At 47.8% G+C, this 138,523-nt stretch overlaps 1 protein-coding gene across 1 annotated transcript; it reads left to right on the top strand.

Moving 5' to 3' along the window:
* The first annotated feature begins 30,814 nt into the window (after positions 1-30,814).
* tprg1 (tumor protein p63 regulated 1) lies at positions 30,815-111,313 on the top strand. Its single transcript, XM_042322843.1, has 6 exons — positions 30,815-30,903; positions 31,814-32,098; positions 37,096-37,187; positions 50,320-50,496; positions 103,728-103,881; positions 110,624-111,313. The coding sequence occupies exons 2-6, from the start codon at positions 31,823-31,825 to the stop codon at positions 110,816-110,818; spliced, it is 894 nt and encodes a 297-aa protein (XP_042178777.1). The 5' UTR covers positions 30,815-30,903; positions 31,814-31,822; the 3' UTR covers positions 110,819-111,313.
* Positions 111,314-138,523: the final 27,210 nt, after the last annotated feature.

Raw genomic sequence — 138,523 nt, 5'->3', positions numbered from 1 at the left:
AGAGAACAACCCTGGTCATCTCTACTGTCTCTGATCTGGAGGACTCACTAAACAGAGAACACCTGGTCATCCCTACTGTCTCTGATCTGGAGGACTCACTAAACAGAGAACATCCCTGGTCATCCCTACTGCCTCTGATCTGGAGGACTCACTAAACAGAGAACATCCCTGGTCATCCCTACAGCCTCTGATCTGGAGGACTCACTAAACAGAGAACATCCTGGTCATCCCTACTGCCTCTGATCTGGAGGACACACTAAACAGAGAACATCCCTGGTCATCCCTACTACCTCTGATGTGGAGGACTCACTAAACAGAGAACATCGCTGGTCATCCCTACTGTCTCTGATCTGGAGGACTCACTAAACAGAGAACATCCCTGGTCATCCCTACTGTCTCTGATCTGGAGGACTCACTAAACAGAGAACATCCCTGATCATCCCTACTGCCTCTGATCTGGAGGACTAACTAAACAGAGAACATCCCTGGTCATCCCTACTGTCTCTGATCTGGAGGACTCACTAAACAGAGAATATCCCTGGTCATCCCTACTGTCTCTGATCTGGAGGACTCACTAAACAGAGAACATCCCTGGTCATCCCTACTGCCTCTGATCTGGAGGACTCACTAAACAGAGAACATCCCTGGTCATCCCTACTGTCTCTGATCTGGAGGACTCACTAAACAGAAACATCCCTGGTCATCCCTACTGCCTCTGATGTGGAGGACTCACTAAACAGAGCACATCCCTGGTCATCCCTACTGTCTCTGATCTGGAGGACTCACTAAACAGAGAACATCCCTGGTCATCCCTACTGTCTCTGATCTGGAGGACTCACTAAACAGAGAACATCCCTGGTCATCCCTACTGCCTTTGATCTGGAGGACTCACTAAACAGAGGACATCCCTGGTCATCCCTACTGCCTCTGATCTGGAGGACTCACTAAACAGAGAACATCCCTGGTCATCCCTACTGCCTCTGATCTGGAGGACTCACTAAACAGAGAACATCCCTGGTCATCCCTACTGCCTCTGATCTGGAGGACTCACTAAACAGAGAACATCCTGGTCATCCCTACTGCCTCTGATCTGGAGGACCCACTAAACAGAGAACGTCCCTGGTCATCCCTACTGTCTCTGATCTGGAGGACTCACTAAACAGAGAACATCCCTGGTCATCCCTACTGCCTCTGATCTGGAGGACTCACTAAAAACAGAGAACACCTGGTCATCCCTACTGCCTCTGATCTGGAGGACTCACTAAACAGAGAACACCCTGGTCATCCCTACTGCCTCTGATCTGGAGGACTCACTAAACAGAGAACACCTGGTCATCCCTACTGTCTCTGATCTGGAGGACTCACTAAACAGAGAACATCCCTGGTCATCCCTACTGCCTCTGATCTGGAGGACTCACTAAACAGAGAACATCCCTGGTCATCCCTACAGCCTCTGATCTGGAGGACTCACTAAACAGAGAACATCCTGGTCATCCCTACTGCCTCTGATCTGGAGGACACACTAAACAGAGAACATCCCTGGTCATCCCTACTACCTCTGATCTGGAGGACTCACTAAACAGAGAACATCCCTGGTCATCCCTACTGTCTCTGATCTGGAGGACTCACTAAACAGAAACATCCCTGGTCATCCCTACTGTCTCTGATCTGGAGGACTCACTAAACAGAGAACATCCTGATCATCCCTACTGCCTCTGATCTGGAGGACTCACTAAACAGAGAACATCCCTGGTCATCCCTACTGTCTCTGATCTGGAGGACTCACTAAACAGAGAACATCCCTGGTCATCCCTACTGCCTCTGATCTGGAGGACTCACTAAACAGAGAACATCCCTGGTCATCCCTACTGTCCTCTGATCTGGAGGACTCACTAAACAGAGAACATCCCTGGTCATCCCTACTGCCTCTGATCTGGAGGACTCACTAAACAGAGAACATCCCTGGTCATCCCTACTGCCTCTGATCTGGAGGACTCACTAAACAGAGAACATCCCTGGTCATCCCTACTGCCTCTGATCTGGAGGACTCACTAAACAGAGAACATCCCTGGTCATCCCTACTGCCTCTGATCTGGAGGACTCACTAAATAGAGAACATCCCTGGTCATCCCTACTGCCTCTGATCTGGAGGACTCACTAAACAGAGAACATCCCTGGTCATCCCTACTGCCTCTGATCTGGAGGACTCACTAAACAGAGAACATCCCTGGTCATCCCTACTGCCTCTGATCTGGAGGACTCACTAAACAGAGAACATCCCTGGTCATCCCTACTGCCTCTGATCTGGAGGACTCACTAAACAGAACACATCCCTGGTCAATCCTCCTGCCTCTGATCTGGAGGACTCACTAAACAGAGAACATCCCTGGTCATCCCTACTGCCTCTGATCTGGAGGACTCACTAAACATAGAATATCCCTGGTCATCCCTACTGCCTCTGATCTGGAGGACTCACTAAACAGAGAACATCCCTGGTCATCCCTACTGCCTTTGATCTGGAGGACTCACTAAACAGAGGACATCCCTGGTCATCCCTACTGCCTCTGATCTGGAGGACTCACTAAACAGAGAACATCCCTGGTCATCCCTACTGCCTCTGATCTGGAGGACTCACTAAACAGAGAACATCCCTGGTCATCCCTACTGCCTCTGATCTGGAGGACTCACTAAACAGAGAACATCCCTGGTCATCCCTACTGCCTCTGATCTGGAGGACTCACTAAACAGAGAACATCCCTGGTCATCCCTACTGCCTCTGATCTGGAGGACTCACTAAACAGAGAACATCCCTGGTCATCCCTACTGCCTCTGATCTGGAGGACCCACTAAACAGAGAACATCCCTGGTCATCCCTACTGCCTCTGATCTGGAGGACCCACTAAACAGAGAACATCCCTGGTCATCCCTACTGCCTCTGATCTGGAGGACCCACTAAACAGAGAACACCTGGTCATCCCTACTGCCTCTGATCTGGAGGACTCACTAAACAGAGAACACCCTGGTCATCCCTACTGCCTCTGATCTGGAGGACTCACTAAACAGAGAACACCTGGTCATCCCTACTGCCTCTGATCTGGAGGACCCACTAAACAGAGAACATCCCTGGTCATCCCTACTGCCTCTGATCTGGAGGACTCACTAAACAGAGAACATCCCTGGTCATCCCTACTGCCTCTGATCTGGAGGACTCACTAAACAGAGAACATCCCTGGTCATCCCTACTGCCTCTGATCTGGAGGACACACTAAACAGAGAACATCCCTGGTCATCCCTACTGTTTCTGATCTGGAGGACTCACTAAACAGAGAAGATCCCTGGTCATCCCTACTGCCTCTGATCTGGAGGACTCACTAAACAGAGAACATCCCTGGTCATCCCTACTGCCTCTGATCTGGAGGACTCACTAAACAGAGAACATCCCTGGTCATCCCTACTGCCTCTGATCTGGAGGACTCACTAAACAGAGAACATCCCTGGTCATCCCTACTGCCTCTGATCTGGAGGACTCACTAAACAGAGAACATCCCTGGTCATCCCTACTGCCTCTGATCTGGAGGACCCACTAAACAGAGAATGTCCCTGGTCATCCCTACTGCCTCTGATCTGGAGGACTCACTAAACAGAGAACATCCCTGGTCATCCCTACTGTTTCTGATCTGGAGGACTCACTAAACAGAGAACATCCCTGGTCATCCCTACTGCCTCTGATCTGGAGGACTCACTAAACAGAGAACATCCTGGTCATCCCTACTGCCTCTGATCTGGAGGACTCACTAAACAGAGAACACCTGGTCATCCCTACTGCCTCTGATCTGGAGGACTCACTAAACAGAGAACATCCCTGGTCATCCCTACTGCCTCTGATCTGGAGGACTCACTAAACAGAGAACATCCCTGGTCATCCCTACTGCCTCTGATCTGGAGGACTCACTAAACAGAGAACATCCTGGTCATCCCTACTGCCTCTGATCTGGAGGACTCACTAAACAGAGAACATCCCTGGTCATCCCTACTGCCTCTGATCTGGAGGACTCACTAAACAGAGAACATCCCTGGTCATCCCTACTGCCTCTGATCTGGAGGACTCACTAAACAGAGAACATCCCTGGTCATCCCTACTGTCTCTGATCTGGAGGACTCACTAAACAGAGAACATCCCTGGTCATCCCTACTGCCTCTGATCTGGAGGACTCACTAAACAGAGAACATCCTGGTCATCCCTACTGCCTCTGATCTGGAGGACTCACTAAACAGAGAACATCCCTGGTCATCCCTACTGCCTCTGATCTGGAGGACTCACTAAACAGAGAACATCCCTGGTCATCCCTACTGCCTCTGATCTGGAGGACTCACTAAACAGAGAACATCCCTGGTCATCCCTACTGCCTCTGATCTGGAGGACTCACTAAACAGAGAACATCCCTGGTCATCCCTACTGCCTCTGATCTGGAGGACTCACTAAACAGAGAACATCCCTGGTCATCCCTACTGCCTCTGATCTGGAGGACTCACTAAACAGAGAACATCCCTGGTCATCCCTACTGCCTCTGATCTGGAGGACTCACTAAACAGAGAACATCCCTGGTCATCCCTACTGCCTCTGATCTGGAGGACTCACTAAACAGAGAACATCCCTGGTCATCCCTACTGCCTCTGATCTGGAGGACTCACTAAACAGAGAACATCCCTGGTCATCCCTACTGCCTCTGATCTGGAGGACTCACTAAACAGAGAACATCCCTGGTCATCCCTACTGCCTCTGATCTGGAGGACTCACTAAACAGAGAACATCCCTGGTCATCCCTACTGCCTCTGATCTGGAGGACTCACTAAACAGAGAACATCCCTGGTCATCCCTACTGCCTCTGATCTGGAGGACTCACTAAACAGAGAACATCCCTGGTCATCCCTACAGCCTCTGATCTGGAGGACCCACTAAACAGAGAACATCCCTGGTCATCCCTACTGCCTCTGATCTGGAGGACTCACTAAACAGAGAACATCCTGGTCATCCCTACTGCCTCTGATCTGGAGGACTCACTAAACAGAGAACATCCTGGTCATCCCTACTGCCTCTGATCTGGAGGACTCACTAAACAGAGAACATCCTGGTCATCCCTACTGCCTCTGATCTGGAGGACTCACTAAACAGAGAACATCCTGGTCATCCCTACTGCCTCTGATCTGGAGGACTCACTAAACAGAGAACATCCCTGGTCATCCCTACTGCCTCTGATCTGGAGGACTCACTAAACAGAGAACATCCCTGGTCATCCCTACTGCCTCTGATCTGGAGGACTCACTAAACAGAGAACATCCCTGGTCATCCCTACTGCCTCTGATCTGGAGGACTCACTAAACAGAGAACATCCCTGGTCATCCCTACTGTTTCTGATCTGGAGGACTCACTAAACAGAGAACATCCCTGGTCATCCCTACTGCCTCTGATCTGGAGGACTCACTAAACAGAGAACATCCCTGGTCATCCCTACTGCCTCTGATCTGGAGGACTCACTAAACAGAGAACATCCCTGGTCATCCCTACTGCCTCTGATCTGGAGGACTCACTAAACAGAGAACATCCCTGGTCATCCCTACTGCCTCTGATCTGGAGGACTCACTAAACAGAGAACATCCCTGGTCATCCCTACTGCCTCTGATCTGGAGGACTCACTAAACAGAGAATGTCCCTGGTCATCCCTACTGCCTCTGATCTGGAGGACCCACTAAACAGAGAACATCCCTGGTCATCCCTACTGCCTCTGATCTGGAGGACTCACTAAACAGAGAACATCCTGGTCATCCCTACTGCCTCTGATCTGGAGGACTCACTAAACAGAGAACATCCTGGTCATCCCTACTGCCTCTGATCTGGAGGACCCACTAAACAGAGAACATCCTGGTCATCCCTACTGCCTCTGATCTGGAGGACCCTACACTAAACAGAGAACATCCCTGGTCATCCCTACTGCCTCTGATCTGGAGGACTCACTAAACAGAGAACATCCCTGGTCATCCCTACTGTTTCTGATCTGGAGGACTCACTAAACAGAGAAGATCCCTGGTCATCCCTACTGCCTCTGATCTGGAGGACTCACTAAACAGAGAACATCCCTGGTCATCCCTACTGTTTCTGATCTGGAGGACTCACTAAACAGAGAACATCCCTGGTCATCCCTACTGTCTCTGATCTGGAGGACTCACTAAACAGAGAACATCCCTGGTCATCCCTACTGCCTCTGATCTGGAGGACTCACTAAACAGAGAACATCCCTGGTCATCCCTACTGCCTCTGATCTGGAGGACTCACTAAACAGAGAACATCCCTGGTCATCCCTACTGCCTCTGATCTGGAGGACTCACTAAACAGAGAACATCCCTGGTCATCCCTACTGCCTCTGATCTGGAGGACTCACTAAACAGAGAACATCCTGGTCATCCCTACTGCCTCTGATCTGGAGGACTCACTAAACAGAGAACATCCCTGGTCATCCCTACTGCCTCTGATCTGGAGGACTCACTAAACAGAGAACATCCCTGGTCATCCCTACTGCCTCTGATCTGGAGGACTCACTAAACAGAGAACATCCCTGGTCATCCCTACTGCCTCTGATCTCTGGAGGACTCACTAAACAGAGAACATCCCTGGTCATCCCTACTGCCTCTGATCTGGAGGACTCACTAAACAGAGAACATCCCTGGTCATCCCTACTGCCTCTGATCTGGAGGACTCACTAAACAGAGAACATCCCTGGTCATCCCTACTGTCTCTGATCTGGAGGACTCACTAAACAGAGAACATCCCTGGTCATCCCTACTGCCTCTGATCTGGAGGACTCACTAAACAGAGAACATCCCTGGTCATCCCTACTGTCTCTGATCTGGAGGACTCACTAAACAGAGAACATCCCTGGTCATCCCTACTGTCTCTGATCTGGAGGACTCACTAAACAGAGAACATCCCTGGTCATCCCTACTGCCTCTGATCTGGAGGACTCACTAAACAGAGAACATCCCTGGTCATCCCTACTGCCTCTGATCTGGAGGACTCACTAAACAGAGAACATCCCTGGTCATCCCTACTGCCTCTGATCTGGAGGACTCACTAAACAGAGAACATCCTGGTCATCCCTACTGTCTCTGATCTGGAGGACTCACTAAACAGAGAACATCCCTGGTCATCCCTACTGTCTCTGATCTGGAGGACTCACTAAACAGAGAACATCCCTGGTCATCCCTACTGCCTCTGATCTGGAGGACTCACTAAACAGAGAACATCCCTGGTCATCCCTACTGTCTCTGATCTGGAGGACTCACTAAACAGAGAACATCCCTGGTCATCCCTACTGCCTCTGATCTGGAGGACTCACTAAACAGAGAACATCCCTGGTCATCCCTACTGCCTCTGATCTGGAGGACTCACTAAACAGAGAACATCCCTGGTCATCCCTACTGCCTCTGATCTGGAGGACTCACTAAACAGAGAACATCCCTGGTCATCCCTACTGCCTCTGATCTGGAGGACTCACTAAACAGAGAACATCCCTGGTCATCCCTACTGCCTCTGATCTGGAGGACTCACTAAACAGAGAACATCCTGGTCATCCCTACTGCCTCTGATCTGGAGGACTCACTAAACAGAGAACATCCCTGGTCATCTCTACTGTCTCTGATCTGGAGGACTCACTAAACAGAGAACACCTGGTCATCCCTACTGTCTCTGATCTGGAGGACTCACTAAACAGAGAACATCCCTGGTCATCCCTACTGCCTCTGATCTGGAGGACTCACTAAACAGAGAACATCCCTGGTCATCCCTACTGCCTCTGATCTGGAGGACTCACTAAACAGAGAACATCCCTGGTCATCCCTACTGCCTCTGATCTGGAGGACTCACTAAACAGAGAACATCCCTGGTCATCCCTACTGCCTCTGATCTGGAGGACTCACTAAACAGAGAACATCCTGGTCATCCCTACTGCCTCTGATCTGGAGGACTCACTAAACAGAGAACATCCCTGGTCATCCCTACTGTCTCTGATCTGGAGGACTCACTAAACAGAGAACATCCCTGGTCATCCCTACTGCCTCTGATCTGGAGGACTCACTAAACAGAGAACATCCCTGGTCATCCCTACTGCCTCTGATCTGGAGGACTCACTAAACAGAGAACATCCCTGGTCATCCCTACTGCCTCTGATCTGGAGGACTCACTAAACAGAGAACATCCCTGGTCATCCCTACTGCCTCTGATCTGGAGGACTCACTAAACAGAGAACATCCTGGTCATCCCTACTGCCTCTGATCTGGAGGACTCACTAAACAGAGAACATCCCTGGTCATCCCTACTGCCTCTGATCTGGAGGACTCACTAAACAGAGAACATCCCTGGTCATCCCTACTGCCTCTGATCTGGAGGACTCACTAAACAGAGAACATCCCTGGTCATCCCTACTGCCTCTGATCTGGAGGACTCACTAAACAGAGAACATCCCTGGTCATCCCTACTGCCTCTGATCTGGAGGACTCACTAAATAGAGAACATCCCTGGTTATCCCTACTGCCTCTGATCTTGAGGACTCACTAAACAGAGAACATCCCTGGTCGTCTCTACTGCCTCTAATCTGGAGGACTCACTAAACAGAGAACATCCCTGGTCATCCCTACTGCCTCTGATCTGGAGGACTCACTAAACAGAACACATCCCTGGTCAATCCTCCTGCCTCTGATCTGGAGGACTCACTAAACAGAGCACATCCCTGGTCATCCCTACTGCCTCTGATCTGGAGGACTCACTAAACAGAGAATATCCCTGGTCATCCCTACTGCCTCTGATCTGGAGGACTCACTAAACAGAGAACATCCCTGGTCATCCCTACTGCCTCTGATCTGGAGGACTCACTAAACAGAGGACATCCCTGGTCATCCCTACTGCCTCTGATCTGGAGGACTCACTAAACAGAGAACATCCCTGGTCATCCCTACTGCCTCTGATCTGGAGGACTCACTAAACAGAGAACATCCCTGGTCATCCCTACTGCCTCTGATCTGGAGGACTCACTAAACAGAGAACATCCCTGGTCATCTCTACTGCCTCTGATCTGGAGGACTCACTAAACAGAGAACATCCCTGGTCATCCCTACTGCCTCTGATCTGGAGGACTCACTAAACAGAGAACATCCCTGGTCATCCCTACTGCCTCTGATGTGGAGGACCCACTAAACAGAGAATGTCCCTGGTCATCCCTACTGCCTCTGATCTGGAGGACCCACTAAAGAGAGAACGTCCCTGGTCATCCCTACTGCCTCTGATCTGGAGGACCCACTAAACAGAGAACACCTGGTCATCCCTACTGCCTCTGATCTGGAGGACTCACTAAACAGAGAACACCTGGTCATCCCTACTGCCTCTGATCTGGAGGACCCACGAAACAGAGAACACCTGGTCATCCCTACTGCCTCTGATCTGGAGGACCCACTAAACAGAGAACATCCCTGGTCATCCCTACTGCCTCTGATCTGGAGGACACACTAAACAGAGAAGATCCCTGGTCATCCCTACTGCCTCTGATCTGGAGGACTCACGAAACAGAGAACATCCCTGGTCATCCCTACTGCCTCTGATCTGGAGGACTCACTAAACAGAGAACATCCCTGGTCATCCCTACTGTTTCTTATCTGGAGGACTCACTAAACAGAGAACATCCCTGGTCATCCCTACTGCCTCTGATCTGGAGGACTCACTAAACAGAGAACATCCCTGGTCATCCCTACTGCCTCTGGAGGACTCTGGAGGACTCACTAAACAGAGAACATCCCTGGTCATCCCTACTGCCTCTGATCTGGAGGACTCACTAAACAGAGAACATCCCTGGTCATCCCTACTGCCTCTGATCTGGAGGACTCACTAAACAGAGAACATCCCTGGTCATCCCTACTGCCTCTGATCTGGAGGACTCACTAAACAGAGAATCCCTGGTCATCCCTACTGCCTCTGATCTGGAGGACCCACTAAACAGAGAACATCCCTGGTCATCCCTACTGCCTCTGATCTGGAGGACCCACTAAACAGAGAACACCTGGTCATCCCTACTGCCTCTGATCTGGAGGACTCACTAAACAGAGAACACCTGGTCATCCCTACTGCCTCTGATCTGGAGGACCCACTAAACAGAGAACACCTGGTCATCCCTACTGCCTCTGATCTGGAGGACCCACTAAACAGAGAACATCCCTGGTCATCCCTACTGCCTCTGATCTGGAGGACACACTAAACAGAGAACATCCCTGGTCATCCCTACTGCCTCTGATCTGGAGGACTCACTAAACAGAGAACATCCCTGGTCATCCCTACTGCCTCTGATCTGGAGGACTCACTAAACAGAGAACATCCCTGGTCATCCCTGGTCATCCCTAAACAGAGAACATCCCTGGTCATCCCTCTGATCTGGAGGACTCACTAAACAGAGAACATCCCTGGTCATCCCTACTGTCTCTGATCTGGAGGACTCACTAAACAGAGAACATCCTGGTCATCCCTACTGTCTCTGATCTGGAGGACTCACTAAACAGAGAACATCCCTGGTCATCCCTACTGCCTCTGATCTGGAGGACTCACTAAACAGAGAACATCCCTGGTCATCCCTACTGCCTCTGATCTGGAGGACTCACTAAACAGAGAACATCCCTGGTCATCCCTACTGCCTCTGATCTGGAGGACTCACTAAACAGAGAACATCCCTGGTCATCCCTACTGCCTCTGATCTGGAGGACTCACTAAACAGAGAACATCCCTGGTCATCCCTACTGTCTCTGATCTGGAGGACTCACTAAACAGAGAACATCCCTGGTCATCCCTACTGCCTCTGATCTGGAGGACTCACTAAACAGAGAACATCCCATCCCTACTCTGATCTGGAGGACTCACTAAACAGAGAACATCCCTGGTCATCCCTCTGATCTGGAGGACTCACTAAACAGAGAACATCCCTGGTCATCCCTACTGCCTCTGATCTGGAGGACTCACTAAACAGAGAACATCCCTGGTCATCCCTACTGCCTCTGATCTGGAGGACTCACTAAACAGAGAACATCCCTGGTCATCCCTACTGCCTCTGATCTGGAGGACTCACTAAACAGAGAACATCCCTGGTCATCCCTACTGCCTCTGATCTGGAGGACTCACTAAACAGAGAACATCCCTGGTCATCCCTACTGCCTCTGATCTGGAGGACTCACTAAACAGAGAACATCCCTGGTCATCCCTACTGCCTCTGATCTGGAGGACTCACTAAACAGAGAACATCATCCCTGGTCATCCCTCCCTGGTCATCCCTACTGCCTCTGATCTGGAGGACTCACTAAACAGAGAACATCCCTGGTCATCCCTACTGCCTCTGATCTGGAGGACTCACTAAACAGAGAACATCCCTGGTCATCCCTACTGCCTCTGATCTGGAGGACTCACTAAACAGAGAACATCCCTGGTCATCTCTACTGTCTCTGATCTGGAGGACTCACTAAACAGAGAACATCCCTGGTCATCCCTACTGCCTCTGATCTGGAGGACTCACTAAACAGAGAACATCCCTGGTCATCCCTACTGCCTCTGATCTGGAGGACTCACTAAACAGAGAACATCCCTGGTCATCCCTACTGCCTCTGATCTGGAGGACTCACTAAACAGAGAATATCCCTGGTCATCCCTACTGCCTCTGATCTGGAGGACTCACTAAACAGAGAACATCCCTGGTCATCCCTACTGCCTCTGATCTGGAGGACTCACTAAACAGAGAACATCCCTGGTCATCCCCTACTGCCTCTGATCTGGAGGACTCACTAAACAGAGAACATCCCTGGTCATCCCTACTGCCTCTGATCTGGAGGACTCACTAAACAGAGAACATCCCTGGTCATCCCTACTGCCTCTGATCTGGAGGACTCACTAAACAGAGAACATCCCTGGTCATCCCTACTGCCTCTGATCTGGAGGACTCACTAAACAGAGAACATCCCTGGTCATCCCTACTGCCTCTGATCTGGAGGACTCACTAAACAGAGAACATCCCTGGTCATCCCTACTGCCTCTGATCTGGAGGACCCACTAAACAGAGAATGTCCCTGGTCATCCCTACTGCCTCTGATCTGGAGGACCCACTAAAGAGAGAACATCCCTGGTCATCCCTACTGCCTCTGATCTGGAGGACTCACTAAACAGAGAACACCTGGTCATCCCTACTGCCTCTGATCTGGAGGACTCACTAAACAGAGAACACCTGGTCATCCCTACTGCCTCTGATCTGGAGGACTCACTAAACAGAGAACATCCTGGTCATCCCTACTGCCTCTGATCTGGAGGACCCACTAAACAGAGAACATCCCTGGTCATCCCTACTGCCTCTGATCTGGAGGACTCACTAAACAGAGAACATCCCTGGTCATCCCTACTGCCTCTGATCTGGAGGACTCACTAAAGGACTCACAGAGAACATCCCTGGTCATCCCTACTGCCTCTGATCTGGAGGACTCACTAAACAGAGAACATCCCTGGTCATCCCTACTGCCTCTGATCTGGAGGACTCACTAAACAGAGAACATCCCTGGTCATCCCTACTGCCTCTGATCTGGAGGACTCACTAAACAGAGAACATCCCTGGTCATCCCTACTGCCTCTGATCTGGAGGACTCACTAAACAGAGAACATCCCTGGTCATCCCTACTGCCTCTGATCTGGAGGACTCACTAAACAGAGAACATCCCTGGTCATCCCTACTGCCTCTGATCTGGAGGACTCACTAAACAGAGAACATCCCTGGTCATCCCTACTGTCTCTGATCTGGAGGACTCACTAAACAGAGAACATCCCTGGTCATCCCTACTGATCTGATCTGGAGGACTCACTAAACAGAGAACATCCCTGGTCATCCCTACTGCCTCTGATCTGGAGGACTCACTAAACAGAGAACATCCCTGGTCATCCCTACTGCCTCTGATCTGGAGGACCCACTAAACAGAGAACATCCCTGGTCATCCCTACTGCCTCTGATCTGGAGGACCCACTAAACAGAGAACATCCCTGGTCATCCCTACTGCCTCTGATCTGGAGGACCCACTAAACAGAGAACACCTGGTCATCCCTACTGCCTCTGATCTGGAGGACTCACTAAACAGAGAACACCTGGTCATCCCTACTGCCTCTGATCTGGAGGACCCACAAACAGAGAACACCCTGGTCATCCCTACTGCCTCTGATCTGGAGGACCCACTAAACAGAGAACATCCCTGGTCATCCCTACTGCCTCTGATCTGGAGGACTCACTAAACAGAGAACATCCCTGGTCATCCCTACTGCCTCTGATCTGGAGGACTCACTAAACAGAGAACATCCCTGGTCATCCCTACTGCCTCTGATCTGGAGGACTCACTAAACAGAGAACATCCCTGGTCATCCCTACTGTTTCTGATCTGGAGGACTCACTAAACAGAGAACATCCCTGGTCATCCCTACTGCCTCTGATCTGGAGGACTCACTAAACAGAGAACATCCCTGGTCATCCCTACTGCCTCTGATCTGGAGGACTCACTAAACAGAGAACATCCCTGGTCATCTCTACTGCCTCTGATCTGGAGGACTCACTAAACAGAGAACATCCCTGGTCATCCCTACTGCCTCTGATCTGGAGGACTCACTAAACAGAGAACATCCCTGGTCATCCCTACTGCCTCTGATCTGGAGGACCCACTAAACAGAGAATGTCCCTGGTCATCCCTACTGCCTCTGATCTGGAGGACCCACTAAAGAGAGAACGTCCCTGGTCATCCCTACTGCCTCTGATCTGGAGGACCCACTAAACAGAGAACACCTGGTCATCCCTACTGCCTCTGATCTGGAGGACTCACTAAACAGAGAACACCTGGTCATCCCTACTGCCTCTGATCTGGAGGACCCACGAAACAGAGAACACCTGGTCATCCCTACTGCCTCTGATCTGGAGGACCCACTAAACAGAGAACATCCCTGGTCATCCCTACTGCCTCTGATCTGGAGGACACACTAAACAGAGAAGATCCCTGGTCATCCCTACTGCCTCTGATCTGGAGGACTCACTAAACAGAGAACATCCCTGGTCATCCCTACTGTTTCTGATCTGGAGGACTCACTAAACAGAGAAGATCCCTGGTCATCCCTACTGCCTCTGATCTGGAGGACTCACTAAACAGAGAACATCCCTGGTCATCCCTACTGTTTCTGATCTGGAGGACTCACTAAACAGAGAACATCCCTGGCCATCCCTACTGTCTCTGATCTGGAGGACTCACAAAAACAGAGAACATACCTGGTCATCCCTACTGCCTCTGATCTGGAGGACTCACTAAACAGAGAACATCCCTGGCCATCCCTACTGTCTCTGATCTGGAGGACTCACAAAAACAGAGAACATACCTGGTCATCCCTACTGCCTCTGATCTGGAGGACTCACTAAACAGAGAACAACCCTGGTCATCTCTACTGTCTCTGATCTGGAGGACTCACTAAACAGAGAACACCTGGTCATCCCTACTGTCTCTGATCTGGAGGACTCACTAAACAGAGAACATCCCTGGTCATCCCTACTGCCTCTGATCTGGAGGACTCACTAAACAGAGAACATCCCTGGTCATCCCTACAGCCTCTGATCTGGAGGACTCACTAAACAGAGAACATCCCTGGTCATCCCTACTGCCTCTGATCTGGAGGACACACTAAACAGAGAACATCCCTGGTCATCCCTACTGCCTCTGATGTGGAGGACTCACTAAACAGAGAACATCGCTGGTCATCCCTACTGTCTCTGATCTGGAGGACTCACTAAACAGAGAACATCCCTGGTCATCCCTACTGTCTCTGATCTGGAGGACTCACTAAACAGAGAACATCCTGGTCATCCCTACTGCCTCTGATCTGGAGGACTCACTAAACAGAGAACATCCCTGGTCATCCCTACTGTCTCTGATCTGGAGGACTCACTAAACAGAGAACATCCCTGGTCATCCCTACTGTCTCTGATCTGGAGGACTCACTAAACAGAGAACATCCCTGGTCATCCCTACTGCCTCTGATCTGGAGGACTCACTAAACAGAGAACATCCCTGGTCATCCCTACTGCCTCTGATCTGGAGGACTCACTAAACAGAGAACATCCCTGGTCATCCCTACTGCCTCTGATCTGGAGGACTCACTAAACAGAGAACATCCTGGTCATCCCCTACTGTCTCTGATCTGGAGGACTCACTAAACAGAGAACATCCCTGGTCATCCCTACTGCCTCTGATCTGGAGGACTCACTAAACAGAGAACATCCCTGGTCATCCCTACTGCCTCTGATCTGGAGGACTCACTAAACAGAGAACATCCCTGGTCATCCCTACTGTCTCTGATCTGGAGGACTCACTAAACAGAGAACATCCCTGGTCATCCCTACTGTCTCTGATCTGGAGGACTCACTAAACAGAGAACATCCCTGGTCATCCCTACTGCCTCTGATCTGGAGGACTCACTAAACAGAGAACATCCCTGGTCATCCCTACTGCCTCTGATCTGGAGGACTCACTAAACAGAGAACATCCCTGGTCATCCCTACTGCCTCTGATCTGGAGGACTCACTAAACAGAGAACATCCCTGGTCATCCCTACTGCCTCTGATCTGGAGGACTCACTAAACAGAGAACATCCCTGGTCATCCCTACTGCCTCTGATCTGGAGGACTCACTAAACAGAGAACATCCCTGGTCATCCCTACTGCCTCTGATCTGGAGGACCCACTAAACAGAGAACATCCCTGGTCATCCCTACTGCCTCTGATCTGGAGGACCCACTAAACAGAGAACATCCCTGGTCATCCCTACTGCCTCTGATCTGGAGGACCCACTAAACAGAGAACACCTGGTCATCCCTACTGCCTCTGATCTGGAGGACTCACTAAACAGAGAACACCTGGTCATCCCTACTGCCTCTGATCTGGAGGACCCACTAAACAGAGAACACCTGGTCATCCCTACTGCCTCTGATCTGGAGGACCCACTAAACAGAGAACATCCCTGGTCATCCCTACTGCCTCTGATCTGGAGGACACACTAAACAGAGAAGATCCCTGGTCATCCCTACTGCCTCTGATCTGGAGGACTCACTAAACAGAGAACATCCCTGGTCATCCCTACTGTTTCTGATCTGGAGGACTCACTAAACAGAGAACATCCCTGGTCATCCCTACTGCCTCTGATCTGGAGGACTCACTAAACAGAGAACATCCCTGGTCATCCCTACTGTTTCTGATCTGGAGGACTCACTAAACAGAGAACATCCCTGGCCATCCCTACTGTCTCTGATCTGGAGGACTCACAAAAACAGAGAACATACCTGGTCATCCCTACTGCCTCTGATCTGGAGGACTCACTAAACAGAGAACAACCCTGGTCATCTCTACTGTCTCTGATCTGGAGGACTCACTAAACAGAGAACACCTGGTCATCCCTACTGTCTCTGATCTGGAGGACTCACTAAACAGAGAACATCCCTGGTCATCCCTACTGCCTCTGATCTGGAGGACTCACTAAACAGAGAACATCCTGGTCATCCCTACTGTCTCTGATCTGGAGGACTCACTAAACAGAGAACATCCCTGGTCATCCCTACTGCCTCTGATCTGGAGGACTCACTAAACAGAGAACATCCCCTGGTCATCCCTACTGCCTCTGATCTGGAGGACTCACTAAACAGAGAACATCCCTGGTCATCCCTACTGCCTCTGATCTGGAGGACTCACTAAACAGAGAACATCCCTGGTCATCCCTACTGCCTCTGATCTGGAGGACTCACTAAACAGAGAACATCCTGGTCATCCCTACTGTCTCTGATCTGGAGGACTCACTAAACAGAGAACATCCTGGTCATCCCTACTGTCTCTGATCTGGAGGACTCACTAAACAGAGAACATCCCTGGTCATCCCTACTGCCTCTGATCTGGAGGACTCACTAAACAGAGAACATCCCTGGTCATCCCTACTGTCTCTGATCTGGAGGACTCACTAAACAGAACATCCCTGGTCATCCCTATCCTGATCTGGTCATCCCTGGTCATCTGCCTCTGATCTGGAGGACTCACTAAACAGAGAACATCCCTGGTCATCCCTACTGCCTCTGATCTGGAGGACTCACTAAACAGAGAACATCCTGGTCATCCCTACTGCCTCTGATCTGGAGGACTCACTAAACAGAGAACATCCCTGGTCATCCCTACTGCCTCTGATCTGGAGGACTCACTAAACAGAGAACATCCCTGGTCATCCCTACTGCCTCTGATCTGGAGGACTCACTAAACAGAGAACATCCCTGGTCATCCCTACTGTCTCTGATCTGGAGGACTCACTAAACAGAGAACATCCTGGTCATCCCTACTGCCTCTGATCTGGAGGACTCACTAAACAGAGAACATCCCTGGTCATCCCTACTGCCTCTGATCTGGAGGACTCACTAAACAGAGAACATCCCTGGTCATCCCTACTGCCTCTGATCTGGAGGACTCACTAAACAGAGAACATCCCTGGTCATCCCTACTGCCTCTGATCTGGAGGACTCACTAAACAGAGAACATCCCTGGTCATCCCTACTGCCTCTGATCTGGAGGACTCACTAAACAGAGAACATCCCTGGTCATCCCTACTGCCTCTGATCTGGAGGACTCACTAAACAGAGAACATCCCTGGTCATCCCTACTGCCTCTGATCTGGAGGACTCACTAAACAGAGAACATCCCTGGTCATCCCTACTGCCTCTGATCTGGAGGACTCACTAAACAGAGAACATCCCTGGTCATCCCTACTGCCTCTGATCTGGAGGACTCACTAAACAGAGAACATCCCTGGTCATCCCTACTGCCTCTGATCTGGAGGACTCACTAAACAGAGAACATCCCTGGTCATCCCTACTGCCTCTGATCTGGAGGACTCACTAAACAGAGAACATCCTGGTCATCCCTACTGCCTCTGATCTGGTGGACTCATCAGAGGACATCTGGTCATCTGCCTCTGATCTGGAGGACTCACTAAACAGAGAACATCCCTGGTCATCCCTACTGCCTCTGATCTGGAGGACTCACTAAACAGAGAACATCCTGGTCATCCCTACTGCCTCTGATCTGGAGGACTCACTAAACAGAGAACATCCTGGTCATCCCTACTGCCTCTGATCTGGAGGACTCACTAAACAGAGAACATCCTGGTCATCCCTACTGCCTCTGATCTGGAGGACTCACTAAACAGAGAACATCCCTGGTCATCCCTACTGCCTCTGATCTGGAGGACTCACTAAACAGAGAACATCCCTGGTCATCCCTACTGCCTCTGATCTGGAGGACTCACTAAACAGAGAACATCCCTGGTCATCCCTACTGCCTCTGATCTGGAGGACTCACTAAACAGAGAACATCCTGGTCATCCCTACTGCCTCTGATCTGGAGGACTCACTAAACAGAGAACATCCCTGGTCATCCCTACTGCCTCTGATCTGGAGGACTCACTAAACAGAGAACATCCTGGTCATCCCTACTGCCTCTGATCTGGAGGACTCACTAAACAGAGAACATCCCTGGTCATCCCTACTGCCTCTGATCTGGAGGACTCACTAAACAGAGAACATCCCTGGTCATCCCTACTGCCTCTGATCTGGAGGACTCACTAAACAGAGAACATCCTGGTCATCCCTACTGCCTCTGATCTGGAGGACTCACTAAACAGAGAACATCCCTGGTCATCCCTACTGCCTCTGATCTGGAGGACTCACTAAACAGAGAACATCCCTGGTCATCCCTACTGCCTCTGATCTGGAGGACTCACTAAACAGAGAACATCCCTGGTCATCCCTACTGCCTCTGATCTGGAGGACTCACTAAACAGAGAACATCCCTGGTCATCCCTACTGCCTCTGATCTGGAGGACTCACGAAACAGAGAACATCCCTGGTCATCCCTACTGCCTCTGATCTGGAGGACTCACTAAACAGAGAACATCCCTGGTCATCCCTACTGTTTCTTATCTGGAGGACTCACTAAACAGAGAACATCCCTGGTCATCCCTACTGCCTCTGATCTGGAGGACTCACTAAACAGAACACATCCCTGGTCAATCCTCCTGCCTCTGATCTGGAGGACTCACTAAACAGAGAACATCCCTGGTCATCCCTACTGCCTCTGATCTGGAGGACTCACTAAACAGAGAACATCCCTGGTCATCCCTACTGCCTCTGATCTGGAGGACTCACTAAACAGAGAACATCCCTGGTCATCCCTACTGCCTTTGATCTGGAGGACTCACTAAACAGAGAACATCCCTGGTCATCCCTACTGCCTCTGATCTGGAGGACTCACTAAACAGAGAACATCCCTGGTCATCCCTACTGCCTCTGATCTGGAGGACTCACTAAACAGAGAACATCCTGGTCATCCCTACTGCCTCTGATCTGGAGGACTCACTAAACAGAGAACATCCCTGGTCATCCCTACTGCCTCTGATCTGGAGGACTCACTAAACAGAGAACATCCCTGGTCATCCCTACTGCCTCTGATCTGGAGGACTCACTAAACAGAGAACATCCCTGGTCATCCCTACTGCCTCTGATCTGGAGGACTCACTAAACAGAGAACATCCCTGGTCATCCCTACTGCCTCTGATCTGGAGGACTCACTAAACAGAGAACATCCCTGGTCATCCCTACTGCCTCTGATCTGGAGGACTCACTAAACAGAGAACATCCCTGGTCATCCCTACTGCCTCTGATCTGGAGGACTCACTAAACAGAGAACATCCTGGTCATCCCTACTGCCTCTGATCTGGAGGACTCACTAAACAGAGACATCCCTGGTCATCCCTACTGCCTCTGATCTGGAGGACTCACTAAACAGAGAACATCCCTGGTCATCCCTACTGCCTCTGATCTGGAGGACTCACTAAACAGAGAACATCCCTGGTCATCCCTACTGCCTCTGATCTGGAGGACTCACTAAACAGAGAACATCCCTGGTCATCCCTACTGCCTCTGATCTGGAGGACTCACTAAACAGAGAACATCCCTGGTCATCCCTACTGCCTCTGATCTGGAGGACTCACTAAACAGAGAACATCCCTGGTCATCCTACTGCCTCTGATCTGGAGGACTCACTAAACAGAGAACATCCCTGGTCATCCCTACTGCCTCTGATCTGGAGGACTCACTAAACAGAGAACATCCTGGTCATCCCTACTGCCTCTGATCTGGAGGACTCACTAAACAGAGAACATCCCTGGTCATCCCTACTGCCTCTGATCTGGAGGACTCACTAAACAGAGAACATCCCTGGTCATCCCTACTGCCTCTGATCTGGAGGACTCACTAAACAGAGAACATCCTGGTCATCCCTACTGCCTCTGATCTGGAGGACTCACTAAACAGAGAACATCCCTGGTCATCCCTACTGCCTCTGATCTGGAGGACTCACTAAACAGAGAACATCCCTGGTCATCCCTACTGCCTCTGATCTGGAGGACTCACTAAACAGAGAACATCCCTGGTCATCCCTACTGCCTCTGATCTGGAGGACTCACTAAACAGAGAACATCCCTGGTCATCCCTACTGTTCTGATCTGGAGGACTCACTAAACAGAGAACATCCCTGATCATCCCTACTGCCTCTGATCTGGAGGACTCACTAAACAGAGAACATCCTGGTCATCCCTACTGCCTCTGATCTGGAGGACTCACTAAACAGAGAACATCCCTGGTCATCCCTACTGCCTCTGATCTGGAGGACTCACTAAACAGAGAACATCCCTGGTCATCCCTACTGCCTCTGATCTGGAGGACTCACTAAACAGAGAACATCCCTGGTCATCCCTACTGCCTCTGATCTGGAGGACTCACTAAACAGAGAACATCCCTGGTCATCCCTACTGCCTCTGATCTGGAGGACTCACTAAACAGAGAACATCCCTGGTCATCCCTACTGCCTCTGATCTGGAGGACTCACTAAACAGAGAACATCCCTGGTCATCCCTACTGCCTCTGATCTGGAGGACTCACTAAACAGAGAACATCCCTGGTCATCCCTACTGCCTCTGATCTGGAGGACTCACTAAACAGAGAACATCCCTGGTCATCCCTACTGCCTCTGATCTGGAGGACCACTAAACAGAGAACATCCCTGGTCATCCCTACTGCCTCTGATCTGGAGGACTCACTAAACAGAGAACATCCCTGGTCATCCCTACTGCCTCTGATCTGGAGGACTCACTAAACAGAGAACATCCCTGGTCATCCCTACTGCCTCTGATCTGGAGGACTCACTAAACAGAGAACATCCCTGGTCATCCCTACTGCCTCTGATCTGGAGGACTCACTAAACAGAGAACATCCCTGGTCATCCCTACTGCCTCTGATCTGGAGGACTCACTAAACAGAGAACATCCCTGGTCATCCCTACTGCCTCTGATCTGGAGGACTCACTAAACAGAGAACATCCCTGGTCATCCCTACTGCCTCTGATCTGGAGGACTCACTAAACAGAGAACATCCCTGGTCATCCCCTACTGCCTCTGATCTGGAGGACTCACTAAACAGAGAACATCCTGGTCATCCCTACTGCCTCTGATCTGGAGGACTCACTAAACAGAGAACATCCCTGGTCATCCCTACTGCCTCTGATCTGGAGGACTCACTAAACAGAGAACATCCCTGGTCATCCCTACTGCCTCTGATCTGGAGGACTCACTAAACAGAGAACATCCCTGGTCATCCCTACCCTGCCTCTGATCTGGAGGACTCACTAAACAGAGAACATCCTGGTCATCCCTACTGCCTCTGATCTGGAGGACTCACTAAACAGAGAACATCCCTGGTCATCCCTACTGCCTCTGATCTGGAGGACTCACTAAACAGAGAACATCCCTGGTCATCCCTACTGCCTCTGATCTGGAGGACTCACTAAACAGAGAACATCCCTGGTCATCCCTACTGCCTCTGATCTGGAGGACTCACTAAACAGAGAACATCCCTGGTCATCCCTACTGCCTCTGATCTGGAGGACTCACTAAACAGAGAACATCCCTGGTCATCCCTACTGCCTCTGATCTGGAGGACTCACTAAACAGAGAACATCCCTGGTCATCCCTACTGCCTCTGATCTGGAGGACTCACTAAACAGAGAACATCCCTGGTCATCCCTACTGCCTCTGATCTGGAGGACTCACTAAACAGAGAACATCCCTGGTCATCCCTACTGCCTCTGATCTGGAGGACTCACTAAACAGAGAACATCCCTGGTCATCCCTACTGCCTCTGATCTGGAGGACTCACTAAACAGAGAACATCCCTGGTCATCCCTACTGCCTCTGATCTGGAGGACTCACTAAACAGAGAACATCCCTGGTCATCCCTACTGCCTCTGATCTGGAGGACTCACTAAACAGAGAACATCCCTGGTCATCCCTACTGCCTCTGATCTGGAGGACTCACTAAACAGAGAACATCCCTGGTCATCCCTACTGCCTCTGATCTGGAGGACTCACTAAACAGAGAACATCCCTGGTCATCCCTACTGCCTCTGATCTGGAGGACTCACTAAACAGAGAACATCCCTGGTCATCCCTACTGCCTCTGATCTGGAGGACTCACTAAACAGAGAACATCCCTGGTCATCCCTACTGCCTCTGATCTGGAGGACTCACTAAACAGAGAACATCCCTGGTCATCCCTACTGCCTCTGATCTGGAGGACTCACTAAACAGAGAACATCCCTGGTCATCCCTACTGCCTCTGATCTGGAGGACTCACTAAACAGAGAACATCCCTGGTCATCCCTACTGCCTCTGATCTGGAGGACTCACTAAACAGAGAACATCCCTGGTCATCCCTACTGCCTCTGATCTGGAGGACTCACTAAACAGAGAACATCCCTGGTCATCCCTACTGCCTCTGATCTGGAGGACTCACTAAACAGAGAACATCCCTGGTCATCCCTACTGCCTCTGATCTGGAGGACTCACTAAACAGAGAACATCCCACTGGTCATCCCTACTGCCTCTGATCTGGAGGACTCACTAAACAGAGAACATCCCTGGTCATCCCTACTGCCTCTGATCTGGAGGACTCACTAAACAGAGAACATCCCTGGTCATCCCTACTGCCTCTGATCTGGAGGACTCACTAAACAGAGAACATCCCTGGTCATCCCTACTGCCTCTGATCTGGAGGACTCACTAAACAGAGAACATCCCTGGTCATCCCTACTGCCTCTGATCTGGAGGACTCACTAAACAGAGAACATCCCTGGTCATCCCTATTGCCTCTGATCTGGAGGACTCACTAAACAGAGAACATCCCTGGTCATCCCTACTGCCTCTGATCTGGAGGACTCACTAAACAGAGAACATCCCTGGTCATCCCTACTGCCTCTGATCTGGAGGACTCACTAAACAGAGAACATCCCTGGTCATCCCTACTGCCTCTGATCTGGAGGACTCACTAAACAGAGAACATCCCTGGTCATCCCTACTGCCTCTGATCTGGAGGACTCACTAAACAGAGAACATCCCTGGTCATCCCTACTGCCTCTGATCTGGAGGACTCACTAAACAGAGAACATCCCTGGTCATCCCTACTGCCTCTGATCTGGAGGACTCACTAAACAGAGAACATCCCTGGTCATCCCTACTGCCTCTGATCTGGAGGACTCACTAAACAGAGAACATCCCTGGTCATCCCTACTGCCTCTGATCTGGAGGACTCACTAAACAGAGAACATCCCTGGTCATCCCTACTGCCTCTGATCTGGAGGACTCACTAAACAGAGAACATCCCTGGTCATCCCTACTGCCTCTGATCTGGAGGACTCACTAAACAGAGAACATCCTGGTCATCCCTACTGCCTCTGATCTGGAGGACTCACTAAACAGAGAACATCCCTGGTCATCCCTACTGCCTCTGATCTGGAGGACTCACTAAACAGAGAACATCCCTGGTCATCCCTACTGCCTCTGATCTGGAGGACTCACTAAACAGAGAACATCCCTGGTCATCCCTACTGCCTCTGATCTGGAGGACTCACTAAACAGAGAACATCCCTGGTCATCCCTACTGCCTCTGATCTGGAGGACTCACTAAACAGAGAACATCCCTGGTCATCCCTACTGCCTCTGATCTGGAGGACTCACTAAACAGAGAACATCCCTGGTCATCCCTACTGCCTCTGATCTGGAGGACTCACTAAACAGAGAACATCCCTGGTCATCCCTACTGCCTCTGATCTGGAGGACTCACTAAACAGAGAACATCCCTGGTCATCCCTACTGCCTCTGATCTGGAGGACTCACTAAACAGAGAACATCCCTGGTCATCCCTACTGCCTCTGATCTGGAGGACTCACTAAACAGAGAACATCCCTGGTCATCCCTACTGCCTCTGATCTGGAGGACTCACTAAACAGAGAACATCCCTGGTCATCCCTACTGCCTCTGATCTGGAGGACTCACTAAACAGAGAACATCCCTGGTCATCCCTACTGCCTCTGATCTGGAGGACTCACTAAACAGAGAACATCCCTGGTCATCCCTACTGCCTCTGATCTGGAGGACTCACTAAACAGAGAACATCCCTGGTCATCCCTACTGCCTCTGATCTGGAGGACTCACTAAACAGAGAACATCCCTGGTCATCCCTACTGCCTCTGATCTGGAGGACTCACTAAACAGAGAACATCCCTGGTCATCCCTACTGCCTCTGATCTGGAGGACTCACTAAACAGAGAACATCCCTGGTCATCCCTACTGCCTCTGATCTGGAGGACTCACTAAACAGAGAACATCCCTGGTCATCCCTACTGCCTCTGATCTGGAGGACTCACTAAACAGAGAACATCCCTGGTCATCCCTACTGCCTCTGATCTGGAGGACTCACTAAACAGAGAACATCCCTGGTCATCCCTACTGCCTCTGATCTGGAGGACTCACTAAACAGAGAACATCCCTGGTCATCCCTACTGCCTCTGATCTGGAGGACTCACTAAACAGAGAACATCCCTGGTCATCCCTACTGCCTCTGATCTGGAGGACTCACTAAACAGAGAACATCCCTGGTCATCCCTACTGCCTCTGATCTGGAGGACTCACTAAACAGAGAACATCCCTGGTCATCCCTACTGCCTCTGATCTGGAGGACTCACTAAACAGAGAACATCCCTGGTCATCCCTACTGCCTCTGATCTGGAGGACTCACTAAACAGAGAACATCCCTGGTCATCCCTACTGCCTCTGATCTGGAGGACTCACTAAACAGAGAACATCCCTGGTCATCCCTACTGCCTCTGATCTGGAGGACTCACTAAACAGAGAACATCCCTGGTCATCCCTACTGCCTCTGATCTGGAGGACTCACTAAACAGAGAACATCCCTGGTCATCCCTACTGCCTCTGATCTGGAGGACTCACTAAACAGAGAACATCCCTGGTCATCCCTACTGCCTCTGATCTGGAGGACTCACTAAACAGAGAACATCCCTGGTCATCCCTACTGCCTCTGATCTGGAGGACTCACTAAACAGAGAACATCCCTGGTCATCCCTACTGCCTCTGATCTGGAGGACTCACTAAACAGAGAACATCCCTGGTCATCCCTACTGCCTCTGATCTGGAGGACTCACTAAACAGAGAACATCCCTGGTCATCCCTACTGCCTCTGATCTGGAGGACTCACTAAACAGAGAACATCCCTGGTCATCCCTACTGCCTCTGATCTGGAGGACTCACTAAACAGAGAACATCCCTGGTCATCCCTACTGCCTCTGATCTGGAGGACTCACTAAACAGAGAACATCCCTGGTCATCCCTACTGCCTCTGATCTGGAGGACTCACTAAACAGAGAACATCCCTGGTCATCCCTACTGCCTCTGATCTGGAGGACTCACTAAACAGAGAACATCCCTGGTCATCCCTACTGCCTCTGATCTGGAGGACTCACTAAACAGAGAACATCCCTGGTCATCCCTACTGCCTCTGATCTGGAGGACTCACTAAACAGAGAACATCCCTGGTCATCCCTACTGCCTCTGATCTGGAGGACTCACTAAACAGAGAACATCCCTGGTCATCCCTACTGCCTCTGATCTGGAGGACTCACTAAACAGAGAACATCCCTGGTCATCCCTACTGCCTCTGATCTGGAGGACTCACTAAACAGAGAACATCCCTGGTCATCCCTACTGCCTCTGATCTGGAGGACTCACTAAACAGAGAACATCCCTGGTCATCCCTACTGCCTCTGATCTGGAGGACTCACTAAACAGAGAACATCCCTGGTCATCCCTACTGCCTCTGATCTGGAAGACTCACTAAACAGAGAACATCCCTGGTCATCCCTACTGCCTCTGATCTGGAGGACTCACTAAACAGAGAACATCCCTGGTCATCCCTACTGCCTCTGATCTGGAGGACTCACTAAACAGAGAACATCCCTGGTCATCCCTACTGCCTCTGATCTGGAGGACTCACTAAACAGAGAACATCCCTGATCATCCCTCCTGCCTCTGATCTGGAGGACTCACTAAACAGAGGACATCCCTGGTCATCCCTATTGCCTCTGATCTGGAGGACTCACTAAACAGAGAACATCCCTGGTCATCCCTACTGCCTCTGATCTGGAGGACTCACTAAACAGAGAACATCCCTGGTCATCCCTACTGCCTCTGATCTGGAGGACTCACTAAACAGAGAACATCCCTGGTCATCCCTACTGCCTCTGATCTGGAGGACTCACTAAACAGAGAACATCCCTGGTCATCCCTACTGCCTCTGATCTGGAGGACTCACTAAACAGAGAACATCCCTGGTCATCCCTACTGCCTCTGATCTGGAGGACTCACTAAACAGAGAACATCCCTGGTCATCCCTACTGCCTCTGATCTGGAGGACTCACTAAACAGAGAACATCCCTGGTCATCCCTACTGCCTCTGATCTGGAGGACTCACTAAACAGAGAACATCCCTGGTCATCCCTACTGCCTCTGATCTGGAGGACTCACTAAACAGAGACCATCCCTGTTCATCCCTACTGCCTCTGATCTGGAGGACTCACTAAACAGAGAACATCCCTGGTCATCCCTACTGCCTCTGATCTGGAGGACTCACTAAACAGAGAACATCCCCGGTCATCCCTACTGCCTCTGATCTGGAGGACTCACTAAACAGAGAACATCCCTGGTCATCCCTACTGCCTCTGATCTGGAAGACTCACTAAACAGAGAACATCCCTGGTCATCCCTACTGCCTCTGATCTGGAGGACTCACTAAACAGAGAACATCCCTGGTCATCCCTACTGCCTCTGATCTGGAGGACTCACTAAACAGAGAACATCCCTGGTCATCCCTACTGCCTCTGATCTGGAGGACTCACTAAACAGAGAACATCCCTGGTCATCCCTACTGCCTCTGATCTGGAGGACTCACTAAACAGAGAACATCCCTGGTCATCCCTACTGCCTCTGATCTGGAGGACTCACTAAACAGAGAACATCCCTGGTCATCCCTACTGCCTCTGATCTGGAGGACTCACTAAACAGAGAACATCCCTGGTCATCCCTACTGCCTCTGATCTGGAGGACTCACTAAACAGAGAACATCCCTGGTCATCCCTACTGCCTCTGATCTGGAGGACTCACTAAACAGAGAACATCCCTTGTCATCCCTACTGCCTCTGATCTGGAGGACTCACTAAACAGAGAACATCCCTTGTCATCCCTACTGCCTCTGATCTGGAGGACTCACTAAACAGAGAACATCCCTGGTCATCCCTACTGCCTCTGATCTGGAGGACTCACTAAACAGAGAACATCCCTGGTCATCCCTACTGCCTCTGATCTGGAGGACTCACTAAACAGAGAACATCCCTGGTCATCCCTACTGCCTCTGATCTGGAGGACTCACTAAACAGAGAACATCCCTGGTCATCCCTACTGCCTCTGATCTGGAGGACTCACTAAACAGAGAACATCCATGGTCATCCCTACTGCCTCTGATCTGGAGGACTCACTAAACAGAGAACATCCCTGGTCATCCCTACTGCCTCTGATCTGGAGGACTCACTAAACAGAGAACATCCCTGGTCATCCCTACTGCCTCTGATCTGGAGGACTCACTAAACAGAGAACATCCCTGGTCATCCCTACTGCCTCTGATCTGGAGGACTCACTAAACAGAGAACATCCCTGGTCATCCCTACTGCCTCTGATCTGGAGGACTCACTAAACAGAGAACATCCCTGGTCATCCCTACTGCCTCTGATCTGGAGGACTCACTAAACAGAGAACATCCCTTGTCATCCCTACTGCCTCTGATCTGGTGGACTCACTAAACAGAGAACATCCCTTGTCATCCCTACTGCCTCTGATCTGGAGGACTCACTAAACAGAGAACATCCCTGGTCATCCCTACTGCCTCTGATCTGGAGGACTCACTAAACAGAGAACATCCCTGGTCATCCCTACTGCCTCTGATCTGGAGGACTCACTAAACAGAGAACATCCCTGGTCATCCCTACTGCCTCTGATCTGGTGGACTCACTAAACAGAGAACATCCCTGGTCATCCCTACTGCCTCTGATCTGGAGGACTCACTAAAAGAGAACATCCCTGGTCATCCCTACTGCCTCTGATCTGGAGGACTCACTAAACAGAGAACATCCCTGGTCATCCCTACTGCCTCTGATCTGGAGGACTCACTAAACAGAGAACATCCCTGGTCATCCCTACTGCCTCTGATCTGGAGGACAAATGCTTCAAATACTTTTAGACTTTTACCCATTTTGCCACCATTTTGCCACCATTTTTCCACCATTTTGCCACCATTTTGCCACCATTTTTCCACCATTTTCCACCATTTTTCCACCACTGCCTAGAACCATGTGAGGTGTACACTTTTATTCCCATGAAGATTTGTAAGACTTGTTTAGCCCATTGTGGGGCATGAGGTGAACACTATTTGGCAGTGGATTGTAATTGGCTTGACCGGTACCTACCCCATTTTCCAAATCTGTGGGTGACAAACCAACCCAAATAAAGTATATGTTTTAAAGGCTCTCTGAAATGTAAGGGGTAAACATTTTCACACCAATTGTCTTTCCTATATTGTCCTTAAAATATTTTTTACAAAGGCACATTGCAGTCAAAATGACCCCCCTCCTCCCCCCTGTGTTTTGTATCATATTATACAATATATATATTATATTATATTATATAATATTATCATATTATAGCTGAAGAGCTGAACACTGTGAAATGTAATGGTTTCTGGTTGAAAATACAATCTACACGGGACTTTTTAATAAGCATGTTTTGCATGGGTGGAGTTTTGGCTTGGCTGGTAACATTACCGGTGTGGTGGAGTTAATAGACTGATAACGAGTTCCAAACCTCTCTGCCAAAAGCAGCCCATTTTCAGGTTACATATCCCTCCCATTCTGCTATACTGTGCTGTAGTTAATACTAAATACTTAATTTTATCTGTAAATAAAATGATATATTATTAATTAACAGGTAACAAAAATGGTGAAGAGATGAATGCGAGGCAATGGCATCAATCCAATGGGTAGTTCCTGGTCTTAACGGCTCCAAGGCATTCTGCTGTCGTTAACACTAAAGGCTTTATATTCTAACAGGAAAACGTCGACCTGGCGTGTGTGGGAGTAGCTAAATAAGATACTCCGCAGGACAGACAGCCTTTTATAAGGAAAGGCTGCTTGTCAACACGGCTTTTTGGTGGTTCTTCAGGATTATAACTAGATTTGGTTTTTACACTTCAAGCCTTTTTTTTTTTTTTTTTACAGAATGAACAGAGTCTTCAAAGAATTACTGAAAGAGGAATTAGTGGCCTTAGTCTCACGGCATGTCAGTAACGATTAGCCCGAACGGATGAATGATGCTTCAGTGCTTGATGATGCTAGGCCTATTCAAATACTTTGTGGGAGAGAGGTCCAAAATCACTCTGCGACAATCCTGTAGATCCCTACAGCCCACCCACTCATCAAATTGTTTGATAGATTACTGTCTATCTCTCAATGTCAAACATGGTGAAATAAAATGAGTGGTATTTTAAGCACAAACACATCAGAGTGGGAACATAAGTCAGAGAAGGGGGGATAGCCAAAGAAAAAACATATTTATTCTTTTCATTAACATGCCTGGTATCTATCCTAAGACCTAATCTTCAGCCATTTGTAATACCATACAGTACACAATGCCTAACAGTATTACATTTTGGAAAATAAAATAGAGCCTAGGAAATGATGTTGTATGGCATTCACTATGGACATATTTCATAGACTGTAGGCCTATTTGAAGCGTGGCTTGATCTATTTAGATAAAATTCTGACATGTTTGTTGTGGTGTGTGGAGCTATAGGCTAGGCCCTGCAACCACAATGTATGAGTGGAAAACGCACTAAATGTGACACATTTCAAAATAGAGGTGTAATTGTATTACATTAAATTGATATCAAATATAGCTGTGGCCTGGTTGTCCTACATAGCCTAAGCTACGCATCCTTAAACAAATCAGGCAAGGCATTTATATCACGACAACATTCTGTTCAGGTAAAGCCGCTTAATTGATTCTTTTAGGCTACAGCTCTGGTCCAGAGCGTTACGTGCGTTCCTTCCTGTTACTGGTCCAGTGAGTGGAACGACCAGGATCAGAGCTACCTGTCAAAGTGAGCAAACAAGTGTTTTGTTTCCGTGTGTGTAACCACGGCCCCGCCCATTATAATAATACAAGGAACAAGGAAACAACACCTGCTGCCGCTGCGCATCTTTCACTCACGTCCACGAACTACTAGTAAGTATAGCCTCCTACGGCTAATTATACTATCCGAATATGTTTGTAAGTAAGAAGTTTTATGTCGATATTATTTCAATAAACAGCGTAACAAAAAAGTGCAATGTCAGATTGCTAGGTGCGTAATATAGATGAAGGGCTCTGTTCTTTGTGAAAAATACTTTTTTCCCCCTCTGAAATACTTCCTGCCCTAAAGTGCAATAGTCTACTTTTGATGAATCAAGACCGAATCGTAGTAGTCTACTTGACGGATGCTCAATAAATGTGGATTGAATCCAGGAAGTCAACACAAGTTGCTTAATCAGTGATTAAAGTTGTCAAACATGAATTACCAACTGTCTAAACATGACAACCAATGTAGCTTACAGTTGTGCAAGATAAATAGTGTCCCAAGTTGTACCACATTCCTAACAGTGCACTACTTTTGACCAGAACTCAATGGGGGCTGATCAAAACGAGTGCACTATAACGGGTTAAAGGGTGCCATTTGTCTGTCAGTTGTGGGTAAGACTGTAAAATAAGATGTACGGTCAGGTCCAGAATTATTGGCACCCTTGATAAAGACGAGCAAAAAATATATCCTGTATCAAATAAATAATACACATACGGAGCTAGTGTCAAATCCCTCCTGACATGTTCTCCAATCTCATAAAACATTTTTGAAAAATACTCGTTATCCTCGCATGGTGAGGTATTGAAAACAGGGGTGCCAATAAATTTGAGCCCCTATCTTTTTCAGATATATTAAAAAATATTTTTTTTATTAAAATCCCCTTCCTCCCTCAATAGTTTTTTTTGCATACAATATAGTTCAGTATTTTTATTAAAATGTTGTATTTTATACAGTATTCTTTTCTCTCATCTTTATCAAATGTGTTAATAATTGTGGACTGTATGTTATTTTGTTCAGGTAATCACCATGTCTGAGGATAAAACAGTCACATTGAAGCCTGTGGACCTGGTAGAACCAGAACCAGGCTTCTCATCCTCTCACCTAGACCCCGCCGATACCTCCTATCAGCCCCCTGCTTTAGATAAGACACCGGGTCAGCCAGACCTCCAAGGCCTGGACAGTGGACACCCGGGGACAGAGGAGAAAGGCCCTGTTGGCCCTACACCTGATGCTGTGGCTCAGGGGAATCGATGGACCTCAACACTGGACCAGTTTAAACTGAAGCGGTTCTTCGTCTTGAGGGTAAGCTTAATAATGACTTGAACACGGGCATCATTATAGAACAAACCGGAAGCCTATCTGTACACAATGCCCTATTGTTACATGCAAATCATGCTTACAGTAATTATGTCTACAGTAAATACTGAATCAGAACGGTTCCAAATTAGCATTGTCCTAAAAATAATGGCTTAAAACAATATTATGTTTAGTAAATTCAATTAATCCCATTCATGTGGAACATGCCCATGGTTCCCCTGCACAAATTCATGAAATGTAACTTGTCTCAAGACAATGTGAACAGATTTAACATCCCCATCATACCGGCTCCGTGTGTTCACACTTACAGTAAATACACTAGTGCTTAATCAGCTGCCAGGCCAGACAGACACTCCTAAACTAATCACATTATTAATCAAGAGTTGTTATAAACTGACGTGTCCAAGTATTGTGTGTTTATCTTCTTACTCTGAGGTCAGACATGGAGAGGGTTCAGATTAGGGTTCTTTCAGAGTGGTTGGAGCGTTGGACTTGTAACCGGAAGGTTCCTTCAGAGTGGTTGGAGCGTTGGACTAGTAACCGGAAGGTTCCTTCAGAGTGGTTGTAGCGTTGGACTAGTAACCGGAAGGTTCCTTCAGAGTGGTTGGAGCGTTGGACTAGTAACCGGAAGGTTCCTTCAGAGTGGTTGGAGCGTTGGACTACTAACCGGAAGGTTCCTTCAGAGTGGTTAGAGCGTTGGACTAGTAACCGGAAGGTTCCTTCAAAAAAGCAACAAGAAAGAGGATTTTGACACCCACCCTCTCAAGTTGTTCTGAATTCCTGCTACATTATTTTGTTGAAATATAATTTGATCTCTAAGAAATTAAGCTAATTCTATTGCAACCAAATTGGCCATTTTAAATGTATAGTATTCAAATAATATTCAATAAATATACTACCCAACATCCTATTTGGACCAAACTTTTTTTTCTACCAATGTGTAAGACATGGGTAATCAAAAAAATAATCATTTGAAATCCACCCACTGAGGTGGAGGCTATATACAGTGGGTACCGGTACAGAGTCAATGTGGAGGCTAAATACAGGGGGTACCGGTACAGAGTCAATGTGGAGGCTATATACAGGGGGTACTGGTACAGAGTCAATGTGGGGGCTATATACAGGGGGTACCGGTACAGAGTCAATGTGGGGGCTATATACAGGGGGTACCGGTACAGAGTCAATGTGGAGGCTATATACAGGGGGTACCGGTACAGAGTCAATGTGGAGGCTATATACAGGGGGTACCGGTACAGAGTCAATGTGGAGGCTATATACAGGGGGTACCGGTACAGAGTCAATGTGGAGGCTATATACAGGGGTACCGGTACAGAGTCAATGTGGGGGCTATATACAGGGGTACCGGTACAGAGTCAATGTGGGGGCTATATACAGGGGGTACCGGTACAGAGTCAATGTGGAGGCTATATACAGGGGTACCGGTACAGAGTCAATGTGGAGGCTATATACAGGGGTACCGGTACAGAGTCAATGTGGAGGCTATATACAGGGGTACCGGTACAGAGTCAATGTGGAGGCTATATACAGGGGGTACCGGTACAGAGTCAATGTGGAGGCTATATACAGGGGGTACCGGTACAGAGTCAATGTGGAGGCTATATACAGGGGTACCGGTACAGAGTCAATGTGGAGGCTATATACAGGGGTACCGGTACAGAGTCAATGTGGAGGCTATATACAGGGGGTACCGGTACAGAGTCAATGTGAGGCTATATACAGGTGGTACCGGTACAGAGTCAATGTGGAGGCTATATACAGGAGGTACCGGTACAGAGTCAATGTGGAGGCTATATACAGGGGGTACCGGTACAGAGTCAATGTGGAGGCTATATACAGGGGTACCTGTACAGAGTCAATGTGGAGGCTATATACAGGGGTACCGGTACAGAGTCAATGTGGAGGCTATATACAGGGGTTATGGTACAATGTGGAGGCTATATACAGGGGGTACCGGTACAGAGTCAATGTGGAGGCTATATACAGGGGTTACGGTACAATGTGGAGGCTATATACAGGGGGTACCGGTACAGAGTCGATGTGGAGGCTATATACAGGGGGTACCGGTACAGAGTCTATGTGGAGGCTATATACAGGGTGTTACGGTACAGAGTCAATGTGGAGGCTATATACAGGGGGTACCGGTACAGAGTCAATGTGTGGGGGCTATATACAGGGGGTACCGGTACAATGTGGAGGCTATATACAGGGTGTTACGGTACAGAGTCAATGTGGAGGCTAAATACAGGGGGTACCGGTACAGAGTCAATGTGGAGGCTATATACAGGGGGTACCGGTACAGAGTCAATGTGGGGGCTATATACAGGGGGTACCGGTACAGAGTCAATGTGGGGCTATATACAGGGGGTACCGGTACAGAGTCAATGTGGAGGCTATATACAGTTGGTACCGGTACAGAGTCAATGTGGAGGCTATATACAGGTGGTACCTGTACAGAGTCAATGTGGAGGCTATATACAGGGGGTACCGGTACAGAGTCAATGTGGAGGCTATATACAGGTGGTACCTGTACAGAGTGAATGTGGAGGCTATATACAGGGGGTACCGGTACAGAGTCAATGTGGAGGCTATATACAGGTGGTACCATTACAGAGACAATGTGGAGGCTGTATACAGGAAGTACCAGTACAGAGTCAATGTGGAGGCTATATACAGGGGGTACCGGTACAGAGTCAATGTGGAGGCTATATACAGGGGGTACCGGTACAGAGTCAATGTGGAGGCTATATACAGGGGGTTACGGTACAATGTGGAGGCTATATACAGGGGGTACCGGTACAGAGTCGATGTGGAGGCTATATACAGGGGGTACCGGTACAGAGTCTATGTGGAGGCTATATACAGGGTGTTACGGTACAGAGTCAATGTGGAGGCTATATACAGGGGGTACCGGTACAGAGTCAATGTGTGGGGGCTATATACAGGGGTACCGGTACAATGTGGAGGCTATATACAGGGTGTTACGGTACAGAGTCAATGTGGAGGCTATATACAGGGGGTACCGGTACAATGTGGAGGCTATATACAGGGTGTTACGGTACAGAGTCAATGTGGAGGCTATATACAGGGTATTACGGTACAGAGTCAATGTGGAGGCTATATACAGGGTGTAACGGTACAGAGTCAATGTGGAGGCTATATACAGGGTATTACGGTACAGAGTCAATGTGGAGGCTATATACAGGGTGTTACGGTACAGAGTCAATGTGGAGGCTATATACAGGGTATTACGGTACAGAGTCAATGTGGAGGCTATATACAGGGGGGTACGGTACAGAGTCAATGTGGAGGCTATATACCAGGTATTACGGTACAGAGTCAATGTGGAGGCTATATACAGGGTGTTACGGTACAGAGTCAATGTGGAGGCTATATACAGGGGATACCAGTACAGAGTCAATGTGGAGGCTATATACAGGGTGTTACGGTACAGAGTCAATGTGGAGGCTATATACAGGGGATACCAGTACAGAGTCAATGTGGAGGCTATATACAGGGTGTTACGGTACAGAGTCAATGTGGAGGCTATATACAGGGGATACCAGTACAGAGTCAATGTGGAGGCTATATACAGGGTGTTACGGTACAGAGTCAATGTGGAGGCTATATCAAATCAAATCAAATCAAATCAAATTTTATTTGTCACATACACGTGGTTAGCAGATGTTAATGCGAGTGTAGCGAAATGCTTGTGCTTCTAGTTCCGACAATGCAGTAATAACGAGCAAGTAATCTAACTAACAATTCCAAAAAAAACTACTGTCATACACAGTGTAAGGGGATAAAGAATATGTACATAAGGATATATGAATGAGTGATGGTACAGAGCAGCATAGGCAAGATACAGTAGATGATATCGAGTACAGTATATACATATGAGATAAGTATGTAAACCAAGTAGCATAGTTAAAGTGGCTATGATACTTTTACATAACCAGTGTGATTTTTTATGCTATGAGATGAACAATGTAGGGTAAGTAACATTATATAAGGTAGCATTGTTTAAAGTGGCTAGTGATATATTTACATCATTTCCCATCGATTCCCATGATTAAAGTGGCTGGAATGAGTCAGTGTCATTGACAGTGTGTGGCAGTAGCCACTCAATGTTAGTGGTGGCTGTTTAACAGTCTGATGGCCTTGAGATAGAAGCTGTTTCAGTCTCTCGTCCCAGCTTTGATGCACCTGTACTGACCTCGCTATGGCTTTGGCAGTGGCTGGTGGTTGATGTCCTTGATGATCTTTATGGCCTTCCTGTAGCATCGGGTGGTGTAGGTGTCCTGGAGGGCAGGTGTTTGCCCCGATGCGCAGAGACCTCACTACCCTCTGGAGAGCCTTACGGTTGAGGGCGGTGCAGTTGCCATACCAGGCGGTGATACAGCCCGCCAGGATGCTCTCGATTGTGCATCTGTAGAAGTTTGTGAGTGCTTTTGGTGACAAGCCGAATTTCTTCAGCCTCCTGAGGTTGAAGAGGCGCTGTTCACGCTGTCTGTGTGAGTGGACCAATTCAGTTTGTCTGTGATGTGTATGCCGAGAACTTAAAACTTGCTACCCTCTCCACTACTGTTCCATCGATGTGGATGGGGGGGGTGTTCCCTCTGCTGTTTCCTGAAGTCCACAATCATCTCCTTAGTTTTGTTGACGTTGAGTGTGAGGTTATTTTCCTGACACCACACTCCGAGGGCCCTCACCTCCTCCCTGTAGGCCGTCTCGTCGTTGTTGGTAATCAAGCCTACCACTGTTGTGTCGTCCGCAAACTTGATGACAGGGTATATATACAGGGTATTACGGTACAGAGTCATACTGCTAGATTGCAGAGAAAACACAACAAAACCTTTTGTTCTTATTAAGAGACATTGAAACCGTTTGTGCTTCTACATCTAATAATTGTCACGGCGGAATGATCTTTAACCATGTGTTTTTTTGCTGTTGTTTCTGTTTAGCCAGGGACCATGGACCAAGCTCTTGAGGACATCAAGGCTCTGGTCAATCAGGATGAGGATGGCGATGTCCATGGTGTCTGGCTGATGGCCGAGTGAGTTTATCGCCGTTCATATCTCTCTCACCCTACTTTGTCCTGGTCTTCCATAGCCATTCTAGGCCTGCTGGATGAGCAGAAGAAGAAATCATATAACAGGAAGTTGCAAAACAACAGATTTTCTGTTAGAACAAGTTGTGATGATGTCCAGCATTATTGCCTGTTGCTTTCCCATCAACAGTGTAACTGAAAACCCCCACTGATATATAGTACCTGGTCGTTCTCAGCATTCTAGTACCTGGTCGTTCTCAGCATTCTAGTACCTGGTCGTTCTCAGCATTATAGTACCTGGTCGTTCTCAGCATTATAGTACCTGGTCGTTCTCAGCATTATAGTACCTGGTCGTTCTCAGCTGATATATAGTACCTGGTCGTTCTCAGCATTCTAGTACCTGGTCGTTCTCAGCTGATATATAGTACCTGGTCGTTCTCAGCATTCTAGTACCTGGTCGTTCTCAGCTGATATATAGTACCTGGTCGTTCTCAGCATTCTAGTACCTGGTCGTTCTCAGCTGATATATAGTACCTGGTCGTTCTCAGCATTCTAGTACCTGGTCGTTCTCAGCTGATATATAGTACCTGGTCGTTCTCAGCATTCTAGTACCTGGTCGTTCTCAGCTGATATATAGTACCTGGTTGTTGTCAGCTGATATATAGTACCTGGTTGTTCTCAGCTGATATATAGTACCTGGTTGTTCTCAGCTCATATATAGTACCTGGTTGTTCTCAGCTGATATAGTAACTGGTCGTTCTCAGCATTATAGTACCTGGTTGTTCTCAGCTGATATATAGTACCTGGTTGTTCTCAGCTGATATATAGTACCTGGTTGTTCTCAGCTGATATATAGTACCTGGTTGTTCTCAGCTGATATAGTACCTGGTTGTTTTCAGCTGATATATAGTACCTGGTTGTTCTCAGCATTATAATACCTGGTTGTTCTCAGCTGATATATAGGACCTGGTTGTTCTCAGCTGATATATAGGACCTGGTCGTTCTCAGCTGATATATAGGACCTGGTTGTTCTCAGCTGATATATAGGACCTGGTTGTTCTCAGCTGATATATAGGACCTGGTTGTTCTCAGCTGATATATAGTACATGGTTGTTCTCATTATTATAGTACCTGGTTGTTCTGAGCTGATATATAGGACCTGGTCGTTCTCAGCTGATATATAGGACCTGGTTGTTCTCAGCATTATAGTACCTGGTTGTTCTCAGCTGATATATAGTACCTGGTTGTTCTCAGCTGATATATAGTACCTGGTTGTTCTCAGCATTATAGTACCTGGTTGTTCTCAGCTGATATATAGTACCTGGTTGTTCTCAGCTGATATATAGTACCTGGTCGTTCTCAGCATTATAGTACCTGGTTGTTCTCAGCTGATATATAGTACCTGGTTGTTCTCAGCATTATAGTACCTGGTTGTTCTCAGCTGATATATAGTACCTGGTTGTTCTCAGATGATATATAGTACCTGGTGGTTCTCAGCTGATATATAGTACCTGGTCGTTCTCAGCTGATATATAGTACCTGGTGGTTCTCAGCTGATATATAGTACGTGGTGGTTCTCAGCTGATATATAGTACCTGGTGGTTCTCAGCTGATATATAGTACCTGGTTGTTCTCAGCTGATATATAGTACCTGGTTGTTCTCAGCTGATATAGTACCTGGTTGTTTTCAGCTGATATATAGTACCTGGTTGTTCTCAGCTGATATATAGTACCTGGTCGTTCTCAGCTGATATATAGTACCTGGTTGTTCTCAGCTGATATATAGTACCTGGTTGTTCTCAGCTGATATATAGTACCTGGTTGTTCTCAGCATTATAGTACCTGGTTGTTCTCAGCATTATAGTACCTGGTTGTTCTCAGCTGATATATAGGACCTGGTTGTTCTCAGCTGATATATAGGACCTGGTTGTTCTCAGCATTATAGTACCTGGTTGTTCTCAGCTGATATATAGTAACTGGTTGTTCTCATCATTATAGTACCTGGTCGTTCTCAGCTGATATATAGTACCTGGTTGTTCTCAGCTGATATATAGTACCTGGTTGTTCTCAGCATTATAGTACCTGGTTGTTCTCAGCTGATATATAGTACCTGGTTGTTCTCAGCTGATATATAGTACCTGGTTGTTCTCAGCTGATATATAGTACCTGGTTGTTCTCAGCTGATATATAGGACCTGGTCGTTCTCAGCTGATATATAGTACCTGGTTGTTCTCATCTGATATATAGTACCTGGTTGTTCTCAGCTGATATATAGTAACTGGTTGTTCTCATCATTATAGTACCTGGTCGTTCTCAGCTGATATATAGTACCTGGTTGTTCTCAGCTGATATATAGTACCTGGTTGTTCTCAGCATTATAGTACCTGGTCGTTCTCAGCTGATATATAGTAACTGGTTGTTCTCATCATTATAGTACCTGGTCGTTCTCAGCTGATATATAGTACCTGATTGTTCTCAGCTGATATATAGTACCTGATTGTTCTCAGCTGATATATAGGACCTGGTTGTTCTCAGCATTATAGTACCTGGTTGTTCTCAGCTGATATATAGTACCTGGTCGTTCTCAGCTGATATATAGTACCTGGTTGTTCTCAGCATTATAGTACCTGATTGTTCTCAGCTGATATATAGGACCTGGTTGTTCTCAGCATTATAGTACCTGGTTGTTCTCAGCTGATATATAGTACCTGGTCATTCTCAGCTGATATATAGTACCTGATTGTTCTCAGCTGATATATAGGACCTGGTTGTTCTCAGCTGATATATATATAGTAACTGGTTGTTCTCATCATTATAGTACGTGGTTGTTCTCAGCTGATCTTCCTCCCCATCTAAGTTCAATTCAGTCAATTGTTACAACATGTTCAGTAAATGAGCATTCAGGAAGTGATTTCAGTGAGATGGTGACATTTACCCAGCAGCACTAACATCTGTCAGAGCCTATCACGCAGCCCGGTTGGGCACCATGCTCTTTCAGGAGACATTTAAAAGCCTTAGCTGTGTGAAATAAATTATATATCCTGTCCTTCACGGTGTAAATTCCTACAATGGCTCTGCAGTTCTATGTCTGGGACTTGTCTGTGTGTGGACTTCTTTGTAACAAAGGAAAGTGTTTGTTAGATACAACTGTACTTAATGTCATTTATGAGTTTCCCATAAGGTTTACGGCGTTTCTGTTGAAGATGTCGTATAAGGTGACCTGCAGCTTATGAGTTTTCATCCGTCTCAAGTAGCTACTGTAGTGCACAGAGGGTTTATAGCACAGGGATTCTTCAAAGATGGAACTACCGCTAATTTTTCCCCATAAATATTTGTGACTTGTTTCAAGAAGCTATGTGTATGTCACACGTCACTAGAGGCATTTGCTTTTTTAAAATCAAAACGTGTGTTTTTTTTTGGCAGAAATGCCTTCTGGAACATGTGAACTTTCATGTGCCTTAATAACAAACTTGTATGTCATCTGTAAATATGAATACAATTGTTAAGTTACGAGCCTAGTTGGTTTAGCCACAGAAAAAACACAGGAACCTTCCCGCTTGCCATGATTGGCTGAGATAATGGATGGTCTGGACATGCCGAGAGAAGAGTTCAGATTGGTCTGACTTGTTAATTAACAGGTCAAAGGTCAGCGGGAAAAAGTTATGATGGACTACTTTCATGCTGATTCTCTCTGATAATGAAAATGAACCAGACGGATGAGGAAATCCCTGATTTAGATAAAAAACATTTTCATTGAACATTGTAGAGTCTTCTGATGACAGCGATGGGGAAGAAACGGCAATCAACAGTGTGGTTGTCACGGAAGAAGTTGATAGCGTTTTGAAGCAGAGAGTTGATTGCCATATGCGTAGAGATTCGAAAAGAGAAGGCTGTTGTATAAAACACTTGTATCCGGATTACATCTTCAAACTGAGGGCAACCATGGCGTCCATGACAGAGGGAGAATCATTCAGCCATGTATACGGGTAAGAGTCTAGCTACATTTTCAGATATTATTAGTTTCTAATTTAGTCAGAAAGTAATTTTCATTGCAAGGTAAAGTGTACTGTTATCTAGCTAGCTAACGTTAGCTGTCTGGCTCGCTAGCTAACGTGACGTGTAATGTCGTAATATTATTTGTGTGTCAGAAAACCATTTGCATTGATAGTTATAGCCTAATGTTAGCTAGATAACGTTGAACCTATTTGGTTAGCTTTAGCTAACTAAAGATTCCGGCATGTTAGTATGAGTTGGGATTAATTTATGGTTCCTTGTTTAGCTAGCTAGCTAAATGTCTAAAGAAAAGAATCCACTATGCAAGTAACCATTTCACTGTACTGTTTACATCTGTATCCAAGCGGACTTGTTGGAAAGGTGGCATCCTATGACGGTGCCATGTTGAAAGTCACTGAGCTCCTCGGAAGCCGCCAGCCGCAACCGGGAGACCCATGGGGCGGCGCATAATTGGCCCAGCGTCGCCCGGGTTAGGTTTTGGCCGAGTAGCAGTGCGGCTTGGTTGGGTTGTGTTCCTGGAGGACGCACGGCTCTCGACCTTCGCCTCTCCTAAGTACGTTGCAGCGATGAGACAAGACTGTAACTACCAATTGGATACCACAAAATAAAAATAAAGCCACTGAGCTCTTCATAAGACCATTCTCCTGCCAATGTTTGTCTATGGAGATTGCATGGCTGCGTGCTTGATTTTATTCACCTGTCTGCAAATGATGTGGCTGAAATTACCAAATGCACTCATTTGAAGGGTTGTCCACATACTTTTACGTATATACAAAAAAATAATAAAATACTTATTTTCCACCATAATTTGCAAATAAATTCATTAAAAATCCTACAATGTGATTTTCTGGATTTTTTCCCCCTCATTTTCTCTGTCATAGTTGAAGTGTACCTATGATGAAAGATACAGGCCTCTCTCATCGTTTTAAGTGGGAGAACTTGCACAATTGGTGGCTGACTAAATACTTTTTTGCCCCACTGTATATAGTGTACACACACTTGAGTATACCAAACATTAACAACACCTTCCTAATAATGAGTTGCACCCCCCCTTTGCCCTCAGAACAGCCTCAATTCGTCAGGGCATGGACTCTACAAGGTGTCATGTGATCCACCTACTACCATACCCTGTTCAAAGGCACATCAATAAGCAGTCATACCTTTTCACCTGCATTCACCTGGTCAGTCTATGTCATGGAAAGAGAAGGTGTTCCTAATGTTTTGTCCACTCCGTGTACATTTATATGTATATATATATATATATATATATATATATATATATTTATATATTTTTTTACAAATTGATACTTTGAGTCAGATATTGATATCGCCCCAAAATAATATTGTGATATTTAACTGTATTGATTTTTCCCCCATCACTAACTAACTAACTAACTAACTAACTAACTAACTAGCCAGCCAAATAGACAACTAGCTAGACAACTAGCTAGCTAGAGACAACTAGCCAACTAACTAGCTAACTCACGAACTAGCTAACTAGATAACTAACTAAGTAGCAGTGTGGTGGAAGTGGTTGCAGCAGTAATATCTTCCTGATGGTTTATGTGCAGCAGCAGTAGAAGACCCACTGCAAACACACAGGAACGGAGTGTTCCCAGCTCACCGGGGAGTGTTCCCAGCTCACCGGGGAGTGTTCCCAGCTCACCGGGGAGTGTTCCCAGCTCACCGGGGAGTGTTCCCAGCTCACCGGGAGTGAGCGAGGGAGGGAGGGAGAATAAGAGAGACTGAGAGAGACGGAGAATCCATGCCACCGTGAATAACTTGTGTGCATGTAGCGAGGGACGTGTGTGTGTGTGTCATAAATGACGAAGAAAACATTTCTCCTTGTTAGACTTAGAGGCCCTCAGGAGGAAGAAGGGATGTGTGCTCTCTCTGCTCATATTATTTATTAATTTTCTATCTCTCTATCTTTGTCTTTCTCTTTTTATGTCTCTCTCTTTGTCTTGCTCCCGTGTGGCGCAGCGGTCTAAGGCACTGCATCTCAGTGCAAGAGACGTCACTACAATCCCTGGTTCGAATCCAGTATCACATCCGGCCGTGATTGGGAGTACCATAGGGTGGAGCAGAATTGGCCCAGCATTGTCTTGAAAATAAGAATTTGTTCTTATTAATTGACATGCCTAGTTAAATAAAAAAAAATCTCTTTGTCTTTTTAACTCTCTCTTTATCTTTCGCTCTTTCTCTATCTCTCTTATCTTTCTCTTATATTTCATTATCTCTGTCTTTTATCTCTATCTCTCTTTCTTTATCACTCACTCTCTCATTTTCTTTCTTTCTCTGTTTCTCTTCTCTCTGCATCTGTTTCTGCTTTCTCTCTCATCTCTCTTCTCTCTGCATCTGTTTCTGCTTTCTCTCTCATCTCTCTTCTCTCTGCATCTGTTTCTGCTTTCTCTCTCATCTCTCTTCTCTCTGCATCTGTTTCTGCTTTCTCTCTCATCTCTCTTCTCTCTGCATCTGTTTCTGCTTTCTCTCTCATCTCTCTTCTCTCTGCATCTGTTTCTGCTTTCTCTCTCATCTCTCTTCTCTCTGCATCTGTTTCTGCTTTCTCTCTCATCTCTCTTCTCTCTGCATCTGTTTCTGCTTTCTCTCTCATCTCTCTTCTCTCTGCATCTGTTTCTGCTTTCTCTCTCATCTCTCTTCTCTCTGCATCTGTTTCTGCTTTCTCTCTCATCTCTCTTCTCTCTGCATCTGTTTCTGCTTTCTCTCTCATCTCTCTTCTCTCTGCATCTGTTTCTGCTTTCTCTCTCATCTCTCTTCTCTCTGCATCTGTTTCTGCTTTCTCTCTCATCTCTCTTCTCTCTGCATCTGTTTCTGCTTTCTCTCTCATCTCTCTTCTCTCTGCATCTGTTTCTGCTTTCTCTCTCATCTCTCTTCTCTCTGCATCTGTTTCTGCTTTCTCTCTCATCTCTCTTCTCTCTGCATCTGTTTCTGCTTTCTCTCTCATCTCTCTTCTCTCTGCATCTGTTTCTGCTTTCTCTCTCATCTCTCTTCTCTCTGCATCTGTTTCTGCTTTCTCTCTCATCTCTCTTCTCTCTGCATCTGTTTCTGCTTTCTCTCTCATCTCTCTTCTCTCTGCATCTGTTTCTGCTTTCTCTCTCATCTCTCTTCTCTCTGCATCTGTTTCTGCTTTCTCTCTCATCTCTCTTCTCTCTGCATCTGTTTCTGCTTTCTCTCTCATCTCTCTTCTCTCTGCATCTGTTTCTGCTTTCTCTCTCATCTCTCTTCTCTCTGCATCTGTTTCTGCTTTCTCTCTCATCTCTCTTCTCTCTGCATCTGTTTCTGCTTTCTCTCTCATCTCTCTTCTCTCTGCATCTGTTTCTGCTTTCTCTCTCATCTCTCTTCTCTCTGCATCTGTTTCTGCTTTCTCTCTCATCTCTCTTCTCTCTGCATCTGTTTCTGCTTTCTCTCTCATCTCTCTTCTCTCTGCATCTGTTTCTGCTTTCTCTCTCATCTCTCTTCTCTCTGCATCTGTTTCTGCTTTCTCTCTCATCTCTCTTCTCTCTGCATCTGTTTCTGCTTTCTCTCTCATCTCTCTTCTCTCTGCATCTGTTTCTGCTTTCTCTCTCATCTCTCTTCTCTCTGCATCTGTTTCTGCTTTCTCTCTCATCTCTCTTCTCTCTGCATCTGTTTCTGCTTTCTCTCTCATCTCTCTTCTCTCTGCATCTGTTTCTGCTTTCTCTCTCATCTCTCTTCTCTCTGCATCTGTTTCTGCTTTCTCTCTCATCTCTCTTCTCTCTGCATCTGTTTCTGCTTTCTCTCTCATCTCTCTTCTCTCTGCATCTGTTTCTGCTTTCTCTCTCATCTCTCTTCTCTCTGCATCTGTTTCTGCTTTCTCTCTCATCTCTCTTCTCTCTGCATCTGTTTCTGCTTTCTCTCTCATCTCTTTCTCTCTGCATCTGTTTCTGCTTTCTCTCTCATCTCTCTTCTCTCTGCATCTGTTTCTGCTTTCTCTCTCATCTCTCTTCTCTCTGCATCTGTTTCTGCTTTCTCTCTCATCTCTCTTCTCTCTGCATCTGTTTCTGCTTTCTCTCTCATCTCTCTTCTCTCTGCATCTGTTTCTGCTTTCTCTCTCATCTCTCTTCTCTCTGCATCTGTTTCTGCTTTCTCTCTCATCTCTCTTCTCTCTGCATCTGTTTCTGCTTTCTCTCTCATCTCTCTTCTCTCTGCATCTGTTTCTGCTTTCTCTCTCATCTCTCTTCTCTCTGCATCTGTTTCTGCTTTCTCTCATCTCTCTTCTCTCTGCATCTGTTTCTGCTTTCTCTCTCATCTCTCTTCTCTCTGCATCTGTTTCTGCTTTCTCTCTCATCTCTCTTCTCTCTGCATCTGTTTCTGCTTTCTCTCTCATCTCTCTTCTCTCTGCATCTGTTTCTGCTTTCTCTCTCATCTCTCTTCTCTCTGCATCTGTTTCTGCTTTCTCTCTCATCTCTCTGCATCTGTTTCTGCTTTCTCTCTCATCTCTCTTTCTCTCTGCATCTGTTTCTGCTTTCTCTCTCATCTCTCTTCTCTCTGCATCTGTTTCTGCTTTCTCTCTCATCTCTCTTCTCTCTGCATCTGTTTCTGCTTTCTCTCTCATCTCTCTTCTCTCTGCATCTGTTTCTGCTTTCTCTCTCATCTCTCTTCTCTCTGCATCTGTTTCTGCTTTCTCTCTCATCTCTCTTCTCTCTGCATCTGTTTCTGCTTTCTCTCTCATCTCTCTGCATCTGTTTCTGCTTTCTCTCTCATCTCTCTGCATCTGTTTCTGCTTTCTCTCTCATCTCTCTTCTCTCTGCATCTGTTTCTGCTTTCTCTCTCATCTCTCTTCTCTCTGCATCTGTTTCTGCTTTCTCTCTCATCTCTCTGCATCTGTTAAATTCAACCGGCTTTATTTGAAGGGGAATAATCAGTAAACATTACACTCACAAAAATTGTAAAATAATATAGACATTTCAAATGTTATAGTATTGGCAATGTACAGTGTGCAAATAGTTGAAGTATGAAGGGGGCTAGTACATGTCCCTGGGCCTGGAAATGATTGATCTCCCCCTCCAGGATGGAGAAGCTGTCTTCATTAAAGTATGGGGATTCTAGTGGGGGGATATAGGTGGCACACAGGAGGACATTTCTCTCTCTCTCTCTAGTGGGGGGATATAGGTGGCACACAGGAGGACATTTCTCTCTCTCTCTCTAGTGGGGGATATAGGTGGCACACAGGAGGACATTTCTCTCTCTCTCTCTAGTGGGGGATATAGGTGGCACACAGGAGGACATTTCTCTCTCTCTCTCTAGTGGGGGATATAGGTGGCACACAGGAGGACATTTCTCTCTCTCTCTCTAGTGGGGGGATATAGGTGGCACACAGGAGGACATTTCTCTCTCTCTCTAGTGGGGGGATATAGGTGGCACACAGGAGGACATTTCTCTCTCTCTCTCTAGTGGGGGGATATAGGTGGCACACAGGAGGACATTTCTCTCTCTCTCTCTAGTGGGGGGATATAGGTGGCACACAGGAGGACATTTCTCTCTCTCTCTCTAGTGGGGGGATATAGGTGGCACACAGGAGGACATTTTTTCTCTGTTGAGATCCTTTCCTTTAGAATTTCTAGCCAGATGTAGAATGTTCCTGTTTTGATTAATTTAATGGAGTAGGTTAGGTCTGCTCTATACCAAATTAGCATACCCCCTGAGTCCCTTCCCTGTTTCACACCTGGTAGTGTGGTGGATGGGACTACCAGCTCTTTGTAACCTAGAGGGCAACCAGTGGGTCCGACTCCTCTATACCACCCACCTCGTAGTGTGGTGGATGGGACTACCAGCTCTCTGTAACCTAGAGGACAACCAGTGGGTCCATCTCCTCTATACCACCCACCTGGTAGTGTGGTGGATGGGATTACAAGCTCTCTGTATCCTAGAGGGCAACCAGTGGGTCCATCTCCTCTATACCACCCACCTGGTAGTGTGGTGGATGGGACTACCAGCTCTCTGTAACCTAGAGGGCAACCAGTGGGTCCGACTCCTCTATACCACCCACCTCGTAGTGTGGTGGATGGGATTACAAGCTCTCTGTATCCTAGAGGGCAACCAGTGGGTCCATCTCCTCTATACCACCCACCTGGTAGTGTGGTGGATGGGATTACAAGCTCTCTGTATCCTAGAGGGCAACCAGTGGGTCCATCTCCTCTATACCACCCACCTGGTAGTGTGGTGGATGGGACTACCAGCTCTCTGTAACCTAGAGGGCAACCAGTGGGTCCGTCTCCTCTATAGCACCCACCTGGTAGTGTGGTGGATGGGACTACCAGCTCTCTGTAACCTAGAGGGCAACCAGTGGGTCCTAATACCTCTATACCAGGTTTCTTGCAGTATGACAATGTCTGTATTACCGATTTCTTTGGTGAAGTCCGGGTTCCTGCTCTTTAGGCCAAAGGCAGATGACCTCAGGTCTTGGATATTCCAGGATGAGATAGTGAAGGCTTTGTGTTCCATGAAGTGTCCAATGTTGTTGGTCGTGGTTTGGCCTCAGACCAGTAAGTGTGAGCAGAGCTTTCATTTTAAGCTTTCATGTTGAGGCGATGTCCTTTAAGGTCCTGGCAAAGGTGGGCTCTGCTGCCTTGTAGAGGTGGACCTGGTCATAAAGGTGGGCAGCCTTGTAGAGACGGACCTGGTCATAGAGGTGGGCTGCCTTGTAGAGGTGGACCTGGTCATAAAGGTGGGCTCTGCTGCCTTGTAGAGGTGGACCTGGTCATAAAGGTGGGCTCTGTAGGGAGTGATTGATAAAATATTCTTCCACTTTCCCCAAAGCACAAGTGGTTATCTCCACCCTGCTACCACAGGGGGGGGGGGGTCCCCTGGGCTTGTGGTTCTTCCCAAACAAAGAACAGTAAACCCCAAGCAATCAGAGGAGAAAGGAGTTGCTCAGGGAGGTGACCAAGAACCTGATAGTCACTCTGACAGAGCTCTAGAGTTCCTCTGTGGAGATGGTTGTCCTTCTGGAAGGTTCTCCCATCTCTGCAGCACTCCACCAATCAGGTCTTTATGGTAGAGTGGCCAGATGGAAGCCACTCCTTAGTAGAAAGCACATGACAGCCTACTTGTAGTTTGCCAAAAGGCACCTAAAGACTCTCAGACCATGATAAACAAGATTCTCTGGTCTGATGAAACCAAGATTGAACTCTGTGGCCTGAATGCCAAGCGTCACGTTGGGGGAAACCTGGCACCATCCCTACGGTGAAGCATGGTGGTGGCAGCATCATGCTGTGGGGGATGGTTTTTCAGCTGCAGGGACTAGTCAGGATCAAGGGAAAGATGAACGGAGTAAAGTACAGAGATCTTTTGATGAAAACCTGCTCCAGTGTGATATTTCAGTTTGAAAAAATGTATAAATTAGCAAAAATAAAATAAAAACAACAACAGTTTTTGCTTTGTCATTATGGGGTATTGTGTGTAGATTTATAAGGGGGAACAACTATTTCATTAATTTTAGAATAAGGCTGTAAGTAAACAAATGCGTAACAAAGTGTGGGAAAGTCTAGGGGTCTGAACCTTTCCGGTGTAATGCACTTCTCTCTCTCTCTCCTGTCAATTGGTGCAAATTCATCGTTTTATAACTTCATTGTTTGAATTGTTACATCATCAGTAGTAAATTAAATCAAATGTATTTGTCACATACACATGGTTAGCAGATGTTAATGCGAGTGTAGCGAAATGCTTGTGTAGCGAAATGCATTTATCATGAATTCCTATAATGTCTCATCTATAATGTCGTTTGGTTACGATCATTAAATAATAGATATAAAATCTATTATTATTCCAGTCGTTTACCGCTCTCATTGTCGAACTGGACACATTGTTTGAAGAGCACACAACCTATGCTTGAGTAAGGACGCCCACCTGATTACGCTTAGAAGTAGGCCTTGTAAGGCCCAAATTGCATTGCATTGCATTGCACGCAAATGTAAGCATACAAATGGTCCCAATTGGGGGATCTGATTAGTGTTTCTGATTGGCTTAATGCACCACCTGTGGAGCTTCTCAAAATAAAGTTTTCTTCACCTCAAACAGCAAGTAAACAAAGTCTGTTTTTTAGAATCAATTGAGAATTACAAATAGTTCCTCAATCTATATGAAAAATCTTTCTAGCTCTCTCCCTTTCGATAACCACTCAGCGTGAAAGAGAACAATGTCATGCTCTGATCCAGTGGAAATGTCATAATAATAGGCCTACCATGATTACTTCTTATCAGTGCTTGACTTGAACTGAAATAGGTGCTGGTACTGTTTATAGTTCGGTGTTAGGAGCTCCACAATACTCTTGAGCTAATATTCTATGAGAGGAACAGGAGCTCAAGCAGTTTGACGTGCCGGTACTCCGCTCTGGTGAACTCCTGCCCAAGTCAACCACTGCTTCTCATCAGTGCTGGACTTGGACTGAAATAGGTTTCAGTACTCAGTAGGTTCAGGAGCTCCACAAAAAGCTAATATTCGATAAGAGGAACAGGAGAATTTGAGGTGCGTCTGCTCCGGTGAACTCTGCTCAAGTCGACCACTGCTTCTTATCCCTTGATCAAATAGTCTACAGCTGTGTCTGTCCTGATCTCACTGGAGCAGGAAGCTCTGAGGGCCCAGAATATTTGATACAATGTTGCAAGTTTTCTGAAGCAAAAGCTTCAGACAGTTAAAGGAGCAGGAGAATGGTTGGATCAGGTTACATTTGTTTTTTCTTCTGGTGATGTAGATCTCTGGCTCCCTCTTGAGTCATTTGTGTATTATTTCATCAAACCGTAAGCTTAAAGCATCAGACAAGCTCAATGCATATAGTTGATTTTATTAAAACACATAGGGTGTGTCTATATATGGAAAAATACACATTGAAACATTTCGACCAATCGGTCGACTAAGATTTTTTTTTTGCCAGGGACAGCCCAACAGAACAACCATTCACCTCAAGCTATCCACTGTAACAACCATTTTTTGCTCACAGGTCCCCACCTCTCTGTCTGGTCCCCACCTCTCTGTCGGGTCCCCACCTCTGTCTGGTCCCCGCCTCTCTGTCGGGTCCCCACTTCTCTGTCATGTGTTTGGTGTGAAAGAGAATGTGTTCCCATCGTAACTTCCGTCCCGTCTTCAGGGTTGACCATTGGAACAACGAGAGAGAGCGTGTGGTGCTGATCACAGACAGCTCTCTGCTGGTCTGTAAGTACGACTTCGTCATGCTCAACTGTGAACACATACAGAGAATCCCTCTCAACTTTGTGGACCGCATCACCCACGGCAACTTCAGCTTCCCCCAGCGGTCTCTTCTCACGTGAGTAACCCCTTCGTCTCCATCACTTCCTCTCCTCTTCCTCCTCCTCCTCCTCCTCGACCCTCCTCTTCAACAATCGTCTATAGGCATTTTCCCAACTAATTGCAGCAATGCACTGTCCTACAAGCGTCAGATATTAAAATCTGTAATTGTCTGTACTAGTAATTGTTATCTCTGTATATGTTTGGTAAATGGCTGTTAAACAACGTCACCTTCAATTTGTACTAGAGTTGCAAATTCACTATCAACACAGCAGTTTTGCATATGTCCTGCCGAACAATTGATCTACTCTTTGTTTTGGGGAAGTGGAAATACAGATGACCGACTGCTAGTTCTTTAACGTTGTCGTGGTAATTTCCTGTATTACTAAACATTGAGAGAGCAAACCACACACCAGTCAGAGTTATCCATAAACGTCATATTTTAATGATATATGAGCTTCACCATAGCCCTGTGACTCTCAGATCAATTCAGTATCTATAAATGAATTCTCTGAGAGTGCTTACAAAATAGTTCTTAGTATCATTTATAGCCAAGACACACCCATCTCAACTCACATGACGAATAACAGATCTTAGGAACATTACAAAGGAAGACTTTACTTGAGAGAGGAGTATCCCATAGCTAGATAGCATTAGCTATAAATTATCATTCAGTTTGCTCTCCTAAAATGCGGTTCTACTTCTCGTTCTTGGTACAACATAGTACCAAAACATTACCTCATCCAATGGCATATATCAATTGTCAGTTCTAGATACCCCCATCTCAAATACACCTCCTCCTGGACAAGATCACCGAGACAGTGAGCCTCTTAGGTCATATACTAGGTGAAGATAAGGGCAACCTCAGAGGGGACATAATAGTTCCAGACACATTCCCATAAGAAGACAAGCCTGACCTCTCCCCTCTCTGGGGCCCAAGTCACTTTTCCCACATAATCATACTTATGAGCATTGATAAAACATCTTATTTATCAATGTTACCTAAATAATTATGATTCTGCCACGACAACGGTAACTCGGGAATAAGGACATTATAAACAGACAGAGAAGAGCAGTTGAAAAGAGAGTAAAAGTGTTCCTTCCATAGTTCCCTTCTGTTGACCAGGGCCCTATGTAGTTCCCTTCTGTTGACCAGGGCCCTATGTAGTTCCCTTCTGTTGACCAGGGCCCTATTTAGTTCACTACGTTTGACCAGGGCCCTATTTAGTTCACTACGTTTGACCAGGGCCCTATTTAGCTCACTACTGTTGACCAGGGCCCTATGTAGTGGACACTACAAAGGGCATAGGGTGTCATTTGGGACTCTAAAACCTCATTTAATTATTTATTTCTTCCCACTTCTGTTAGTTTTCCCCACAGCCACATCATCCTAATGTAAAGTTATATTCCCTACAGCCACATCATCCTAATGTAAAGTTATATTCCCTACAGCCACATCATCCTAATGTAAAGTTAGTTTTCTCCACAGCCACATCATCCTAATGTAAAGTTAGTTTTCTCCACAGCCACATCATCCTAATGTAAAGTTAGTTTTCTCCACAGCCACATCATCCTAATGTAAAGTTAGTTTTCCCCACAGCCACATCATCCTAATGTAAAGTTATATTCCCTACAGCCACATCATCCTAATGTAAAGTTAGTTTTCCCCACAGCCACATCATCCTAATGTAAAGTTATATTCCCTACAGCCACATCATCCTAATGTAAAGTTAGTTTTCTCCACAGCCACATCATCCTAATGTAAAGTTAGTTTTCCGTTCAGCCACATCATCCTAATGTAAAGTTAGTTTTCCCCACAGCCACATCATCCTAATGTAAAGTTAGTTTTCCCCACAGCCACATCATCCTAATGTAAAGTTAGTTTTCCCCACATCATCCTAATGTAAAGTTAGTTTTCCCTACAGTCACATCATCCTAATGTAAAGTTAGTTTTCCCCACATCATCCGAATGTAAAGTTAGTTTTCCCCACAGCCACATCATCCTAATGTAAAGTTATATTCCCTACAGCCACATCATCCTAATGTAAAGTTATATTCCCTACAGCCACATCATCCTAATGTAAAGTTAGTTTTCTCCACAGCCACATCATCCTAATGTAAAGTTATATTCCCTACAGCCACATCATCCTAATGTAAAGTTATATTCCCTACAGCCACATCATCCTAATGTAAAGTTAGTTTTCTCCACAGCCACATCATCCTAATGTAAAGTTAGTTTTCTCCACAGCCACATCATCCTAATGTAAAGTTAGTTTTCCCCACAGCCACATCATCCTAATGTAAAGTTAGTTTTCCCCACAGCCACATCATCCTAATGTAAAGTTATATTCCCTACAGCCACATCATCCTAATGTAAAGTTAGTTTTCCCTACAGCCACATCATCCTAATGTAAAGTTAGTTTTCCCTACAGCCACATCATCCTAATGTAAAGTTAGTTTTCCCCACAGCCACATCATCCTAATGTAAAGTTAGTTTTCCCCACATCATCCTAATGTAAAGTTAGTTTTCCCCACAGCCACATCATCCTAATGTAAAGTTAGTTTTCCCCACAGCCACATCATCCTAATGTAAAGTTAGTTTTCCCCACATCATCCTAATGTAAAGTTAGTTTTCCCTACAGTCACATCATCCTAATGTAAAGTTAGTTTTCCCCACATCATCCGAATGTAAAGTTAGTTTTCCCCACAGCCACATCATCCTAATGTAAAGTTAGTATTCCCTACAGCCACATCATCCTAATGTAAAGTTAGTTTTCAGCCACATCATCCTAATGTAAAGTTAGTTTTCCCCACAGCCACATCATCCTAATGTAAAGTTAGTTTTCCCCAGCCACATCATCTTAATGTAAAGTTAGTTTTCCCCACATCATCCTAATGTAAAGTTAGTTTTCCCCACATCATCCTAATGTAAAGTTAGTTTTCCCTACAGCCACATCATCCTAATGTAAAGTTAGTTTTCCCCACATCATCCTAATGTAAAGTTAGTTTTCCCCACATCATCCTAATGTAAAGTTAGTTTTCCCCACAGCCACATCATCCTAATGTAAAGTTAGTTTTCCCTACAGCCACATCATCCTAATGTAAAGTTTGTTTTTCCCACATCATCCTAATGTAAAGTTAGTTTTCCCCACATCATCCGAATGTAAAGTTAGTTTTCCCCACATCATCCTAATGTAAAGTTAGTTTTCCCCACATCATCCGAATGTAAAGTTAGTTTTCCCCACATCATCCTAATGTAAAGTTAGTTTTCCCTTCAGCCACATCATCCTAATGTAAAGTTAGTTTTCCCCACAGCCACATCATCCTAATGTAAAGTTAGTTTTCCCCACAGCCACATCATCCTAATGTAAAGTTTGTTTTTCCCACATCATCCTAATGTAAAGTTAGTTTTCCCCACATCATCCTAATGTAAAGTTAGTTTTCCCCACATCATCCTAATGTAAAGTTAGTTTTCCCCACATCATCCTAATGTAAAGTTAGTTTTCCCCACATCATCCTAATGTAAAGTTAGTTTTCCCCACATCATCCTAATGTAAAGTTAGTTTTCCCCACAGCCACATCATCCTAATGTAAAGTTAGTTTTCCCTACAGCCACATCATCCTAATGTAAAGTTAGTTTTCCCCACATCATCCTAATGTACAGTTAGTTTTCCCCACATCATCCTAATGTAAAGTTAGTTTTCCCTACAGCCACATCATCCTAATGTAAAGTTAGTTTTCCCTACAGCCACATCATCCTAATGTAAAGTTAGTTTTCCCTAAAGCCACATCATCCTAATGTAAAGTTAGTTTTTCCCACATTATCCTTATGTAAAGTTAGTTTTCCCCACAGCCACATCATCCTAATGTAAAGTTATATTCCCTACAGCCACATCATCCTAATGTATTCAGAAGAATACTATGAATAATTTAACCTGGAAGGTATAAGCACTGGTTCAAGCTGGCAGTTATGAATGAAATTAGTTGTTACCAGACCCCCAAAAAGAGGATGAATGGAGGGAGAGGGAGGGAGAGAGAGGGAGGGAGGCAGAGAGAGAGAGATTTTACAGGAGGGAGAGGGAGAGAGAGGGAGGGAGGCAGAGAGAGAGATTTTACAGGAGGGAGAGGGAGAGAGAGGGAGGGAGGCAGAGAGAGAGATTTTACAGGAGAGAGAGAGGGAGGGAGGCAGAGAGAGAGATTTTACAGGAGAGAGAGGGAGGGAGGCAGGAGAGAGAGAGAGATTTTACAGGAGGGAGAGGGAGAGAGAGGGAGGGAGGCAGAGAGAGAGATTTTACAGGAGAGAGAGGGAGGGAGGCAGAGAGAGATTTTACAGGAGAGAGAGGGAGGGAGGCAGAGAGAGATTTTACAGGAGAGAGAGGGAGGGAGGCAGAGAGAGAGATTTTACAGGAGAGAGAGGGAGGGAGGCAGAGAGAGAGATTTTACAGGAGAGAGAGAGGGAGGGAGGCAGAGAGAGAGATTTTACAGGAGAGAGAGGGAGGGAGGCAGAGAGAGAGATTTTACAGGAGAGAGAGGGAGGGAGGCAGAGAGATTTTACAGGAGGGAGAGGGAGAGAGAGGGAGGGAGGCAGAGAGAGATTTTACAGGAGAGAGAGAGAGGAGGCAGAGAGAGAGATTTTACAGGAGAGAGAGGGAGGGAGGCAAAGAGAGAGATTTTACAGGAGAGAGGGAGGGAGGCAGAGAGAGAGATTTTACAGGAGAGAGAGGGAGGGAGGCAGAGAGAGAGATTTTACAGGAGAGAGAGGGAGGGAGGCAGAGAGAGAGATTTTACAGGAGAGAGAGGGAGGGAGGCAGAGAGAGAGATTTTACAGGAGAGAGAGGGAGGGAGGCAGAGAGAGAGATTTTACAGGAGAGAGAGGGAGAGAGGGGAGGGAGGCAGAGAGAGAGAGATTTTACAGGAGGGAGAGGAGAGAGAGGGAGGGAGGCAGAGAGAGAGAGATTTTACAGGAGGGAGAGGGAGAGGGAGGGAGGGAGGCAGAGAGAGAGATTTTACAGGAGGGAGAGGGAGAGAGAGGGAGGGAGGCAGAGAGAGAGATTTTACAGGAGGGAGAGGGAGAGAGGGGGAGGGAGGCAGAGAGAGAGATTTTACAGGAGAGAGAGGGAGGGAGGCAGAGAGAGAGATTTTACAGGAGAGAGAGGGAGGGAGGCAGAGAGAGAGATTTTACAGGAGAGAGAGGGAGGGAGGCAGAGAGAGAGAGATTTTACAGTGCAGGCCAGGGAGGGCAGAGTGTGTGCATTGTAGAGCAACGACATCACTGTGTTCACCTTGGCTCTCTGTGTTCACCTTGGCTCTCTGTGTTCACAGGGCTCTCTGTGTTCACAGGGCTCTCTGTGTTCCACGGCCTCCAGTGTAACTGATTTAGTGGCACAAATGAATGTATTCGTCCTTTCATCCAAACCTTTTAATGCTGGCTCAGGGGACCCCAAGGAAAACTAATGTGATGAATAAAATGTAGTGCAGCGTGAAGCTCCTCAGTAGGGGAGTGCAGCGTGAAGCTCCTCAGTAGGGGAGTGCAGCGTGAAGCTCCTCAGTAGGGGAGTGCAGCGTGAAGCTCCTCGGACGGACAGACGGAGGGACGGACAGACGGAGGGAGAGACGGACGGACGGAGGGAGAGACGGACGGACGGAGGGAGAGACGGACGACGGAGGGAGAGACGGACGGAGGAGGGAGAGACGGACGGACGGAGGGAGAGACGGACGGACGGAGGGAGGGAGAGACGGACGGACGGAGGGAGAGACGGACGGACGGAGGGAGAGACGGACGGACGGAGGGAGAGACGGACGGACGGAGGGAGAGACGGACGGACGGAGGGAGAGACGGACGGACGGAGGGAGAGACGGACGGACGGAGGGAGAGACGGACGGACGGAGGGAGAGACGGACGGACGGAGGGAGGGAGAGACGGACGGACGGAGGGAGAGACGGACGGACGGAGGGAGGGACGGACGGACGGGGAGGGACGGACGGACGGAGGGAGGGACGGACGGACGGAGGGAGAGACGGACGGACGGACGGAGGGACGGACGGACGGGAGGAGAGGGACGGACGGGAGAGACGGAGGGAGGGAGACGGAGGGAGGGAGACGGACGGACGGAGGGAGAGAGACGGACGGACGGAGGGAGAGACGGACGGACGGAGGGAGAGACGGACGGACGGGAGGGAGAGACGGACGGACGGAGGGAGAGACGGACGGACGGAGGGAGAGACGGACGGAGGGACGGACGGACGGAGGGAGGGAGGGACGGAGGGAGGGACGGACGGAGGGACGGACGGACGGAGGGACGGACGGACGGACGGACGGACGGACGGAGGGACGGACGGACGGAGGGAGAGACGGACGGACGGAGGGAGAGACGGACGGACGGACGGACGGAGGGAGAGACGGACGGACGGACGGACGGAGGGAGAGACGGACGGACGGACGGACGGAGGGACGGACGGACGGACGGACGGAGGGGACGGACGGACGGACGGACGGAGGGACGGACGGAGGGAGGGAGGACGGACGGAGGGAGGGAGAGACGGACGGAGGGAGGGAGAGACGGACGGAGGGAGGGAGAGACGGACGGACGGAGGGAGAGACGGACGGACGGACGGACGGACGGAGGGACGGAGGGACGGAGGGAGACGGACGGACGGAGGGAGAGACGGACGGACGGACGGACGGAGGGAGAGACGGGACGGAGGGACGGACGGACGGACGGAGAGACGGAGGGAGGGAGAGACGGACGGAGGGAGAGACGGACGGACGGAGAGACGGACGGGGAGGACGGACGGAGGGAGACGGACGGAGGAGAGACGGACGGAGGAGAGACGGACGGAGGACGGACGGACGGAGGGAGGACGGACGGACGGACGGAGAGACGGACGGACGGAGGGAGGGACGGACGGACGGAGGGACGGACGGACGGAGGGAGAGACGGACGGACGGAGGGAGGGAGGGACGGAGGGACGGAGGGACGGACGGACGGGACGGAGGGACGGACGGGAGGGACGGACGGACGGAGGAGGGAGAGACGGACGGAGGGACGGACGGACGGACGGACGGACGGAGGGAGGGACGGACGGACGGACGGAGGGAGGGACGGACGGAGGGAGAGACGGACGGACGGACGGAGGGGAGGACGGACGGACGGACGGACGGAGGGACGGACGGACGGGAGGACGGACGGACGGAGGACGGACGGACGGGACGGACGGACGGACGGACGGAGGACGGACGGACGGACGGACGGACGGACGGACGGAGGGACGGACGGACGGACGGACGGAGGGACGGACGGACGGACGGACGGACGGAGGGACGGGACGGACGGACGGAGGGACGGACGGACGGACGGACGGAGGGAGGACGGACGGACGGACGGACGAGACGAGACGGAGGGACGGACGGACGGAGGGAGAGACGGACGGACGGACGGACGGACGGACGGACGGACGGAGGGAGACGGACGGACGGAGGACGGAGACGACGACGGACGGACGGACGGACGGAGGGGAGAGACGGACGGAGGACGGACGGACGGACGGACGGACGGACGGACGGACGGACGGACGGACGGACGGACGGACGGACGGGAGAGACGGACGGACGGACGGGAGAGACGGACGGACGGAGGGAGAGACGGACGGACGGACGGACGGAGGGACGGACGGACGGACGGACGGACGGACGGACGGACGACGGACGGACGGACGGACGGACGGACGGACGGACGGACGGACGAGACGGACGGACGGACGGACGGACGGGACGAGACGGACGGACGGACGGACGGACGGACGGACGGACGGACGGACGGACGGACGGACGGACGGACGGACGGACGGAGGAGGACGGACGGACGGACGGAGAGACGGACGGACGGACGGACGGGAGGAGACGGACGGACGGACGGAGGGAGGACGGACGGACGGACGGACGGAGGGACGGACGGACGGACGGACGGACGGACGGACGGACGGGAGAGACGGACGGACGGACGGACGGACGGACGGACGGGAGACGGACGGACGGACGGACGGACGGACGGAGGGAGAGACGGACGGACGGAGGGAGAGACGGACGGACGGACGGACGGAGACGGACGACGGACGGACGGACGGACGGGACGGATCAGGGGGAGAGACGGACGGACGGGAGAGACGGACGGACGGAGGGACGGACGGAGGACGGACGGACGGACGGACGGACGGACGGAGGGAGAGACGGACGGAGGGGAGGGACGACGGACGGGAGGGACGGACGGACGGAGGACGACGGACGGACGGAGGGAGGGAGGGAGACGGACGGAGGGAGGACGGACGGACGGACGGACGGACGGAGGGAGAGGACGGACGGAGGACGGACGGACGGAGGACGACGGAGAGAGACGGACGGACGGGAGGGAGACGACGGACGGAGGGAGGGACGGACGGACGGACGGAGGGACGGACGGACGGAGGGACGGGACGGACGGACGGAGACGGACGGGACGGACGGACGGAGGACGGACGGACGGGGAGGAGACGGACGGACGGACGGACGGACGGACGGACGGACGGGACGGACGGAGGACGGAGGGACGGAGGGACGGAGGGACGGACGGACGGAGGGACGGACGGACGGACGGACGGGAGACGGACGGACGGACGGAGGACGGACGGACGGACGGACGGACGGACGGGAGGACGGAGGGAGGGAGGGACGGACGGAGGGAGGGAGAGACGGACGGAGGGAGGGATAGACGGACGGACGGACGGACGGACGGTCGGAGGGACGGAGGGACGGAGGGACGGACGGACGGACGGACGGTCGGAGGGACGGAGGGACGGAGGGACGGACGGACGGACGGACGGTCGGACGGAGGGACGGAGGGACGGACGGACGGAGGGACGGACGGACGGAGGGAGAGACGGACGGACGGAGGGAGAGACGGACGGAGGGAGAGACGGACGGACGGACGGACGGACGGACGGACGGAGGACGGAGAGACGGACGGACGGGACGGACGGACGGACGGACGGACGGACGGAGGGAGGGAGGGACGGACGGACGGGACGGACGGACGAGGAGGAGGACGGACGGACGGACGGACGGACGGGACGGACGGACGGACGGAGAGACGGACGGACGGACGGGAGGGGACGGACGGACGGGACGGACGGACGGACGGACGGACGGACGGACGGACGGACGGACGGACGGACGGACGGGACGGACGGACGGAGAGACGGACGGACGGACGGACGGAGAGACGGACGGACGGACGGGAGGACGGACGGACGGACGGACGGACGGACGGGACGGACGGACGGACGGACGGACGGACGGACGGACGGACGGACGGACGGACGGAGGGACGGACGGACGGGAGGACGGACGGACGGACGGACGGACGGACGGACGGACGGACGGACGACGGACGGACGGACGGAGACGGACGGACGGACGGACGGACGGACGGACGGACGGACGGACGGACGGACGGAGGACGGACGGACGGACGGACGGACGGACGGACGACGGGGACGGACGGATGGAGGGACGGAGACGGACGGACGGAGACGGACGGACGGACGGGACGGAGACGGACGGACGGACGGACGGACGGACGGACGGGACGGACGGACGGACGGACGGACGGGAGAGACGGACGGACGGACGGACGGATGGACGGACGGACGGACGGACGGACGGACGACGGACGGACGGACGGACGGAGACGGACGGACGGACGGGACGGACGGACGGACGACGGACGGACGGACGGACGGACGGATGACGGACGGACGGAGGGACGGACGGACGGACGGAGGACGGACGGACGGACGGACGGACGGACGGACGGACGGAGACGGACGGACGGACGGACGGACGGACGGAGACGGACGGACGGACGGACGGACGGACGGACGGACGGACGGACGGACGGACGGACGGACGGACGGACGGACGGACGGACGGACGGACGGACGGACGGACGGACGGGACGGACGGACGGACGGACGGACGGACGGACGACGGACGGACGGACGGACGGACGGACGGACGGACGGACGGACGGACGGACGGACAGGACGGACGGACGGACGGACGGACGGAGACGGACGGACGGACGGACGGACGGGAGACGGACGGACGGACGGACGGACGGACGGACGGACGGAGGACGGACGGACGGACGGACGGACGGGAGGACGGACGGACGGACGGACGGACGGACGGACGGACGGACGGACGGACGGACGGACGGACGGACGGACGGACGGACGGACGGACGGACGGGACGGACGGACGGACGGACGGACGGACGGACGGACGGACGGACGGACGGACGGACGGACGGACGGGACGGACGGACGGACGGGACGACGACGGACGGACGGACGGGACGGACGGACGGACGGACGGGGGAGGACGGACGGACGGGACGGACGGACGGACGGACGGACGGGAGGACGGACGGACGGACGGGACGGACGACGGACGGACGGACGGACGGACGGACGGACGGACGGACGGACGGACGGACGGACGGACGGACGGACGGACGAGGGAGGACGGACGGACGGAGGGACGGACGGACGGACGGACGGACGACGGACGGACGGAGGGAGGAGGACGGACGGACGGACGGACGGACGGAGGGAGGACGGACGGACGGACGGACGGGAGAGACGGACGGACGGACGAGGACGGACGGACGGACGGACGGACGGACGGACGGACGACGGAGGGAGGGGACGGACGGACGGACGGACGGACGGGACGGGACGGACGGGACGGACGGACGGACGGACGGACGGGAGGACGGACGGGACGGACGGACGACGGAGGGGGACGGACGGACGGAGGAGGGACGGGACGGACGGACGGAGGGGACGGGACGGACGGACGGACGGACGGACGGACGGACGGAGGGAGGACGGACGGACGGACGGACGGAGGGACGGACGGACGGACGGACGGACGGACGGACGGACGGACGGACGGACGGACGGACGGAGGGACGGAGGACGGACGGACGGACGGACGGGAGGGACGGACGGACGGGACGGGGAGGGACGGACGGACGGACGGACGGAGGGAGGAGGGAGACGGACGGACGGACGGGAGGGAGGGAGGAGAGACGGACGGACGGACGGAGGGAGGGGAGGGGAGAGACGGACGGATGGTCGGACGGGAGGACGGGGACGGACGGACGGACGGAGGGAGGGAGGGAGAGACGGACGGACGGACGGACGGACGGGAGGGAGAGACGGACGGACGGGCGGAGGACGGACGGAGACGGACGGACGGACGGAGGGAGAGGACGGACGGACGGACGGACGGACGGACGGATAGACGGACGGACGACGGAGGGAGGGAGAGGACGGACGGACGACGGACGGACGGAGGGAGAGACGGACGGACGGACGGAGGGACGGAGGACGGACGGACGGAGGGACGGAGGACGGACGGACGGACGGACGGGAGGGACGACGGACGGACGGACGGAGGGAGGACGGACGGACGGACGGACGGACGGAGGGAGGGAGAGACGGACGGACGGACGGACGGGAGGGACGAGACGGACGGACGGACGGACGGAGGGACGGGAGAGACGGACGGACGGACGGACGAGGGACGGACGGACGGACGGACGGACGGACGGGAGGGACGGGACGGACGGACGGACGGACGGACGGACGGACGGACGGACGGACGGAGGACGGACGGACGGACGGACGGAGGGAGAGGACGGACGGACGGACGGAGGGAGAGACGGACGGACGGACGGACGGGGACGGACGGACGGAGGAGGGACGGGACGGGAGGGAGGGACGGACGGACGGACGGACGGACGGACGGACGGGGGACGGGAGGAGGACGGACGACGGAGGGACGGAGGAGACGGACGGACGGACGGACGGACGGACGGACGGACGGACGGGACGGACGGACGGACGGACGGAGGGAGGGACGGGAGGAGGACGGACGGGAGGACGGACGGACGGAGGGAGGGACGGGACGGACGACGGACGGACGGACGGAGGGACGGACGGACGGACGGACGGAGGGAGAGACGGACGGACGGACGGAGGGAGGGAGAGACGGACGGACGGGAGGGACGGACGGACGGACGGACGGGACGGACGGACGGACGGAGGGAGGACGGACGGACGGGACGGAGGAGACGGACGGACGGGACGGGAGGGACGAGACGGACGGACGGACGGACGGACGGAGGGACGGACGGACGGACGGACGGACGGAGGACGGACGGACGGACGGACGGACGGACGGACGGGAGGACGGGACGGACGGACGGACGGACGGGAGGGAGACGGACGGACGGACGGACGGAGGGAGGACGGACGGACGGACGGACGGACGGACGGACGGACGGACGGAGGGAGGGAGGACGGACGGACGGACGGACGGAGGACGGACGGACGACGGGACGGACGGACGGACAGGGAGGGAGAGACGGACGGACGGACGGGAGGGACGGACGGACGGGACGGACGGACGGACGGAGGGAGAGACGGACGGACGGACGGAGGGACGGACGGAGGACGAGACGGACGGACGGACGGACGGGACGGGACGACGGACGGGACGGACGGACGGAGGGACGGGACGGACGGACGGACGGACGGACGGAGGGACGGACGGACGGACGGACGGACGGAGGGACGGACGGACGGAGGGAGAGACGGACGGGACGGACGGACGGACGGACGGACGGAGACGGGAGAGACGGACGGACGGACGGACGGAGAGACGGACGGAGGGAGAGACGGACGGAGACGACGGAGGACGGACGGAGGGAGGACGGACGGACGGGACGGACGGACGGAGGGAGGGACGGACGGACGGAGGGAGGACGGACGGACGAGGGAGGAGACGGACGGACGGACGGGACGAGACGGACGGACGGAGGGAGGGACGGACGGACGGACGGAGGGACGGACGGACGGACGGAGGGACGGACGGACGGAGGGAGGGACGGACGGACGGAGGGAGACGGACGGACGGACGGAGGGAGGGACGGACGGACGGACGGAGGGAGGGGACGGAGGGACGGAGGGACGACGGACGGACGGACGGAGGGAGGGGACGGACGGGCGGAGGGAGGGGACGGGAGGGAGGGGGCGGAGGGAGGGAGGGAGGGACGGACGGACGGAGGGAGGGACGGACGGACGGACGGACGGAGGGACGGAGGAGACAGGGAGGGGGAGAGACGGACGGACGGACGGACGGACGGACGGACGGACGGACGGACGGACGGACGGACGGACGGAGGGAGGGAGGGAGGGACGGGACGGACGGACGGACGGAGGGAGGGAGGGAGGGGAGGGACGGACGGACGGACGGACGGAGGGAGGGGAGGGAGAGACGGACGGACGGAGGGAGGGAGGGAGGGGAGAGACGGACGGACGGACGGAGGGAGGGAGGGGAGAGACGGACGGATGGACGGACGGAGGGAGGGAGAGACGGACGGACGGAGGGAGGGAGGGAGAGACGGACGGACGGTCGGAGGGAGGGAGGGAGAGACGGACGGACGGACGGAGGGACGGAGGGGAGAGACGGACGGAGGGAGGGAGAGACGGACGGACAGACGGAGGGAGGGATAGACGGACGGACAGACGGAGGGACGGAGAGACGGACGGACAGACGGAGGGAGGGAGAGACGGACGGACAGACGGAGGGAGGGAGAGACGGACGGACGGAGGGAGGGAGAGACGGACGGACAGGGAGGGAGGGAGAGACGGACGGACAGACGGAGGGACGAGAGACGGACGGACGGACGGAGGGAGGGAGAGACGGACGGACAGACGGAGGGAGGGAGAGACGGACGGACAGACAGAGGGAGGGAGAGACGGACGGACAGACAGAGGGAGGGAGAGACGGACGGACAGACAGAGGGAGGGAGAGACGGACGGACGGAGGGAGAGACGGACGGACGGAGGGAGAGGACGGACGGACGGAGGGAGGGAGGACGGACGGACGGAGGGAGGGAGAGACGGACGGAGGGAGGGAGAGACGGACGGACGGACGGAGGGAGGGAGGGAGGGAGGGAGGGAGGGACGGATGGACGGACGGACGGAGGGAGGGAGGGACGGACGGAGGGAGGGAGGGAGGGAGAGACGGACGGACGGAGGGAGAGACGGACGGACGGACGGAGGGAGAGACGGACGGAGGGAGGGACGGAGGGACGGACGGACGGACGGACGGACGGAGGGAGGGAGAGACGGACGGACGGAGGGAGAGACGGACGGACGGAGGGAGGGAGAGACGGACGGACGGACGGACGGAGGGAGAGACGGACGGAGGGAGCGACGGACGGAGGGAGCGACGGACGGACGGAGGGAGGGAGAGACGGACGGAGGGAGGGAGAGACGGACGGACGGAGGGACGGACGGATGGAGGGAGAGACGGACGGACGGAGGGAGGGAGAGAGAGACGGACGGACGGAGGGAGGGAGGGACGGAGGGAGGGAGGGACGGAGAGACGGACGGACGGAGGGAGGGAGGGAGGGAGGGAGAGAGACGGACGGAGGGACGGACGGACAGGACGGACGGACAGAGGGAGGGAGAGACGGACGGACGGAGGGAGGGACGAGACGGACGGACGGAGGGAGAGACGGACGGACGGAGGGGGAGGGAGAGACGGACGGAGGGAGGGAGGGACGGACGGAGGGAGGGAGAGACGGACGGAGGGAGGGAGGGAGGGAGAGACGGACGGAGGGAGGGAGGGAGAGACGGACGGACGGAGGGAGGGGAGGGAGAGACGGACGGAGGGAGGGAGGGAGAGACGGACGGACAGACGGAGGGAGGGAGGGAGAGACGGACGGACGGACAGAGGAGGGAGGGAGAGACGGACGGACAGACGGAGGGAGGGAGGGAGAGACGGACGGAGGGAGGGAGGGAGAGACGGACGGACAGACGGAGGGAGGGAGGGAGGAAGAGACTACGGACGGAGGGAGGGAGAGACGGACGGACAGACGGAGGGAGGGAGAGACGGACGGACAGACGGAGGGAGGGAGAGACACTACAGATGGAGTCACATGCTACGGACAGACAGACGGAGGGAGGGAGAGACGGACGGACAGACGGAGGGAGGGAGAGACGGACGGACAGACGGAGGGAGGGAGAGACGGACGGACAGAGGGGGGGAGAGACAGACGGAGGGAGGGAGAGACGGAGGGACAGACGGAGGGAGGGAGGGAGGGACGGACAGACGGAGGGAGGGAGGGAGAGACGGACGGACATCCTACTGCCATTCATTAATGTTCCTGTTACTGTTCTGATCTGTCTGTCTGTCTGTCTGTCTGTCTGTCTGTCTGTCTGTGTCTCTCTCTCTCTCTCGTTCTCTCTCTCTCTCGTTCTCTCTCTCATTCTCTCTCTCGTTCTCTCTTTCTCTCTCTCGTTCTCTCTCTCGTTCTCTCTTTCTCTCTCTCGTTCTCTCTCTCGTTCTCTCTTTCTCTCTCTCGTTCTCTCTCTCATTCTCTCTCGTTCTCTTTCTCTCTCTCGTTCTCTCTCTCATTCTCTCTCTCGTTCTCTCTTTCTCTCTCTCGTTCTCTCTCTCATTCTCTCTCGTTCTCTCTCGTTCTCTCCCTCATTCTCTCTCTCTCTCGTTCTCTCTCTCTTCTCTCTCGTTCTCTCTTTCTCTCTCTCGTTCTCTCTCTCATTCTCTCTCTCGTTCTCTCTTTCTCTCTCTCTTTCTCTCTCTCATTCTCTCTCGTTCTCTCTCGTTCTCTCCCTCATTCTCTCTCTCTCGGTGTCTCTCTTCTCCTCTCTCTCTGTCTCTCTCTCTCTTTACAATCTGAAAATAATGAGAATCTCTCTCGTTCTCTCTCTCTCTCTCTCTCGTAACTCTCTCTCTCTCTCTCTCAACTCTCTCACATTGAACTCTCTCTCTAAGCTCTCTCTCGTTCTCTCTCTCATTCTCTCTCTCTTACCTCTCTCTTCGTTCTCTCTCTCTCTCTCTCTGCTCTCTCTCTCTCTCAGCTTCTCTCTCATCCTCTCCCTCAGGACTCTCTCTCGTTCTCTCTCTCATTCTCTCTCTCTTACCTCTCTCTCAATTGAATTTGCTTTATTGGCATGACGTAACAGTGTTCATATTGCCAAAGCTTACTGTGGATATTTACAATATGAAAATAATGAGAATCTAAATTGTCAACAGGACAACAGTAACAACAATAACCAAGGGTCAAAACAACCAACACATTGAACAATAACAATAAGCATACAGTAGAGGACATGTGCAGGTTGATTGATCAGACACTGTCCCTCAATTTATGGCAGGCAGCAATGTAGTGCGCTGTCAACCCACAGCTCTCTGCATCCTCCCCCAACAGGACGGCTAGCCTACTCTCATCAGAGACGTCTTCAATGTAGTGCACTGTCAACCCACAGCTCTCTGCATCCTCCCCCAACAGGACGGCTAGCCTACTCTCATCAGAGAGGTCTTCAATGTAGTGCACTGCCAACCCACAGCTCTCTGCGTCCTCCCCCAACAGGACGGGTAGCCTACTCTCATCAGAGAGCTCTTCAATGTAGTGCACTGCCAACCCACAGCTCTCTGCGTCCTCCCCCAACAGGACGGCTAGCCTACTCTCATCAGAGAGGTCTTCAATGTAGTGCACTGCCAACCCACAGCTCTCTGCGTCCTCCCCCAACAGGACGGCTAGCCTACTCTCATCAGAGAGGTCTTCAATGTAGTGCACTGCCTACCCACAGCTCTCTGCGTCCTCCCCCAACAGGAAGGCTAGCCTACTCTCATCAGAGAGGTCTTCAATGTAGTGCACTGCCAACCCACAGCTCTCTGTGTCCTCCCCCAACAGGACGGCTAGCCTACTCTCATCAGAGAGGTCTTCAATGTAGTGCACTGCCAACCCACAGCTCTCTGCGTCCTCCCCCAACAGGACGGGTAGCCTACTCTCATCAGAGAGGTCTTCAATGTAGTGCACTGCCAACCCACAGCTCTCTGCGTCCTCCCCCAACAGGGCGGCTAGCCTACTCTCATCAGAGAGGTCTTCAATGTAGTGCGCTGCCAACCCACAGCTCTCTGCGTCCTCCCCCAACAGGACGGCTAGCCTACTCTCATCAGAGAGGTCTTTGAAACCTTGAATAAGGTTCAAATTTAGGGAAATGACACTCTAATAATTGTTTTATATTTTAGACATTTTGCCAGGAAATGTAGCTCCGTCTCAGGTTCTGCTGTGGTGCAGTGGTTGCACAGCCTTTCCTCTACAGGGAGCCAGGTTTTCATGTGTCTACCCTTCTCAATGCCAAACCTTATACTTTGTCAAGGGTTTTCTAAGGTTTTGATCAGTAACCATGGTCTCTCTCTCTCTCTCTCAATCTCTCTCTCATTCTCTCTCTCATTCTCTCTCTCAATCTCTCTCTCATTCTCTCTCTCAATCTCTCTCTCATTCTCTCTCTCAATCTCTCTTGCTCTCTTTCTCTCTTGCTCTCATTCTCTCTCCCTCATTCTCTCTCCCTCATTCTCTCACTATATCTCTCTCTCTCTCTCTCTCTCTCTCTCTATATATATATATATATATATATATATATATATATTTCATTCTCTCTCTCTCTCTCTCTCTCTCTCCTTTCTACAAGTCAGTACCTTCCTCTCAGTCCTTGTCAATGTCAGAATAACTAGGTAATAACCAGAGTTGTCCCACAGTCACCTGGTGTCAGTGTAGCCATCCACATCTCTTTGGGCTGTTTTGTCAACACACACATGATGTCCGTTGTCTTGTCTGTTCATTGGACGGTGCTGTGCAGGTCCAGGACCTGCTAAGGAGAGTACAGGAGGGGACTGAGCACGCACCCCTGAGGGGCCTCAGTGTTGAGGGTCAGCATTGCCGAGGTGTTGTTACCTACCCTTAACACCTGGGAGCAGCCCATCAGGAAGTCCAGGATCCAGTTGCAGAGGGAGGGGTTTAGTTCCAGGGTCCTTTGTGGGCACTATGGTGTTGAATGCTGAGCTGTAGTCAATGAACAGAATTCTCACATAGATGTTTGTTTTGTCCAGGTGGGAAAGGGCAGTGTGGAGTGGGATTGAGATTGCGTCACCTGTGGACGGTATGCAAATTTGTTTTGAAACGTGTAGGTATTACAGACTCGGTCAAGGAGATGTTGAAAATGACAAGGAAGACACTTGCCGGTTGGTCAGCTCTGAGTACAAATCCTGGTAATCCGTCTGAGCCACGGCCTTGTGAATGTTGACCTGTTTAAAGGTCTTGGCTACGGAGAGCGTGATCACACAGTCATCCGGTGCTCTCATGCATGCTTCAGTGTTGCTTGCCTCGACGCATAGCACAAAAGGTATTTAGCTTGCTCATGTTACTGGGCAGCTCATGGCTGGGTTTCCCTTTCTAGTCCGTAATAGTTTGCCAACGTGCGTCAGAGCCGCTGTAGTAGGATTCAATCTTAGTCCTGTATTGACGCTTTCCCTGTTTGATGGTTCCTCGGAGGGCATAGCAGGATTTATTATAAGCATCCGGATTAGTGTCCCGCTCCTTGAAAGCGGCAGCTCTAGCCTTTAGCTCAGTGCGGATGTTGCCTGTAATCCATGGCTTCTGGTTGGAATATGTACGGTCACTGTGGGGACAACGTCGTCGATGCACTTATTGATGAAGACGGTGACTGAGGTGAAAAACTCCTCAATGCCATTGGATGAATCCCGGAACATATTCCAGTCTGTGCAAAACAGTCCTGTAGCGTAGCATCTGACCACTTGAGGGAGTCACTGGGACTTCCTGCTTTAGTTTTTGCTTGTTAGCAGGAATCAGGAGGATGTAGTTATGGTCAGATTTGTCAAATAGAGGGCGACGGAGAGCTAAAGGTGATCCAGAGTTTTTTTATTCCTCTCATTGCACATGTGACATGCTGGTAGAAATGAAAAACCCATTTTCACCGCTTCTGGATGAGCATTTTCCTGTTTTCTTATGGCCTTATACAGCTGGTTGAGGGGCCTTATACAGCTGGTTGAGGGGCCTTATACAGCTGGTTGAGGGGCCTTATACAGCTGGTTGAGGGCCTTATACAGCTGGTTGAGGGCCTTATACAGCTGGTTGAGTGGCCTTATACAGCTGGTTGAGTGGCCTTATACAGCTGGTTGAGGGCCTTATACAGCTGGTTGAGTGGCCTGATACAGCTGGTTGAGTGGCCTGATACAGCTGGTTGAGTGGCCTGATACAGCTGGTTGAGGGGCCTGATACAGCTGGTTGAGTGGCCTTATACAGCTGGTTGAGGGCCTTATACAGCTGGTTGAGTGGCCTTATACAGCTGGTTGAGTGGCCTTATACAGCTGGTTGAGTGGCCTTATACAGCTGGTTGAGGGGCCTTATACAGCTGGTTGAGGGGCCTTATACAGCTGGTTGAGGGGCCTTATACAGCTGGTTGAGGGGCCTTATACAGCTGGTTGAGGGCCTTATACAGCTGGTTGAGGGGCCTTATACAGCTGGTTGAGGGGCCTTATACAGCTGGTTGAGGGGCCTTATACAGCTGGTTGAGGGGCCTTATATACAGCTCGTTGAGGGGCCTTATACAGCTGGTTGAGGGGCCTTATACAGCTGGTTGAGGGGCCTTATACAGCTGGTTGAGGGGCCTTATACAGCTGGTTGAGTGGCCTTACACAGCTGGTTGAGTGGCCTTACACAGCTGGTTGAGTGGCCTTACACAGCTGGTTGAGTGGCCTTACACAGCTGGTTGAGTGGCCTTACACAGCTGGTTGAGGGGCCTTATATACAGCTCATTGAGTGGCCTTATATACAGCTGGTTGAGTGGCCTTATACAGCTGGTTGAGTGGCCTTACACAGCTGGTTGAGTGGCCTTACACAGCTGGTTGAGTGGCCTTACACAGCTCGTTGAGTGGCCTTATACAGCTCGTTGAGTGCGGTCTTAGTACCAGCATCAGTCTGTGGTGGTAAATAGATGGTTACGAATAATATAGATGAGAACTCTCTTGGTAGGTAGTGTGGTCTACAGCTTATCATGAGGTACTCTACCTCAGGCGAGCAATACCTCGAGATGACCTTAATGTTAGACATCGTGCACCAGCTGTGATTGATAAATAGACACAGACCACCGGCCCTCGTCTTACCGGACGTAGCTGTTCTGTTCTGCCGATGCACCGACAACCTGTATATTATAAGTGTTGTAGTTCAGCCACGACTCGGTGAAACATAAGATATTACAGTTTTTAATGTCCCGTTGGTAGAGTTGTCTTGAACGGAGATCATCCAGTTTATTCTCCAGTGATTGCATGTTGGCTAATAGATATTGGTTGAGGAGGGTTACCCACTCGCCGACGAATTCTCACAAGGCACCTGAATCTCAGCCCCCTGTATTTCCATTTGTTCTTTACGCGAATTATGGGAATTTGGGCCTTGTCCGTGGTCTGAAGTAAATCCTTCACGTCGGACTCATTAAAGAAAATATCTCTGTCTAGTTGGAGGTGAGTAATCGCTGTTCTGATATCCAGAAGCTCTTTTCGGTCATAAGAGACGATAGCAGCAACATTATGTACAAAATAAGTTACAAACAATGTGGAAAAACAGCACAGTTGGTTAGGAGCCAGTAAAACGACAGCTATCCCCTCCAGCACCATTATATCTGTCTGGATCTAGATATGTGTTAAACATACTGTCAACTCCTTTATCTGGATCCCCGTTAGCTCACCGCTCCTCCATATCCTCAGCTTCATCATCATATCTCTCATGCAATTATTACCCAGAGTACGTAGCCAGGGTACTCCTGGGTAGCTCAGTTGGCATGGTGCTTGCAATGTTTTTATTTTTTTATTTTACCTTCATTTAACCAGGCAAGTCAGTTAAGAACAAATTCTTATTTTCAATGACGGCCTAGGAACAGTGGGTTAACTGGTTAACTAAGAAGACAATGTTTTGATGCTGCAAGGGAAGGGAGAGTTAAATGTGTTGATGCTGCAAGGGAAGGGAGAGTTAAATGTGTTGATGCTGCAAGGGAAGGGAGAGTTAAATGTTTTGATGCTGCAAGGGAAGGGAGAGTTAAATGTGTCATGGTGGTTACGGTTTCATCCCAGGTTTTCTCTAGACAAACTTTTGTTCATGTGGATAAGGAGAGAACGAGAGGGAGAGAGAGAAAGTGTGTGTGTGTGTGAGTGAGAGTTGAATGTTTTTTTGTATTGCCTTTCCAAACTGTCTAGATGTGGTAATTAGTGTGGTATCCAGCACATAAACCACTTTCTTCTTTATTCCCTCTAAAGGAGCTGTTGTGAAGTATTCAAAATAAGAAAACTTACCAGGAGTTGTGTCAGCAAAGTGATGCGAGAGAAAGATGTTTATGAATTCTGCCTCCGTCGTTTTCTGTACCTCGTTAGTTTAAAGGAAGAGAGGAGTGAGAAGGACAGGCAGGGGTAAAGCAGAGGTGGCTGTAAACAGGAGGGAGAGAGAGAGGGGAACTAATGGTTAGATGAAGAATGCAAAAACCTAAGAAAGGAATTGAGAAACATATCCAACCAAAAACACAGAGACCCAGAAAACCTGAGTCTACATTTTACAATGGTGAAACACTAAAACAGTACAGAAATACACTACGGGAAAAATAAAGAACAAATGATGGAATCGAACCACTTCTGGGGAAATTGGGACTTAAACAAACAACAACACAAAGAGTTGAGTCTATCCAAAACGATGATAAACCACTTCTTCTTTTCGACAAAGCTGCCATCATCAAGGCCAAAGGTGGCTACTTTGAAGAATCTCAAATATAAAATATATTTTGATTTGTTTCGCACTTTTTTGGTTACTACATGATTCCATATGTGTTATTTAATAGTTTTGACGTCTTTACTATTATTCTACCATGTACCAATAGTACAAAGAAAAACCCTTGAATGTGTAGTGTTTTGACTAGTACTGTACAAGTCTTAGAATCAACTATTAAAGACTACCAGAATGCACTGGATTCTCCAATTACCTTGAATGAACTACAGGACAAAATACAATCCCTCCAACCCAAGAAGGCCTGTGTTGTTGATGGTATCCTCAATTATAAAATATACAGACCACAAATTCCAATTGGCTATACTTAAACTCTTTAACATCATCCTCAGCTCTGGCATCTTCCCTAATATTTGGAACCAAAGACTGATCACCCCAATTGTACATTTCCTGCAAATTTCAAATTGGCTTTTTACCAAATTACTGTACAACAGACCACGTATTCACCCTGCACACCCTAATTGACAAACAAACAAACAAGTGTGCGGTTAAAATTGACAAAAAACACACACCTTTCTTTCCACAGGGCCGTGGGGTGAGACAGGAAAGCAGCTTGAGCCCCACTCTCTTCAACATATACAGTGCCTTGCGAAAGTATTCGGCCCCCTTGAACTTTGCGACCTTTTGCCACATTTCAGGCTTCAAACATAAAGATATAAAACTATTTTTTTGTGAAGAATCAACAACAAGTGGGACACAATCATGAAGTGGAACGACATTTATTGGATATTTCAAACTTTTTTAACAAAATCAAAAACTGAAAAATTGGGCGTGCAAAATTATTCAGCCCCTTTACTTTCAGTGCAGCAAACTCTCTCCAGAAGTTCAGTGAGGATCTCTGAATGATCCAATGTTGACCTAAATGACTAATGATGATAAATACAATCCACCTGTGTGTAATCAAGTCTCCGTATAAATGCACCTGCACTGTGATAGTCTCAGAGGTCCGTTAAAAGCGCAGAGAGCATCATGAAGAACAAGGAACACACCAGGCAGGTCCGAGATACTGTTGTGAAGAAGTTTAAAGCCAGATTTGGATACAAAAAGATTTCCCAAGCTTTAAACATCTCAAGGAGCACTGTGCAAGCGATAATATTGAAATGGAAGGAATATCAGACCACTGCAAATCTACCAAGACCTGGCCGTCCCTCTAAACTTTCAGCTCATACAAGGAGAAGACTGATCAGAGATGCAGCCAAGAGGCCCATGATCACTCTGGATGAACTGCAGAGATCTACAGCTGAGGTGGGAGACTCTGTCCATAGGACAACAATCAGTCGTATATTGCACAAATCTGGCCTTTATGGAAGAGTGGCAAGAAGAAAGCCATTTCTTAAAGATATCCATAAAAAGTGTCATTTAAAGTTTGCCACAAGCCACCTGGGAGACACACCAAACATGTGGAAGAAGGTGCTCTGGTCAGATGAAACCAAAATTGAACTTTTTGGCAACAATGCAAAACGTTATGTTTGGCGTAAAAGCAACACAGCTTATCACCCTGAACACACCATCCCCACTGTCAAACATGGTGGTGGCAGCATCATGGTTTGGGCCTGCTTTTCTTCAGCAGGGACAGGGAAGATGGTTAAAATTGATGGGAAGATGGATGGAGCCAAATACAGGACCATTCTGGAAGAAAACCTGATGGAGTCTGCAAAAGACCTGAGACTGGGATGGAGATTTGTCTTCCAACAAGACAATGATCCAAAACATAAAGCAAAATGTACAATGGAATGGTTCAAAAATAAACATATCCAGGTGTTAGAATGGCCAAGTCAAAGTCCAGACCTGAATCCAATCGAGAATCTGTGGAAAGAACTGAAAACTGCTGTTCACAAATGCTCTCCATCCAACCTCACTGAGCTCGAGCTGTTTTGCAAGGAGGAATGGGAAACAATTTCAGTCTCTCGATGTGCAAAACTGATAGAGACATACCCCAAGCGACTTACAGCTGTAATCGCAGCAAAAGGTGGCGCTACAAAGTATTAACTTAAGGGGGCTGAATAATTTTGCACGCCCAATTTTTCAGTTTTTGATTTGTTAAAAAAGTTTGAAATATCCAATAAATGTCGTTCCACTTCATGATTGTGTCCCACTTGTTGTTGATTCTTCACAAAAAATACAGTTTTATATCTTTATGTTTGAAGCCTGAAATGTGGCAAAAGGTCGCAAAGTTCAAGGGGGCCGAATACTTTCGCAAGGCACTGTATATCAATGAATTGGCGAGGGCACTAGAAGAGTCTGCAGCACCCGGCCTCACCCTACTAGTCAAATTTCTACTGTTTGCTGATGATCTGGTGCTTCTGTCCCCAACAAAGGAGGGCCTACAGCAGCACCTAGATCTTCTGTCAGACCTGGGTCCTGACAGTAAATCTCAGTAAGACAAAAATAATGGTGTTCCAAAAAAGGTCCAGTTGCCAGGACCTCAAATACAAATTCCATCTAGACACCGTTTCCCTAGAGCACACAATAAACGATAGATACCTTGGCCTAAACATCAGCACCACAGGTTAATTCCACAAAGGTGTGAACGATCTGAGAGACACTTGCCAGTTGGTCAGCGCATTCTATGCCATTAAAAGGAACATACAATTTGACACACCAATTAGGATCCTGCAAAAAACACTTGAATCAGTTATAGAACCCATTGCCCTTTATGGTTATGAGGTCTGGGGTCCGCTCACCAACCAAGAATTCACTAAATGGAATAAACACCAAATTGAGACTCTGCATACAGAATTATGCTTAAAATCTTCTGTGTACAACGTAGAACACCAAATAATGCAGAGCAGAATTAGGCCGATACCCGCTAATTATCAAAATCCAGAAAAGAGTAGTTAAATTCTACAACCACCTAAAAGGAAGCGATTCCCAAACCTTCCAAAACAAAGCCATCACCTACAGAGAGATGAACCTGGAGAAGAGTCCCCTAAGCAAGCTGGTCCTGGGGCTCTGTTCACAAACACAAACACACCCCACAGAGCCCCAGGACAGCAGCACAATTAGACCCAACCAAATCATGACAAAACAAAAAGATAATTTCTTGACACATTGGAAAGAATCAACAAAAAAACTGAGCAAACAAATATGCTCTTTGTCCCTAAACAGAGAGGACACAGTGGCAGAATACCTGACCAATGTGACTGTCCCTAAACAGAGAGGACACAGTGGCAGAATACCTGACCAATGTGACTGTCCCTAAACAGAGAGGACACAGTGGCAGAATACCTGACCAATGTGACTGTCCCTAAACAGAGAGGACACAGTGGCAGAATACCTGACCAATGTGACTGTCCCTAAACAGAGAGGACACAGTGGCAGAATACCTGACCAATGTGACTGTCCCTAAACAGAGAGGACACAGTGGCAGAATACCTGACCAATGTGACTGTCCCTAAACAGAGAGGACACAGTGGCAGAATACCTGACCAATGTGACTGTCCCTAAACAGAGAGGACACAGTGGCAGAATACCTGACCAATGTGACTGTCCCTAAACAGAGAGGACACAGTGGCAGAATACCTGACCAATGTGACTGTCCCTAAACAGAGAGGACACAGTGGCAGAATACCTGACCAATGTGACTGTCCCTAAACAGAGAGTACACAGTGGCAGAATACCTGACCAATGTGACTGTCCCTAAACAGAGAGGACACAGTGGCAGAATACCTGACCAATGTGACTGTCCCTAAACAGAGAGGACACAGTGGCAGAATACCTGACCAATGTGACTGTCCCTAAACAGAGAGGACACAGTGGCAGAATACCTGACCAATGTGACTGTCCCTAAACAGAGAGGACACAGTGGCAGAATACCTGACCAATGTGACTGTCCCTAAACAGAGAGGACACAGTGGCAGAATACCTGACCAATGTGACTGTCCCTAAACAGAGAGGACACAGTGGCAGAATACCTGACCAATGTGACTGTCCCTAAACAGAGAGGACACAGTGGCAGAATACCTGACCAATGTGACTGTCCCTAAACAGAGAGGACACAGTGGCAGAATACCTGACCACTGTGACTGACCCTAAACAGAGAGAGGACACAGTACACAGTGGCAGAATACCTGACCAATGTGACTGTCCCTAAACAGAGAGGACACAGTGGCAGAATACCTGACCAATGTGACTGTCCCTAAACAGAGAGGACACAGTGGCAGAATACCTGACCACTGTGACTGTCCCTAAACAGAGAGGACACAGTGGCAGAATACCTGACCACTGTGACTGACCCAAACAGAGAGGACACAGTGGCAGAATATCTGACCACTGTGACTGACCCAAACAGAGAGGACACAGTGGCAGAATACCTGACCAATGTGACTGACCCAAACTTAAGGAAAGCTTTGACTATGTACAGACTCATTGAGCATAGCCTTGCTATTGAGAAAGGCCGCCGTAGGCAGACATGGCTCTCAAGAGAAGACAGGCTATGTGCCCACTGCCCACAAAATGAGGTGGGAACTGAGCTGCACTTCCTAACCTCCTGTCCAACATATGACCATATTAGAGAGACATATTTCCCTCAGATTATCACATCACAGCATGAAGATTCTCCATTTTGTAACAATGGACTTTTTTTCCGGTTTATGATCATGTTCATAATTGTTTTGGTTGCTTTTCAAGGCACGTGCCGACTAACCCCGTTACGCCCCTCACTTGTACATATAAAGTGAAGACAGTGTGACCTATTTGATCCCAAATAAAGTGTGACCTGTTGCCACAAGAAAAGGGCAACCAGTGAAGAACAAACACCATTGTAAATACAACCCATATCTATGCTTCTTCATTTTCTCTTTTGTACTTGAACTATTTGCACATTGTTACAATGCTGTGTATAGCCATAATATGACATTTGAAATGTCTCTATTCTTTCGGGACAGACAGCCTGAGTGACAGCCTGAGTGACAGCCTGAGTGACAGCCTGAGTGACAGACTGAGTGACAGACTGAGTGACAGACTGAGTGACAGACTGAGTGACAGACTGAGTGACAGACTGAGTGACAGACTGAGTGACAGACTGAGTGACAGACTGAGTGACAGACTGAGTGACAGACTGAGTGACTGAGTGAGCGAGCCCTGCATAGATCCCAAATAGCCACACCCTGAACTCTAGCTCATTTGTCTATTTGCTCATGCAATTTTCATGACAAAATAATACACTACAAAAAACACTATAATTTGCTTTTTCTTACAGAGAATATAAAAACCATGCATTTTAAAGATTTGTATTTGGTTGCACTTGATTGGTTGATTTCTATTTCTACATTTGAAAGTAGGCCTAACTGTGCTTGCTGTAAATAAACAGCAGAGGGCGCTCTAGGACATTACTTCAGTTGCCTCAATGTCTACCACAGCTTTATATTGTAAACCTACTTTCCTTTAACTCTGTTGTCTTTGCACAATGTTGTACTAAATGAATAATTTGACATGTTAACACATTGGTGTGCTGTAGTACACACGTACAGGTGGGCACCTTATAACACACCTGAAGGATATGCTGGAAGCCATGTAATAGAGTCAATGAAGTCCACTGCTGAGTCCCATACACAACATATTAGATGCTTTTTGGGGATCTGGGTCACTCAATTTAGAGGGGTGTGGGGAAGAGAGAGGCCACAAGGAGTATATCTGTTCTCCTCTCTCCCTCCATTCAAACTCGGACTCTGCTCTGACTCCATCTCCAGCTCTGACTCCATCCCTAGCCCTGACTCCAGCTCTGAATCCATCCCTAGCCCTGACTCCATCCCTAGCCCTGACTCCATCTCCAGCTCTGACTCCATCCCTAGCCCTGACTCCATCTCTAGCTCTGACTCCATCCCTAGCCCTGACTCCAGCTCTGAATCCATCCCTAGCCCTGACTCCATCCCTAGCCCTGACTCCATCTCTAGCTCTGACTCCATCCCTAGCCCTGACTCCATCTCTAGCCCTGACTCCAGCTCTGACTCCATCTCTAGCCCTGAATCCATCTCTAGCCCTGACTCCAGCTCTGACTCCATCTCTAGCCCTGAATCCATCCCTAGCCCTGACTCCAGCCCTGACTCCAGCTCTGACTCCATCTCTAGCCCTGAATCCATCCCTAGCCCTGACTCCAGCCCTGACTCCATCTCTAGCCCTGACTCCAGCTCTGACTTCATCTCTAGCCCTGAATCCATCCCTAGCCCTGACTCCAGCTCTGACTCCATCTCTAGCCCTGACTCCATCTCTAGCCCTGACTCCATCTCTAGCCCTGACTCCATCTCTAGCCCTGACTCCATCTCTAGCCCTGACTCCATCTCTAGCCCTGACTCCATCTCTAGCCCTGACTCCATCCCTAGCCCTGACTCCATCCCTAGCCCTGACTCCATCTCTAGCCCTGACTCCATCTATAGCCCTGACTCCATCTCTAGCCCTGACTCCATCTCTAGCCCTGACTCCATCCATAGCCCTGACTCCATCCCTAGCCCTGACTCCATCCCTAGCCCTGACTCCATCCCTAGCCCTGACTCCATCTCTAGCTCTGACTCCATCCCTAGCCCTGACTCCAGCTCTGACTCCATCTCTAGCCCTGACTCCATCTCTAGCCCTGACTCTCATCTCTCCAGCTAGCCCTGACTCCATCTCTAGCCCTGACTCCATCTCTAGCCCTGACTCCATCCCTAGCCCTGACTCCATCTCTAGCCCTGACTCCATCTCTAGCCCTGACTCCATCTCTAGCCCTGACTCCATCTCTAGCCCTGACTCCATCCCTAGCCCTGACTCCATCCCTAGCCCTGACTCCATCTCTAGCCCTGACTCCATCCTAGCCCTGACTCCATCCCTAGCCCTGACTCCATCTCTAGCTCTGACTCCATCTCTAGCCCTGACTCCATCCCTGAGCTCTGACTCCATCCCTAGCTCTGACTCCATCTCTAGCCCTGACTCCATCCCTAGCCCTGACTCCATCCCTAGCCCTGACTCCATCCCTAGCCCTGACTCCATCTCTAGCCCTGACTCCATCTCTAGCCCTGACTCCATCTCTAGCCCTGACTCCATCCCTAGCCCTGACTCCATCCCTAGCCCTGACTCCATCCCTAGCCCTGACTCCATCCCTAGCCCTGACTCCATCTCTAGCCCTGACTCCATCTCTCCATCTCTAGCCCTGACTCCATCCCTAGCTCTGACTCCATCCCTAGCTCTGACTCCATCTCTAGCCCTGACTCCATCCTAGCCCTGACTCCATCCCTAGCCCTGACTCCATCTCTAGCCCTGACTCCATCCCTAGCCCTGACTCCATGATATGATCTGAGGTGAGTTTGATTTGGTGCCTCAGAAGAAACATGTTTTTATGTATTTTATCTGACTCCATCCCTAGCTCTGACTCCATCCCTAGCCCTGACTCCAGCTCTGACTCCATCTCTAGCCCTGACTCCATCCCTAGCCCTGACTCCATCTCTAGCCCTGACTCCATCTCTAGCCCTGACTCCATCCCTAGCCCTGACTCCATCTCTAGCCCTGACTCCATCTCTAGCCCTGACTCCATCTCTAGCCCTGACTCCATCTCTAGCCCTGACTCCATCTCTGACTCCAGCTCTGACTCCATCTCTAGCCCTCTCCATCCCCATCTCTAGCCCTCTCTCTACTCCATCCTAGCTCTGACTCCATCTCTAGCCCTGACTCCATCCCTAGCCCTGACTCCATCCCTAGCCCTGACTCCATCTCTAGCCCTGACTCCATCTCTAGCCCTGACTCCATCCCTAGCCCTGACTCCATCTCTAGCCCTGACTCCATCTCTAGCTCTGACTCCATCTCTAGCCCTGACTCCATCTCTAGCCCTGACTCCATCTCTAGCCCTAAATCCATCTCTAGCCCTGACTCCATCTCTAGCCCTGACTCCATCTCTAGCCCTGACTCCATCTCTAGCTCTGACTCCATCTCTAGCTCTGACTCCATCTCTAGCTCTGACTCCATCTCTAGCTCTAACTCCATCTCTAGCTCTGACTCCATCTCTAGCCCTGACTCCATCCCTAGCTCTGACTCCATCCCTAGCTCTGACTCCATCTCTAGCTCTGACTCCATCTCTAGCTCTGACTCCATCTCTAGCCCTGACTCCATCCCTAGCCCTGACTCCATCTCTAGCTCTGACTCCATCTCTAGCCCTGACTCCATCTCTAGCTCTGACTCCATCCCTAGCTCTGACTCCATCTCTAGCTCTGACTCCATCTCTAGCCCTGACTCCATCTCTAGCCCTGACTCCAGCTCTGACTCCATCTCTAGCCCTGACTCCATCTCTAGCTCTGACTCCATCCCTAGCTCTGACTCCATCTCTAGCTCTGACTCCATCTCTAGCCCTGACTCCAGCTCTGACTCCATCTCTAGCCCTGACTCCATCTCTGACTCCATCTCTAGCTCTGACTCCATCTCTAGCCCTGACTCCATCTCTAGCTCTGACTCCATCTCTAGCCCTGACTCCATCTCTAGCCCTGACTCCATCTCTAGCCCTGACTCCATCTCTAGACTCCATCTCTAGCCCTGACTCCAGCCCTGACTCCATCTCTAGCTCTGACTCCATCTCTAGCCCTGACTCCAGCTCCTGACTCCATCTCTAGCCCTGACTCCATCTCTAGCCCTGACTCCATCTCTAGCTCTGACTCCATCTCTAGCTCTGACTCCATCTCTAGCCCTGACTCCATCTCTAGCCCTGACTCCATCTCTAGCTCTGACTCCATCTCTAGCCCTGACTCCAGCTCTGACTCCATCTCTAGCCCTGACTCCATCTCTAGCTCTGACTCCATCTCTAGCTCTGACTCCATCTCTAGCCCTGACTCCATCTCTAGCCCTGACTCCATCTCTAGCCCTGACTCCATCTCTAGCTCTGACTCCAGCTCTGACTCCATCTCTAGCCCTGACTCCATCTCTAGCCCTGACTCCATCTCTAGCCCTGACTCCATCTCTAGCCCTGACTCCATCTCTAGCCCTGACTCCATCTCTAGCTCTGACTCCATCTCTAGCCCTGACTCCATCTCTAGCTCTGACTCCATCTCTAGCCCTGACTCCAGCCCTGACTCCATCTCTAGCTCTGACTCCATCTCTAGCTCTGACTCCATCTCTAGCTCTGACTCCATCTCTAGCCCTGACTCCAGCTCTGACTCCATCTCTAGCTCTGACTCCATCTCTAGCCCTGACTCCATCTCTAGCTCTGACTCCATCTCTAGCCCTGACTCCATCTCTAGCTCTGACTCCATCTCTAGCCCTGACTCCATCTCTAGCTCTGACTCCATCTCTAGCTCTGACTCCATCTCTTCCCCTTATAGAGCTGCTGTTCACACTTTTCCATTCCTTTCTTTTCCTCTTTCACTTGCCTCTCTCCTATTCTTTCTACCGCTCTGTTTTTCTCCTCTCGTTCTTTAGCTCCTTCATGCACATCCTTTGGGGTGAAAGCATGTAGTAAGGGAGGGAGGGAGGGAGGGAGGGAGGCTGGATGGTTGGCTGGATACATGGTTGGATGGCTGGCTGAGAAGGACACTAAGAGACTGTATTGAGCAATCAGGGGATTTGTGTGTTGGCTGAGAGACAATATGGGACACTGCCATAACAGCTGAACTGTTCCTGATATTTATCTAGTGTTGTTGCAGGGAGGCCCAGGAATTTATAGTCGCTTGCCCATCAGCTTAACTAAGAATACAGTCAGTGTGTGTTTGTGTCTAGGGGGTGCGGAGTGGGGTCGGTGGGTGGGTGTGTGTGTTTTAGTGATGAGCAGGTCAGCTATTTGTTCACCCGCACCCGCCCACAATTGCTGATAACACATCCACAACCGCTCATTTAAATGTAATAAAGGGAAAATCTGAGGCCCGCACTCGACCCTAGCCCGCTAATATAGAAAATGCGCTATACAGTCGGAGATGGCGGATGATATCATTAGATACAGTACATGCAGCTTCTCTTCTGTCATTATTGTTGCCCCAAGAAGACTTTAATAAAAACCCTCAACAGAATGATGTCATGAAGGGATAGAATGACTGATGTCATAAAGGGATAGAATGAATGATGTCACAAAGGGATAGAATGACTGATGTCATAAAGGGATAGAATGACTGATGTCATAAAGGGATAGAATGACTGATGTCATAAAGGGATAGAATGAATGATGTCACAAAGGGATAGAATGAATGATGTCACAAAGGGATAGAATGAATGATGTCACAAAGGGATAGAATGAATGATGTCACAAAGGGATAGAATGACTGATGTCATATTTATTTTTATTTTATTTTTATTTTTTATTTCACCTTTATTTAACCAGGTAGGCTAGGTGAGAACAAGTTCTCATTTGCAACTGCGACCTGGCCAAGATAAAGCATAGCAGTGTGAGCAGACAACACAGAGTTACACATGGAATAAACAATTAACAAGTCAATAACACAGTAGAAAACAAAGGGGAAGTCTATATACAATGTGTGCAAAAGGCATGAGGAGGTAGGCGAATAATTACAATTTTGCAGATTAACACTGGAGTGATAAATGATCAGATGGTCATGTACAGGTAGAGATATTGGTGTGCAAAAGAGCAGAAAAGTAAATGAATAAAAACAGTATGGGGATGAGGTAGGTGAAAATGGGTGGGCTATTTACCAATAGACTATGTACACCTGCAGCGATCGGTTAGCTGCTCAGATAGCTGATGTTTGAAGTTGGTGAGGGAGATAAAAGTCTCCAACTTCAGCGATTTTTGCAATTCGTTCCAGTCACAGGCAGCAGAGTACTGGAACGAAAGGCGGCCAAATGAGATGTTGGCTTTAGGGATGAGGGGATAGAATTAATTATGTCTTAAAGGGATAGAATTAATTATGTCATAAAGGGATAGAATGAATGCTTCAATCTGGTTGTCAATAAACTTTCATCTCTGCTTCTCTCACACAGCAAAGATGTTTAGGGAACGGGGACAAAATGCAATAATGAAAAACATGATATATGGAAATATTTTCTGGGACACATTTCCAAATGTCAGTTTGACCGTTTAAAAAAAAAAAGTTTTCAGTTTGGCTAGAATGCATATTTTATGTGGTTGAAATATTATCAGCTTTTATGATGCTGATAAAGACGGCACCTCTACAGACGGTCCCTAACCGCTAATTTATTCTCTGTAGATGCTGAAAGAAATGAATCATGTGAGGCTATGTGAGAGGTTATAAGCTTACAGTTAATATTATATTAGACTATGTGAGAGGTCATGGACCTACAGTCAGTGTCCAGATTTCAGTTACAATCCCATGTAATCCATCTGAACAGCACAGTTCCATTGACGTGTCATCTTTTGACTGTGGAATTTGTATAGCGCCTCACAATAATCACACATAACACAGGGGAGCACTCCATAACACAGGGGAGCACTCCATAACACAGGGGAGCACTCCATAACACAGGGGAGCACTCCATATCACAGGGGAGCACTCCATATCACAGGGGAGCACTCCATAACACAGGGGAGCACTCCATAACACAGGGGAGCACTCCATAACACAGGGGAGCACTCCATAACACAGGGGAGCACTCCATAACACAGGGGAGCACTCCATAACACAGGGGAGCACTCCATAACACAGGGGAGCACTCCATAACACAGGGGAGCACTCCATAACACAGGGGAGCACTCCATAACACAGCCAACACTGATGTCATCCTCTTTTACCACTTCACCTAATCTTTCCTAAACATTAGACTACTGTTCTGGCCCTCTGTTATTTTTAAACTGTCTATTTCACAGCTTCTTTTCTTATTGAATTAAACTCTTGACAACTCTTGTCCTTTTTTTCCCTCAGTGGACCAACGTTAACTTTTGCAGCCAAGTTTTCACGACATATTTTTTTTCCAGTTTCTGTGTATTTGGAGTGAGACAGTTAGGCCCTACAGCTGAGGCTTAGTCTACACGGTAACACCAGATGCACATAAGGAAAGAGAAATCTCAATATACACTTAAGAGATTTTATTTTTTTTGATGAATTGTTTTCTCTTCATTCAACCTGCCTGCCACCCACCAGCCCTTTATCCACACAATATTTAATTATCCTAAACCTGCCCCCCCCCCCAGCAGAGGGACTGTGTGTGTGTGTCATTCTCCTGTCTGTGTGTGTGTGTGTGTGTCTATGTGTTAAGTGACTGTGTGTCTGTGTTAAGTGACTGTGTGTCTGTGTGTGTGTGTGTGTGTGACTGTGTGTCTGTGCATTCTCCTGTCTGTGTGTGTGTTAAGTGTGTGTGTCTGTGTCTCCTGTCTGTGTGTGTGTGTGTCTGTGTCATTCTCCTGTCTGTGTGTGTGTGTGTGTGTGTGTGTCATTCTAAGTCTGTGTGTGTGTGTTGTGTGTGTGTGTTCTCTGTGTTAAGTGTGTGTGTCTGTGTTATTGACCTGTGTGTGTGTGTGTGTGTGTGTGTGTGTGTGTGTGTGTGTGTGTGTGTGTGTGTGTTATTCTGTCTGTGTCTGTGTTGTGTGTGTCATGTCTCCTGTGTGTGTGTGTGTGTGTGACTGTGTGTGTGTGACTGTGTGTCTGTGTTATTCTGTCTGTGTGTCTGTGTTAAGTGATGTGTCCTGTGTGTTAAGTGACTGTGTGTCTATTCTCCTGTCTGTGTGTGTTAAGTGTGTGTGTCTGTGTTAAGTGACTGTGTCTGTGTTGTGACTGTGTGTGTGTGTGTGTCTATTGTTAAGTGAATGTGTCTGTGTTAAGTGACTGTGTGTCTAAGTGTTATGATTCTCCTGTCTGTGTGTGTGTGTGTTGTGAATTCTGTGTCTGTGTGTGTGACTGTGTGTGTGTGTTAAGTGACTGTGTGTCATTCTCCTGTCTGTGTGTGTGTTAAGTGACTGTGTGTCTATGTGTCTAAGTGTCTGTGTGTTTAAGTGACTGTGTGTCTGTGTTAAGTGACTGTGTGTCTGTGTTAAGTGACTGTGTGTCTGTGTTAAGTGACTGTGTGTCTGTGTTAAGTGACTGTGTGTCTAAGTGTTAAGTGACTGTGTGTCTGTGTTAAGTGACTGTGTGTCTAAGTGTTAAGTGACTGTGTGTCTGTGTTAAGTGACTGTGTTAAGTGACTGTGTGTGTTAAGTGACTGTGTGTCTGTGTTAAGTGTGTGTGTCTGTGTTAAGTGACTGTGTGTCTATGTGTTAAGTGACTGTGTGTCTGTGTTAAGTGACTGTGTGTCTGTGTTAAGTGACTGTGTGTCTGTGTTAAGTGACTATGTGTTAAGTGACTGTGTGTCTGTGTTAAGTGACTGTGTGTCTATGTGTTAAGTGACTGTGTGTGTTAAGTGACTGTGTGTCTGTGTTAAGTGACTGTGTGTCTGTGTTAAGTGACTGTGTGTCTGTGTTAAGTGACTGTGTGTCTGTGTTAAGTGACTGTGTGTCTGTGTTAAGTGACTGTGTGTCTATGTGTTAAGTGACTGTGTGTCTATGTGTTAAGTGACTGTGTGTCTGTGTTAAGTGACTGTGTGTCTGTGTTAAGTGACTGTGTGTCTGTGTTAAGTGACTGTGTGTCTATGTGTTAAGTGACTGTGTGTCTGTGTTAAGTGACTGTGTGTCTATGTGTTAAGTGAATGTGTGTCTATGTGTTAAGTGACTGTGTCTATGTGTTAAGTGACTGTGTCTGTGTTAAGTGACTGTGTGTCTATGTGTTAAGTGACTGTGTGTCTGTGTTAAGTGACTGTGTGTCTGTGTTAAGTGACTGTGTGTCTGTGTTAAGTGACTGTGTGTCTATGTGTTAAGTGACTGTGTGTCTGTGTTAAGTGACTGTGTGTCTGTGTGTTAAGTGACTGTGTGTCTATGTGTTAAGTGACTGTGTGTCTGTGTGTTAAGTGACTGTGTGTCTGTGTGTTAAGTGACTGTGTGTCTGTGTTAAGTGACTGTGTGTCTGTGTTAAGTGACTGTGTGTCTATGTGTTAAGTGACTGTGTGTCTGTGTTAAGTGACTGTGTGTCTATGTGTTAAGTGACTGTGTGTGACTGTGTGTTAAGTGACTGTGTGTCTGTGTGTTAAGTGACTGTGTGTCTGTGTTAACTGTGACTGTGTGTCTGTGTTAAGTGACTGTGTGTCTGTGTGTTAAGTGTCTGTGTTAAGTGACTGTGTGTCTATGTGTTAAGTGACTGTGTGTCTGTGTGTTAAGTGACTGTGTGTCTGTGTTAAGTGACTGTGTGTCTGTGTTAAGTGACTGTGTGTCTAAAGTGACTGTCTGTGTTAAGTGACTGTGTGTGTCTATTTGTTAAGCAACTGTGTGTCTATGTGTTAAGTGACTGTGTGTCTATTTGTTAAGTGACTGTGTGTCTGTGTTAAGTGACTGTGTGTCTGTGTTAAGTGACTGTGTGTCTGTGTTAAGTGACTGTGTGTCTGTGTTAAGTGACTGTGTGTCTGTGTGTTACGTGACTGTGTCTATGTTAAGTGACTGTGTGTCTGTGTTAAGTGACTGTGTGTCTGTGTTAAGTGACTGTGTGTCTGTGTTAAGTGACTGTGTGTCTATGTGTTAAGTGACTGTGTGTGTCTGTGTTAAGTGACTGTGTGTCTATGTGTTAAGTGACTGTGTGTCTATGTGTTAAGTGACTGTGTGTCTATGTGTTAAGTGACTGTGTGTCTGTGTTAAGTGACTGTGTGTCTGTGTGTTAAGTGACTGTGTCTGTGTTAAGTGACTGTGTGTCTGTGTTAAGTGACTGTGTGTCTGTGTTAAGTGACTGTGTGTCTGTGTTAAGTGACTGTGTGTCTGTGTTAAGTGACTGTGTGTCTGTGTTAAGTGACTGTGTGTCTATGTGTTAAGTGACTGTGTGTCTATGTGTTAAGTGACTGTTTGTCTATGTGTTAAGTGACTGTGTGTGTCTATTTGTTAAGTGACTGTGTGTCTGTGTTAAGTGACTGTGTGTCTGTGTTAAGTGACTGTGTGTCTGTGTTAAGTGACTGTGTGTGTGTTAAGTGACTGTTTGTCTATGTGTTAAGTGACTGTTTGTCTATGTGTTAAGTGACTGTGTGTGTCTATTTGTTAAGTGACTGTGTGTCTGTGTTAAGTGACTGTGTGTGTGTTAAGTGACTGTGTGTCTGTGTTAAGTGACTGTGTCTGTGTTAAGTGACTGTGTGTCTATGTGTTTTAAATGACTGTGTGTTTAAGTGACTGTGTAGTTAAGGACCTATCTACGTACAGCTCTCGGGGCGATCAGTGAAAGTCCAATCCCCAGCGTTGTGGTGTATTGTCAACACAGTGAAGACTTCCAAGGCCTCTGGCAGGTTAGAGAACCCAGCCCTGTTGTGCCTGTCTGGGCTAGTCCCTCCACTCTGGTGCTTACCTGAGGAATTCTGCCTCTTCAGACTCTTTTCTATCTCCATTGATAACCAGGGCAATAGGCTCCACGCTCATACAAAAGGGAAGTGTATACACACCCTATCCCCTCTCCTCCACCCTCGCCTTCTTTGCTGAAACATAATCAGTAGTCTTTGAGCCAGGGCTTTGGGCTTATGGATTTCGGGACTTTGTGTCTTTCTACTCTCCTTGAGTCTCCTTTCCTTCCCTTTAGGAAGTTGTACCCTCCTTGAGTCTCCTTTCCTTCCCTTTAGGAAGTTGTACCCTCCTTGAGTCTCCTTTCCTTCCCCTTTAGGAAGTTGTACCCTCCTTGAGTCTCCTTTCCTTCCCCTTTAGGAAGTCGTACCCTCCTTGAGTCTCCTTTCCTTCCCTTTAGGAAGTGGTACCCTCCTTGAGTCTCCTTTCCTTCCCTTTCCTTCCATCAGAACCTTTAGCTGCATCCTACATGGCACCCTATTTCATATGTAGTGCAGTATTGACTAGAGGCCTATGTCAAAAGTAGCTGGCCTTGGGCAAAAGTAGTGCACTACAGATGCAGGATTGTAATTTGTTCAATCCTTGTTTCTGTGAATTTTCCTGCAAAGCAGAAAATGCAAACTTGTAGTGTATTTGAGTTTTAAAAAGGCCTCTAAAGTTATTAATTTCCACTTTGACATTTCTGACTTGATTAGCCCCTTCTAAATATATCCATTCATTATAATCCACATAATAATTCACATTTCCAGTTGCTGCAGGATTCTTTTCCTGTTGTAGCAAACTGGCTCAAATTCAGATCCTACATCTGTACATAGGTAATAGGTAGCCGTTTGGTATGTAGAATTAGTTGGTATGGTGGCAGCTAGGATGGCTGGCAGCACGCAGAGTTCAGGAGCGTGTGTGTGTGTGTGTGTGTGAGAGAGATTGAGTTATTAACAGCCCCACCCTGAACTGCTGGTTGTGTAATATATTGTCAAGGAGGAGACAGCTATATTCTGTAGCCTCGAGTGATGAAATGGGCTTGGCAGGCAGGAAGTACTATTGCTCACCTGGCTGATGATTAGGGCGGGACCATATCAAGAGGAATGAACTTCTTTAGGAAAACAGCCCAAATGTTGGAAACAAACTTGATTATGTTATTATCCAGAGTCACATTGATTTATTTCCCAAGCGATCTCACACCCTATTTTACATACAGCATGTTTTTAAAGGACCGAAGACTGGCAACTGGTAATGCCCCAGTACTCTGAATACCCCCTGTATGGCAACTGGTAATGCCCCAGTACTCTGAATACCCCCTGTATGGCAACTGGTAATGCCCCAGTACTCTAAATCCCCCTGTATGGCAACTGGTAATGCCCCAGTACTCTGAATACCCCTGTATGGTAACTGGTAATGCCCCAGAGCTCTGAATACCCCTTGTATGGCAACTGGTAATGCCCCAGTACTCTGAAACCCCTGTATGGCAACTGGTAATGCCCCAGTACTCTGAATACCCCCTGTATGGCAAGAGCTCTGAATACCCCCTGTATGGCATGCCCCCCAGAGCTCTGAATACCCCTGTATGGCAACTGGTAATGCCCCAGAGCTCTGAATTCCCCTGTATGGCAACTGGTAATGCCCCAGTACTCTGAATAACCCCTGTATGGCAACTGGTAATGCCCCAGTACTCTGAATACCCCTGTATGGCAACTGGTAATGCCCCAGAGCTCTGAATACCCCCTGTATGACAACTGGTAATGCCCCAGTGCTCTGAATACCCCCTGTATGACAGCTTGGGCAGAGGGACAGATGCGGAGGAGGAGAGAGGAAGGGAGGGGAGGAAATACTGTTGTGTTTAGCAGACAGGAAGTACTATTGCTCAATATGTGGCTGATGGTAGAACATTACAAGAAATAAAATCATTGCATATAAACTACCGTTCAAAAGTTTGGGGTCACTTAGAAATGTCCTTGTTTTTGAAAGAAAAGCTCATTTTATTTGTCCATTAAAATAACTTCAAATTGATCAGAAATACAGTGTAGACATTGTTAATGTTGTAAATGACTGTTGTAGCTGGAAACTGCAGATTTTTAATGGAATATCTACATAGGCGTATAGAGGCCCATTATCAGCAACCATCACTCCTGTGTTCCAGTGGCATGTTATGTTAGCTAATCCAAGTTGTGTTAGCCTTCTAAAATTATAAACTTGGATTAGCTAATTGATCATTAGAAAACCCTTTTGCAATTATGTTAGTAGAGCTGAAAACAGTTGTTCTGATTAAAGAAGCAATAAAACTGGCCTTTAGACTAGTTGAGTATCTGGAGCATCAGCATTTGTGGGTTTGATTAAAGGCTCAAAATGGCCAGAAACAAAGAACTTTCTTCTGAAACTCGTCAGTCTCTTCTTGTTCTGAGAAATGAAAGCTATTCCATGCGAGAAATTGCCAAGAAACTGAAGATCTCGTACAATGCTGTGTAAAAAGGCCTCTAAAGTAATTAATTTCCACTTTGACATTTCTGACTTGATTAGCCCCTTCTAAATATCTCCATTCATTATAATCCACATAATAATTCACATTTCCTGTTGCTGCAGGATTCTTTTCCTGCTGTAGCAAACTGGCTCAAATTCAGATCCTACATCTGTACATAGGTAATAGGTAGCCGTTTGGTATGTAGAATTAGTTGGTATGGTGGCAGCTAGGATGGCTGGCAGCACGCAGAGTTCAGGAGCCTGTGTGTGTGTGTGTGTGTGTGTGTGTGTGTGTGTGTGTGTGTGTGTGTGTGTGTGTGTGTGAACAGCGCAACCTGGCTCAAACCAGAATAGAACAAGGAGTGGGAGGCCCCGGTGCTCTACTGAGCAAGAGGACAAGTACATTAGTGTGTCTAGCTTGAGAAACATATGCCTCACAAGTCCTCAACTGGCAGCTTCATTAACAGCTCCCAGGGACTGCAGGTACAGCTCCCAGGGACTGCAGGTACAGCTCCCAGGGACTGCGGGTACAGCTCCCAGGGACTGCGGGTACAGCTCCCAGGGACTGCGGGTGGGACTGGGGTACAGCAGGGACTGCCAGCTCCCAGGGACTGCAGGTACAGCTCCCAGGGACTGCGGGTACAGCTCCCAGGGACTGCGGGTACAGCTCCCAGGGACTGCGGGTACAGCTCCCAGGGACTGCGGGTACAGCTCCCAGGGACTGCGGGTACAGCTCCCAGGGACTGCGGGTACAGCTCCCAGGGAAGCAGAGCGCAGAAGAAATATGAGCTCATTGAGAGAAGCACCAGATTGAACTTCACTCAATTTTCTAGAGTTTTCATCCCTTTGGTTAACACTATCGTCGTCTCCCTTTTACTGTGGCAATTATGATCAAATCAACGCAATATTAGCCACTTTCAATGCAACGTACCGAAACAAATTGAACTATGCAAGAGATGTTGTTGTAGGAAGAACTCATCGGCGTAGGATTCTATTGAGCATTACTCAGCCCATACTTTACACAGACCGTGGCATAACCAATCACAGCTGCAGTAGTCCTATATGCAAATAGACTATTGCCTTATATGGCTCTGTGCCATTCATTGGAAACTGGACTGTGTTTACAGCATGAGTGGTCATGAGTAGTTGTGCTTGTTTTGAGATCAAAGTGAGAGCTACATGTAGCCATGTGTGCTCATTTGTTCTTATCCGTTGCTAGTTAGTGAGTTATTAGCCCAGTTATGGATCATTTGTAGTCAGCAATGGGGAAGTGGTTGTTTAAAACAAGAGCACATTTCTAGCCATCTTTGAAAAGCCAGTCAAGAAAAGGGCTTTTTTTGTTGTCTTAAAGGGGCAGTGTTGTATTTTGAGAAGGGCTTGAATAAGCTCAGTAGCCAATAGGCAGAGGGGAGCATGATTAGTCTGATTCTCCAGTAATGGTATGGGAATAATAATGCATTTCAGTTTGTAAAGTGGTTTCTCTTTCAACACAACAACATTGTCAGTCACTTCCTTGTCTGAAGGACAAGTGCATAAACAGGTTCATGTGAAGCCCTGCATGTTTTTCAAAAGTCTCATGGAATGTAGTCCCATATTAAACACCACATTGGCTGCTACTGTAGGCTGAATGACAGAACAGCTATTTCCATGTTAAAATATTATGGGATGCATTTTCTCCATTGTTTCTGATGGTAGGCCCTACATTAGGATCAAATAGCCACAGTAGCCTACTTGGCCACAGTTAAAACTGTAACTTAAAGCAGGTACAGCCTCAGTGTTCACAGTAAAACTGTAACTTAAAGCAGGTACAGCCTCAGTGTTCACAGTAAAACTGTAACTTAAAGCAGGTACAGCCTCAGTGTTCACAGTAAAACTGTAACTTAAAGCAGTACAGCCTCAGTGTTCACAGTAAACACACACTGGAAGTTGCACAGACCTCACTAATGCTCTTGTGGCTGAATTGGAAGCAAGTCCCAGCAGCAATGTTACTGCATCTAATAGAAGCCTTCCCAGAACAGCGGAGGCTGTTACAGCAGCAAAGGGAGGATAGACCAACTCCATATTAATTCCCATGTTTTTGGAATGAGTTGTTGGACGATCAGGTGTCCACATATTTTTGTTCATGTAGTGTGTGTGTGTGTGTGTATATTTATTTATTTATTTATTTTTACATATTTTTATATATTATATTTTTATATATACATATATATATATATATATATATATATATATATTTTTTTTTTTTTTTTTTTACTGCAACGACACACATTCTCACAGTTTTACCATCTGAACACCATGGGTGCTTCAGCATTTCCAGCACCCATTACTCCCGAGGCTATGGAAAGGGGAGTTAGATTTGAACGTCCGTGTGTGTGAGCTCTGCCGAGATCCCAAATAGCCACACCCTGAACTCTAACTCAGAGGGATTTGTCTATTTGCTCATGCAATTTACACTACAAAATACACTATAATTTACACGAGAGAGACCTATATGTGCCTCGTTATGTGTTTGACTATGTAACTAGCTGTCATCAGGTCTCCCTTGTGAAAAGACATTTTAAAAAATACATAATTTATACCAAGGGACTTCCCTGGGCAAATAAAGATTACATTTGTTTTCACCAGGCAGAATGCATCACTCAATTCACTGGAAAACAAAGAGCTACTGTTTGTGACTCACCTGAGGTGTATAAAGTGCACTAACACCCAGTCATCCCTGAGCCTCAACAGTTCATGTAGCGAGTAATAGGGAAACCAATCGTTTACTGTTACCTGAGCGAGCAGTTTTTCTGAGAAATCAGAAGCAAAATGCACAGGGCTGTCCAAGAGAGTAAGGTAGGGAATGTCAGTGAGTTAATTTATGGGGGAGAGGGGGGCCAGAGGAGGACCAGAGGGGAGAGGGAGACCCGAGGAGAGAAGGGAGACCCGAGGGAAGAAGGGAGACCCGAGGGGAGAAGGGAGACCCGAGGGGAGAAGGGAGACCCGAGGGGAGAAGGGAGACCCGAGGGGGACCAGAGGGGGAGAGGAGGACCAGAGGGGGAGAGATGTGGGAAAGGGAGGGATATATAATGCACTTCTTTTGACACATGGGTCATTGTCAAAAGTAGTGTACTGTGAAGGTAATAGGCCACCATTTGGTACTGTGAGGGTGAGAGGTCACCATTTGGTACTGTGAAGGTGATAGGCCACCATTTGGTACTGTGAAGGTGATAGGCCACCTTTTGGTACTGTGAAGGTAAATGGCCACCATTTGGTACTGTGAAGGTAAATGGCCACCATTTGGTACTGTGAAGGTAATAGGCCACCATGTGGTACTGTGAAGGTAATAGGCCACCATTTGGCACACAGTCCAAGTATCACAAAGGCAGTTACTGGCAGACGTTAATACCTTGAAGAGCTGTTATTAAATCTGTGTGCACTAGAATCTAGATAGTGATTGATAGACATACTGTGTAAAGTGTACTGTGAACGATAGATCTCCACTGAATAGAGGGCAGTGCCAACATGTCATTTTAAAGAATGAGGCTCTTGTCAAAATTAGTGCTCTATGTAGGGAATAGGGTGCCTTTGGGATGCAGAATCTACAGGGTTAGTATGGCTCTGTTTACCTCTCAGACTCTACAGGGTTTTTAGGGCTCTGTTTACCTCTCAGACTCTACAGGGTTAGTAGGACTCTGTTTACCTCTGACTCTACAGGGTTAGTATGGCTCTGTTTACCTCTCAGACTCTACAGGGTTAGTAGGGCTCTGTTTACCTCTCAGACTCTACAGGGTTAGTAGGACTCTGTTTACCTCTGACTCTACAGGGTTAGTATGGCTCTGTTTACCTCTCAGACTCTACAGGGTTAGTAGGGCTCTGTTTACCTCTGACTCTACAGGGTTAGTAGGGCTCTGTTTACCTCTCAGACTCTACAGGGTTAGTAGGACTCTGTTTACTGCCAGCCTCTACAGGGTTAGTAGGACTCTTTTTACTGCCAGACTCTACAGGGTTAGTAGGGCTCTGTTTACCTCTCAGACTCTACAGGGTTAGTAGGGGTCTGTTTACCTCTCAGACTCTACAAGGTTAGTAGGGCTCTGTTTACCTCTCAGACTCTACAGGGTTAGTAGGACTCTTTTTACTGCCAGACTCTACAGGGTTAGTAGGGCTCTGTTTACCTCTCAGACTCTACAGGGTTAGTAGGGCTCTGTTCACCTCTCAGACTCTACAGGGTTAGTAGGACTCTGTTTACCTCTGACTCTACAGGGTTAGTATGGCTCTGTTTACCTCCAGACTCTACAGGGTTAGTAGGGCTCTGTTTACCTCTCAGACTCTACAGGGTTAGTAGGACTCTGTTTACCTCTGACTCTACAGGGTTAGTATGGCTCTGTTTACCTCTCAGACTCTACAGGGTTAGTAGGGCTCTGTTTACCTCTGACTCTACAGGGTTAGTAGGGCTCTGTTTACCTCTCAGACTCTACAGGGTTAGTAGGACTCTGTTTACTGCCAGACTCTACAGGGTTAGTAGGACTCTTTTACTGCCAGACTCTACAGGGTTAGTAGGGCTCTGTTTACCTCTCAGACTCTACAGGGTTAGTAGGGCTCTGTTTACCTCTCAGACTCTACAAGGTTAGTAGGGCTCTGTTTACCTCTCAGACTCTACAGGGTTAGTAGGACTCTTTTACTGCCAGACTCTACAGGGTTAGTAGGGCTCTGTTTACCTCTCAGACTCTACAGGGTTAGTAGGGCTCTGTTCACCTCTCAGACTCTACAGGGTTAGTAGGACTCTGTTTACCTCTGACTCTACAGGGTTAGTATGGCTCTGTTTACCTCTCAGACTCTACAGGGTTAGTAGGGCTCTGTTTACCTCTGACTCTACAGGGTTAGTAGGGCTCTGTTTACCTCTCAGACTCTACAGGGTTAGTAGGACTCTGTTTACTGCCAGACTCTACAGGGTTAGTAGGGCTCTGTTTACCTCTCAGACTCTACAGGGTTAGTAGGACTCTTTTACTGCCAGACTCTACAGGGTTAGTAGGGCTCTGTTTACCTCTCAGACTCTACAGGGTTAGTAGGGCTCTGTTTACCTCTCAGACTCTACAGGGTTAGTAGGGCTCTGTTAACCTCTCTGACTCTACAGGGTTAGTAGGGCTATGTTTACCTCTCAGACTCTACAGGGTTAGTAGGGCTCTGTTTACCTCTCTGACTCTACAGGGTTAGTAGGGCTCTGTTTACCTCTCTGACTCTACAGTGTTAGTAGGGCTCTGTTTACCTCTCAGACTCTACAGGGTTAGTAGGGCTCTGTTTACCTCTCAGACTCTACAGGGTTAGTAGGGCTCTGTTTACCTCTCAGACTCTACAGGGTTAGTAGGGCTCTGTTTACTGCCAGACTCTACAGGGTTAGTAGGGCTCTGTTTACCTCTCAGACTCTACAGGGTTAGTAGGACTCTTTTTACTGCCAGACTCTACAGGGTTAGTAGGGCTCTGTTTACCTCTCAGACTCTACAGGGTTAGTAGGGCTCTGTTTACCTCTCAGACTCTACAGGGTTAGTAGGGCTCTGTTTACCTCTCTGACTCTACAGGGTTAGTAGGGCTCTGTTTACCTCTCTGACTCTACAGTGTTAGTAGGGCTCTGTTTACCTCTGACTCTACAGGGTTAGTAGGGCTCTGTTTACCTCTCAGACTCTACAGGGTTAGTAGGGCTCTGTTTACCTCTCAGACTCTACAGGGTTAGTATGGCTCTGTTTACCTCTCTGACTCTACAGGGTTAGTAGGGCTCTGTTTACCTCTCAGACTCTACAGGGTTAGTAGGGCTCTGTTTACTGCCAGACTCTACAGGGATAGTAGGGCTCTGTTTACCTCTCAGACTCTACAGGGTTAGTAGGGCTCTGTTTACTGCCAGACTCTACAGGGATAGTAGGGCTCTGTTTACCTCTCAGACTCTACAAGGTTAGTAGGGCTCTGTTTACCTCTCAGACTCTACAGGGTTAGTAGGACTCTGTTTACCTCTGACTCTACAGGGTTAGTATGGCTCTGTTTACCTCTCAGACTCTACAGGGTTAGTAGGGCTCTGTTTACCTCTGACTCTACAGGGTTAGTAGGGCTATGTTTACCTCTCAGACTCTACAGGGTTAGTAGGTCTCTGTTTACCTCTCAGACTCTACAGGGTTAGTAGGGCTCTGTTTACTGCCAGACTCTACAGGGTTAGTAGGGCTCTGTTTACTGCCAGACTCTACAGGGTTAGTAGGGCTCTGTTTACCTCTCTGACTCTACAGGGTTAGTAGGGCTCTGTTTACCTCTCTGACTCTACAGGGTTAGTAGGGCTCTGTTTACCTCTCTGACTCTACAGGGTTAGTAGGGCTCTGTTTACCTCTGACTCTACAGGGTTAGTAGGGCTCTGTTTACCTCTCTGACTCTACAGGGTTAGTAGGGCTCTGTTTACCTCTCTGACTCTACAGGGTTAGTAGGGCTCTGTTTACCTCTGACTCTTCAGGGTTAGTATGGCTCTGGGCCTAGCTGTTTAAAGATATGCCTTCAGGGCCTTTTAATTTAGAGTGCAAGCGAGAGAAAGAGAAAAATATTTACTTAAAATTGCAAGAGAAAGAAACTGGCAAAGAAAAGAAGTTGGAGGAAGGAATATGCTGTGGCCAGGTGGCATGTAAGCCTAGTAAACAGATTGCACATTCAGTAAAGTATGTGCCCTGGAGGTAGTAGCTAGGTTGGTGACAGACTGTTGTACTGTTATAGGCTAGTGACATACTGTTGTACTGTTATAGGCTAGTGACAGACTGTTGTACTGTTATAGGCTAGTGACAGACTGTTGTACTCTTATAGGTTAGTGACAGACTGTTGTACTGTTATACTGTTGTATGTTAGTGACAGACTGTTATACTTTTCAAATCAAATGTATTTATGTAGCCCTTCTTACTTCAGCTGATATCTCAAAGTGCTGTACAGAAACCCAGCCTAAAACCCCAAACAGCAAGCAATGCAGGTGTAGAAGCACCTGCATTCTGTTTTAGGTTAGTTACACTGCTACTGCTGCAGGGCCTGAGGTCTCTAAGGTCAAGCAGACCTATTTGCAAACACGGCTCCCAGCTAGTCAGCAGCAGCTACTCTTCCTGGGGTTTATTATGGATCCCCATTAGTTCCTGCCAAGGCAGCAGCTACTCTTCCTGGGGTTTATTATGGATCCCCATTAGTTCCTGCCAAGGCAGCAGCTACTCTTCCTGGGGTTTATTATGGATCCCCATTAGTTCCTGCCAAGGCAGCAGCTACTCCCTCCTGGGGTTTATTATGGATCCCCATTAGTTCCTGCCAAGGCAGCAGCTACTCTTCCTGGGGTTTATTATGGATCCCCATTAGTTCCTGTCAAGGCAGCAGCTACTCTTCCTGGGGTTTATTATGGATCCCCATTAGTTCTTGCCAAGGCAGCAGCTACTCTTCCTGGGGTTTATTATGGATCCCTATTAGTTCCTGCCAAGGCAGCAGCTACTCTTCCTGGGGTTTATTATGGATCCCCATTAGTTCCTGCCAAGGCAGCAGCTACTCTTCCTGGGGTTTATTATGGATCCCCATTAGTTCCTGCCAAGGCAGTAGCTACTCCTCCTGGGGTTTATTATGGATCCCCATTAGTTCCTGCCAAGGCAGCAGCTACTCTTCATGGGGTTTATTATGGATCCCCATTGGTTCCTGCCAAGGCAGCAGCTACTCCTCCTGGGGTTTATTATGGATCCCCATTGGTTCCTGCCAAGGCAGCAGCTACTCTTCCTGGGGTTTATTATGGATCTCCATTAGTTCCTGCCAAGGCAGCAGCTACTCTTCATGGGGTTTATTATGGATCCCCATTGGTTCCTGCCAAGGCAGCAGCTACTCCTCCTGGGGTTTATTATGGGTCCCCATTGGTTCCTGCCAAGGCAGCAGCTACTCTTCCTGAGGTTTATTATGGATCCCCATTAGTTCCTGCCAAGGCAGCAGCTACTCTTCATGGGGTTTATTATGGATCCCCATTGGTTCCTGCCAAGGCAGCAGCTACTCTTCCTGGGGTTTATTATGGATCCCCATTAGTTCCTGCCAAGACAGCAGCTACTCCTCCTGGTCCCCAGCAAAAATTAAGGCAGTAATATGCATTATAATACAATTTTTAAACATTAAAATACATTTTCCAACAGATTTCACAATAGATATAGTGTGTATGTTAAGTGTGTGTATATTGTGTGTGTGTATAGTGTGTATGTTATGTGTGTGTGTGTGTGTGTGTAGTGTGTGTGTATAGTGTGTATGTTATGTGTGTATAGTGTGTGGGCCTCTTCACAGTTCACCCTGTTCCATAAGGTGTATAGTGTGTGGGACTCTTCACCCTGTTCCATAAGGTGTATAGTGTGTGTGTCTCTTCACAGTTCACCCTGTTCCATAAGGTGTATTTTTATCTGTCTTTAAATCACAGTTCACCCTGTTCCATAAGGTGTATAGTGTGTGTGTCTCTTCACAGTCCCCGCTGTTCCATAAGGTGTATTTTTATCTGTTTTTAAATCTGATTCTACTGCTGCATCAGTTACCTGATGTGGAATAGAGTTCCATGTAGTCATGGCTCTATGTAGTACTGTGGAATAGAGTTCCATGTAGTCATGGCTCTATGTAGTACTGTGGAATAGAGTTCCATGTAGTCATGGCTCTATGTAGTACTGTGGAATAGAGTTCCATGTAGTCATGGCTCTATGTAGTACTGTGGAATAGAGTTCCATGTAGTTATGGCTCTATGTAGTACTGTGGAATAGAGTTCCATGTAGTCATGGCTCTATGTAGTACTGTGGAATAGAGTTCCATGTAGTTATGGCTCTATGTAGTACTCTGGAATAGAGTTCCATGTAGTCATGGCTCTATGTAGTACTGTGGAATAGAGTTCCATGTAGTCATGGCTCTATGTAGTACTGTGGAATAGAGTTCCATGTAGTCATGGCTCTATGTAGTACTGTGGAATAGAGTTCCATGTAGTTATGGCTCTATGTAGTACTGTGGAATAGAGTTCCATGTAGTCATGGCTCTATGTAGTACTGTGGAATAGAGTTCCATGTAGTCATGGCTCTATGTAGTACTGTGGAATAGAGTTCCATGTAGTTATGGCTCTATGTAGTACTGTGGAATAGAGTTCCATGTAGTTATGGCTCTATGTAGTACTGTGGAATAGAGTTCCATGTAGTTATGGCTCTATGTAGTACTGTGGAATAGAGTTCCATGTAGTCATGGCTCTATGTAGTACTGTGGAATAGAGTTCCATGTAGTCATGGCTCTATGTAGTACTGTGGAATAGAGTTCCATGTAGTCATGGCTCTATGTAGTACTGTGGAATAGAGTTCCATGTAGTCATGGCTCTATGTAGTACTGTGGAATAGAGTTCCATGTAGTCATGGCTCTATGTAGTACTGTGGAATAGAGTTCCATGTAGTTATGGCTCTATGTAGTACTGTGGAATAGAGTTCCATGTAGTCATGGCTCTATGTAGTACTGTGGAATAGAGTTCCATGTAGTCATGGCTCTATGTAGTACTGTGGAATAGAGTTCCATGTAGTTATGGCTCTATGTAGTACTGTGGAATAGAGTTCCATGTAGTTATGGCTCTATGTAGTACTGTGGAATAGAGTTCCATGTAGTCATGGCTCTATGTAGTACTGTGGAATAGAGTTCCATGTAGTCATGGCTCTATGTAGTACTGTGGAATAGAGTTCCATGTAGTTATGGCTCTATGTAGTACTGTGGAATAGAGTTCCATGTAGTCATGGCTCTATGTAGTACTGTGGAATAGAGTTCCATGTAGTCATGGCTCTATGTAGTACTGTGGAATAGAGTTCCATGTAGTTATGGCTCTATGTAGTACTGTGGAATAGAGTTCCATGTAGTTATGGCTCTATGTAGTACTGTGGAATAGAGTTCCATCTAGTCATGGCTCTATGTAGTACTGTGGAATAGAGTTCCATGTAGTCATGGTTCTATGTAGTACTGTGGAATAGAGTTCCATGTAGTCATGGCTCTATGTAGTAATGTGGAATAGAGTTCCATGTAGTTATGGCTCTATGTAGTACTGTGGAATAGAGTTCCATGTAGTCATGGCTCTATGTAGTACTGTGGAATAGAGTTCCATGTAGTCATGGCTCTATGTAGTACTGTGGAATAGAGTTCCATGTAGTCATGTCTCTATGTAGTACTGTGGAATAGAGTTCCATGTAGTCATGGCTCTATGTAGTACTGTGGAATAGAGTTCCATGTAGTCATGGTTCTATGTAGTACTGTGGAATAGAGTTCCATGTAGTCATGGCTCTATGTAGTACTGTGGAATAGAGTTCCATGTAGTCATGGCTCTATGTAGTACTGTGGAATAGAGTTCCATGTAGTCATGGCTCTATGTAGTACTGTGGAATAGAGTTCCATGTAGTCATGGCTCTATGTAGTACTGTGGAATAGAGTTCCATGTAGTCATGTCTCTATGTAGTACTGTGGAATAGAGTTCCATGTATTCATGGTTCTATGTAGTACTGTGGAATAGAGTTCCATGTAGTCATGGCTCTATGTAGTACTGTGGAATAGAGTTCCATGTAGTCATGGCTCTATGTAGTACTGTGGAATAGAGTTCCATGTAGTCATGGCTCTATGTAGTACTGTGGAATAGAGTTCCATGTAGTCATGGCTCTATGTAGTACTGTGGAATAGAGTTTCATGCAGTCATGTCTCTATGTAGTACTGTGGAATAGAGTTCCATCTAGTCATGGCTCTATGTAGTACTGTGGAATAGAGTTCCATCTAGTCATGGCTCTATGTAGTACTGTGGAATAGAGTTCTATGTAGTCATGTCTCTATGTAGTACTGTGGAATAGAGTTCCATGTAGTCATGGCTCTATGTAGTACTGTGGAATAGAGTTCCATGTAGTCATGGTTCTATGTAGTACTGTGGAATAGAGTTCCATGTAGTCATGGCTCTATGTAGTACTGTGGAATAGAGTTCCATGTAGTCATGGCTCTATGTAGTACTGTGGAATAGAGTTCCATCTAGTCATGGCTCTATGTAGTACTGTGGAATAGAGTTCCATGTAGTCATGGTTCTATGTAGTACTGTGGAATAGAGTTCCATGCAGTCATGTCTCTATGTAGTACTGTGGAATAGAGTTCCATGTAGTCATGGCTCTATGTAGTACTGTGGAATAGAGTTCCATGTAGTCATGGCTCTATGTAGTACTGTGGAATAGAGTTCCATGTAGTCATGGCTCTATGTAGTACTGTATGCCTCCCATAGTCTGTTCTGGACTTGGGGACTGTGAAGAGACCTCTGGTGGCATGTCTTGAGGGGTATGCATGGTATGCATTGGTGTCTGAGCTGTGTGCCAGTAGTTCAGACAGCTGGATGCATTCAATATGTCAATACCTCTCATAAATACAAGTAGTGAAGTCAATCTCTCCTCCACTTTGAGCCAGGAGAGATTGACATGCATATTATTAATTTTAGCTCTCTGTGTTCATCCAAGGGCCAGCCGTGATGCCCTGTTCTGGACCAATTGTAATCTAAGTCCTTCTTTGTGGCACCTGACCACATGACTGAACAGTAGTCCAGGTGTGACAAAACTAGGGCCTGTAGGACCTGCCTTGTTGATAGTGTTGTTAAGAAGGTAGTAACTAGGACCTGTAGGACCTGCCTTGTTGATAGTGTTGTTAAGAAGGTAGAAAATAGGGCCTGTAGGACCTGCCTTGTTGATAGTGTTGTTAAGAAGGTAGTAACTTGGACCTGTAGGACCTGCCTTGTTGATAGTGTTGTTAAGAAGGTAGAAAATAGGGCCTGTAGGACCTGCCTTGTTGATAGTGTTGTTAAGAAGGTAGTAACTTGGACCTGTAGGACCTGCCTTGTTGATAGTGCTGTTAAGAAGGTAGAAACCAGGGCCTGTAGGACTTGCCTTGTTGATAGTGTTGTTAAGAAGGTAGCAACCAGGGCCTGTAGGACCTGCCTTGTTGATAGTGTTGTTAAGAAGGTAGAAACTAGGACCTGTAGGACCTGCCTTGGTGATATTGTTGTTAAGAAGGTAGAAACTAGGGCCTGTAGGACCTGCCTTGTTGATAGTGTTGTTAAGAAGGTAGAAACTAGGACCTGTAGGACCTGCCTTGGTGATATTGTTGTTAAGAAGGTAGAAACTAGGGCCTGTAGGACCTGCCTTGGTGATAGTGTTGTTAAGAAGGTAGGAACTAGGGCCTGTAGGACCTGCCTTGTTGATAGTGTTGTTAAGAAGGTAGGAACTAGGGCCTGTAGGACCTGCCTTGTTGTTAAGAAGGCAGAGCAGTGCTTTATCATGGACAGACTTCTCCATATCTTAGCTACTGTTGTATCAATATGTTTCGACCATGACAGTTTACAATCCAGGGTTACTCCAAGCAGTTTAGTCATCTCCACTTGCTCAATATCCACATTATTCTTTACAAGATTTTGTTGAGGTTAAGGGTTTAGTGAAAGATTTGTCCCAAATACAACATTTTTAGGATTAGAAATATTTAGGATTAACTTATTTCTTGCCATCCATTCTGAAACTGACTGGAACTCTTTAAGTATTTCAGTGATTTTACTTGCTGTGGTAGCTGACGTGTTGATTACTGAGTCATCAGCATACATAGAAACACTGGCTTTACTCAGAGCAAGTGGCAGGTCATTAGTAACGATTGAAAAATCTGTTGCCCTGGGGAATGCCTGTTGAAAAATCTGTTGCCCTGGGGAATGCCTGTTGAAAAATCTGTTGCCCTGGGGAATGCCTGTTGAAAAATCTGTTGCCCTGGGGAATGCCTGTTGAAAAATCTGTTGCCCTGGGGAATGCCTGTTGAAAAATCTGTTGCCCTGGGGAATGCCTGTTGAAAAATCTGTTGCCCTGGGGAATGCCTGTTGAAAAATCTGTTGCCCTGGGGAATGCCTGTTTCTACTTGGATTATGTGATTATATTTAGAATGTGAAAAGATCAAGTTTTGATTTTTGATGTTTTGTGACAGAATAAAGATGAATGCATCATTTTAATCAGATGATAAATATACATGTTCACTGTTCGTTGACTGTTGTTGTTTTTTTGGTTTTTGTTTATGCTTTCATAATGTTAGAATTATACTGTATATAATATATGACATTTAGCTTGACTCTTTTATCCAAAGCGTATTTTAGTCATGTGTGCATACATTTTATGTTTGGGTGGTCCCGGGAATCGAATCCATTATCCTGGCGTTGCAACCATGGTTCTCTACCAGCTGAACTGATTGTATTGTTTTTGACTATGCTTTCCTTCAGGAGGAGAGGAGAGGGTGTCTGTCTGTATCCGTTAATTGGCTGGTTTTCTGTTTCTTGGTTTCACGAGAGAAGGGCGAGGGTCCAACTGTGTTGTTCTGTGGCTGTGTGTGTTTTCAGGAGGGGAGGGGGGGGTGTGTTCTGATAATGTTGTTTCAGGAGGGGAGGAGAGGGTGTGTTCTGATAACCTTTCTGTGTTTCCAGGAGAGGAGGAGAGGGTTCTGATAATGTTGTTTCTGTGTTTCCAGGAGAGAAGGAGAGGGTTCTGATAATGTTGTTTCTGTGTTTCCAGGAGAGAAGGAGAGGGTTCTGATAATGTTGTTCTGTGGTTTCAGGAGAGAAGGAGAGGGTTCTGATAATGTTGTTTCTGTGTTTCCAGGAGAGAAGGAGAGGGTTCTGATAATGTTGTTCTGTGGTTTCAGGAGAGAAGGAGAGGGTTCTGATAATGTTGTTTCTGTGTTTCCAGGAGAGAAGGAGAGGGTTCTGATAATGATGTTCTGTGGTTTCAGGAGAGAAGGGGAGGGTGTGCGTGTGTTCTGGGACCGGCTAAGGGAACCCTCGTTCTCGTCTCGGTGGAACCCGTTCACTACAGACTACCCGTTCAGCACCTTTACCTATCACCCTGTCAGGAACATAGACCAGAGGTTCACTGCTCTCTGTGAGGTGAGTATCCTACCACATTACCATCATTACCACCCTACCATCTTACCACACTACCATCTTACCACACTACCACCCTACCATCTTACCATACTACCACCTTACCATCCTACCACACTACCACCCTACCATCTTACCATACTACCACCCTACCATCCTACCACACTACCACCCTACCATCTTACCATACTACCACCTTACCATCCTACCACACTACCACCCTACCATCCTTACCACACTACCACCCTACCATCTTACCACACTACCACCCTACCATCTTACCACACTACCACCCTACCATCTTACCATCCTTACCACACTACCATCCTACCATCTTACCATCCTTACCACACTACCATCCTACCATCTTACCACCCTACCATCTTACCATACTACCACCTTACCATCCTTACCACACTACCACCCTACCATCTTACCACACTACCACCCTACCATCTTACCACACTACCACCCTACCATCTTACCATCCTTACCACACTACCACCCTACCATCTTACCACACTACCACCCTACCATCTTACCATACTACCACCTTACCATCTTACCACACTACCACCCTATCATCCTTACCACACTACCACCCTACCATCTTACCAACCTTACCACACTACCACCCTACCATCTTACCACACTACCACCCTACCATCTTACCATCCTTACCACACTACCACACTACCATCCTACCATCTTACCATCCTTACCACACTACCATCCTACCATCTTACCATCCTACCATCTTACCATCCTTACCACCCTACCATCCTTACCACACTACCACCCTACCATCCTTACCACACTACCACCCTACCATCTTACCACACTACCATCCTACCACACTACCATCCTACCGTCTTACCATCCTACTACCCTATCCTACTACCCTGCACCCTGTCAGGAACATAAACCACAAGTCCAATGTCCTCTGTGAAGAAGATTTCAGCTCCGGAGGTTTATGGGCTCTATCTCCACTATTAGAGGTTTATGGGCTCTATCTCCACTATTAGAGGTTTGTGGGCTCTAGCTCCACTATTAGAGGTTTGTGGGCTCTAGCTCCACTATTAGAGGTTTGTGGGCTCTATCTCCACTATTAGAGGTTTGTGGGCTCTATCTCCACTATTAGAGGTTTGTGGGCTCTATCTCCACTATTAGAGGTTTGTGGGCTCTATCTCCACTATTAGAGGTTTGTGGGCTCTATCTCCACTATTAGAGGTTTGTGGGCTCTATCTCCACTATTAGAGGTTTGTGGGCTCTAGCTCCACTATTAGAGGTTTGTGGGCTCTAGCTCCACTATTAGAGGTTTGTGGGCTCTAGCTCCACTATTAGAGGTTTGTGGGCTCTAGCTCCACTATTAGAGGTTTGTGGGCTCTAGCTCCACTATTAGAGGTTTGTGGGCTCTAGCTCCACCATACATGACAACAACAGCAGGTATCTCTGTCCTGTAGCCCGAGGACAACAGCAGTAGGTCCGTCTGTCCTGTAGCCTGAGGACAACAGCAGTAGGTCTGTCTGTCCTGTAGCCTGAGGACAACAGCAGTAGGTCTGTCTGTCCTGTAGCCTGAGGACAACAGCAGTAGGTCTGTCTGTCCTGTAGCCTGAGGACAACAGCAGTAGGTCTGTCTGTTCTGTAGCCTGAGGACAACAGCAGTAGGTCTGTCTCTCCTGTAGCCTGAGGACAACAGCAGTAGGTCTGTCTGTTCTGTAGCCCGAGGACAACAGCAGTAGGTCTGTCTGTCCTGTAGCCCGAGGACAACAGCAGTAGGTCTGTCTGTCCTGTAGCCCGAGGACAACAGCAGTAGGTCTGTCTGTCCTGTAGCCCGAGGACAACAGCAGTAGGTCTGTCTGTCCTGTAGCCCGAGGACAACAGCAGTAGGTCTGTCTGTCCTGTAGCCTGAGGACAACAGCAGTAGGTCTGTCTGTCCTGTAGCCTGAGGACAACAGCAGTAGGTCTGTCTGTCCTTTAGCCTGAGGACAACAGCAGTAGGTCTGTCTGTTCTGTAGCCCGAGGACAACAGCAGTAGGTCCGTCTGTCCTGTAGCCTGAGGACAACAGCAGTAGGTCTGTCTGTCCTGTAGCCTGAGGACAACAGCAGTAGGTCAGGCAGCTAGCCCCAAATCTTCCTGGGATAGCTTAGCATACTATACTCTGCAAAACATTAGCGGAGCAGTGATGTAGTTAGCATGTAGCCTGCTCTTTTAAATCGAGATGTATTTGTAGGTGTTTGTAGGTGTATTTGTAGATGTATTTGTAGGTGTTTGTAGATGTATTTGTAGGTGTTTGTAGGTGTTTGTAGATGTATTTGTAGGTGTTTGTAGGTGTTTGTAGATGTATTTGTAGGTGTTTGTAGATGTATTTGTAGGTGTTTGTAGGTGTATTTGTAGGTGTATTTGTAGGTGTATTTGTAGGTGTATTTGTAGGTGTATTTGTAGGTGTTTGTAGATGTATTTGTAGGTGTTTGTAGATGTATTTGTAGGTGTTTGTAGATGTATTTGTAGGTGTTTGTAGATGTGTTTGTAGATGTATTTGTAGATGTTTGTAGATGTATTTGTAGGTGTATGTATTTGTAGGTGTTTGTAGATGTATTTGTAGGTGTTAGTAGATGTATTTGTAGGTGTTTGTAGATGTGTTTGTAGATGTATTTGTAGGTGTTTGTAGATGTATTTGTAGATGTATTTGTAGGTGTTTGTAGATGTATTTGTAGGTGTTAGTAGATGTATTTGTAGGTGTTAGTAGATGTATTTGTAGGTGTTTGTAGATGTATTTGTAGATGTGTTTGTAGATGTGTTTGTAGATGTATTTGTAGGTGTTTGTAGATGTATTTGTAGATGTATTTGTAGGTGTTTGTAGATGTATTTGTAGGTGTTTGTAGATGTATTTGTAGGTGTCCTGCATCGTCACATTTTGAAAAGGGAGATTTGATAGAGTTCAAGGTATCATTAATATGATTTTGATAGGCTTTAGCATTATGAATTGCACCTGAAAATGCAAGCGCTTTTATATGAGTAAACACATGTCATACTGTACATTGTGTAATAACTTTCCCTCAAAATACTCTTTATTTTCATATGGTTAATCAGCAATATATACTAATGGCCAGCACCTCTCCTTCCCACTGAAATGTTGAAATGCAACATCACACCCTGGGATACTTCAGATGTATTAGTCAGTGATTGTAACGGTTTTCTTGGGGTGAAGTAGAGGCGGACCAAAATGCAGAGTGGTTTCTATTCATGGTTCTTTAATATATAAAGACACTATACATGAATAAACTAACAAAAACAATAAACGTAACGAGAAAACCTAAACAGCCCTATCTGGTGACAACAAACACAAAGACAGGAACAATCACCCACGAAACACTCAAAGAATATGGGTGCCTAAATATGGTTCCCAATCAGAGACAACGATAAACACCTGCCTCTGATTGAGAACCACTCCAGACAGCCATAGACTATGCTAGATACCCCTACTAAGCCAGAAACCCAATACCTAACAAAACCCCAAGACAAAACACACCACATACAAAACCCATGTCACACCCTGGCCTGACCAAATTAATAAAGAAAACACAAAATACTAAGACCAGGGCGTGACAGTGATTCCCAGATAGACAGTTGAAGTGGGAAGTTTACATACACTTAGGTTGGAGTCATTAAAACTAGTTTTTTTCAACCACCACCATATTCTTGTTAACAAACTATAGTTTTGGCAAGTCGGTTAGGACATCTACTTTGTGCATGACACAAGTAATTTTTCCAACAATTGTTTACAGACAGATTATTTCACTTATAATTCACTGTATCACAATTCCAGTGGGTCAGAAGTTTACATACACTAAATTGACTGTGCCTTTAAACAGCTTGGAAAATTCCAGAAAATGATGTCATGGCTTTAGAAGCTTCTGATAGGCTATTTGATATCATTTGAATAAACTGTATTGAGACCTAATCAACTGTAACACAAGATGTCCTGCACAGATCAGCAAACCTTACTATAAATCTTCAGAAAGCTCACAGGAAGTTAGAGGGTTACATTACAGAGTGGGTGGGGTTACATTACATAGTGGGTGGGGTTACATTACAGAGTGGGTGGGGTTACATTACAGAGTGGGTGGGGTTACATTACAGAGTGGGTGGGGTTACGTTACAAAGAGGGTGGGGTTACGTTACAGAGTGGGTGGGGTTACGTTACAGAGTGGGTGGGGTTACGTTACAGAGTGGGTGGGGTTACGTTACAGAGTGGGTGGGGTTACGTTACAGAGTGGGTGGGGTTACGTTACAGCGTGGGTGGGGTTACGTTACAGCGTGGGTGGGGTTACGTTACAGAGTGGGTGGGGTTACAGAGTGGGTGGGGTTACGTTACAGAGTGGGTGGGGTTACGTTACAGAGTGGGTGGGGTTATGTTACAGTGGGTGGGGTTACGTTACAGAGTGGGTGGGGTTACGTTACAGAGTGGGTGGGGTTACGTTACAGAGTGGGTGGGGTTACGTTACAGAGTGGGTGGGGTTACGTTACAGCGTGGGTGGGGTTACATTACAGAGTGGGTGGGGTTACGTTACAGGGTTGGTGGGGTTACGTTTCAGGGTGGGTGGGGTTACGTTTCAGGGTGGGTGGGGTTACGTTACCGCGTGGGTGGGGTTACGTTACCGCGTGGGTGGGATAACGTTACCGCGTGGGTGGGATAACGTTACCGCGTGGTTGGGGTTACGTTACAGCGTGGGTGGGGTTACGTTACAGCGTGGGTGGGATTACGTTACAGGGTGGGTGGGGTTACGTTTCAGGGTGGGTGGGATAACGTTACCGCATGGGTGGGGTTACGTTACAGTGTGGGTGGGGTTACGTTACAGCGTGGGTGGGGTTACATTACAGAGTGGGTGGGGTTACGTTACAGGGTTGGTGGGGTTACGTTTCAGGGTGGGTGGGGTTACGTTTCAGGGTGGGTGGGGTTACATTACCGCGTGGGTGGGATAACGTTACCGCGTGGGTGGGATAACGTTACCGCGTGGTTGGGGTTACGTTACAGCGTGGGTGGGGTTACGTTACAGCGTGGGTGGGGTTACGTTACAGGGTGGGTGGGGTTACGTTTCAGGGTGGGTGGGATAACGTTACCGCGTGGGTGGGGTTACGTTACAGTGTGGGTGGGGTTACGTTACAGTGTGGGTGGGGTTACGTTTCAGTGTGGGTGGGGTTACGTTACAGTGTGGGTGGGGTTACGTTACAGAGTGGGTGGGGTTACGTTACAGAGTGGGTGAGGTTACGTTTCAGAGTGGGTGGGGTTACGTTTCAGAGTGGGTGGGGTTACGTTACAGTGTGGGTGGGGTTACGTTACAGAGTGGGTGGGGTTACGTTAGTGTGGGTGGGGTTACGTTACAGTGTGGGTGGGGTTACGTTACAGTTGGGTGGGGTTACGTTACAGTGTGGGTGGGGTTACGTTACAGTTGGGTGGGGTTACGTTACAGTTGGGTGGGTGGGGTTACGTTACAGTGTGGGTGGGGTTACGTTTCAGGGTGGGTGGGGTTACGTTACAGTAGAGGGTATTTACCACTGGGATGTTTTTCATGTTTTGAAGGGATGGAGCCACCCTGCCTCTCTCCTTCCCTTCTCCTTCCCTCTCTCCTTCCCTTTCTCCTTCCCTCTCTCCTTCCCTTCTCCTTCCCTTCTCCTTCCCTCTCTCCTTCCCTCTCTCCTTCCCTTCTCCTTCCCTCTCTCCTTCCCCTTCTCCTTCTCTCTCTCCTTCCCCTTCTCCTTCTCTCTCTCCTTCTCTCTCTCCTTCCCTCTCTCCTTCCCTCTCTCCTTCCCTCTCTCCTTCCCTTTCTCCTTCCCTCTCTCCTTCCCTCTCTCCTTCCCTTTCTCCTTCCCTCTCTCCTTCCCTCTCTCCTTCCCTCTCTTATAGAGGAAACACACCAGACTGTTCAACAGTAATAAGCAGCGGATGTCCACTGTGTTAGTAACCTCCTGCTGGGTGTTGGCGAGAAGCAGCAATTCAAATGAGTCTTCTAGAAATGAACAGAAAATTACAGATAATGTTCTTTGGTCAGAGGCAGTTGGTCAACCAACTACTGTTTTTAACAGCTTGTCAATGCGGTCTGTTATCTCTCTTGCTCTCTCTCTCTCACCCCTCTCGCTTTCTCTCTCTCACCCCTCTCGCTCTCACCCCTCTCGCTCTCTCGCTCTCACCCCTCTCGCTCTCTCGCTCTCACCCCTCTCGCTCTCTCGCTCTCTCCCCTCTCTTCCTCCTCTCTTCCTCTCCCCTCCCTCCTCTCTCTTCCTCTCTCCCCCTCCCTCCTCTCTCTCCTCTCTTCCTCTCCCCTCCCTCCCCTCCCTCCTCTCTTCCTCTCCCTCCCCTCCCTCCTCTCTCTCCCTCTCTCTTCCTCTACCCTCCCTCCTCTCTTCCTCTACCCTCCCTCCTCTCTTCCCTCTACCCTCCCTCCTCTCTTCCTCTACCCTCCCTCCTCTCTTCCTCTCCCCTCCTCCCTCCCTCCCTCCTCTCTTCCTCTCCCTCCTCCCTCTTCCTCTCCCCTCCCTCCTCTCTTCCTCTCCTCTCTTCTCTCTCCCTCTCCCTCCTCTCTTCCTCTCCTCTCTTCCTCTCCTCTCCCTCCTCTCTTCCTCTCCTCTCCCTTCTCTCTTCCTCTCCTCTTTCCTCTCTCTCTTCCTCCTCTCCCCTCCCTCCTCTCTTCCCTCCCTCCTCTCTTCCTCTCCTCTCCCTCCTCTCTTCCCTCCCTCTCTCAGATCCAGAGTTTCCGTGAGCAGCTGACGGAGGCAGCCCAAAAGGCCCACCTGAAGCAGCCCATTCCTGGGAAGGCCAACGGAGTCCTGGTGCTGAACCAGCCCCTGCTCATCGAGTCCTACGTGGGTCTGATGTCCTTCATCGGGAACCAGAACAAGCTGGGATACTGCCTGGCACGGGGAAACATCGGCTTTTAAACAATGCTTTCGCTAGAATCTTTGAATGTACATTACTACTTGATTACTTAATCATAGTTTGTAGTTGTGGCCTAGTTACAGATATGAAGTATCATTATAAATATTTTTAATCTGGTGTCTAGTCTTCCCTTGGCCATTCCTTATAGTCCGCTCTCTGATTTTAACTAAGCTTTAACTAGACTACAATTTCTACTTAATTTCTTTTTGTTTCTTTGTTTGCAATCATTTTTGCCTATTTACAGATTTGAAGTAGTTTTTTATCATTTAATAGTTGGAAGGATATGTTTTGATGCTAATTTAAAATGTATTTTCAGAGGTCAATTTTGAAAATGTTGGGGTTTGTTAGTTTACCTTTCTGTACCTTTAGTAGAAAAGTGTTCATGTCTAAATGTAGTTCTGTCATTCTGATCCCCTTTAGGGTTCATTTCCTATGTAGTGACTGTGCCAAATGTGTTCCTGCCGTCCCAGAGTTTATAAAATGTATACAATACCGTGGCTCTCTTCTACAGCTCATCTGACTTTACCGTTCTCTAACTTAATTACTTAGCTCAATGTACAAACAGCCAGTAACATCAACATTTCACCAGATCCTTTGGCTGGATGATTGATTCCCTTGGTATTCCAGGAGCTTTACATTTGACCTCTTCACTGATGCTATAATAATTCACCACTGTTTGCGATGGGAGTTTCTCCCCTTCATGGCCCTTTGGACTTGTCCCAAATTGGCACCCTAATCCCTAGAGTAGTGCACTACTTACGGATTAGGTAGTGCACTACTTATGGAATAGAATGAGATTTTGGACACAAACAAGATATTATCCCTGTGTCATTCTCTTACTAGAACAAGAGGGTGTGTTTGTCAGCTCTGTTTTAAAGGTGTATAGTGTGTTAGTACAGTGAGTACGTTACTGGTGATGTCCCCTGATTTGTGAGTATATACCACGTGTCCTGCTGCCGTGCTTGTATCTATAGCACTGGGCCCATGTCAGACTATAACCAGCCAGCCCATCCTATCCTGTCCTGGTGAATGAGGCCCATCCTGTCCTGGTAAATGAGGCCCATCCTATCCTGTCCTGGTAAACGAGGCACATCCTGTCCTGGTAAATGAGGCACATCCTGTCCCAGTTAATGAGGCCCATCCTATCCTGAGCCGGTCCCGGTAAATGAGGCCCATCCTATCCTGAGCCTGTCCTGGTAAATGAGGCCCATCCTATCCTGTCCTGGTAAACGAGGCACATCCTGTCCCAGTTAATGAGGCCCATCCTATCCTGAGCCTGTCCTAGTTAATCAGGCCCATCCTATCCTGAGCCTGTCCTAGTTAATCAGGCCCATCCTGTCCTGAGCCTGTCCTAGTTAATCAGGCCCATCCTATCCTGAGCCTGTCCTAGTTAATCAGGCCCATCCTATCCTGAGCCTGTCCTAGTTAATCAGGCCCATCCTATCCTGAGCCTGTCCTGGTAAATGAGGCCCATCCTATCCTGAGCCTGTCCTGGTAAATGCGGCCCATCCTATCCTGGCAAACGAGGCACATCCTGTCCTGGTAAATGAGGGGATTTTGTTTTGTTGTTTCACTACCTGTTGAATCTCAATACCAAAAGGGGCTGGGTATCTGTTAAAGTAACTTTCCAGTGAAAATCTCACTTTTAATGCGGCAATATGTACTTTCTGGGCGACCCAACCAAATATGCATAGAAATGTGAGTTATAGATCTGTCATTCTCATTGAAAGCAAATCTAAGAAGCAGTAGATGTGTTCTATATTTGCTTTTTCTGTGCTTCCTGTTTCTAAGTAAGTCAATTTGAGTCTTTCGGTTTTGTACACCAACTTCATACTGCTGAAATACAATATTTTTGTTATGGAAAAGATATTACACAGTACAATGACTCTCTAAACTATACTTTCTTATTTTGTCACAAACTGAAATGAGGAGAAATGCTTACTAACAGGGATGTAAACAAATGTGTGCACAAAATTGGAGAGAAATACGCTTTTTGTGAGCATGAAAAATGACTGGTATCTTTTATTTCAGCTCATGAAACAGGGGACCAACACTTTACATGTTGTGTTTATCATTTTGTTCAGGATATAATTGCCAGGGGAGAATCTCAATTGGAGGAAAAGGTCAGAGGGACGGGACCTCTGGCTTTCTCATCCAATGGGTTTTGAGAATTAGGCGAGGAGAGAGGACAGAAGGAGTATGCAATTAAGGATCTCCCCTGGATTTATTTTTCAATAGACAATACAATATGTTTTCTTGCATTGTTCACCAGACTATAGGTTATTGTCAGGTCATTCTTGTCTCTTCACCTAACCTGCTGGGTTTCACTCCTACTCTATCTAGAGTACATATCCTGAACAAAAATACAAATGGAACGTGTTGGTCCTATGTTTCATGAGCTGAAATAAGAGATCCCACAAATTTGTTTACATCCCAGTTAGTGAGCATTTCTCCTTTGCCAAGATAATCCATCCACCTGACAGGTGTGGCATATCAAGAAGCTGATTAAATAGTATGATCATTTTACAGGTGCACCTTGTGCTGGGGACAATAAAAGGCCACTTTAAAATGTTCAGTTTGTCACACAACACAATGCCACAGATGTCTCAAGTTTTGAGAGAGTGGGCAATTGGCATGCTGACTGCAGGAATGTTCACCAGAATTATTGCTAGAGAATTGAATGTTCATTTCTCTACCATAAGCTGCCTCCAACGTGGTTTTAGAGAATTTGGCAGTACGTCCAAGCGACCTGAACCACAGACCATGTGTAACTACGCCAGCCAAGGAACTCCACATCTGGCTTCTTCACCTGTAGGATCGTCTGAGACCAGCCACCCGGACAGCTGATGAAACTGTGGGTTCGCACAACCGAAGAATTTCTGCACAAGCTGTCAGAAACCGTCTCAAGGAAGCTCATCGTAACCGACGTCAGTTGGCAAATGCTCACCTTCGATGGCCACTTTGAAGAAGTGTGCTCTTCATGGATGAATCCGGGATTCCATGGTGGTGGTGTGGTTATGGTATGGACAGGCATAAACTGCCGATACTATTACACAATTGCATTTTATCAATGGTAATTTGAATGCACAGCAATACCGTGATGAGATGTTGAGGCCCATTGTCGTGCCATTCATCCACCGCGATGAATTTTAACTCAAATCTTAGAAATTGTTGCATTTTGCATTTGTCAATTTGTAGGAGTTCTACAACCAAGTTGTAGAATCTACTCGTTGTGTTCTTCGGTCATGTGATACTGTACCTTATGGCTCCTGTGGAATTGCCACCCCCATCCCCCTCCACTCCACATTCACAGAAATAACACAATGGCTGACTGAATTTACACCAACACCGGTACGAGAGGACAAATGTACTGTACACTCTATCCACTGAACTGCACAGCACAGAAAACACTATAACCCCTTCTCCTTCACTACACAGGACAGACAACACTATAACCCCTTCTCCTTCACTACACAGGACAGACAACACTATAACCCCTTCTCCTTCACTACACAGGACAGACAACACTATAACCCCTTCTCCTTCACTACACAGGACAGACAACACTATAACCCCTTCTCCTTCACTACACAGGACAGACAACACTATAACCCCTTCTCCTTCACTACACAGGACAGACAACACTATAACCCCTTCTCCTTCACTACACAGGACAGACAACACTATAACCCCTTCTCCTTCACTACACAGGACAGACAACACTATAACCCCTTCTCCTTCACTACACAGGACAGACAACACTATAACCCCTTCTCCTTCACTATACTACACAGGACAGACAACACTATAACCCCTTCTCCTTCACTACACAGGACAGACAACACTATAACCCCTTCTCCTTCACTATACTACACAGGACAGACAACACTAAAACCCCTTCTCCTTCACTACACAGGACAGACAACACTATAACCCCTTCTCCTTCACTACACAGGACAGACAACACTATAACCCCTGCTCCTTCACTACACAGGACAGACAACACTATAACCCCTTCTCCTTCACTACACAGGACAGACAACACTATAACCCCTTCGCCTTCACTACACAGGACAGACAACAATATAACCCCTTCTCCTTCACTACACAGGACAGACAATATTATAACCCCTTCTCCTTCACTACACAGGACAGACAACACTATAACCCCTTCTCCTTCACTACACAGGACAGACAACACTATAACCCCTTCTCCTTCACTACACAGGACAGACAACATTATAACCCCTTCTCCTTCACTACACAGGACAGACAACACTATAACCCCTTCTCCTTCACTACACAGGACAGACAACACTATAACCCCTTCTCCTTCACTACACAGGACAGACAACACTATAACCCCTTCTCCTTCACTACACAGGACAGACAACACTATAACCCCTTCTCCTTCACTACACAGGACAGACAACACTATAACCCCTCTCCTTCACTACACAGGACAGACAACACTATAACGCCTTCTCCTTCACTACACAGGACAGACAACAATATAACCCCTTCTCCTTCACTACACAGGACAGACAACATTATAACCCTTCTCCTTCACTACACAGGACAGACAACACTATAACCCCTTCTCCTTCACTACACAGGACAGACAACACTATAACCCCTTCTCCTTCACTACACAGGACAGACAACACTGTAACCCCTTCTCCTTCACTACACAGGACAGACAACACTTCTCCTTCATAACCCCTTCTCCTTCACTATACTACACAGGACAGACAACATTATAACCCCTTCTCCTTCACTACACAGGACAGACAACACTATAACCCCTTCTCCTTCACTACACAGGACAGACAACATTATAACCCCTTCTCCTTCACTACACAGGACAGACAACACTATAACCCCTTCTCTTTCACTACACAGGACAGACAACACTATAACCCCTTCTCCTTCACTACACAGGACAGACAACATTATAACCCCTTCTCCTTCACTACACAGGACAGACAACACTATAACCCCTTCTCCTTCACTACACAGGACAGACAACACTATAACCCCTTCTCCTTCACTACACAGGACAGACAACATTATAACCCAACACTTCTTCTCTTCACTACACAGGACAGACAACACTATAACCCCTTCTCCTTCACTATACTACACAGGACAGGCAACACTATAACCCCTTCTCCTTCACTACACAGGACAGACAACACTATAACCCCTTCTCCTTCACTACACAGGACAGACAACACTATAACCCCTTCTCCTTCACTACACAGGACAGACAACACTATAACCCCTTCTCCTTCACTACACAGGACAGACAACACTGTAACCCCTTCTCCTTCACTACACAGGACAGACAACAATATAACCCCTTCTCCTTCACTACACAGGACAGACAATATTATAACCCCTTCTCCTTCACTACACAGGACAGACAACATTACAACCCTTCTCCTTCACTACACAGGACAGACAACATTATAACCCCTTCTCCTTCACTACACAGAACAGACAACACTATAACCCTTCTCCTTCACTACACAGGACAGACAACATTATAACCCCTTCTCCTTCACTATACTACACAGGACAGGCAACACTATAACCCCTTCTCCTTCACTACACAGGACAGGCAACACTATAACCCCTTCTCCTTCACTACACAGGACAGACAACATTATAACCCCTTCTCCTTCACTAAACTACACAGGACAGACAACAATATAACCCCTTCTCCTTCACTATACTACACAGGACAGACAACACTATAACCCCTTCTCCTTCACTATACAGGACAGACAACACTATAACCCCTTCTCCTTCACTACACAGGACAGACAACATTATAACCCCTTCTCCTTCACTATACTACAGGACAGACAACAACACTATAACCCCTTCTCCTTCACTATACAGGGACAGACAACACTATAACCCCTTCTCCTTCACTACACAGGACAGACAACATTATAACCCCTTCTCCTTCACTATACTACACAGGACAGACAACACTATAACCCCTTCTCCTTCACTACACAGGACAGACAACATTATAACCCCTTCTCCTTCACTACACAGGACAGACAACATTATAACCCCTTCTCCTTCACTACACAGGACAGACAACACTATAACCCCTTCTCCTTCACTACACAGGACAGACAACATTATAACCCTTCTCCTTCACTACACAGGACAGACAACACTATAACCCCTTCTCCTTCACTACACAGGACAGACAACATTATAACCCCTTCTCCTTCACTAAACTACACAGGACAGACAACAATATAACCCCTTCTCCTTCACTATACTACACAGGACAGACAACACTATAACCCCTTCTCCTTCACTACACAGGACAGACAACACTGTAACCCCTTCTCCTTCACTATACTACACAGGACAGACAACACTGTAACCCCTTCGCCTTCACTACACAGGACAGACAACAATATAACCCCTTCTCCTTCACTACACAGGACAGACAATATTATAACCCCTTCTCCTTCACTACACAGGACAGACAACACTATACCCCCTTCTCCTTCACTACATAGGACATACAACACTAGAACCCCTTCTCCTTCACTACACAGGACAGACAACATTATAACCCCTTCTCCTTCACTACACAGAACAGACAACACTATAACCCCTCTCCTTCACTACACAGGACAGACAACACTATAACCCCTTCTCCTTCACTACACAGGACAGACAACATTATAATGCCCTCTCCTTCACTATACTACACAGGACAGACAACATTATAACCCCTCTCCTTCACTATACTACACAGGACAGGCAACACTATAACCCCTTCACTACACAGACAACACTATAACCCCTTCTCCTTCACTACACAGGACAGACAACACTATAACCCCTTCTCCTTCACTACACAGGACAGACAACATTATAACCCCTTCTCCTTCACTGCACAGGACAGACAACACTATAACCCCTTCTCCTTCACTACACGGGACAGACAACATTATAACCCCTTCTCCTTCACTAAACAGAACAGACAACACTATAACCCCTCTCCTTCACTACACAGGACAGACAACACTATAACCCCTTCTCCTTCACTACACAGGACAGACAACACTATAACCCAACACTATAACCCCTTCTCCTTCACTACACAGGACAGACAACACTATAACCCCTTCTCCTTCACTACACAGGACAGACAACAATATAACCCCTTCTCCTTCACTACACAGGACAGACAACATTACTCCTTCACTACACAGGACAGACAACACTATAACCCCTTCTCCTTCACTACACAGGACAGACAACACTATAACCCCTTCTCCTTCACTACACAGGACAGACAACACTATAACCCCTTCTCCTTCACTACACAGGACAGACAACATTATAACCCCTTCTCCTTCACTACACAGGACAGACAACATTATAACCCCTTCTCCTTCACTACACAGAACAGACAACACTATAACCCCTTCTCCTTTACTACACCCACAGGACAGACAACATTATAACCCCTTCTCCTTTACTACACAGGACAGACAACAATATAACCCCTTCTCCTTCACTATACTACACAGGACAGACAACACTATAACCCCTTCTCCTTCACTACACAGGACAGACAACACTATAACCCCTTCTCCTTCACTACACAGGACAGACAACATTATAACCCCTTCTCCTTCACTATACTACACAGGACAGACAACATTATAACCCCTTCTCCTTCACTATACTACACAGGACAGACAACACTATAACCCCTTCTCCTTCACTATACAGGACAGACAACACTATAACCCCTTCTCCTTCACTACACAGGACAGACAACATTATAACCCCTTCTCCTTCACTATACTACAGGACAGACAACACTATAACCCCTTCTCCTTCACTACACAGGACAGACAACACTATAACCCCTTCTCCTTCACTACACAGGACAGACAACATTATAACCCCTTCTCCTTCACTATACTACACAGGACAGACAACACTATAACCCCTTCTCCTTCACTACACAGGACAGACAACACTATAACCCCTTCTCCTTCACTACACAGGACAGACAACATTATAACCCCTTCTCCTTCACTACACAGGACAGACAACACTATAACCCCTTCTCCTTCACTACACAGGACAGACAACATTATAACCCCTTCTCCTTCACTACACAGGACAGACAACATTATAACCCCTTCTCCTTCACTACACAGGACAGACAACACTATAACCCCTTCTCCTTCACCCCTTCTCTCTTCACTAAACTACACAGGACAGACAACATTATAACCCCTTCTCCTTCACTATACTACACAGGACAGACAACATTATAACCCCTTCTCCTTCACTATACTACACAGGACAGACAACACTATAACCCCTTCTCCTTCACTATACTAACCCCTTCTCCTTCACAGGACAGACAACACTATAACCCCTTCTCCTTCACTACACAGGACAGACAACATTATAACCCCTTCTCCTTCACTACACAGGACAGACAACATTATAACCCCTTCTCCTTCACTACACAGGACAGACAACACTATAACCCCTTCTCCTTCACTACATAGGACATACAACACAATAACCCCTTCTCCTTCACTACACAGGACAGACAACATTATAACCCCTTCTCCTTCACTACACAGAACAGACAACACTATAACCCCTCTCTTCACTACACAGGACAGACAACACTATAACCCCTTCTCCTTCACTACACAGGACAGACAACATTATAACACCTTCTCCTTCACTATACTACACAGGACAGACAACATTATAACCCCTTCTCCTTCACTATACTACACAGGACAGGCAACACTATAACCCCTTCACTACACAGACAACACTATAACCCCTTCTCCTTCACTACTACAGGACAGACAACACTATAACCCCTTCTCCTTCACTACACAGGACAGACAACATTATAACCCCTTCTCCTTCACTACACAGGACAGACAACACTATAACCCCTTCTCCTTCACTACACAGGACAGACAACATTATAACCCCTTCTCCTTCACTACACAGGACAGACAACAACACTATAACCCCCTTCTCCTTCACTACACAGGACAGACAACACTATAACCCCTTCTCCTTCACTACACAGGACAGACAACACTATAACCCCTTCTCCTTCACTACACAGGACAGACAACACTATAACCCCTTCTCCTTCACTACACAGGACAGACAACATTATAACCCCTTCTCCTTCACTACACAGGACAGACAACATTATAACCCCTTCTCCTTCACTACACAGGACAGACAACACTATAACCCCTTCTCCTTCACTACACAGGACAGACAACACTATAACCCCTTCTCCTTCACTACACAGGACAGACAACACTATAACCCCTTCTCCTTCACTACACAGGACAGACAACATTATAACCCTTCTCCTTCACTACACAGGACAGACAACATTATAACCCCTTCTCCTTCACTACACAGGACAGACAACACTACAACCATTCTCCTTTACTACACAGGACAGACAACATTATAACCCCTTCTCTTTACTACACAGGACAGACAACATTATAACCCCTTCTCCTTCACTATACTACACAGGACAGACAACACTATAACCCCTTCTCCTTCACTACACAGGACAGACAACACTATAACCCCTTCTCCTTCACTACACAGGACAGACAACATTATAACCCCTTCTCCTTCACTATACTACACAGGACAGACAACACTATAACCCCTTCTCCTTCACTATACAGGACAGACAACACTATAACCCCTTCTCCTTCACTACACAGGACAGACAACATTAGAACCCCTTCTCCTTCACTATACTACACAGGACAGACAACACTATAACCCCTTCTCCTTCACTATACAGGACAGACAACACTATAACCCCTTCTCCTTCACTACACAGGACAGACAACATTATAACCCCTTCTCCTTCACTATACTACACAGGACAGACAACACTATAACCCCTTCTCCTTCACTATACAGGACAGACAACACTATAACCCCTTCTCCTTCACTACACAGGACAGACAACATTATAACCCCTTCTCCTTCACTATACTACACAGGACAGGCAACACTATAACCCCTTCTCCTTCACTACACAGGACAGACAACATTATAACCCCTTCTCCTTCACTACACAGGACAGACAACATTATAACCCCTTCTCCTTCACTACACAGGACAGACAACACTATAACCCCTCTCTCTTCACTACACAGGACAGACAACATTATAACCCTTCTCCTTCACTACACAGGACAGACAACACTATAACCCCTTCTCCTTCACTACAGACAACATTATAACCCCTTCTCCTTCACTAAACTACACAGGACAGACAACAATATAACCCCTTCTCCTTCACTATACTACACAGGACAGACAACATTAGAACCCCTTCTCCTTCACTATACTACACAGGACAGACAACATTATAACCCCTTCTCCTTCACTATACTACACAGGACAGACAACACTATAACCCCTTCTCCTTCACTATACAGGACAGACAACACTATAACCCCTTCTCCTTCACTACACAGGACAGACAACATTATAACCCCTTCTCCTTCACTACACAGGACAGACAACATTATAACCCCTTCTCCTTCACTACACAGGACAGACAACACTATAACCCCTTCTCCTTCACTACATAGGACATACAACACAATAACCCCTTCTCCTTCACTACACAGGACAGACAACATTATAACCCCTTCTCCTTCACTACACAGGACAGACAACACTATAACCCCTTTCCTTCACTACAGGACAGACAACACTATAACCCCTTCTCCTTCACTACACAGGACAAACAACATTATAACCCCTTCTCCTTCACTACACAGGACAGACAACACTATAACCCCTTCTCCTTCACTACATAGGACATACAACACTATAACCCCTTCTCCTTCACTACACAGGACAGACAACATTATAACCCCTTCTCCTTCACTACACAGAACAGACAACACTATAACCCCTCTCCTTCACTACACAGGACAGACAACACTATAACCCCTTCTCCTTCACTACACAGGACAGACAACATTATAACCCCTGCTCCTTCACTATACTACACAGGACAGACAACATTATAACCCCTTCTCCTTCACTATACTACACAGGACAGGCAACACTATAACCCCTTCACTACACAGACAACACTATAACCCCTTATCCTTCACTACACAGGACAGACAACACTATAACCCCTTCTCCTTCACTACACAGGACAGACAACATTATAACCCCTTCTCCTTCACTGCACAGGACAGACAACACTATATCCCCTTCTCGTTCACTACACGGGACAGACAACATTATAACCCCTTCTCCTTCACTAAACAGAACAGACAACACTATAACCCCTTCTCCTTCACAGGACAGACAACACTATAACCCCTTCTCCTTCACTACACAGGACAGACAACACTATAACCCCTTCTCCTTCACTACACAGGACAGACAACACTGTAACCCCTTCTCCTTCACTACACAGGACAGACAACAATATAACCCCTTCTCCTTCACTACACAGGACAGACAACATTATAACCCTTCTCCTTCACTACACAGGACAGACAACACTATAACCCCTTCTCCTTCACTACACAGGACAGACAACACTATAACCCCTTCTCCTTCACTACACAGGACAGACACAACACTATAACCCCTTCTCCTTCACTACACAGGACAGACAACATTATAACCCTTCTCCTTCACTACACAGGACAGACAACATTATAACCCCTTCTCCTTCACTACACAGGACAGACAACACTATAACCCTTCTCCTTTACTACACAGGACAGACAACATTATAACCCCTTCTCTCCTTACTACACAGGACAGACAACAATATAACCCCTTCTCCTTCACTATACTACACAGGACAGGCAACACTATAACCCCTTCTCCTTCACTACACAGGACAGGCAACACTATAACCCCTTCTCCTTCACTACACAGGACAGACAACATTATAACCCCTTCTCCTTCACTAAACTACACAGGACAGACAACAATATAACCCCTTCTCCTTCACTATACTACACAGGACAGACAACATTATAACCCCTTCTCCTTCACTATACTACACAGGACAGACAACACTATAACCCCTTCTCCTTCACTATACAGGACAGACAACACTATAACCCCTTCTCCTTCACTACACAGGACAGACAACACTATAACCCCTTCTCCTTCACTATACTACACAGGACAGACAACACTATAACCCCTTCTCCTTACACAGGACAGACAACATTATAACCCCTTCTCCTTCACTACACAGGACAGACAACATTATAACCCCTTCTCCTTCACTACACAGGACAGACAACACTATAACCCCTTCTCCTTCACTACACAGGACAGACAACATTACAACCCTTCTCCTTCACTACACAGGACAGACAACACTATAACCCCTTCTCCTTCACTACACAGGACAGACAACATTATAACCCCTTCTCCTTCACTAAACTACACAGGACAGACAACAATATAACCCCTTCTCCTTCACTATACTACACAGGACAGACAACATTATAACCCCTTCTCCTTCACTATACTACACAGGACAGACAACACTATAACCCCTTCTCCTTCACTATACTACACAGGACAGACAACACTATAACCCCTTCTCCTTCACTATACAGGACAGACAACACTATAACCCCTTCTCCTTCACTACACAGGACAGACAACATTATAACCCCTTCTCCTTCACTACACAGGACAGACAACATTATAACCCCTTCTCCTTCACTACACAGGACAGACAACACTATAACCCCTTCTCCTTCACTACACAGGACAGACAACAATATAACCCCTCTCCTTCACTACACAGGACAGACAACATTATAACCCCTTCTCCTTCACTACACAGAACAGACAACACTCTAACCCCTCTCCTTCACTACACAGGACAGACAACACTATAACCCCTTCTCCTTCACTACACAGGACAGACAACATTATAACCCTTCTCCTTCACTATACTACACAGGACAGACAACATTATAACCCCTTCTCCTTCACTATACTACACAGGACAGGCAACACTATAACCCCTTCTCCTTCACTACACAGGACAGACAACACTATAACCCCTTCTCCTTCACTACACAGGACAGACAACATTATAACCCCTTCTCCTTCACTACACAGGACAGACAACACTATAACCCCTTCTCCTTCACTACACGGGACAGACAACATTATAACCCCTTTCTCCTTCACTACACAGGACAGACAACACTATAACCCCTTCTCCTTCACTACACAGGACAGACAACATTACAACCCTTCTCCTTCACTACACAGGACAGACAACACTATAACCCCTTCTTCTCTTCACTACACAGGACAGACAACATTATAACCCCTTCTCCTTCACTAAACTACACAGGACAGACAACACTATAACCCCTTCTCCTTCATATAACCCCTTCTCCTTCACTATACTACACAGGACAGACAACATTAGAACCCCTTCTCCTTCACTATACTACACAGGACAGACAACATTATAACTTCTCCTTCACTATACTACACAGGACAGACAACATTATAACCCCTTCTCCTTCACTATACTACACAGGACAGACAACACTATAACCCCTTCTCCTTCACTACACAGGACAGACAACACTATAACCCCTTCTCCTTCACTAAACAGGACAGACAACATTATAACCCCTTCTCCTTCACTAAACTACAGGACAGACAACAATATAACCCCTTCTCCTTCACTATACTACACAGGACAGACAACACTATAACCCCTCTCCTTCACTACACAGGACAGACAACACTATAACCCCTTCTCCTTCACTACACAGGACAGACAACATTATAACCCCTTCTCCTTCACTATACTACACAGGACAGACAACACTATAACCCCTTCACTACACAGACAACACTATAACCCCTTCTCCTTCACTACACAGGACAGACAACATTATAACCCCTTCTCCTTCACTATACTACACAGGACAGACAACATTATAACCCCTTCTTCACTTCACTATACTACACAGGACAGACAACATTATAACCCCTTCTCCTTCACTATACTACACAGGACAGACAACAATATAACCCCTTCTCCTTCACTATACTACACAGGACAGACAACACTATAACCCCTTCTCCTTCACTACACAGGACAGACAACACTATAACCCTTTCTCCTTCACTAAACTACACAGGACAGACAACAATATAACCCCTCTCCTTCACTATACAGGACAGAGAACATTATAACCTCTTCTCCTTCACTACACAGAACAGACAACACTCTAACCCCTCTCCTTCACTACACAGGACAGACAACACTATAACCCCTTCTCCTTCACTACACAGGACAGACAACATTATAACGCCTTCTCCTTCACTATACTACACAGGACAGACAACATTATAACCCCTTCTCCTTCACTATACTACACAGGACAGACAACATTATAACCCTTCTCCTTCACTATACTACAGGACAGACAACATTATAACCCCTTCTCCTTCACTATACTACACAGGACAGACAACACTATAACCCCCCTTCTCCTTCACTACACAGGACAGACAACATTATAACCCCTTCTCCTTCACTAAACTACACAGGACAGACAACAATATAACCCCTTCTCCTTCACTATACTACACAGGACAGACAACATTATAACCCCTTCTTCTTCTTCACTATACTACACAGGACAGACAACACTATAACCCCTTCACTACACAGACAACACTATAACCCCTTCACTATCACTACACAGGACAGACAACATTATAACCCCTTCTCCTTCACTATACTACACAGGACAGACAACACTATAACCCCTTCTCCTTACACAGGACAGACAACACTATAACCCCTTCTCCTTCACTATACTACAGGACAGACAACACTATAACCCCTTCACTATACTACACAGGACAGACAACATTATAACCCCTTCTCCTTCACTATACTACACAGGACAGACAACATTATAACCCCTTCTTTCACTATACTACACAGGACAGACAACACTATAACCCCTTCTCCTTCACTATACTACACAGGACAGACAACATTATAACCCCTTCTCCTTCACTACACAGGACAGACAACACTATAACCCCTTCTCCTTCACTACACAGGACAGACAACATTATACAACCCCCCTTCTCCTTCACTACACAGGACAGACAACATTATAACCCCTTCTCCTTCACTACACAGGACAGAGAACATTATAACCTCTTCTCCTTCACACACAGAACAGACAACACTCTAACCCCTCTCCTTCACTACACAGGACAGACAACACTATAACCCCTTCTCCTTCACTACACAGGACAGACAACATTATAACCCCTTCTCTCTTCACTAAACTACACAGGACAGACAACAATATAACCCCTTCTCCTTCACTATACTACACAGGACAGACAACATTATAACCCCTTCTCCTTCACTACACAGGACAGACAACATTATAACCCCTTCTCCTTCACTATACTACACAGGACAGGCAACACTATAACCCCTTCTCCTTCACTACACAGGACAGACAACATTATAACCCCTTCTCCTTCACTAAACTACACAGGACAGACAACAATATAACCCCTTCTCCTTCACTATGCTACACAGGACAGACAACATTATAACCCCTCCTCCTTCACTATACTACAGAGGACAGGCAACACTATAACCCCTTCACTACACAGACAACACTATAACCCCTTCTCCGACTACACAGGACAGACAACATTATAACCCCTTCTCCTTCACTATACTACACAGGACAGACAACACTATAACCCCTTCTCCTTCACTACACAGGACAGACAACAGTATAACCCCTTCTCCTTCACTATACTACACAGGACAGACAACACTATAACCCCTTCTCCTTCACTACATAGGACAGACAACACAATAACCCCTTCTCCTTCACTACACAGGACAGACAACATTATAACCCCTTCTCCTTCACTACACAGGACAGACAACATTATAACCTCTTCTCCTTCACTACACAGGACAGACAACACTATAACCCCTCTCCTTCACTACACAGGACAGACAACACTATAACCCCTTCTCCTACACAGGACAGACAACATACCCCTTCTCCTTCACTACACAGGACAGACAACATTATAACCCCTTCTCCTTCACTACACAGGACAGACAACACTATAACCCCTCTCCTTCACTACACAGGACAGACAACATTATAACCCCTTCTCCTTCACTACACAGGACAGACAACACTATAACCCCTTCTCCTTCACTACAGGACAGACAACATTATAACCCCTTCTCCTTCACTATATAACCCCTTCTCCTTCACTACTACACAGGACAGACAACATTATAACCCCTTCTCCTTCACTATACTACACAGGACAGACAACACTATAACCCCTTCCTTCACTACACAGGACAGACAACATTATAACCCCTTCTCCTTCACTATACTACACAGGACAGACAACATTATAACCCCTTCTCCTTCACTACACAGGACAGACAACATTATAACCCCTTCTCCTTCACTACACAGGACAGACAACACTATAACCCCTTCTCACTTCACTACACAGGACAGACAACACAATAACCCCTTCTCCTTCACTACACAGGACAGACAACATTATAACCAACATTATAACCTTCTCCTTCACTACACAGGACAGACAACACTATAACCCCTTCTCCTTCACTACACAGGACAGACAACACTATAACCCCTCTCCTTCACTACACAGGACAGACAACACTATAACCCTTCTCCTTCACTACACAGGACAGACAACATTATAACCCCTTCTCCTTCACTATACTACAGGACAGACAACATTATAACCCCTTCTCCTTCACTATACTACACAGGACAGGCAACACAATAACCCCTTCACTACACAGACAACACTATAACCCCTTCTCCTTCACTACCCCTTCTCCTTCACTACACAGGACAGACAACACTATAACCCCTTCTCCTTCACTACACAGGACAGACAACATTATAACCCCTTCTCCTTCACTACACAGGACAGACAACACTATAACCCCTTCTCCTTCACTACAGGACAGACAACATTATAACCCCTTCTCCTTCACTACACAGGACAGACAACATTATAACCCTTCTCCTTCACTACAGGACAGACAACATTATAACCCCTTCTCCTTCACTACTACAGGACAGACAACAATATAACCCCTTCTCCTTCACTACACTACACAGGACAGACAACAATATAACCCCTTCTCCTTCACTATACTACTACAGGACAGACAACATTAGAACCCCTTCTCCTTCACTATACTACACAGGACAGACAACATTATAACCCCTTCTCCTTCACTATACTACACAGGACAGACAACACTATAACCCCTTCTCCTTCACTATACTACACAGGACAGACAACACTATAACCCCTTCTCCTTCACTACACAGGACAGACAACACTATAACCCCTTCTCCTTCACTACACAGGACAGACAACATTATAACCCCTGCTCCTTCACTACACAGGACAGACAACACTATAACCCCTGCTCCTTCACTACACAGGACAGACAACATTATAACCCCTTCTCCTTCACTACACAGGACAGACAACACTATAACCCCTTCTCCTTCACTACACAGGACAGACAACATTACAACCCTTCTCCTTCACTACACAGGACAGACAACATTATAACCCTTCTCCTTCACTACACAGGACAGACAACATTATAACCCCTTCTCCTTCACTAAACTACACAGGACAGACAACAATATAACCCCTTCTCCTTCACTACACTACACAGGACAGACAACAATATAACCCTTCTCCTTCACTATACTACACAGGACAGACAACATTATAACCCCTTCTCCTTCACTATACTACACAGGACAGACAACATTATAACCCCTTCTCCTTCACTATACTACACAGGACAGACAACACTATAACCCCTTCTCCTTCACTATACTACACAGGACAGAACACTATAACCCCTTCTCCTTCACTACACAGGACAGACAACACTATAACCCCTTCTCCTTCACTACACAGGACAGACAACACTATAACCCCTTCTCCTTCACTACACAGGACAGACAACATTATAACCCCTTCTCCTTCACTACACAGGACAGACAAACCCCTACAACCCCCCTTCTCCTTCACTACACAGGACAGACAACATTATAACCCCTTCTCCTTCACTAAACTACACAGGACAGACAACATTATAACCCCTTCTCCTTCACTATACTACACAGGACAGACAACATTATAACCCCTTCTCCTTCACTATACTACACAGGACAGACAACACTATAACCCCTTCTCCTTCACTATACTACACAGGACAGACAACATTATAACCCCTTCTCCTTCACTATACTACACAGGACAGACAACACTATAACCCCTTCTCTTCACTATACAGGACAGACAACAATAACCCCTTCTCCTTCACTATACAGACAACATTATAACCCCTTCTCCTTCACTACACAGGACAGACAACATTATAACCCCTTCTCCTTCACTACACAGGACAGACAACATTATAACCCCTTCTCCTTCACTATACTACAGGACAGACAACACTATAACCCCTTCTCCTTCACTACACAGGACAGACAACACTATAACCCCTTCTCCTTCACTACACAGGACAGACAACACTATAACCCCTTCTCCTTCACTATACTACACAGGACAGACAACATTATAACCCCTTCTCCTTCACTATACTACACAGGACAGACAACATTATAACCCCTTCTCCTTCACTATACTACACAGGACAGACAACACTATAACCCCTTCACTTCACTACACAGGACAGACAACATTATAACCCCTTCTCCTTCACTACACAGGACAGACAACATTATAACCCCTTCTCCTTCACTATACTACACAGGACAGACAACATTATAACCCCTTCTCCTTCACTATACTACACAGGACAGACAATATTATAACCCCTTCTCCTTCACTATACTACACAGGACAGACAACACTATAACCCCTTCTCCTTCACTATACAACACAGGACAGACAACATTATAACCCCTTCTCCTTCACTATACTACACAGGACAGACAACACTATAACCCCTCTCCTTCACTACACAGGACAGACAACACTATAACCCCTTCTCCTTCACTACAGGGACAGACAACATTATAACCCCTTCTCCTTCACTACACAGGACAGACAACACTATAACCCCTTCTCCTTCACTACACAGGACAGACAACACTATAACCCCTTCTCCTTCACTACACAGGACAGACAACACTATAACCCCTTCTCCTTCACTATACTACACAGGACAGACAACATTATAACCCCTTCTCCTTCACTATACTACACAGGACAGACAACATTATAACCCCTTCTCCTTCACTATACTACACAGGACAGACAACACTATAACCCCTTCTCCTTACTATACTACACAGGACAGACAACATTATAACCCCTTCTCCTTCACTATACTACACAGGACAGACAACACTATAACCCCTTCACTATACTACACAGGACAGACAACACTATAACCCCTCTCCTTCACTATACTACACAGGACAGACAACATTATAACCCCTTCTCCTTCACTACACAGGACAGACAACATTATAACCCCTTCTCCTTCACTATACTACACAGGACAGACAACATTATAACCCCTTCTCCTTCACTATACTACACAGGACAGACAACATTATAACCCCTTCTCCTTCACTATACTACACAGGACAGACAACATTATAACCCCTTCTCCTTCACTATACTACACAGGACAGACAACACTATAACCCCTTCTCCTTCACTATACTACACAGGACAGACAACATTATAACCCCTTCTCCTTCACTATACTACACAGGACAGACAACACTATAACCCCTTCACTATACTACAGGACAGACAACACTATAACCCCTTCTCCTTCACTACACAGGACAGACAACATTTAACCCCTTCTCCTTCACTATACACAGGACAGACAACATTATAACCCCTTCTCCTTCACTATACTACACAGGACAGACAACATTATAACCCCTTCTCCTTCACTATACTACACAGGACAGACAACATTATAACCCCTTCTCCTTCACTACACAGGACAGACAACACTATAACCCCTGCTCCTTCACTATACTACACAGGACAGACAACATTAGAACCCCTTCTCCTTCACTATACTACACAGGACAGACAACATTATAACCCCTTCTCCTTCACTATACTACACAGGACAGACAATATTATAACCCCTTCTCCTTCACTATACTACACAGGACAGACAACACTATAACCCCTTCTCCTTCACTATACTACACAGGACAGACAACACTATAACCCCTTCTCCTTCACTATACTACACAGGACAGACAATATTATAACCCCTTCTCCTTCACTATACTACACAGGACAGACAACATTATAACCCCTTCTCCTTCACTACACAGGACAGACAACATTATAACCCCTTCTCCTTCACTAAACTACACAGGACAGACAACACTATAACCCCTTCTCCTTCACTACACAGGACAGACAACATTATAACCCCTTCTCCTTCACTATACAGGACAGACAACACTATAACCCCTTCTCCTTCACTACATAGGACACAACACAATAACCCCTTCTCCTTCACTACACAGGACAGACAACATTATAACCCCTTCTCCTTCACTACACAGGACAGACAACACAATAACCCCTTCTCCTTCACTACACAGGACAGACAACATTATAACCCCTTCTCCTTCACTATACAGGACAGACAACACTATAACCCCTTCTCCTTCACTACACAGGACAGACAACATTATAACCCCTTCTCCTTCACTACACAGGACAGACAACATTATAACCCCTTCTCCTTCACTACACAGGACAGACAACACTATAACCCCTTCTCCTTCACTACACAGGACAGACAACATTATAACCCCTTCTCCTTCACTATACTACACAGGACAGACAACACTATAACCCCTTCTCCTTCACTACACAGGACAGGCAACACTATAACCCCTTCTCCTTCACTACACAGGACAGACAACACTATAACCCCTTCTCCTTCACTATACTACACAGGACAGACAACACTATAACCCCTTCTCCTTCACTATACTACACAGGACAGACAACACTATAACCCCTTCTCCTTCACTACACAGGACAGACAACATTATAACCCCTTCTCCTTCACTACACAGGACAGACAACACTATAACCCCTTCTCCTTCACTACACAGGACAGACAACATTATAACCCTTCTCCTTCACTACACAGGACAGACAACATTATAACGCCTTCTCCTTCACTACACAGGACAGACAACATTATAACCCCTTCTCCTTCACTAAACTACAGGACAGACAACAATATAACCCCTTCTCCTTCACTACACTACACAGGACCGACAACAATATAACCCTTCTCCTTCACTACACAGGACAGACAACACTATACTACACAGGACAGACAACATTATAACCCCTTCTCCTTCACTATACTACACAGGACAGACAACATTATAACCCCTTCTCCTTCACTATACTACACAGGACAGACAACACTATAACCCCTTCTCCTTCACTATACTACACAGGACAGAACACTAAACCCCTTCTCCTTCATAACCCAACACTTAACCCCTTCTCTTCACTACACAGGACAGACAACACTATAACCCCTTCTCCTTCACTACACAGGACAGACAACATTATAACCCCTTCTCCTTCACTACACAGGACAGACAACACTATAACCCCTTCTCCTTCACTACACAGGACAGACAACATTATAACCCCTTCTCCTTCACTATACTACACAGGACAGACAACATTATAACCCCTTCTCCTTCACTATACTACACAGGACAGACAACATTATAACCCCTTCTCCTTCACTATACTACACAGGACAGACAACACTATAACCCCTTCTCCTTCACTATACTACACAGGACAGACAACATTATAACCCCTTCTCCTTCACTATACTACACAGGACAGACAACACTATAACCCCTTCTCCTTCACTACAGGACAGACAACACTTAACCCCTTCTCCTTCACTACACAGGACAGACAACATTATAACCCCTTCTCCTTCACTACACAGGACAGACAACACTATAACCCCTTCTCCTTCACTACACAGGACAGACAACACTATAACCCCTTCTCCTTCACTATACTACACAGGACAGACAACACTATAACCCCTTCTCCTTCACTATACTACACAGGACAGACAACATTATAACCCCTTCTATAACCCCTTCACTATACTACACAGGACAGACAACTATAACCCCTTCTCCTTCACTACAGGACAGACAACACTATAACCCCTTCTCTATACTACACAGGACAGACAACATTATAACCCCTTCTCCTTCACTATACTACACAGGACAGACAACATTATAACCCCTTCTCCTTCACTATACTACACAGGACAGACAACATTATAAACCCTTCTCCTTCACTATACTACACAGGACAGACAACACTATAACCCCTTCTCCTTCACTATACTACACAGGACAGACAACATTATAACCCCTTCTCCTTCACTATACTACACAGGACAGACAACATTATAACCCCTTCTCCTTCACTATACTACACAGGACAGACAACATTATAACCCCTTCTCCTTCACTATACTACACAGGACAGACAACACTATAACCCCTTCTCCTTCACTACACAGGACAGACAACACTATAACCCCTTCTCCTTCACTACACAGGACAGACAACACTATAACCCCTTCTCCTTCACTACACAGGACAGACAACATTATAACCCCTTCTCCTTCACTATACTACACAGGACAGACAACATTATAACCCCTTCTCCTTCACTATACTACACAGTACAGACAACACTATAACCCCTTCACTATACTACACAGGACAGACAACATTATAACCCCTTCTCCTTCACTACACAGGACAGACAACATTATAACCCCTTCTCCTTCACTATACTACACAGGACAGACAACATTATAACCCCTTCTCCTTCACTATACTACACAGGACAGACAAGATTATAACCCCTTCTCCTTCACTATACTACACAGGACAGACAACACTATAACCCCTTCTCCTTCACTATACAACACAGGACAGACAACATTATAACCCCTTCTCCTTCACTATACTACACAGGACAGACAACACTATAACCCCTTCTCCTTCACTATACAGGACAGACAACACTATAACCCCTTCTCCTTCACTACACAGGACAGACAACATTATAACCCCTTCTCCTTCACTACACAGGACAGACAACACTATATCCCCTTTCTCCTTCACTACACAGGACAGACAACATTATAACCCCTTCTCCTTCACTACACAGGACAGACAACAATATAACCCCTTCTCCTTCACTATACACAGGACAGACAACATTATAACCCCTTCTCCTTCACTACACAGGACAGACAACATTATAACCCCTTCTCCTTCACTATACTACACAGGACAGACAACACTATAACCCCTTCTCCTTCACTATACTACACAGGACAGACAACACTATAACCCCTTCTCCTTCACTATACTACACAGGACAGACAACATTATAACCCCTTCTCCTTCACTATACTACACAGGACAGACAACATTATAACCCCTTCTCCTTCACTACACAGGACAGACAACATTATAACCCCTTCTCCTTCACTAAACTACAGGACAGACAACACTATAACCCCTTCTCCTTCACTACACAGGACAGACAACATTATAACCCCTTCTCCTTCACTACACAGGACAGACAACACTATAACCCCTTCTCCTTCACTACATAGGACATACAACACAATAACCCCTTCTCCTTCACTACACAGGACAGACAACATTATAACCCCTTCTCCTTCACTACATAGGACATACAACCAATAACCCCTTCTCCTTCACTACATAGGACATACAACACAATAACCCCTTCTCCTTCACTACACAGGACAGACAACATTCTAACCCCTTCTCCTTCACTACATACAACACAATAACCCCTTCTCCTTCACTACACAGGACAGACAACATTATAACCCCTTCTCCTTCACTACATAGGACATACAACACTATAACCCCTTCTCCTTCACTACACAGGACAGACAACATTATAACCCCTTCTCCTTCACTACACAGGACAGACAACATTATAACACTACACAGGACAGACAACACTATAACCCCTTCTCCTTCACTACACTACGGACAGACAACATTATAACCCCTTCTCCTTCACTATACTACACAGGACAGACAACACTATAACCCCTTCTCCTTCACTACACAGGACAGGCAACACTATAACCCCTTCTCCTTCACTACACAGGACAGACAACATTATAACCCCTTCTCCTTCACTACACAGGACAGACAACACTATAACCCCTTCTCCTTCACTACACAGGACAGACAACATTATAACCCCTTCTCCTTCACTACACAGGACAGGCAACACTATAACCCCTTCTCCTTCACTACACAGGACAGACAACATTATAACCCCTTCTCCTTCACTACACAGGACAGACAACATTATAACCCCTTCTCCTTCACTACACAGGACAGACAACATTATAACCCCTTCTCCTTCACTACACAGGACAGACAACATTATAACCCTTTCTCCTTCACTACACAGGACAGACAACATTATAACCCTTTCTCCTTCACTACACAGGACAGACAACACTATAACCCCTTCTCCTTGAAGTTGAACATGTCTGACATATTCTACAAAGCTAATGTTTTCCATGGGAAGGATCTAGGGTCTGTCAGCTCTCTAACATCCTACATATCGGGAGGACAGGAGAGGGTGTGTTCTGTCAGCTCTCTAACATCCTACATATCGGGAGGACAGGAGAGGTCGGAGAGGTCAGAGGTTCTCCAAGTCTGTGTCCCAAATGGTACCTTATTCTCTATATAGTGCACTACTTTAGACCAGAACCCATTGGGAATCACATGAGGGGCTCTGGTCTAAAGTAGTGCACTATATAGGGGAATAGGGCTCTGGTCTAATGTAGTGCACTATATAGGGAATAGGGCTCTGGTCTAAAGTAGTGCACTATATAGGGAATAGGGCTCTGGTATAAAGTAGTGCACTATATAGGGGAATAGGGCTCTGGTATAAAGTAGTGCACTATATAGGGAATAGGGCTCTGGTATAAAGTAGTGCACTATATAGGGGAATAGGGCTCTGGTCTAAAGTAGTACACTATATAGGGAATAGGGCTCTGGTCTAAAGTAGTACACTATATAGGGAATAGGGCTCTGGTCTAAAGTAGAGCACTATATAGGGAATAGGGTGCCATTTGGGGTGCAAACCCCCTAAGTGTCCTGTTTCCCTCAGAGTTCAGATCACTGTGTTGCTTCAGACACAGAGCTGCATGCCTGATGGAGGAGGGGGATAAATAACAGCATCGCTATCATCGCCTGAGAGATATCTTGTATATCTTCTGGCCCACACACATTCTCTCTCTCTCACACACACACACACACACAACATGCACATACACAAGTTGCAAGTTTCTGTTGTAACGTACACTAGTACAGTGAAATGCCTTTCTTGTTGTCGTGAACAGGCAGTGGCTCGGGTGGTTGTTGGCCTGGATGATCTTTATGGCCTTCCTGTGACATCGGGTGCTGTAGGTGTCCTGGAGGGCAGGTAGTTTGCCCCCGGCGTTGCGTTGTGCAGAGCGCACCACCCTCTGGGTAGCCCTGCGGTTGTGGGCGGTGCAGTTGCTATACCAGGCGGTGATACAGCCCGACAAGATGCTCTCAATTGTGCATCTGTAAAAGTTTGAGTTTTCGATGACAAGCCACATTGTTTTCAGCCTCCTGAGGTTGAAGAGGCACTATTGCGCCTTCCTCACCACGCTGTCTGTGGGTGGACCATTTCAGTTTGTCTGTGATATGTACACGAGGAACTTAACACTTTCCACCTTCTCCACTGCTGTCCCTTTCATGTGGATAAGGGGTGCTCCTTCTGCTGTTTCCTGAAGTCCACGATCGTCTCTTTTTTGCTGACATTGAGTGAGAGGTTATTTTCCTGATACCACACTCCAAGAGCCCTCACCTCCTCCCTGTAGGCCGTCTCGTCGTTGTTGGTAATCAAGCCTACTACTGTTGTGTCGTCTGCAAACTTGATGATTGAGTTGGAGGCGTGCATGGCCACGCAGTCGTAGGTGAACAGGGAGTACAGGAGAGGGCTGAGAATTCCCCCTTCTGGGGCCCCAGTGTTCAGGATCAGTGGAGGTGTTGTTTCCTACCTTCACCACCTGGGGGCGGCCCGTCAGGAAGTCCAGGACCCAATTGCACAGGGCGGGGTTGAGACCCAGGGCCTCAAGCTTAAAGATGAGTTTGGAGGGCACTACGGTGTTGAAGGCTGAGTTATAGTCAATGATGGCGATTGCATCGTCTGTGGACCTGTTGAGGCGGTGTGCAAACTGCAGTGGGTCTAGGGTGGTGTAGGGTTTCCAAGTAGGGTGGAGGTGATATTATCCTTAACTAGACTCTCAAAGCACTTTATGATGACAGTGAGTGGCGATTTAGTCGTTTAGTTCAGTTACCTTTTACTTTCTTTGGTACAGGAACAATGGTGGCCTTATTGAAGCATGTGGGGACAGCAGACTGGGATAGGGATTGATTGGATAGCCTGAAAATTGGGTCGGAATTACACAAAGAGCCCAGGGCAGTCGAAGTTGAAGACAGAATTTAAGGTCTTTAACTCCTGATCTGATGTTCAAAAGATCTTGTTGGTTATAGCAAATGATAGAGGATATATTTACTGAAAAGAAGTCGAGATTAACGCCAAAATAATCACAAAATAGCAAAGTTGGGTCAGAGCTCGCAAGATAGCAGCCACGCAGTACGGTGCCATCTTCAAATTTAAACCAAACTTACACACAGCTTTATAGGGGAGACAGATGGAATAAGGAGAGGGTCACAGACAGACAGGGCAGGGAGAGGGTCACAGACAGACAGGCCAGGGAGAGGGTCACAGACAGACAGGAGAGGGTCATAGACAGACAGGACAGGGAGAGGGTCACGGACAGACAGGCCAGGGAGAGGGTCACGGACAGACAGGACAGGGAGAGGGTCACAGACAGACAGGACAGGGAGAGGGTCACAGACAGACAGGACAGGGAAAGGGTCACAGACAGACAGGACAGGGAAAGGGTCACAGACAGACAGGACAGGGAGAGGGTAGAATATAATAAATGCTTCTGGACAAGTCTTGTTGGTTGGCAACCAGCATTCCATGGACAGGTGCAGCATGTTTACCGAACAAACAGGCCAGGCATGCAGATGGATGGGAGAAAAATTTACATGGAGGCTGGAGATAACATGTCCTGTGAAAAACAGCTTACCATCCTAACCGACATACTATCTATGTTTGTGTGTGTGTGTGTGTGTGTGTGTGTGTGTGTGTGTGTGTGTGTGTGTGTGTGTGTGTGTGTGTGTGTGTGTGTGTGTGTGTGTGTGTCTCGTCTAGGGGTTATGACTAGCTCTGAAGGTGTTCCTGGGAGGGATACGCAGAGCTGCGTGCCAAACCAGAATTGCTAGTGTCTCCAAGAA

This window comes from Oncorhynchus tshawytscha, linkage group LG06 (assembly GCF_018296145.1).
Source record: "Oncorhynchus tshawytscha isolate Ot180627B linkage group LG06, Otsh_v2.0, whole genome shotgun sequence".
Taxonomy (NCBI): Eukaryota; Metazoa; Chordata; class Actinopteri; order Salmoniformes; family Salmonidae; genus Oncorhynchus; species Oncorhynchus tshawytscha.
The sequence above is the reverse complement of the archived record's forward strand: the minus strand, read 5'-3'. Positions and strand labels throughout refer to the sequence as shown.

Coding starts and splice junctions, on each gene's coding strand:
- tprg1 (XM_042322843.1), top strand. CDS start 31,823: ATGTCTGAGGATAAAACAGTCACATTGAAGCCTGTGGACCTGGTAGAA. Junction 32,099..37,095: donor AGCGGTTCTTCGTCTTGAGG/GTAAGCTTAATA, acceptor GTTTCTGTTTAG/CCAGGGACCATGGACCAAGC. Junction 37,188..50,319: donor GGTGTCTGGCTGATGGCCGA/GTGAGTTTATCG, acceptor TCCCGTCTTCAG/GGTTGACCATTGGAACAACG.